The sequence below is a fragment of the Botryllus schlosseri genome, chromosome 8 (assembly GCF_051294905.1).
Source record: "Botryllus schlosseri isolate E-star chromosome 8, Bs_hap1, whole genome shotgun sequence".
In the NCBI taxonomy this organism is placed as follows: domain Eukaryota; kingdom Metazoa; phylum Chordata; class Ascidiacea; order Stolidobranchia; family Styelidae; genus Botryllus; species Botryllus schlosseri.
This window is the reverse complement of record NC_137243.1, coordinates 21,863,912-22,008,090: the sequence shown is the minus strand read 5'-3', so window position 1 is coordinate 22,008,090 and position 144,179 is coordinate 21,863,912. Positions and strand designations below refer to the sequence as shown.

Sequence of the window (144,179 nt, the reverse complement as noted above, 5' to 3'; positions counted from 1 at the left end):
AAATGTAGGCACAAAATGATTGTCTTATATTAGCGTAAATCTTCGATATCGATATGTCCAGATGCCGAATAGTTCTGTCCTTGCAAACTGAGCCCAGTGGGCGGTATACAGTCGACCCGCAATATACCCAAGTAATAATAATATTAACTTTGAAAATTTTACGCGCCTGGCGCGGCTAGTGGGCAACGCACTCGTTCGTCAATTTCATGTGGCCCTTTAGCCGAAAAGGTTGGCTACCGCTGGTCTATATAGATTACTAATTCACCCGTAGGTTAGTTATCTATAGTTACAATCTAGAGTCTGTCAGCCGTCAGTAACATCGGATGCAACAACAAAGACATAGGTGTCGCCGTGCCGGCTTGTGACGACATATTAAGTACTTGTCAATTGTCGATAATATCATAGTTGCACTAAAACGCACTATACTCCGTGCCATTGCTGTGTACAGCATTAAAATTCTGATGCGGCGTTTTAACACCGGCACTGCACTCGTTAGCAGCCATACAGCTCAATTCAATCTTTAAATGTGCGATTTTTATTCAACTGTAACTGTAGCAAAAGCAATATGGGCAGATATAACGACGTGATCAATAGAAATTCGATTTGTACCAAATAGCCAATGGTTTGACGTTCGATATTGATGCGCTCGTTACCAGTCCATCCGGTGTCGATCAAGTTTATCGGAATATAACATTTTCCCGTTGAAACGAAACGAATAATCGAATTAAACACCGTGCCATGCACTTTGCGCCATGTCCATAACGAATTACACTATGCAGTATGCACATTGCACATTTACAAGTTTACGAAACAGATGATTACAAATTAAAAATCGCGTACCAAATCACTAATTTGTCTAACATAAAATACCATGGGGATTTGGGCTACTGTTCTGCCATCCCCTATTTACGCTTGAAAATCCTTACTGGAGTTAATGAAGATGATGCGCAGTTATGAATTCCAATTAGCATGCTTAATTGCATACTCAATAACACTGCTCAATTTCGCAGCCCGATTAAAGAACTATAACGAAAGAACGAGTATTTGCTCATCCGATTCATAGCAACGATGAGATGGAATTTCTCGGCTCGTGCTCGTCATATCGACGCGTGCAACGAAATCACGTTTTATCCTCTCTCCCATTTCGCGTAATACATAGACCTATATAATGATCATTATTTTCGAACCGTATACAATTGGTCAACAAGGTTGTGCTGAAGATGAAATTGCGGGTATGCCGAATACCCACCATATTCACAGGCATATTGCGCATACTGAGGTTCGGCACTATGAAAATGGAACATTGAACATACGACTGCTCTGCTGTTAAATTCCCAGGAACATGGTTAGTCGGAAAAGGTAGCGCCAAAGACGAAAATATTCTTAATTTCGCTAAGGTCTGCTGTTGAATTATGTGAACTCAGCATATATGGTTGTTGCATATATAATATAGCATCTTATGAAATACGTCGGAGCCGGAGCTACCCCTCAAATTACTGGCTCCAGCTCCGGCTCCGGCTCCGGCTGAATTTTATGTAGAGCTCCGGCTCCAGCTCCAGCTCCGGTAAAAATGCACGGTTCCGGGGCTCCGGCTCCGGGCTCCGGCTCCTGCTCCAAAGCCCTGCTTGGATGCATCAATACGAATCAAGCTCTCTGCACCTTCCGCATAGCTCAATTCGCAGCTTTTGACAGTCGATACGAACGAATTAAGACTGTTTTCAAATCTACTTGCTTCTTTGAGTAGATTCAAAGTCAGACAATTCTACGTCTACTTCAAGTAGTTTTAGGAGGCTTATGGATGAATTACTTCCACTCGTACCTGAGTAGATTTTTTCGTCGCTACTTCTACTTCTATTAGAGTAGATTTCTTGACTACTTTGACCACCTCTGGTTATTAGAGTAAATCTGGACCCTGAAACTCGCAGTTTATTTGTCCTGTAGAAGCAACATCAGTTTAAATCAACCAAATAAAACAGTGAAAATGTTTATTTGAAGTCTATTTATTTACTTTCGACTGCTTGTGGTTTTTGAAACGTTTTATACAATAAACACAAAACATTAAAAGTAGTGCTGTTATGTGGGTTATGAGACAACGTGGTGGGTGCCTAACCCAAAAACTTGACGTGATGGAGAAAAACGGAATTCATTTTTGAATCAGCGCCCAAAAGCTGATCAAAATGAAATGTCTGATCAATGTCAACAAAAATTGTGTTAAACAGTGTTATTAAAGGAAATGGAATTATTCCAAAACCCGTTACCGCCTATCGTAAAATAAACTCTTACCGCTGAATTGTTACATGCATCGCTGGCGTCTTGCCCTCTATTAATATTACCCAATTTTATCAACACTAACAATTTCGTTAACAGAGTTAAAAAACATCTTATAAAATGAACTTACTATAGATAAGTAACCAACGGATATAGTTGTGCACTGTGTAACTGCGCGATCGCGTAGCAGATCAGACCAGAAATCGACGTGTTGAACGCCACAATCATTTTTCTAGTCATTGAATTAGGGCGGTCCGATTGTTGTATCGAATGTCAATTTACGGAATCTTGAGTTTGTTGCAGTCCTTTAGCCATATAATAAATTATGTTTGGAAAGAATCGGACAAGCCAGCCTTTAAGTATATAATCACTAACAAAACACGCATTTCCTTCCGAGTCATATTATAGAAATGCGACGCTATACTGGCTAATACGTGCTACATAACGGCAGGGACGACCACCCATCTGTATAATAGACGTTAATCGTTTTCAGCAGAGCTCCATCTATCATTTTCTAGTGCTGACGTGAGCAATTTCTAGTGACCAGAATATCATAACAATAGATATATCGATATATGTCAAGGATCTCCAACTCGTTGTATATCGGCCGCACGTAGCCCATTTGGACGTCTACTGGGTGGAAAGGGGTTATCAAAACTGTGTATTGGATAACGTAGCATTATCATATTACCTTCGCCTTTCGATATTGCTATGATTTGGTCTGTGGTGGCTACCAGGTGGGAAAGTTGGCCCTCTTGGAAAATAAGCCAATTTTGAGTTGGCTCGTGATATATGCAGTCATTCCATATGATGAATATTAATCGGTTATGTCATATTATACATTGGTGACATCACGATATACCTCTGTCTGGAGTTGACTAAGGTTGCGATAAGATAAGGCGAATCATCTTGTTAAGATCATGTTGGTAGCAAGGATTAAAATTTAGAGTGAGAGGACGGAAAATTTGTGGCGGGAGAAATTTTTATGACCATAACTTGACGTTCTGGAACCATTGTGACCTAGTTGAATATTTTAGCGTTTCTCGATGCCGCAAAAGATGTTGTCGCTGTTCGTCATTTGCTTCCTCTGGCTTACCCATCCTGCCCCTTTTTTGTAGATGGATGGTACGTATGATCTGTGGTATCAATGATGTTTTTCGACTTTCCACACTTTGATTTGCGTGTCCTGTAGTCAACTTATGACTTTTATGACCATTTGACATGAATATCCCCGGCGAGTATATTCTGTGAACATATATTTACATAGCCGACATTTCATAAAAGTCAAAATAAGTGACATTGTATGTTGAGCAATTCTTTGTTGGTTTTATAATTCCAAATATGTTGTAAACAGAGCATCCTACACTGAACCACTGTTAACGCAACCCAGAATATATCCCAAAAGAATCAATTCGTCGACGCCAACGCACCACCTCCATACAAGAGTGAAGCTGCCAGAACGGAGATGACTCTAAAACCATTACCTGGAGCAATTTCATATCATCCACAACCTCGTTATCAGCCTACACCCACTCGCGCTCTACAACAGCCCGGCATTCGGCCAGCGTACACAGCATCCCCTTATGCCCACACAGTCATCGAATGCCAGCCTGCCTTTGTGCAGAATCAGCCAGTGGCTCGTTTGAACGTGCAACATAATATCACAGTGAGTATGATGGTTTCAACATGCGTTGATTTTTTAAGACTAACTGATTCCAGATTATAGACTCAGTCTGACGCGAGACAAGCCTTATGTATCGTCCATATATCTTTTTACTTAGGCAACTAATGATTACAATGCAGTGTACATCATATCAAAATGATGTCCAATGTTTCTAGACAACATGAATTTGGACAACCGTTATATAAATTTACAGTGTTTGTATATGCGCTGAGTCAGTCTAATCCCAACGAATACTCTTCTGCCGAAATGGTCGTGCATCTAGTTCATGGGTCGACAACAAACGGTTGGCTAGTCGCAGTCGACTCTTAGATGCATCATCTACAGCAGTGGTTCTCAACCTGTGGTACGCGAAGATCTTCCAGGTCGTACGCGAGTAGATTCTGTTTTTTTTTACGTCCGAAGGGAGTTATTAGTTTAGGTGGCGTTGATTTTGTCAAAACTGAAGCGTTAGGTCAAAAAATTGTCAAAATTGGTTGCAAAGTAAAAAAAAAATAATCCCGGCATTTCGTTTGTATCATAGATTTTGAACTGTCGGTGAACTTATCATTAAGTATTTTACAGCCTGTAGCCTACTTTATGGTCTACCGTTGTAGACGGCCCATTGCTTGCTCATCATGAATCATAAACGGTCAAACCAAACAAATAGGGTAACAATTTACATGTTATGGTAAACGTATCGCAATATCCTAACTGAAACAAGACTGCTTGGGCATTGTATGGTTCTTATATCAAGAAGTGCATGATGAAAAATTGTGATGTAGACAACATAGTCGAAATGAAGCAACACGGTGTGGCATCAGCAGTGTACGCACAACTTCAGTGTTGTCAGTCAACAACTGTTGCTGTTGAACGTTTATTCTTCATTCTTGGCCAGCTATACTTAGTATGGACAGACACTTCCTATCCGAGAATGTAGAAAAGTATCTTTCGTTGTACTACAATTTTTTTTAATTAACTGTACCCATGGCCTACTAAAAACATATTGCATATTGCATTGCACATTGTTTCAGTTGGCCATGCTCTACCATAATACGTGGTGTAACTACTGGAATTCTTCATATGGCCAGATATTGGTAAAATAAAGTTTTCTCATTTAAAATTTGTAAGTTTTTAAGTAAAAAACGCTTTGTCAGGTCAAACTACTTCGTAAGGACAGACAGTTCCATCCAGAAATGAATATAAGTAGTACAATTATAACATTATCTACAAAAACCCCTAATTTGCACTCGTGAGGTCAGAATTAAGTTGATTTAGGTGAAAAATGTCAAAATCTTAATTTCAGGTCAAAATACTCCGTTTTTAGGTAAAAAATCACCCTAGTCATTGCACTCCACATAGATCAAACACGTGATTTTGACGCCATAAATGGTGGAAACATTTTGACCGCCTACACGGCGCACGTAACTTATGTAGGTGTTACGCGGCCACTGCATAAAAGCTCGAAGTGGTACGAGGATGGGAAAAGGTTGGGAACAACTGATCTACAGCTCTTCATAGGTTTAAAGAAAAATACATGTATAATGCAGGAATAATTTTATTGGAATGATATTTCTCTTTATAGAATGTTCTTTTCTTATGAGATGATTCGTTTATTTCGTGCTGTGTGAAGGCAGACTAACATATATACAAACACGGTATTGAAAATGAAATCTGAGGGACACTGCATTTCCAAAATGAATGTGACGTTGGCCTACAGTGAGTCAATCAGTTAATTTTTCGCGCGATTTGTCCTTGAGTCGCATGCGATCACATACAGTGTTCTCAATAAGAACATCGCAAACACAAACACGTGTCTTGTCGTGTTTCCGTTGCTACGCTGCACGCAGGTCAAATAGAATTGTTCTGGAATATATACCAGGGGTTGGCAAACTGCGGCTCTTCATTGATTTCACATCCGTTTCGCAATTTTGCTGGAGTAGCCTAACCAGATCATAAACAGATGCATTTTTTATCACGTATTGACAATTTGCGTATTGTTTTGGTGTTGTTTCTTTCCTCTTCGCTTCACCGCAAGATATTGTAATGGTGAAGCGTCCGGCTTCGTGATCGGTAGGTCGTGGCTTCGATTCCCGACCGGTTCAGACCAACGACCTGATTAGTAGCACTGGTATCCGTAACTTCCCCGCTTGACGCTCGTGCATAATTGTCCAATGCAGGAATGGGGTAGCATGAAGGAGTGGTACAAGACTTAGAAAGTCGGGTCGCGTTATATCTGCCTCTTTCTTCTCCAGCGCCATATGCACATCATGTACTACTCACAGTAATGTTATGGGTACATTCAGATCGTGTATATGTATATTATAAGTCGGTGTATATGCCGCAAAAAACAATGTGGAAAAAAATAAACTACGTCGATTCCGTGTGGTTTTCAACACTTGTGAAAGTTGAGGAAAGTCGCGCTACAGGGTTAAAGCATTCTTTTTGGACTTGCGGCATCCTTTCAAAATGAAAAATAGTTCGCGGCACGCCAACACATAGTGGTTTTGAAATAGCTCGGCGGCTTGTTAGATAAGTGTCTGCTCGTTTCCAAAAGTGTAATTTCGCTGTACTTGACGCCATATATCTTCATTTGACAATTTTGCATGATATAAACGGCAATCTGGTATAGGTTGCGATTCATCATCACACCGAGTGAGGCCCATATCTAGATAACTGTTGCAATATGCGTGCTCTCTAGCTTTCTTTTTTAATGTACCTCAACTTCCAAAATCGATGTTATGTACTGCAATGACCATCACTTTTCTTCACCATCACTTACTTTGTATCAAAATAAACTTCTCCAATTGAATGTTTCTAAGAATAATCTGTTTTAAGTATAAAGCGTCCGATATTAATATGCCCATCGTTCCGTCGTGATTACAAGAAGCAGGGCGTATTCAGACGAGAAAAGGGAGTCATTGTTATTTACTAACGATTTACGACGTCACAGATATTTCAGATTGCGCTTAGATATTATTTCATAAAATTTGTTTGACAAACTTCGCACACTTCCGCATTGTCGCTGTAACTATTCATGGATGCCAAACGCATTTTCACGCAGATCCTGTAGCACGCGTGAGTCTAACCAGACGTCGACAGTTCCACTAACAGTCAACCGCAGTTCAATTATAGTTCCAAGCTTCCAACAAGCCGGGATAATAGCCACTGTGGTTGGGATATTTGTTAATTGATATAATTTCATCAACTTTACCTCTCAATTCTGAAATTCCTCGCTTGCAACAGAACGTAACTCTACAGCAGACCTGGGCAAAGTGCGGCCCGCGGCGTGATTTTGTGCGGCCAACGACATTCAGAACATGAAACACACTTTTAAATATTAAAAGGTGAACTAAAATCACAGACTGTATTAAATGGACCGGAAATGTGTTTCTATGAAGCGCGTTTATTTATGTACTGCGTGTCAATGATCTACGAATGCGTAATTCCAATTCAAATCACTCACATAATAAACCCAATAGAGCAAAGCATGCCGGAAGAAATAAAGTCACAACTCAATGTTTCCGTCAGTGCAGTTCAAACCTTGTTTGTTGTCATTGTTACAAGCTCTGTGATTTTAATTGTGACGCAATAGGTTTTCAAATCTCTAATTCCTAAAACGATGTAGTTAGTTCACATGTACATTGTACACCGCACATGTACCTTATCAGTAGGGCTATTATTTTTACCTAAAAAACGGAAGATTTTGACCTAAAAAATCTAAATTTTGACCTTTTTTGACCTAAAAAAAAACTGAAATTTGACCAAATTTTGACCTCACGTATGCAAATTAGGTGTTTTCGCATATAATGTTAAAATTGTACTACTTATCTTCATTTCTGGTTGGAACTGTCTGTCCTTACAAACTAGATTGGCCTGAAAAAACGTTTTTGGCTCAAAAACTGACAGATTTTAACATGAAAAACTAGTATTTTAACGAAATCTGGCCCTATGAAGAATTCCAGTAGTTACATTACGTATTCTGGTGGAAATAATTAAAATTTGTTCTAGTACAACGAAAGATCCTTTCCTACATTCTCGGGTAGAAAGTGTCTGTCCTTACTACGTAGCTTGCCAAGAAGGGAGAAAGAACTTTCAACAACAGCATTTGTTGACTGACAACACTCAAGTTGTGTGCACACTGCTGGTGACAAACCGTGTTGCTTCATTCTGACAATGTTGTCTATATCACAATTTTTCAGCTTGCGCTTCTTGATATAAGAACCATGCAATGTCCAAGCAGTCTTGCTTCAGCTAGGATATTGCGGTACGTTGACCATAAAACCATGTCACTATTTGTTTCATTTGACCATTTATGATTCACAATGAGCAGACGATGGTCCGTTTACAACGGTAGGTCTATAAAGTAGGCTACAAGCTGTAAAATATCAAATGATAAGTTCACCGACAGCGCAAAATCTACGATACAAACGAAATGCAGAGGTCAAAAAATGTTTGACTTTGTAAACAATTTTGACAAATTTTGACCTAACGCTACAATTTTGACCTAATTTTGACTTTTTTTGACATGTCAAAAAATAATTGCCCTACTTATCAGTCGCCATTGTCACCGATAAGGTTATTAACGATGAATAAGCATGCCAAAAAAGAAAAGTGCACGATGAAGGTCGTAATTTTAAGAAGATTTGGACCACTCAATATTTGTTCACTGAAATTAGAGGCAAACCAGTATGTTTAGTTTGTGGCGAGGTCGCCGTACTTGAAGAGTATAATTTGAGTCGGCATTATGACACGAAACATGCTGCGAAATACAGACGCGTGGCTGAGGCTGAGAGAGTGAGAATTTCCGAAGGCAAGTTGACGAAGCTAGTAAAACAACAAGGCTGCTTTACAAAGGTGCTGGCATCGAGGGAAGCGGCGACCAAGACTAGCTTAGTCATATCCCACACAATCGCGAAATACAGTAAGCCATTCTCGGATGGCGAGTATGTGAAAGAATGCTTTTTGGACGCAGCTGATCTAATGTACCCTGTGGGCAAAGAAGCATTTGCAAGTATCCCGCTATCCCGGCGAACCGTCACCAGGCGAATAGAAGACATCGCTGAGAATCTTGAACTACGGTTAAAAAGTGGAATTGAAAGTTTCGACTTTTTCTCTTTGGCTTGGGATCAGAGCTGTGATGTTTGTGATACTGCCCAATTTCTGGTATTTATTCGAGGAATAAGGCGGGATTTCACGATTACGGAGGAACTGGCAGCGTTGAGATCAGTAAATGGAACCACAACGGGCAGTGATATGTAAGAGGTAGGTACATGCATGGTTAAGCTTGAATTGAAATGGGACCAACTGGTAGGTGTAACAAGTGATGGTTGTCCGAATCTAACGGAGAAAATGTCGGACTTTTGAAACAGGTCCAAGACACAGTCACTGAACACGGTACAGGACATACTTTGACATTGATACATTGCATTATACATCAGCATGCGTTGTGTAAGTGGGTGCTAAAGCTTAACCGTGTTATCGATGTTGTGACTAGGACGGTTTGCGTTGTGTAAGTGGGTGCTAAAGCTTAACCGTGTTATCGATGTTGTGACTAGGACGGTTAACTTTATCCGAGCACGAAAATTGCATCACAGGCAGTTCGTGGAACTTTTAGAGGAGCAGGAAAATGAACATGGTGACATCATGTACCATACATCTGTCAGATGGCTCAGTCTGGGAAAGGTGCTGAAACGATTTTGGGACTTGAAAGCAGAGATTCAACAATTTTGTGAGATGAAAGGCAAAAGCATCCCGGAGCTCGCAGATATTGAATGGATGGCAGATTTCGCATTTGCTGTTGATATGATGGCATTGATGAATGAACTGAACACTAAACTGTAGGTGTAGGGCAAGGGCATTTTCATTCATGAAATGCATATACCTGGTCAAAGCTTTCATGAGAAAGTTACAATTTCTTTCAAGTCAACTACAAAACAACACTGTCACTCACATGCAAATCCTAAAAGAGGTAAAACCATCATCTAATCATCTCAGCAGGTACTCATCCATGTTAGGTGATTTGCATTGTGAGTTTTCAAGAAGATTTGCTGATTGTAAAAAGATTGAGGATAAAATGCACGTGGTTTCCTCTCCATTTGCCTGTAGAGTGGAAAATGCACCCAGTGATGTTCAGATGGAACTCATTGACATGCAATCTGACTCAGTACTGGAAGAGCACTTCAAGTCAGCATCACTGCTGGGGTTTTAATCGTCTCTCAAGGAGGAAAACTTTCCAAACATGAGGAGACATGCTCAGAAAATATTGGTTCTGTTCGGATCAACCTATATATGTGAACAGACATTCCCGGTAATGAAGTTCACCAAACCTACGTACAGATCCTCTCTTACAGATAATCATCTGTCAAATTTTCAACCTAACTTTGATGCACTCGTTAAATCCCAGCACAGGTTAGATTTCTATCACTAATTAAGATCAAGGGACACTAGCATATGAATTCATTTGTTTTGATGCTATATGTTCGGCTGATCTTATGTTTGATGTATACGTGGTAACATATCGCTTGTTGAGGTATCTTTGAATTTATCTGAGAGCCATCAAGGGGTCTAACATTACAAACGCAGCAATTTTCTATCGCGCAATACGACCGAAGCCTAAGTCTCAAATCTGAATTTGACGAACCCGGACCAGAACGGGGCTCGTTCACTTTAGGACCAAAAATCCATTTTCTCCGTAAGGCTGTAGTGAGTTTGGTCCGAAAGTGAACGAGCCCCGTAGGTCCGTCAATTACATGTTCCGGAATCATATCGCACATGGAAGAAAAAATAGCTGAAACAGACCTCCAAATTAGGATAAATGATCATTTATTAGGGTTTTATCAATATAAAATCCCAAAAAATAATGAACACACGGTAAGACTAGCGTTTTTGCGTTGAAAAGCACACGGAAATGCCATGTTGACAATTTGTCAAGGTAGGTGCCGAAAAGGTTAACTTTCGGAGCGGCCCGCCAAAATGTTATTTGGTTCTCATTTGGCCCGCCGGGTAAAATTATTGCCCACCCCTGCTGTACAAGCCTACATTTTAACGGCAGAGCCGGTACGATGCCTATCAATGAAAATTCGGATGGATGTGTTTGTTATTCGAATTTGTAAACTTGAAATCACTTCCAAAGGAGTTCATTTCTCACTTGTGATTAGCAAGACACCGAGGATTTGAAAATTCCATTGTCACACAGGTACCGCCAATCCTGCTTTACTCTAAGACTAATCAACGTATTGCGCAAACTTTAATTCAGCCTTCAAAGCACGCGATATGTCGGACAAAGCATTTTAGCGATTGATATTGATGTTCTGCATGACACCAATTTTGATTCGTCAAATATACCACCTTCACATCGAGGCCGATTTAGAATTGATTGTTTGCTATAGACTACTATTATTTTGTATATAATTACAAAATTTCGAAGAAATCGTTACGAGACGTTCACTCTTAGCGAAAAGAGTGGGTATACTCACCCCAAAAGGTGGTACACGAAAACAGAACTTACGTAACCCTGCGGGTGTATATGACCAGAATCCACCCCATTCCTTGCGGTGTATATCGCATATCTCACCCTAGCCATTAGAATTGATAGGGGCGGAATTTGAATATATACACCCTACTTGAACTCCTGTATCTTCTGCCAAATGACACACTATTGCATATAAACATTCTTGATTGCAATGCATATATTCAATATCAATTGAACCATATTAGCATAAAATGGAAACATACTTCGTGAAATAACAAAAACAGAGATCCCAGCGACGGAGAAAAAAATTCACTGAAAATACTGCTCGAAGAATATTGCCCCTGTAATATTGGGAAGCCGCCTCCTCCAGGTTTCCGCAAAACACTCTTTGTACAGCGAAGGTTGAGTCACTATCTTCAGCAAGAACTTGTGGCATCATCCTGAAATCAAAATGCATACTCACAACCCAATTAACAGGCACATACGCTATGATAGCTTAACGAAGTCCACAAAAATAGAAGCCGTTACCAAGTATATATATTTTCACAGAGTACTTACAAAATATCAGATGTTTCACTCGATAAGGCATTGCAGTACAGACTGTGGCCCGATACGGTGAACTTACCGCTATAGGAAACATATTCACACACGATCACTGATGTGTGGGCAATTAGGCATCGACAAGATGGAAATTTATGGATAAACCGCATGTACCAGGCAGACTTGGACAACTAGAAAACGTTCCCTTTTTCCAAATTAGATTTTATTTTTCGAATTGAAGTAGAATTAAAATTATAGCTACTCAGTTTGGAATTAGATTAAAATTATAATTCTAGCTAACAAATTAGATTAGAATTAGCATTACTGAATCGCGAAAAGTTGAATCAAACTCAGTTAATATCAAATGTCTGTACACTGTACAGTAGGGTTGTTCAATAAAAACTTGTTTTCAAAATCTCACTCGCTTAGTGTTTAAATTATCAGGTTGTCTAAGAAGACGATGCACACCAAATTTGACTCAATTCCAACCAGTAAAGGCCGTGCAATCTTGAATTGAAATTTTTGATTTATTAGGAAAAAAATGAAAAAAATTTCAAATTTTCCTGTCAACCTCATGAAATTGTTGGGTTGTCTTCAAAGACGATGCAAAACAAATTTGACTATATTCCAACTAGTAGAAGCAGAACTATTTGAGTTTTTCGTTGATAATTCCCATTGAATTGGGGATTATCACGAAAAACTCAAATAGCTCTGCTTCTTCTAGTTGGAATCCCCATTGGATTGGGGATTATCAACGAAAAACTCAAATAGCTCTGCTTCTACTTTCAATTCAAGATTGCACTGCCTTTACTGGTCGGAATTGAGTCAAATTTGATGTGCAACGTTTTCTTAGACAACCTGATAATTTAGTCACTAAGCGAGTGAGATTTGGAAAAAAGTTTTTTCTTGAACAACCCTACTGTAGAATAGGTGTGTTCAAAAATTACTTTTTCAAATTCTACCGGCTACATGATGAAATTGTTAGGTTACCTAATTGACGCCTGCACACCAAATTTGGTTCGATTCCAACCAGTAGCCGCATTGCTACAGGAGAAGAAAGTTTTTTGATTATTATATGAAAATGAATAAAAAAAGACTTGAAATTTTCTGTTCACCCCATTAAATTGTTAGGTTGTCCATAGAAACAATGCTCAACCGATTTGGCTCAATTCCAACCAGTGGAAGCGGTTGGATTTGAATAAAATAGCATTTACGGGGACCGATTCTTTAATCATTTATTACAATTGTGGCCACCGTAAATACTATTTTATTAAATTCCAAATTTTTCGACATCAATAACTCCGCTTCGGCTGGTTTTAATTGAACCAAATTTGGTGGGCATCGTTTCTATAGACAACCTAACAATTTCCTGGGTAAACAGAAAATTTTGAATTTTTTTCACTCATTTTTAAATGATAAATAAAAAACTTCCTTCTGCTTCTGGTTGGAATTGAACCATATTTGGTGTGTAGCCTTCGATTCGCTAATCTAATAATTTTATCAAGTAGCCAGTAGAATTTGAGAATAAAATCATTTTAACACCCTTATTGTACAGCAAGCTTGGCTGTTTCGCACTATACAGTTATGCTGTAGCATTTCCAGGAAAACCAGACATTAAATTAGAAATGAAACTAGGCTATAGAAAGATTTCATACATTCGATTAGAATTGGAATTAGAGCTTAGAAACATTTCACAAATTAGAATAGCTTCATTTAGTATAATTAGACAACTAGAATATCTATAGTTGTCCAAGTTCGGCAACACCGCTTGCATCAGAAATAACTGAATATATTTTGAAGATTCTTTCTGTTAGTAGTGTCATATGCCATTAGTAATTTTATATTAGTCGCAAAGATTCATATCGTAATTTTCAAAGTAGAAACCTCCGAAAAACTGCTTACCATACTTGTCTATTTTTCCGACATTTCGTATTCTACTTCTACTTGACGTAGCTTTGACTTGTACTGGGGACTGTTGCATCTACTTGTAGTCGAGTATAAATTGACGACGGTATTTCTACATCGACTTGAGTAGCAACGCTGGTAACTTTGACCATCTCTGCTTTGGTTTACCTCATATATGCGACTACGAAAGTTGACATCAGGTGTCGCTAACAAAGTTGTCATACCTGCAGGCTTGATAACGAGTCTTTCAGTTTTCGCATCATACCCTCAAACTCCGTTAGTTCCTGTGATAGAATCTTGCTCTTGCAGCATGCAGTCTTTAAGCAGCATCCTAAATTTTGAAGAAAATCAGAGAAAGACATGCATGGACTTGAGTTAAATCTGACTACTTGGTATTAATACAAAACACGAAACGTTTCCTGGTTGGGCAATATTAACTTTCAGAGTGGATTCAAAACGACCACAGATACTAGTCTGATTATAGAAACCTTGTCTTGCCTCATATATGGAAATTAGCAAATTAGCTGGAAGCTAACGATTACCTTGCAATATGTGCTGTTTGATGAAGGTCCATCACTGTTTTGAAGCATACGGTTTTACGGTTCAATGCGACGTCGACTTGGTGGATATCCCTGACATGATCGTGTATCATAACATCCTAAAATTGAAAAATAACCACGAAGTATAAACGTTTAGTTGGCAATTTGGATTGGATTCTAAACTCCCAAGTCATCTGATATGTGCACTAGGGGTCTTCAAAAATGACTTTTTTTCTCAAATCGTATTGGCTACTTGATAAAATTGTTAGGTTACCTAAATGAAGCCTGCACACCAAATTTGGTTCGATTCCAACCAGTAGCCGCATTGCTACAGGAGAACAAAGTTTTTACTTATCAGGCCTATATGAAAATGAGTAAAAAAAATTTAAAATTTTCTGTTCACCCATTATATTGTTAGGTTTTCTATAGAAAGAATGCTCAACCGATTTGGCTCAATTTCAACCAGTGGAAGCGGAGTTATTGGCGTCAAAAAATTTTGGATTTCAGTAAAATAGTATTTACGGTGACCGATTTTTAAATCATTTATAACAGTTGTGCCCACCGTAAATACTATTTTATTCAAATCCAAAGTTTTCGACATCGATAACTCCGCTTCGGATGGTTTGAATAGAGGCAAATTTGGTGGGCATTGTTTATAGACAACCTAACGGTTGCATGGGTGCACAGAAAATTTTGAATTTTTTTTACTCATTTTTATATAATAAATAAATAAACTTTCGTCTCCTGTAGCAATGCGGCTGCTGGTTGGAACCGAACCAAATTTAGTGTGCAAGCTTCAATTAGGTAACCTAACAATTTCATCAAGTAGCCACAAGAATTTGAGAATAAAAAGTCATTTTTGAACACCCCTGCTGTACAGCAAGCTTGGCACGTTTCGCACTATATAGTACTACTGTAGCATTAGCAGGAAAATCAGACATTGGATTATAATTGAAATTAGACCATAGAAAGATTTCATAAATTCGATTAGAATTAGAATTAGAGCATAGAAACATTTCACAAATTACAATGGCCTCGATTAGTATATTTAGAGAGAGAGATATGGTATTCTTTTTCGCCTGCACCATCGAGATGCTTTTTGACGACGGATATGCGATACGGCCTTTATAGTAAGGTCATCTAATCTGCACCCCCGTTTTTTTCTCCTCCATGCTATCCGTGATTGCTGAGCGCCTAGCGGGATAGCCGCGAATACCAGTTTTTGAGTCTTTGGTCTGACTCGGCCGGGGATTGAACACGCGACCTACCGATCGAGAAGCCGGACGCACAACCATTACACTATCTCGCTAGAATATCTAGTTTTCCAAGTCTGGCAACACCGCCTATATCAGGATAACTGAATATATTTTAGAAGATTCTGTCTGTTAGTAGTGTCATATGCTATTAGTAACTTTACAATAATCGCGAACATTCATATCGCAATTTTCAAAACAGAAACTTCCGAAAAACTGCTTACCATACTTAACTATTCTTCCGACATTTTGTATTCTGAATCCACTTGACGTAGTTTTGACTTGTATTGGGAACTGTTGTATCTACTTGTAATCGAGTATAAATTGACGGCAGCATTTCTACATCGACTTGAGTAGCAACGCTAGTAACTGTGACAATCTCTGCTTTGGTTTACTTCATATATGCGACTACGAAAGTTGACATCAGGTGTCGTTAACAAAGTTGCAATACCTGCTGTCTTGATAACAATTCTTTCAGTTTTCGCAGCATAGTCCCAAGATTGGTTAATTCCTCTAATGTAATCTTGCTCTTGCTGCATGCGGTCTCTAAAATTTAGAGAAAATCAGATATAGAAAAATTGATATGAATTTAATATTGATTCAAAACACGTTTGAAACGTTTCCTCCTCAGGCAATATTGACTTTCAGAATGGATTCAAAGGGACCACAGATCAGGATTGTACTGATTCGAGTCATGAATTGACTCGAGTCAGGATTTTCTGATGACTCGACTTGACTCGAGTCATTTGCTCAAAATATGGAAATGACTCGACTCGAGTCAATCAGTGTATTGACTCGACTTGGACTTGAGTCATTGCGCATGACTCGAACCTAGTCATATGACTCAAGATTCAGACGGCGAAGACCTACATTTCTTTGAAATTTCGGAGAATAGTAAAGTAACCTCACTATTTAGATTACGCCTATTGGTACTGGTACTTAAAATTTCGACCAGTGAGGGAAATTAGTATATTTATGAATGCGAACCATTCGATATCACCAAACAGAGTTATAAAAAGTGGATTGAACAAGATTTCAACTGGAAGCTGATCAGTCAACACAATGACTTGGACTCGGATTCGAGTCATAATACCATGACTCAGTGGTCAAAGAAAAATGACTCGACCTGACTCGAGTCAAAACTATATTAGTGAGATTGACTTCTGACTCGGAGCCTCGTGACTTGGTTACAACCCCGCCACAGATACATGTCTAACAGTGTCTTGATTTGAAAACGTTGACTTAAGTCTTATACTTCGAAATTAGCAAATTATCTGGATGATAATGATTACCTTGTAATATAAGCTGTTTGATAACGATCCTTTACTGTTTCGCATCATACGCTTCTACCGTAAAATGCGACGTCGATTTGGTTGAAATTCCCCGATATTTTGCTTGTATAGCAGCATCCTAAAATTGAAAAAATAACCATGAGGCATACGGTAAACATTCAGTTGATAATTTGGGTTGGATTCGAAACGCCCAAGACATCCAAAATGTGTACTGATGTTGTAGCCTTGACTTGCTTTAATGCTTGTTAATAAGCAAGTTAAAATACAATTTTGCAACTCTCCTACGCATAGTATATTACTCACCAATAACATATTTGATTTCACATTCACAGAGTAAGAGTCTTCTACTAATAGCAATCAGTCCTTGAATCTAACAAAAAGCAGATTTGTGCATGTCATGTCATTTGTGTATGTCATATCATGAGTCAAGAAGTGCATATATTATGATTTGTTTATATTGATCAAAAGGACAGTTTGATCAACTTTGGCAAGGCTATGTTTGCCTCTTCATATTGGTCAAAACATTGAAGACCCAGCTAATCCGTGCATTGTTGCACACCCAGTTGACCGCAGTAGTGCACATTGCTACTCAAGCAATAGATGTAAATTTCTACTCAATGACAAGCATATAGAAGTGACTAAGTCAAATCCATGTCAAGCTGCTTTAAATTAAAATAAATATATGAACAGAACTCAGAGAAGTAGTTTCAAAAGAAGTAGTCTAGTTGATGGGTCACATACTCTTAGCAGATAGTCTGAGGGGGGCACTGCAAAATATGTTCAATACTACTGGCAAGCCTGCTCCTAGTCAAGTCTCTCATATTCATAGTGATAGCAATATAGCATTGTCATATTTTCACCCATGTCATAATATCATTAACATTTACTGGCCCCAATTTACGGGGATCGAAAGCTTTCATCATCAAATGTCCATTGCTCACCTCAGATACCATTGCTTCATATTCTTCAGCCCTTTGCTGTTTGTATGTTACACTTGTTTTCTCATGAGCAGAAATCGATAATTTCATTCTTCAAGAGCCCCAAATTTGCGATCTATGCCCATGCAAGTCTGAAGTAGAATAGATAATATGTTTACCTTCCTGCCATAACATAACATATAATGTGTATATAGCTTAGTGATAATGACAGGGTGATAGGCTGATAACATAACCCTGCATAGTCAGTGGTAGGCCTCCTTTACACTTAAACAGGTCGTGATGTGCTTTGGTAATCATAATACTTACCTATATAACGACAATCGATTTTTTTTCAATGCACTTACAAACGATGATGATCGAGCCCAAATTACCGTAGTTTATAATCATAGCTGATGCTGCACCTGTCAACAGTATCTCCATTAGAGCCATTGAGCTACTGTGTCTTGGATATTGGTATCGGTACTGGTGATACAACAATGTATGTGAATTCAATGTATCGTCACTACCGGTACGTTTAAAATTCCAGCTTGCTACATATAATTCTGGGGTCTGGTCTACTTTCCTACCCACAAAGTCAGAGATCGTAAAGTGTTCACCATGATCACCAATGAATGTTTTCCATGACCACGAACAAAAATTTATAAACGTCAATATATGTTGTTTTTGCGTTTGGAGAGGGTTAGGGTCAAAGTTGGGTTTAGGGTATCCCAAGATTAGGGTTGGAGTATTAGGGTGGGAGGGGGGATATTAGGGTTGTGGGAGGGGGGATATTAGGGTTGGGGTTAGGGGGATATTAGGGTTGAGGGAGAGGGGATATTAGGGTTGCGGGAGGGGGTATTAGGGCTGAGGGATATTAAAGTTACGGGTGAGGATATTGGGTTGGGGTTAGGGTTGCGGGAGGGGATATTAGGGTTGCGGGAGGGGGATATTAGGGTTGCGGGAGGGGGGATAGTAGGGTTGCGGGAGGGGGGATATTAGGGTTGCGGGAGGGGGGATAGTAGGGTTGCGGGAGGGGGGATAGTAGGGTTGCGGGAGGGGGGATAGTAGGGTTGCGGGAAGGGGGATAGTAGGGTTGCGGGAGGAGGGATATTAGGGTTGCGGGAGGGGGGATAGTAGGGTTGCGGGAGGTGGGATATTAGGGTTGGGGGAGGGGAGATATTAGGGTTGCGGGAGGGGGATATTAGGGTTGCGGGAGGGGGGATAGTAGGGTTGCGGGAGGGGGGATAGTAGGGTTGCGGGAGGGGGGATAGTAGGGTTGGGGTTAGGGTTGCGGGAGGGGGGATATTAGGGTTGGGGTTAGGGTTGCGGGAGGGGGGATATTAGGGTTGCGGGACCTCCCGCAACCCTAGTATCCCCTTTCCGCAACCCTAATATCTCCCCTCTCGCAACCCTAATATCCCCTCCCGCAACCCTAATATCCCCCCTCCCGCAACCCTACTATCCCCCCTCCCGCAACCCTAATATCCCCCCTCCCGCAACCCTAATATCCCCCCTCCCGCAACCCTAATATCCCCCTTCCCTAATCTTTGGATACCTAACCCCAACTTTGACCCTAACCCACTTCCAATCTCCCTTTCCATCCACCCCAACCCTAATATCCGTCTCTCTAAAGGCACAAGAAAAAAACAATTTATTTTGGCGTTTATAAATTTTCGTTCGTGTTCATGGTAAACATTTCTTGGTGTCCGTGGGGAACACTTTTCTTCGTGGGTAGGAAAGTAGACCAGACCCTAATTCCGTTCAGTACAGCTGCAACACTGAGTAACAGGAATCGGATCTGTACCGGAAACGCAACGGAACAAATGTTCTCTACTACTATAGTACCGATACGAAATGTAACTCACCATTCAGATATTTTCAATCTCGAATGAGACTTTCTTCACAGATTCACGACAACTAATACGGTCAGTCGATAGCCAGTCTGGTCTCGTAAGCGCGGAAATACAGCATATAACGAAACATTTTACATAGCTGTAGCGAAACATAGCAGCAGCTGTTCTGGTGACGACGGTTTGTTTGTTCCATTATGATGTCACAATTGACAAACTGATGCAATAACTATATTGAAGTTAAGGATCTCCGGAATATTTGTATGTATACTATAATTGATTTATCAGAAATGTGGATTTGATAGCTGTGAAGCTTCAGATTACATCATAATAAGCTTAAAAAAGTCTTGCAGTACTAGATTCATCTTCATAGATCGAACCATTGATACGATCCGAAAGCTGTATGCGAATTGTCGTTGTCGGTTAGGCTTAGTGTGCAATTCATAAAGCTACGAAATAGTGAATAACATAACAATATAGATATGAAAATAACCAGGAAACTTTTCCCCAATTTAGTCCCTCTTTCGCCCACTTCAATGATTGTTCCGTGACGTAACCTCGTGTCCCATTTTAATTTGAATTCTTGCTACGCCCATATTGCGTACTGCTCACCTAAGTTTGTGGCTAAAATTTGACTCCTCGTATTCCCAGCTTTAAATACCCGTAACCTGCATTATACTGTGGTTATACACTAATTCCGTGCGGCATAGGCCCGATATATTTTGTACATAGATATAGCCTACGTACATTCGTACAACTGTGCATTTGACGTGGCATGAAAGAAATTATAAACCAATATCGTGGCAACTTCATAATGTGTCGTATTTTTGCCACACACTTGAGATACATCGGTCACACTATAGTAGCCAGGGTGAAACTTCAGCCAAGTACGAGTACCGCAGTGCACGATAAATGTGAATTACAATATGATATTGTGGACTTGACTATTATTCATTCATGTCGATGTAGCACAACACGAACTAATACAACGAATGCTTATTTGTCACTGAAGCTGAAGCTATATGCGTAAGCGAATTTACTTGATCGAACCGGGTTAAATCCATAAAAACTGAACAATGAAACATTGCCTAAGCCTACCCAAGAAGCCTTAAAGACACGGACAGCAATAAAGTGGGTGAAAACACGCATTTTCGGTGGATAATTAAAACCCAAAGAGAATATGTCCTACACGACCTACAGTTAGACACAACAGGCTTAACCAGGCTTCTGACCGACACAGACTTAAAACTTCAACAGTTTTGTGGAAGCTTGAGGAAGCGGCTAGCGCGGATTGAATCCCAAACTTCATATTTGTCTGACAAAAGGTGTGATCTCTAACAATTCACCCCAAATGCCAATGCTTCGGGTGTATATTTTATGGTATGTGTGTATAGGGGTGTATTTGGCTTATTTCCACCAATAGCTTAGGTGTAAATGACAAATTTAGTACCCAATAAGTGTGATGACTCAAAACTCACCCTACGCTAGGGTGTGAATTGCGAAAACACACCATTTTCGTTTACAGTGTTGAGTTTGTAATATCGTATGTATACGCTGGCCTCAGTAAAATGAACCTGTGTGGTGGTGACCGTCGTTTAGGGAGGGAAAGGGGCTATCGTAGGGTCCGGAGAAAATAAAACATGCGGCTCTCAGTTGGTTTTATGTGATCAGAAATAAGTATAGATGGCTCTTTGTATATGCTGAAGGTTGCCGACCCTTGATCTAGTCATGATGAGAGGGTGTACCAACTGTGCTTTGGTGTTTCTTTACAGTTATCAACACGTTATTACACTCACTATTCTCAAACCTCAACTTATAGTTAGTGTTCGTGCATGAATTTGCATGACCTTTGAAGGAAAATCTAATGATTTACGAACGGTGGTCTTGGTTTTTCATAACTAACGCTTTTGTTTAGGTATTCATAATGTTTTTCAACTACTATGGTCATTTACACCAGGCCGATATTCTTCATTTTTATTCCGGAACTGGCGACTTGTAGCACGGCCACTTCTAAGATTTTTGTACGATGTCGCTTACGCGGATGAGATGGAGAGGCGGAGCCTAGATAAACCCTAACACTTAGATAGAAATTCAGTAGTCGACGTCGGTCTGACTCGAACCCGCAACCCAATGGTGTTGCAGCTGTGGATAACTAATGGTGTTGAATATGCTACGAAGCATATGAATGTTAAAATACAAGCTAATCTGTGTGGCGAGATAGCGCATAGTGGTATAATTAACAGCTTCAACACCAATTGGTTGCGGGTTCGATTCTGACCGAGGTCGACTCCAGAATTCCTACCCAAGTGTTGGAGGCTTATCTAAGCTCCTCCTCGTCGTCTCATCCGCGTACGTGGTGTATTACAAAAAGCCTAGCTAGAAGTTGGCTGTGCTGCATGTCTACAGATACGGAATTAAAATGAAGAATATCGGCCATCGGCCTGGTGTAGATGACCATAGCAGTCGACAAACACTTTGAACACAACAAACTAACGAGCAAATCAAAAAACACATGCGACTAACCAGGGCCGTAACAGCACTTCGTCAGCCCCCCCAAAAAAACGTTGGTCTTGGGCCCCCCATATGATGATGAATCGAACCTCTTGGGGGCTTCGCCCCCCAGCCCGTCTCACGCTGTCCCCTGTTTACCGTTATACTTTTCATCTGGATTGGGCATCTTGGACTGGGGCCAGCTTTTCTCGCCTAGACGCGAAAAATTTCTATAATGCATGATTGAATCGGCCAATAAGGTCGGTAAATACATATATATTGCTTTCAATTGTTATCCTCTCACTGCCCACGTATTCAGATTTACAGGTGAGGTGTGTTTGAAAAGGTAGGACCCCTCAATAATAAATAAACACCTTCGGGCGTATACCCGTTGGCAGGAACAAAACAGCACTTCACCAGGCCCCCCAAAAAACGTGGGTCTTGGGCTACCATAAGGTGATAAACCTACCCCCAATCACGTTGTTCGCTTTTGCCACGAAATTAGCCGTACTGTGTAGTGAGCCAGCGATAAGCGCGAAATTTTTTAATAAATCATGATAAAAGCGGTAAAAAAGATAGGGAATTGCATGTCTATTGCTATCAATTTCTTGTCCTCTCTGCCCACGTAATCAGATTTACCGGTAGAGTGGAGGGAGGTGTCTTGGAAACTGTAGGGCCCTTTGGTATGACTCCGTAACATGATGTTATTTAGTGACCTCCTGTCTGCTATATCAAAATATATGGAATCGCCAAAACGTAGGCTACTAAAGTAAAAGACGCACACGATTTCAAATTGTTATTTCTTCACTGGCATATAATTTTTCCCTGCGGGGTGGTATTTGTCTTGTGAGGTTCAGATTGCCAAGACAGGAATATTCGGTGCCAGTCAGTTAGGCGCCTATGGACAATTAAACCTATTTGTATTTTGTATAAATAACGAAGTTTTCGGTCAACATAAGGGCGGTCCTTTTCGCCCAAGGTTTTCTCGCTGCCGATCGTCCTGGCCCACTTCTTGGAGTCGCATGTTACATGGCCTAAAACTTTGTATGTCATGGTAAATCGTCGCACGGTAATGGCCAATGCCGACATGCCCATTTCTATAAATCTTGGGTATTTTTTCTAGGGGGAAAAGTAGTCAAAATTAAATATATTTGGTAACTTGAAATCGCGCATAGCGCGAAAAACTTTTGAAAAAGTTGCATGAATTTATGTTAATTCCCGAAATAATTTATGCTAATTCACGAAATAATTTTGGGCCCACTTCGAGCTCAGCCCCCCCCCCCCAATTGGGGGTTTTTGGGTGCGGCAGTTACGGTCCTGCGACTAACATGTAGCGAGATAGCGCAGTGGTATAATTCGCGGCTGCAACATCAACGGGTTGTGGGCTCGAGTCCGACCGAGTTCGACTTAAGAATTCCTATACCTAAGTGTTGGAGGACCATGTAGGCTCCTCGTCTGCGTGAGCGGTGTTTTCCAAAAAATCCTGAGAGTGGGCCGTCCTCTAAGGCGGAAGTTACGGAATAAAAAATGAAGACTATCGGCCTGGTGTAAATGACCATATAAGATAGTCGATAAACACCATGAATACCACAAAAACATGCAGACAAGCGACTAACCTACGTTGGTCAGTTGAATACACCGGCTGCAAATTCATCAATTTCTAGAACCTACTTTATTGTTCCGTATGCCGTGATTGTAATCAAATACAACCAAATAGTTCATTTCCTCGCGTGTCACACTTTTTCAAACATGTGCTTAGGTGTTAATTTTAAAATGGCAAGTAGGCAGATTGCTTGTGTCAGTGTATATGTCGTATTGAAACTTCGAACATTAACTATACCGAATCAAACCCAGCCGAGCATATCCGTTTGGTTCAAGTTTTTAAACTATTCACGCGTGAACTTGTATATTAGTAATATGTTGCATTAATTTGTTCGCAGGGTCCCCATGTTCCTGATAAGATGACTTGCTCTATTCTCAGCATGTTATGCGGCTGCTTCTTTCTGGGACTTCCCGCCGTTATCCTAGCCAGTCAGGTAATATTTGGATTCAAATACATACGGAGCTGATTCTCGAAAGATAACCCCATCTCGCCACGCAACCAATAACCGTATTTATCAACATAACGAGACACATCCTGATTCTGGCAATGGTTGCAAACCGGTGGTACGCATACCACATGTTAATGCAGGGGTCGCCAACTTGCGTTAGGCCACGGCCCACATGACTTCAATATCGCGGTGAAATATAGGCAACACAGGCTACAACAAAAGAAACAATGTTTTATGAAAGTAACACAGGGTGAGTACTTCAATTCGGCTTATTACCAATTTTTATCAGTTTAATACACCCCAAGAAATGCGATACAATGAAAAGATAGGAAGGCATCAAAACGGCTTGACGTTGTACTTATAGAATCAGACACCCACCTTGTTTGTTTGTTCTGTCGTATTCATGGTGTCTGTGGACTACTATTTTCATTTACACCAGGCCAATGTGCTTCATTTTAATTCCGTTGCTGCCGACTTGTAGCACGACCCACTTCTATAGGCTTTTATAAGACAGCGCTTACACCAGAGGTGGGCAAACTACGGCCCGGAACACCGTTTCGTGCGGCCCGCGGAAGGGTCAAGAAAATGTCATGCGTACTAAAATGTAATTTTACCAGCGAGTTGGCAATATTTTTTCTTAATGTATATTCCTACAACAATTTGATAATATTCTCACTATGATCTTTATTTTGTTTTATTGCCCACGTAGTAGCCTGGTCTCAAGGCCCACGCATTTTCAAAGGTTTCAGTTGGTACACATCACGGGCATTAACAACGGAAATAACGTAATTCGAAATGTGAGTGCGATTTAAAATTGGCAACCACAGCAATTTTATTACTTTTGTTACCGTATTTGTGACAACGATTCGCGTGTGTGTTATAGATTTGTCCTCGATATGTGTAGAAGTATTTTATTTTTATATCAACTATATATTGTAGAAGCGAATATTTAAGGTAGCATGGTCATGATTAGAGTGGTTTTTAAAACAAAAATCAATTTAGAACAAACATGTTTAAGACAAGGCCCTTGTTCAAGCAACGACGTTACGCATATTCAATTGTGACGTTAGAGTGGATTGATATACACAATTAAAAATATAGGATATTTATATCTGCTTTGACGAAATAGACTTTCAACCCCTGTCATATACGAACATAAATATCTTCAACCTGGACTACATAGTCTTGCACAGTTTTTACGGTCTGCGGTCATCATCATCAGAACATTCATTCCGTACTAATGATATATATCTGCGTACTATAGCTGTTGAACCGACTATATTTTGAGGGTTGAAACCATCCCATATCGTATACGTTGGCTATATCGGGTGGTAATCGTCGTCCGTAACTCCGTAGGCACATATAACATTTTTTGGGAGATTATTTACAAAATTATGGCATAATTATACAACTTAACAGAACGAAACAAATTAACGGCTTTTGTTTAAAACACTGTTTACAACAGTGGTTCCCAACCTTTTTCGACTCATCGCCCCCATTTGAAGCTCCACACCGATCATCGCCCCCCCAATATTGGGAATCGAAAAACAGCACTTCACCCCCCCCCCCACCGAAAAAAAACGTTTGTCTTTGGCCCCATAGGGTGATAAACCAAACCCCAGCTACATCAGCTATACCCTATTTCATGTACTGTTTGGTGAGTCACCGTATTTCGCCTAAACGCGCAAAGCGCGACAAATTTTTATAATTCATGTTTGAATCGGTCAATATGGTCGATGTGATATGTTGGAAAAGGTAGGGCCCCTAAATAATAATTAAACATCTTCGGGCGGAATCGTTGTTATATTGACTTCTTTACATGATGCTATTTCGTGACCTCCTATATCTGCTATGTCAGAAGATATGGAAATCGTCAAAACGTACCAAACTAAAAGACGCACATGATTTCATATTGGTATTTCTTTACTGGCAAATAATTTGTTCTTAGCGGGATCGCATTTGTCCTGTAGGGTTAAGGTCACCAGAACAGGAACATTCGACGCCAGCAATTGAGGCGCCTATGGACAATTAAACATATATGTATATGTATCGTAGTTTTAGTTACATGGCCTCTAGATTAATATGTCTTGGTGCGTCGTGGCGCAGTAATGGCCGACGCCGAAGTCTCCCATTTCCATAAATCATGCGTATTTTTGTTGGGTGACGAGGACCCCAACATCAAGATACATGATAATGTTAAATCGCTCACAGCGCGAAAATTTTTGAAAAAGTCGCATTCATTTCTAAAAAATTACTCTATCATTCATGTTAATTCACGAAATAATTTTGGGCTTCCTTCGATTTCGGGCCCCCCACCCCCAATTGGGCGGTTTGGGGTGCGGTAGTTACGGTCCCGACTCCAATATAGCCGTTTTAACGCAACATCGCCCCCTTCGTTGTTTTCGCCCCCTATTTCTCCCTTCGTTATTTTTGCCCCCTAGACCGCCAAATCGCCCCCTGGGGGGCGATATCGCCCACGTTGGGAACCACTGATTTCGAACATGTTTAAAAAAAATTGTTTTAAACAACCACTCGTTTTAAATGCCACCCTAGTTATGATGCTTTCAGCATTGTATATCCTGGAAGTAGAATCAGGAAATCTATGAACACATCGTTCCTCACAGATTTAAATATACATGTGCTACGGAGAATCGGTACAGCCGCCTTTCATCCCAAATTTTACCAAATTGGTTATTGAAGTTGACCAATGATGACCATCAACTTAAAGAATCTTGCCAATGTGTCTAACGTGTGCCCGTTATCATTAAATTATTGTTTGTTTAGTTTTAAATATGCGCATAGTTATCATCTCCGTAATTTCGCGGTGGATATATAATTAGGTAAAATATTTCGATTTGACTTATAATCGCAATTTAATATAGTGCGGCCTGCGATCGGATTCAAATGTTGAATGCGGCCCGCGAGCGGAAAAATTTGCCCACCTCTGGCTTACACGGATTGAATGGCGAAGAGAAGCCCACATAAACCTCCCACACTTAGGTAGGAATTTTGTAGTCGACCTCGGTCGGACTCGAACCCGGAAAATATAGGTGTTGCAAAAGTGGATTATACCATTACGCTATCTCGACACGGACAAACACCCACCTTGGCGTAGGCTAGGGGTCACCAATGTGGTGCCCGCAAGCTACCGGTAGCCCACGAGAACCAAATGAGTCACCCGCGGTCGCGGGAGCAATTATTCAAATAGAGATTTGAGAGTCGCATCGGAGAAGGGTTCCATATAAGAAACAGTTGAACATGGGTCAGCCGACCCTAAGGAATATATGAACGTATTGCTCTATCAGAGCGTTTCTCGTCTTCGCACACTCGGATGCTAAACGGGAACCAGGGTTGCAACCAAGTCGAGTCATTTTCAATTCACCATCACAGCAAGTCCGAATCCAAGTCTGTTAGTAGAGGGTCGAGTCCGAGTCCATGTCATTGTGCTCCTAGTTCAGTTTTGAGTTTAATCTGGTTCAAACCACTTTTTCAATTCTGGTAAAGTGATATAGATAGAGTAGCTCACATTCATAATATCGCCGTTTCCAAAGTCTTAGCAGTTTCTGGCCCTGCCCTCCAATTATTAGTGCTGATAGAAGAAATACCACAATGTCGTGACTTTACTATTCGGCGAAGTTGCAATGAAATGCCTTTCTAGGCCGTCCTACTCACGGGTCATATGACTTGGTTCGAGGACACAAATTAACTTGAGTCGAGTCATTTTACGCATTTGAAAAAAATGACTCGAGTGAAGTCACCCAAATATCGTGACTCGAGTCCGACTTGAGTCATAACAACCCTAACGGAAAGCTAGTTAATATTCCATAGTCTTGACGCGGAGATTGGCACACCGGCGTGCAGTGTGCCAACTGAGTCCGCAGACGTTGGTGTAAGTCCCGGTGAGTAGGAGTTTTCTGTTCTTGGTAAGGGCGGAAACCCTGCCCAGCGCTCTGAATGTATATAGTCTAAGCCAGCGGATCTCAACCAGGCGTTCGCGGAACCTTTATATATGAAAAATGATTGATAACCTAATTGACATTTTTTTATATTAGGGAAAGCATGAGACAGTTTCGCTTCATTATTGCTAAACCCTCAGGACTCACATCATCAAAATATTCGTCTGATATCAAATATATAAAATATCCTTCAGTACAAACCCGTTTTAATTGCCAAACTGCCAATAGCCTACGGAAATTCCTGATTTTTTTCCTAATCTCCCCCCAATAAAGAGACTAAAATCTCGCCACGAAATCCATTTACTCGTGTGACATACATAACCAGTCCAGAATAACTTCAAGATAAAATGCTAGAAAGCTATAATAAACATTCTGTGTCTCAATTTTGCTGCCATATATGTTGCGATCATATCCAAAGGTGTCATCTGAAGCGTTCCGCGTTAATATCAGGTCTATACATTCGCCAGAACCTATCTTTGTGGGAAAATTTTCGACGCCCTTTCATATCAAATCGAAGGCGTGGATTTTCAAGACTGTAAATACAGCTACAAAAGTCTACCTAATTTCTATATATAATATGAAGTCATTTTATGGTTGTTTCTCACAAGCTACAGTTAATATTTGAACAAGACAAGATGGCGGTTGCACGATAACTGAGCTAATTTTGAAAGGAACTTGAGAGGATCCGCGGGGATTCGTGAAGGTCCAAAAGGGGCACAGCCTTCACACAAAGACGAAAAGGTTGATAATTATGACCATTGATCCAAGGCAGAAGCGGTCAACTTCTACGTCCGGCGGGCCAGATATAGGAAAATGAAGTTCTCGGTGGGCCGGAATGCAGAATCGATACATTATTGGCGTATTTATCCACCTATACTGAGGAATAAACCATATATAATGTATTTAAGTTTTACGCATAGAGATCGAAACAGTATTTAATGAATTTATTACCCTAATGTACTTCAATAGCTGTTGAAGTCAAACAGACATATGTGGTCAATGAAAGTTGTTAACATAAATTCTTTGAACTCTGGCTGCATGTCGGACGTAGGAACTCTTAGTGAAGACTGCACGTGTTGTTGTTGTTGTTTGTGATATTTGTGACATTTGTGACGTTTGTCGACTACAATGGTCATTTACACCAGGCCGATATTCGTTATGTTTGATTCCGCAACGGCCGACTTGTCTTGTTTATATTAATCGCCGAAAATATTTGCTCCCAAATGTACGTAGACCCGAACAGAACAAGTAGTTCCATGAACATCTTTATCAGATTGGCAAACTTTCATACATTCTCTGACGCATAATAATTTCCAACACTTTCAGATTAGAATTTCACTTTCAGGCTAGAAACTCTGTGCGGGTCGCTCAAAATCCCGTCGCGGACCGGATCCGGACCGCGGGCCGTATGTTGCCCGCCGCTGGTCTAAGGTGGCGAGATAGCGTAGTGGTATAATCCACAGCTGGAACAGCAATGGATTGCGGGTTCGACTCCAGAATTCCTATCTACGTGCTGGAGGTTTATCTATGGGCTCCTCCCCGCCACGTGATCCGCATATGCGGTGTCTTATAAAAAGCCTAGAAGCGGGCCGTGCTATAAGTCGTTGAATACGGAATCAAAAATATAGCATATCGGCCTGGTCTAAAATGACCGATGTAGTCGAAACACCATGAATATCAAAACGAGCAAACACTGGTCCAAGCGAATTGAACCCGCTGAGTGCGGCTAAACGGCGAGAGTAATTGGTAGCCCGCCACATTAATCAGTACCCTAGTAGCTCTTGGTCTCAAGCAGCTTGGTGACTCCTGGCCTGTGCGGTGTAAAGAGGAGGCATTCACATTAAATGGAAAGTAAAATAAGATATTATAGACATGCAAGCGACAAAAATGAGGTGGCATGTCGCGGAAGGCGAAATCGATGGGTCAGGTCTTGGTTCGGTATAATCTTGATAGAAATTACTTGTATATCGACTTGGATGTGGACAACTGGACATGCTCGTCGAATATCGCATGGACGGCGGGATGCTGTTCCACACTTCAGGTTCGGCATATTTCATGAAGCGATGATATTTTCAGCCAATCATATGATATTTGGAAGACGTGGACGCGAGTTCGTCGTAGCCTACTTATGCGCTTTTTATTCCGAGGTAACGAAGTGGTTGAATTATTCGGGGAAATAACCGCACTGGAACTAAAACATAAACTGGGCGAAATGTAGTTTTTGCATATCTTTTATGTTTAAGACACCGCATCTCTTCAACAGCAACTTGTTGGATGTACAACCAGGCCCATTTAGGGCCCTAGCTATGATACGCAGTGCGGTATGATGTAGTTTTTGCAGTTGCTCGAGTCCAGTTTTACTGGAAGCCCCCGACCATAGGATGCCATACTGTAATGAATACAAAAAAAATATCATAATTATCATTTCATTCTATTTGAAATCATTAGCTGCGTAGGATAATTGACAACACTTTTCAGCAACCAAAGAATAGATATTGAGGTTAGATAGACACGCTAATTCCGAAAAACCATCTCTTCGTGGAGCTTCATCTTGCGGAGAAGTCTCATGTCGTGTTTCAGTCATTGGACTGTCTGGTCCATTTTACGTCAAGGCAGTATACCAAAGCGTAATTAGTCCTCCTAATAAGCTAATTATTCCTCCATGGAATGCTATTACCATAGCCGAAGCCATATCGGCTATAGTGAGGAATAGTAGTGGTGGGCAATGATGATTACTGAATAGCTTACTTTGAACAACAAAATCTATAATTATAAACTGAAATTGATAACAGCACTTAAAAATGCTTTACTAAGCGTTCTTCCGAAATATATCGGATGTAGCGGACCGGAAAATATGACCCCGCGGGCCGCGTGTTCGAGACTCCTGAGTTAGTGGCTAGATACGCTATAGCTTTCTGCTACACTCCGCAAATCCCTGTGAAGTCAACGAACTATGCTGGATGACAATATATATATATGTATATACCTTCTTCTTTCATAATGAATGCATTAACCGATGGACACATGATATACCCAACATTGCAAGCTTACAATTATAACGTGCATACAATTTTAGCGAAAACAGACGTGTTCACCACACCCAAGAGGGGTACACGCAAACACAATCTATCTCAAAATCATACCGCGGATATAAATCCAATGTGCTCAAGTTAGTACTTTCCTACGTCGCTACGTGCAAGACACATTTTGATTGAAATGTTATGTTTGATTTATACCGTGGTGTAAGTCTCAGGTAGATTGTGGATCAGATACACGCGTGTATTTGTATACACACTTATTTTCGAAGAGTGTCTAAACCAGGGGTCACCAACCCGGTGCCCGCGGGCACCAGGTAGCCCGCGAGGACTCGATGAGTAGCCCGCGAGCCCATTCTAAAAATAGGTGGAATAGCAGCATTTACCAATATTCGTCAGATTTTTTATCAGTGAGCTTCAGATATATAGATTGATTGATTGATTCAGCTATTCTTGTTTAAAACACACTAACAGGTAACTTAAATATATAAACACTTGAAAATATATTCAATTACAATTAGTAATATATAGATGTATGTGATAGAATCACCAGAAATTCAAGATACGGCGCACTGCCTATACAGACGGCATGACGAAATGCCGTTCACGGTCTTCTTGAAATGGTGAGGTGTTCCGTTACGATATAGCTCGACGACCACGACGATGTTTCTAACTTTCTGTATTCGTTGCTGATGTCCGGTATAATGAAATCTTGTCATTTCTGGATGCTCAACAGTTGGGGATTGAAATTGTAACACTGCAAAATGACCCCCACCCACCTCAGTCTGCAGCAAATGTTTCGTGCCTTGTTGATACGGAAAAGTACAGTGGTGTATGCGCAGCAGCTATGAAGGTTGCAAGCGTCTATGGTTCAACTTATCGTTGTGAATCAGCCTTTTCGGACATGAACTTCATCAAAAACAAACACAAAACACGCTTAATTAATGCACATCTGGAACACTCGCTCAGAATTGCAGTGTCAAGTTAAATACCAGAGTACAGCGCACTAGTTGATATCATACAATGCCAGGCTTCCCACTGACTACTATAGAAACATATAACATGATGTCCAGTCATGCCAGTGCTATGAATATCAAAGCGGAAAGTCAGTACGGTACGGGTAAACGGCGGGAGTAAATAGTAGCCCGCCGCTTCAATGATTACGCAAAAGTAGCCCTCGGTTGGAAAAAGGTTGGTGACCCCTGGTCTAAACAGTATTAGGTCGCTTGCGCCTGTCAAAGACGTAAATTTGCATATGGTATTTTAAAGACCATAATGCGAGCGAATTTTCTCTATCTGCAACTCGCTGGTCCGGTGCGATTGCTGCAACGCACTTATATAGGGCATGCTAGTCATTGGCTTGATATTCAGACGCAGGAGCGGGCAACATACGGCCCGTATCATAGTATATCACAGCATATTACGGATTATAGGGGCTCTATTCAAGAAATAACTTAATTCGCAAACAACAGTTATACGCTGCTAGAGCAGTTGCTGCAACGGCCATTAAGTTGGCATATTTATATGCTCCCCTCGTTTTAGTATAGTAATCGGGCAGTAGCCCTGCGCATGATTTGCGAGGTATTCGATACATTAGATTTAACTGTAGGCGAGGACTTTGCAATTTGGTTCATTATTAGTACACCGCCATTTGGGTTTTCCTGCAGGCTGGGACCTTTTGAGTCGGAAGTGCTACAGGAATGTTGCCACTGATATTCGAATTATGTTTTGTGTGACTACAGCATGTAACCTGCATATCACGGCTTTACATAGGCGTTATCCATTCATTGAATAATTAGTTTTCGGTACATTCTACATAAAAGTGTGTACTTTTAGTCTTTTAGCCGTCTCAAATAGGATGTCAATGTCAGCGACTTACTGGTAATGGAGACAAGAGTGAGCCTCAACACCGGCGTCACCTGGTAATGTGGCATATGAACATACCCAACATTTGCTGTCTTGCGGGATTGTGTAATGGGGCTATTTCTTACTAAATATCTCAAATTTGTTAGAAAGGTGCTTGATAATAGAAACATTTTTCAATATACTAAGAATTGCTTCGCGGGCTGGATGAAATCATCTGGCGGCCGGATTCGGCCCGCGGGCCATATGTTTGACACCTCTGGCCAGGACGGTCTGTGCTAGACCGCACAATGTATTCTTCTTGAGGCATAGTCAGACTATTGTTACATTGACATTGTTCAGAGTGAAAAACCGTTACTATATTCAGAAAAAAAAAATCAAATCAAGATGCATCCCGTACGTGTTCTAGGACTTCTTGAATTGGACAATGGGGTATTTTCTTCATCAATATCGTTGTTGGCAATATTTGATTGGTTAATTAGGCAGAATTTGTTGACTGTCCACAATCCATATGTAGGGTATTTCATTCTTGCTGTTGTGCGATTGCCGGCAAAGCTAACAGTACAGAGTCACTATGCAAAAACGGTCAGCTGAATATATATAGCAAAGCTTTCTGAGAAAGCAAATAATTTTTGGCATTGGCAAGGTGCAAGCTCGTTTAGTGCTGAAGTTTTTTCTTGTGGCCAGCTTCCTGCAAAGTGTGGTTCGAATTGAAATGCAAAGAATTTCAACCATACTAGTTTTGTTGACGCGAAAAATTGGAAAATATGATAAAGGTTCAAAAGACCTCCGAATTTCCGAGGTTCACATACAGACCGGAAACGTGAACTTCACGTTCACACCATCTCTACTCACCACCGTTGCAATTTCGTATACATCGTGCTTTATGGTACTTTTATTGTGTGATTTCACATTCATATGTTTCAGGCCAACAGCTTGCGGACCATTGATCCACATAAGGCACTTTCAAAAGCAAAAGCAGCCAGGACACTGAACATCGCCAGCTTCGTGATTGAAATGGTCATGGCTGCGATTTTTCTTGTTCTGTATGTCGCCGTGTGGAGTAAAAATATGTATTTATATACGGATTGAAAGTTGGACCTTTCTGAAGGATTTTCCTGATTGCAAGGTTGATACCCGAAGTATATCATGTATAGCGTATCCCATTCATAATGTTTCCCGAGTATATGTCGAAAACCCTAGTTTAAAATGTGGTTTCTTCTCAACTTTTTTGCTATTTCACAATACTTCATTCTTTTCTCAAGTACTCTGTGAAAAACTTCAAAGTTTAAAAATAAATGACCATGTGGTGGACGTTAGATGGAATGATACGAACATTTTTATTCCAAATAAAAAAATATGTTTTTGTCAATACCCTCAATATTATTCGGAAATTGTTAAAAATAACATATTTGTCCAAGCGATTTACGTCGATAATTTTTGAGAAATGTGTGAATAAATACTTGGAACATATACCTATTTTAATGCAATTCAATCCAATGTATCCTTTCAATGCACCACAAGACTGCGATCCAATGAAAAATAGAAAGGTGTAGAAACGACTTGGAGTAGTATTCGAAATCAGACACCCTCCTGGCCTAGGTGATGTAAACAAGGAGGCTTGAACACTGAATGAAAAGTAAAAGAATATTATATAAAACGACAGATGACAAAAAGGGGCATGTGAAGGAAAGCGACATCTATACGTCAGGTCATGATCCGGCAAACTAGAGATAACTAGTAATCATTCAGTGGAAATTGTTTGTGTGTCGACTTGAATGTGGACATGCTCGATGACTGTCGGATAGCCGGCGAGATACTGTTCCGCAAATCAGGCTGGCATATTTGATAAAGCGTGATCTTTTTTGTCTACCATATATGGTAGTTTGATGACGTGGACGCGCGTGTGTCGTACTTATGCACTTTTGATACCGAGGTAGAGAAGTTATTGAAGTTATTGAAGTTTTCGGGTCAGTGGCGGCAATGGAAGTTATACATAAACTTTCCAATTTCTAGTTTCCGCATATCTTTTATGTTCAGAACACCGAATCTTTTGAGCAGTGATTTGTTATACACACATCTCCATCCCAATCTCCAATCCGTCCAGTTAGAATTGCGTATAATATGTTTCGGAAAATATATCATAATTTGTATGGTTGCAATACCGCTGATGGTAATTCTTGCTCGGAAAAAGTTTTTTCTTTATTCTGGCAACATTTAGGAAATGGATTTGATATATATATCGCTACCTTTCCAGATTGACAACATGTGTTTTATGGAAATGCCAGATGAATAGCGCTTGAAATTGTCTGCAACTTTATGCATGAACTACGCAACATTTAGATCAGTGCTTATCAACCTTTTTCCGTTTGCGACCCACTTTTCATCCAAATTTCATTGCGCGATCCACTGCTCGTGGATGCCAGTTTTTATGTTGTCAGTGTGTTACAGTTATCTGGTCGCGCCTAGCGTGAATATTTTCCGGAATTCATGATGGCATTAGGTCAATGATATTGCCAATTATACTACTATGAATTTTCGGCGACAGCGATATTTGGAGATAGCCATTTAGGCGCCTTCCATGGACAATTCGGTATACATATACCGAAGGTTTCGATCCTTTTCGGCAGAGGTTTTCTCACTGTCGACCTTTTTGGATGCAAAATTCTCGGAGTCGCACGGTGGCCGAAACTTCATATATCTTGGAATGTCGTGGCGCGGTAATGGCCGACACCGAAATCTATATAAATTATGCGTATTATTCTATTAGGGAAATGGGTATACCGCTATTAAAACCAAGACATCTAACAATGCCAATTCGCGGCATGGGCGAAGAAAATTTGAAAGAAGTTCAATAACTCTCCAAACAAATACTCCATACTTTATGTTGATTCATCAGATAATATTTGCCCCTCATCAAGCTGGATGCACCAATTGGGGGATTGGGGTGGGGCAGTTAAGGTCCTGCAGTTAAGGTCCTGCATGTAACAGATGATTACTGACGCGAAACGCATATCTAGGCTCCTCGCCATCTGATTCGCTTAAGGAATTACTGATTAGATGCGCGCTTTCGCGTTCGCTAACATCTGTAGGCTACTACGGTAATTCTTGTCTGCTTTATACACTCGTATTCCCTCGATGTCACTTGTCAGTGTTTGATTTGTTATTAATACTGCGCATTGTGCATGGCACGGCGTTGAATTACGTTGTCAAAAATTGATGCAACACGAGATTCTCGGCGGCGCAAATTCTGAATTTATTCGATTAGGTTGAACGGCAACCTTCTATGTTCCAATAAACTTCATTGCAGGACGGACTCTATCGAGCGCAACCATATCGCGGATCGAATTTCAAACCTTTGGAATATGTATTTCTATTGATAAGGTCGCGGCATGCGCACTGCAATAACACCTGGATAATGGAAAGTGCACCATTTTACGATCAAATTCGACTGGCTGATATGGACCTACGAAGGCCGTAGGCCACGGACTAATATTAACCAGTGCGTTGTCGGCATAAAAACCCCAGGTGCGTAGCCAGGGAGTTTCTCATTTATATCTAGAAATCCCGTCCTCTAGAAATATCAATTCACTAATTCGTATTGTCGATGCTGCGTACTGCAAATTGGCGAGGATCATTTGTATGCGAAATGGGTCATCGATGTTGTTGTTGTATGTGGGGTTATTGGTGCTTAACTGCTAAGGTCTTGTGCACCAGACCACGTCGAAAGCAATATATCCACAAAAACTAGATTGATCGGGTATCGAAATGGGTCATCGATGTCTCATGTGCACTATCGTCAGTGATTTGATTTAGCGCGTCCGCATGCAGGCCTGCTACCGTCCGCAGAAACACATTCCTCTAACAGTAACAATCTCTGAGTGTAATATTGTTTGTGTAAATGCATCTTTTTTGATGAAAACTTATGCTCGCGTCTGTACAAATTGTGCTCGTTGCCATTGCTGAATCTGGGTATTTAGGTATGACTAGCGCACCCTGTAATTGTATTTATTGCTGGTTTGCGGCATGTCTGCCAGTTCGTTATCAGTCCAACTTTGCCGGCCGATTGTACAGTCCGATAAAATTGTCCACGACTATGTATTTTGCACAGCGTACTGATGCTGATTTCAGCAAACTAACGATCCTTATTAGATGTACAAATTCGACCTCATCGTTAGAAACGTAGATTTCATCGCGCGCTCTGAGAAACACCATCTCCTATCGCGATTTGACGACCAAATATTCGTCCACCTTCTACAAATTAAAGTGCATTTTCTGCGTCGATGAGGGCCGCAAGCCGGGTTCAAAATATTTTATTTTGTGAACCATTTTTGTGATAAATATTCTCGGAGTTGAACAGTGTTTTATTGTGTGTGCCTGCTAGTTGTAATTTATTCCAGTGCCCACAATATTAATCTAATTATGCTTTACGAACGTAAATCGGGAAATGCAGTAATGCAGTCAAAATCGATGTTTTAATCAGCAACCAATTGTCGCGATGCGAGCTACTCAATACTAAGTAAAAACCCATTGTGTTGGCGGTAACGGATATTACTGATTGGCCGCGCGCGTTCGTAATCATAATTCTTGGCTGTCTTTCGTTTTCCAGAATTGCCGAGCGCGCGGCAATCAATGACCTAATTTCGCAATCATCTCAGCGGGAGATCGCGTTGCATTGCGCGATGCGATATGCGTGACAATACGAGTCTCACCAATTGGTCGCGGCCCCGCGTAGCACTGATAGTATGACTTGTTGAATTGCAACTGAATATTAGCGTCAGAATGGTCGTTTCAAAAGGACGGGGTTTCGACACCCCCTGGCTACGCGCCTGCCGCCACCTCATGCAAAAATAAAAGTCGGCGCCTATGATTCGTAAGTTTTGTGACCTGTGTGAATCCCGGTAACTTTGTGCAGAATAGTGAATCGACTGTTTAGAATAGATATATCAGAAGCACCCGGTTTTGTAACGGGTAAATTTCGTCTCCAATGTTGTTTTGAATTCGGATTTATATATTGCTGTTTGATGGCACAGTGTGGATACTGCATGTTTTGTGACTTCCGTTTCATAAGAGAGACCAAACTGAAGCGCTTGACATGGTTAATTCAGGTCTATAAATACTAATTCATGACGATGCCAAAATTGCCGAAAATAAAATCTGAAAAATGCCAAAAATAGCCTGCGCATGTACAATACGCACCCAAATTCATCATTCACATATATAGAACCCAGTTGTAGCCTACAATTGAAATACAACACAATAACCGGAAACTAAAATAACAGTGGAAAGTGAGACTGAGTCGTACCTGCCACCAAAGCGAGGTTCGTTATGAACGGAGGGCGTGAAGATCATATTACAGCGAGAGCGGAAGATCTCTCCATTTTCCGTTCAAAATCAAATAAGAACACGCGTAAATGAAATACTACCCTTTGCACATTGCATCAATTGTGCACAGTCTGTTTCCGCACATGATATGGATTAATTTCGTTTTATATCAATATGATAACTGCTAAGATGGCGTAGTATTTTTATTGTGTTGAGATGGTTAAGACCAATCTAAGGCCTAACATGTTCGATACGATCCGTGAATAGCAGTTACCTGGTGCATGCTCAGGCTCGCAATCGAAAAAGCATTCCTAATTGGGATTGCGATGCAGAAGTGTCAGTTGAGCATTGTCCAAGCCATCAGGCCTATAACTTATAACCGCATCACATCGAACATCGATAACACTGCCATGCGTCGCGAATCACGGAGCGGCCTAATTTTTCGAGCTTCCCACAGGAGCCCGAGATACTAAAAGACTGGAAATTAGGGCAGCGGTAACCTACACAACAACCGATTTGATCCATATTCATATATCATTGTACCCATGCATAATGCGCACCTCATATTTTACGGCAATATATTGAATAAGTTTTTAAGATTTTCATGGATGGTTGGAAATCGGAAGAGACGTTGAATGCCGCCGTTCGTGACCAGATTACAAGTGACGTTGGTAAAATTACAATACACAGAAAACTCTCAATTTTTTCCTGCAAGAGTTTATAGCAATACGTGAAGGTATATCCTGGCCAGTTGCAAATTATACTTATCCTTCCTTACACCGTGGTTCCTCTGATAGAACAGGCCCCACTAACATGTCGCGAGGCCCAACAGTTTTATACGTCTGGTGCCAACCACTATATTAGAAGTCGTGCACCAATAATAAACACATATAACAGCAACAGTTGCCTGAACACCATGAGGTTCGCACGATGTCTAATGTCTGAAAATGTCATTCTCAAGTGAGTGCGATAACATACAACGGAGCTTTTAACTCCACATGCTGACTAATGTTTGTGATAACGAACTGCTCTGTTTAGTTGTGTTTTGCTGGTACAATGTTTCAGACTTTTATGAGAAGGGATCACATTTGGCAACTCCCCCTGACCCGATCCCCATGTCAATATTTTTAGATATCTTACTTAGATTACTACATAAGGAAGGAACGCTCCATACCGATAGACCAGAACAGTGTTGCCACTCTACGTTTCCGGAAAAACACAAGATTGTGTCGTAAAAAAACACTAGATCGGCGAAAAAAACACTAGATTACTAAATTGCAGGAAAAATTTGCCGTTTTCAAGTAACCATGATGATCAAGGTACAAATCCATAGATAAGAAGTGTTCCACACATTAATTCGATACATATGTATGATATACTGCATGATCATTTAACGAAAATTAATGAAACGAATTGATATACTGCAAGATTAATCAACGTAAATTAATGAAACGAATTCAACACAAGAAAAAATCAAATATTGTCGCTTTCGAATTGTACAGCCTCATAAATATTATTTATCTTTCGATGGTACACCATCGATCAAAGAAAGTATATTTTGTGTGGCATATCGTTCTCACTACCGTACATCTTCAACCAAACAATGGGGAGGTGTCCACTGTCCATGTGCAGCATACTTCATTTCCATGCATGCACAGGAATGTGACAATGCCAAGAGATTCGTCATGAGCTTCCCCAGTAAAGGGAATTTTGATTCACCGAATCCATTGTGCACATATTTCAATCCAGCCAAAATTATGTTGGATGGCATTGACTGATAACCTGCAGCTCATTTTGCGAATTTGCCAAAGCAGACCATTCTTCTGACAAATCATTAAATTCAACAAATAATATCACAGAGGGAAATTGCACAGCTAGAGGAACGATTGATTCTATTTCTCTTTGTGTTGACAAGGCTGTTAACGGATTCAATACACTCAAGCCGGCAAATGAAAATCTTTCCCGAATCTGCAGAGTGAGTTCAACAAGAAACGACAAAGGATTTCACCGAGATCGCTTTTCATTTTTCCGGTACATTCGCTTATGAATACGGATTCACAGCGCACCCTATTACGTAATGATTGCTTCTTACTGCACCACCACAAGGAATTGTTGAAAACAAACACAGCCAGAGACACCAAATCGCCCTATTAGCGATAAATTTAGCGTATGATTTAGTTAGTATGTTCTTAGAATATTCCTTCTTCGCATGATTGCAGAAAAACACTAGATTAGCAAAATTGTGCGACAAAAAACACTAGAACACTAGGACGACCGAAAAAACACTAGATCTAGTGTTAAAACACTAGGAGTGGCACCACTGGACCAGAACTTGAAAACGACGATCAGGTATGAGCACTGATGCATTGAGTGTGATTCACTGCTGCCATCTAGGGGTCACCCATCGTGAAATGTGAGAGAATTTGATCTTTTGAGAAGAAGTGGTTTGAACATACTGGCTCATTTTTGACTCAGAATGGTTTTCCCGGGGTGAATTGATGGTGGTATCGTTCAGCGCGGCGTGATAGCTCACTATGGAGACAGAAGGGGCCGGGGATCGAAATTGATTCGAAAATTAGTTGTTTTTGAAGAAGTGTTCATATTAAAAGGTCTGCATACTTTTGTCATAATTGCAGTTTTGGTTGATTTTGATTTTAGAAGATCCAGCAGCGACGTATTTTGAAATATACCGATCCGTAAACTAAAAAAGTTTGAGAACCAACTCTTGGAGGATTCGGAGTCAGACACCATACATGGTGTAATTGGGATTTGTACTGATTTTTAACGTAATCAATTATGGCGATTACAGCATTTTATTATAATCGTGATCGTAATATGTTTAGCATATATATTTGATCGGTGTGTAGCTAGCTAAGTGATAATGGCGGATGATAAACACCGCTAGTACTGGTGTGAACGTCGGGATCGCGTTCTGTGTGTGAACCTCATAAATTTAGACATTCGCGTTCATAAACGAACCTCGGTAGGATCTGTACTATAAACCTTTTTCACGTATTACCATTTTTCACATCATGATAAGTCTTTGGCTGACATTCTTTGCTATTCCACTTCGGACCACTCCACGCAAGTCTCTGGCAGCATGAAAAGAAACTCAGCACTAAACGAGCATGCACCTTGCCAATTTCAAATATCATTTGCTCGGAAAGTTCGAAAGTTTGCTCGGAATATTCAGCTTTCTGTTTATGAATCTTTAGTAACTCTCTGCTGTGAGCTTTGCCCACAATGACAAAATATCAAGAACTAAACGCACTACGTATGGTGAAACTCAACGAATGGGCCTAGTCAACCAATCAATTATTTACATCAACGCAATTGATATAAAGAATGCATCGCTATCTAATGTAAAAAATCTGACAGGCGTACGGGTTCTATCTTGGTTTATCTTCAATATATCTATTACATACCCGATTGGGGTGTTGGCTACTGTACAACTAGTTTTTCAGATATTATATTTGAGCAAGTATATAAACTGATGTTCAACTCTTAAGAATATATCTGGTCGGTCCAGCTGAGTTCTGTTTGAATTTTTTGGCAAAGTTACGTAAGATATTGATTTTGTGGAATTATCATACCATCTGATTGTACCATTTGACACATGAGATGACGTTTAAAAGTCGGAATGTACTTCAGCATTGTGGAATGATGTGGTCCGATTCGTCGCTAGTTATGTACATTACTTAACGGAAATGTAGGGTAGGAATTGGGAATGTGACGTCACGTGACTTCATAAGTCCACGTAGGCGTTCACACAGACCAGAAACTTTCTGGGATTTACATCATCCCTAAGCACCACTTTGCTTCGATTGAAACTTTTTTGAATCGAATATCTGGGCGCTATCATCATTGGTCAAATTGATGTTTATTTAATATTAATGCCTGAGAATGTGAAAGCAGTTAGTACATTGCTTGCAGGCAAAAAGTATGCAAAATCCGCAATCGTCCCGCCGATTACGGAACGGAAGCTATCCGTCAAATCTATGAAATCGTTAGAACTCAAAGGTTTCCGACATCAACCAAACTGTTCTCCTGGGTTATTCGTAACCTTGCCCCGCAATATTCTTATTATGTAGATTTTATAGGCATACGTTTTAGGTTACGAGAAGCTTAATTCGTCAATGAAGTGTTCTTGTGATCCTGTAGTTCAAGTGGGTACCGATCGTTATTCGACCACTCTTCTTTCAAAATTAAAAAATCCATCGCCAGCTACCGGCTTATGCTAGCATGGGTCTTAAGAACCGAACACGAAAATTAATGATGTGAAAGCTCGTCAGCGATAATGCTGGACGATATAGTGTGAAGTAGCAAGCAAATGACTTCACAATTTTCACAAATGTTCTATCGTGATATAGCCTACGGTCATCTCAATTATTTTCGATGAGTACAGGTACCCGTTGCTTTATGGCTACTATCTTCTATTCTGTATATTGACTGAGATCAAGGCATGACTTCTTTGAAACTGCTCAAATTACAACTTATCCTGTTATAAGTACACCAACAGCGTAGAAATTATTGCTGTTGCTGAAGGTAGTGTAGTTTATGAAAGAAATATCGTCAACAAAACTATGAACACACCGGCAATTGCCACCTCGGAATTGTACACAACGGAACTGGACACTTCCAAATTGATGGTGATTCCTGTGGTCTTGGCCGCACCCGTTTATGAACCAACCCTTTGTACACCCTATGTCAAATCGAGTGTGCATTTGATCGAAGCCTTGCGCATTACCAACATTGAAGAATACTCATCCGTTGAACTAAGTCGACATGGTAACTGTACCATTCCAGGGCAATTTGCAAATAATTCTCGGCTATGTGGCTATCCCCTCTTTCTCCAAGAAGGTATATGTGAGGGTGGTGGTGAATTGTCGCTTTGCATCCACTCCTGGGTGGCTGTGGTCTTTGGGTTGATCGTCGGTTTGCTCGCAGTAGTGATCATAAGTGTCAATTCTCTCATTCTTGGATTGGTTGCCACAAATCCGACAATGAGAAAACAGCATCACGCCATAAAAGGTGAGTACATTTTAATCAAGCTGCATATTTGATAGTGGTAATAGTTCAGTTACCTCATAACTCTGATCATGATATGTATTAGCGAGATTTCAATACGACTATTCAAGATTCAGGCTAGACGACAACGACAAGTGGCGAATATACTTGGTAACATTTAGCATATATTCTAAGTCGCGATCAATCGGACTGAAAACAGTAATCATTGAAGCTGAGTTGTATCTATTTATTAAGAATGGTGTGAACCTGAACTCATGCGAGTTCGCGATCGATCCTAACCTGTGACGGTATTCGGTATTCGGTATTACAAACACCATATACCCAAAGCGTATGGATAGACATTTGTTTTTAAAGTCGTCGCGGGCAATAAAAACATTTAGAAACAAAAACGTTACGTTGACTGATTATATTATTTATTGACTAATCCAATGACAACCTGGTGTTAGAAATCAAGTCCAAACTACCGCACACCGTCGTTTAAAACGCCGATGCTATCTCCAATATTTATTCGTACATTTGCCATAAAGCAATTAGTATCATGCTGTTGCGTTTCGACGACCGTGCAATGTAAACTTGAAAGGGAAGCCTATCAGTTCTGCACTGATCACCTTATCTAATCTATTGTAATCTATTGAACGATTAAAATCCAACATGCATAAAATGCACGTTGATAATTCGGAAACATTGGCTGAATGTAAAATTGCATCTGATGTAGGCGCGTCACTTTGTTATGTATTGCATCATATCAATTTATTTCAAATTTCTGCGGTTTCTTAATATTGTATTCTATATTCCGACTGATAAGACTATTCAACACATATTTTAAGGCGGACAAAGTAAGAGTGGTTTTAGAGGTTATGGAGCGCACTGATGTCGAATATGGCCTAAGGTGTTTCAAATTAGCTCTCGTTTTGGAGATAACTTAAGGTATATTTTAACTAAAATCTCATATTTTCGCCGTAAGGGCTAGAGGAAAAAAGCTTAGCCTTATTATAAAGTTCAGAAATCCAATCCTCTTTTTATTTTTACACGCCCAAGACTGTTCCAAGATACAGCAACATCATCAAACAATGGTATTCGATTTATCCTTGTTGAAGATTTTCATGGATATCATGTACATAAATAAACTCCAATCGAATATATAAGTATCTAATTAAATACTCAAAAACGTTACCTCAATGCAATCAACATTATGTAAACCACCTATTGTAAATTCAAGATAATCAGTTGAAATATAATACTAAATATTTATCTTGAAATAAAGTTGTTTTTAGTACGATTCTCGTTTGCAAGCCATAATATGCTCCTCTCATATGTCTTGATAAATTTCTTTTGATGATTTAATGTCTTGGTGGGAGCCTCCCCCTTGCTGTTCATTCTAATCACCAAAATGTTCGGGAAATATATCAAGATGACTGAACAGAATTTGTACTTTAATGCTCCTGTTTGCTCCAAGTTTCCATATGCAGATACCAATTTTCGGACCAACTGTTTGTAGTTGGGGGCTTTGTGGTTATCTTAAAATTTATTTTTACTACATTCTTTCTGGAATTCCATACAGATGAGCTCCTTTCCTAATATGAAATTAGAATCTTTCCCCAGTGTGCGAATCTGCGGTCCTGCAAAACACCAGCTTTAAGCTTCTCGTTTGATATGGATACTATATGTATTCAAACTTTGTTGGTTCAGCGGGAATTTGTCCATTTGCAAGTACAATAATATGAGACACGCGAGAGTATATTAGTTTAACCTTTCAAGGACAAATTTGATAGCTTTATATACCTCTTGATAGAAGAACCAATTGATACAGGATAAAATACTTTCCGTTTCGCATAAATACAGTTTTTAGGCGAGACAAGCGGCTTATTAGACAAACAAAGATCTCGCATCAGGTCCCGTTCATATTGATTGAATAACTCAATACCAACTGCGGATTCTTCATAGTCAATTATATATTTATGCGCAGTATAAAGGTAAACAAGCTACGATTTACTTCCTACTGAGTGAAATATTTAGATGGCAAATACAGTATTTTCGGCTTTTTATGGGTATACGTATCTCCTAAACTGGAGTTAATCTGGAAAAACATATATAATATGCGTAATCAGCGACCTTGAAAACCCCAGAAAAGACTTTGAGATGTTCTCTCATTTTTCTTCATTTTCTTGGCTAGTGTAGCCTACTTATAGGCTGTCGACTGATAGACAGCAAAGTAGTTGAGCAGTCATCTTTACAATCATACCTAAATGTGTATTCGTTTCTCAATTCACAATAAATAGAAACTCAATCGGTACTTTGATCATCTTGCAAAGTGCTATGACTTGAATATATAAGCTGTATTATCGGTGGATATTTCCATATATAAATACATAAATTTATTTTTTATTTCGTTTTTTATCCTTGTATATAGCGGCATAATTCTACACAACGATATCAATCACTCTTCTTCTTCGTTGCAGCGTCGATGGCCCTGGCTGATGGCATTGTTGGATTCATTTTGCTATGCACAGTACTGCCATCCATGGCGTGGATGCCAAGTGTTACACTGGATGAGTTAAAGTCGCATTCTCGTAACACAATCAACTCGTCCATCGCAATATTTTTCGGAGGTCTTCTGAACACATCCCTAGTGGTAAGACATTTAAATTAAAGACCTGGGTAGCATTTCATATTTGCATAGGAATACCATACCATCAGTTTTACTTGATATGGATAGGGTGCAGGGTTGTAATCAAGTCACAAGGCTCCAAGTCACAAGTCAATCTCATTTTTGTAGTTTTGACTCGACTCAAGTCGAGTCATTTTCCATTCACGACCGAGTCAAGTCCGAGTCCAAGTCAGTGAGCAGACGGTCGGGTCCAAGTCATGGTATTATGAATAGACCGAGGCCAAGTCATCGTGTTGACTGCTCAGTTCCAGTCTTGCTCATCCTACTTTTCAAAACTATGGTTGGTGATATCGAATGGTTCGCATTTATAATATATTAATTTCCCTCACTTTTAGCAGTCTCTTGCCGCATTTTCTAGTATTAGTACCAATAGACAAAACCCGAATAGTGCAGTTACTTCACTATTATTCGGAATGACAATGAAATGTCGGTCTTGGCCGTCTAAGTCTTGAGTAATATTACTTGATTCGAGTAATGCGCAATGGCTCGAGTCTACGTCGAATCAATACACACACAGATTGACTCTAGTCGAATCGTTTCCGTATTTTGAGAAAATGACTCGATTCAAGTCGAGTCATCAGAAAATCGTGACTCGAGTCGAGTCATGACTCGAGTCATTACAACCCTGATAGGGTGTACGTGATCCGAAAAGGAGCGATCCTGATTTGTAATCGTAATCGATTAAATTCGAAAAAAATATCAAAGTTATCCTAATATTAATCGGTACAGTGAACTAAAAGGTAAAACAAAACAGAACCAGATTGGGTAAATTTTGGGCCGATGAGGCACTGGGACTTCAAATAATTGAAAAATTCATCATGATAACCGCATGATTACACTCCGTTAATTTGTTTACAATTGCATGCTGGCAGAATGTTACGTCACATGCAAACAACTTCGACCTGCGCGAGTTATGCGGTCTGTGACAGGTGGTTTCTGTCTTGGGGGTGCAAAGTAAATTTCGAACGACGTGTACATTGTTTTGTGACCTTCACCACTAATCATGCAACAACAGGTATACGCACCTACATTCGAAGAGTCTGTATATCATAACAGCCTGCGGTGTTTTATCGCTATAAATAGCTATGTGGAAGTCAAACTGTCGGTTTACGGGCAATATGTATAAATCATTAAATGTATAGGAACCAAAATTCTGAGGCCCATATGGCCATGGCAAGTTATTTCGAAAATTACCACGCGTGCCAGTCAGAACCTCTCACGGGTTGACCACCCCTAATTTAGTCGCATGTTCTCGATCAAACGTTCCCCGCTTTCGTTCATCCAGTGTCTCATCATGGATATAACTCATTTATACGTTGGATGTTAACTATAGCACGCTTAGCCCCTTTTCGGCCGAATCGGTTTACGGTGTTTGGTACAAGAACGTCTAGTGCAGGGGCGGGCAACATACGGCCCGCAGCCCGCTGAGAGTTTCTACCCAGAAAGTGAAATTCTGATCTGAAAGTGTAGACAAATTTTATGCGTCACAGAATGAATTCAAGTTGACCTACCCGAGAGTGATGGTCCTGAAGCTACTTATGTTCTGTTCGGGTCTACAATACATACATTTTCGTGCAAACATTTTCGACCATGAACGTTAGCAAGACAAGGCTGCGTTCCAATATAATTGATGTTCACGTACAGTCTTTACTGAGGGTTTCTACGTCCGACATGCAGCCAGAGCTAACAATCGTAATAATTGTCAGATTTTATTTTTTATCTGAACAAGACGCACACAATGTACAATGCGATAAGACACAATGCGATGTAATGAACATATAGGAGGATGCCGAGTGACCAGTTGCAGATGCAGCTGCGGGCACTTAAACTGCCATCCACCTCGACCTAGTGTCCGATGTCACAGTTCTTTCTTCGACGTGCTGTTTCTATTCCGCGGCTCTTTGTAGCTCTTTCCATTACTCGTAAGTGAGCTCTTTCATCGGGTCTTTTTCTGGGCTCTTTTGTCGCCGTAAGAACAGCCCAGAAAACCCTCCGACGCGGAATCGAGGGCTGCAGGCGCTTGTCGTCGTCACTAAGCTATCCGAATTCAAAAAACCTGTTGAAAATTTTGATTGACTACGGGTGTCTGATTGACTTCAACTAGTTCAACATCCATTGAAGTACATTAGGCTATTATATCCATTAAATACTTCCCTTCGCTTAAACTAAAAGTTTACATTAAATACGATCTATTCCTGGTATAGGAGGATAAATACTTGATTAATGTATCAAGTCTCTATCGGGCCCGCCGAGTACTTTATTAAATTACTTCACTACATTTCGATTATTCAGGGGCCCGTAAGCTTGAAAATTTCCTGCAAGGACTTCACGACCAGAAAACAGTTGGAAAACATTGATGCACAATTGCGCATTATATAAAATACTTTTATGGTCTTTTCGAAGTAGGCTACATACCTTCAATATTGCAACAAACCATTTGCTCACTCTGCCCAATTTATTCTACTCGAAGCTTTTCGTCTGACTCTCATTAGATGCGAACGTCAGTAAATGCGGGTAATCAAATTCGGGGTGTTTCAAGAGGTTACTGTCCGGTGACAGATTACATGCTGTTATTTGATTATAATCGCACATGGTAACTGCGACTGTGATGATAATGAAGAAATGTCATTATCCTGCGATTTTCATGTTGCTGATGATATTTTTTTGTCAGGGATCCATCTACTATATGCTGTTGCTGAGCATAGAACGGTTCACTGCTATAAGATGGCCGGCCATTCTGGAGCCGAGCGAGAAACAATCGATCTCTTATATACAGTATTTTTGTTTTGTGGATTGTCGTATTCACTGTGACCATGGTACCTGGTAAGCATTTGCATGCGAGAAATGTTTATCGTGTAATACTGCTAGCGGGATTCAACGCTGGTTCCTGCATCCCCATCGATACTCAGCGCATCGCATTTTGTTTTATATATCGCATGCTAACCAGCATTCGGAGTTCTGTAGCCTTTGTTATTTGACGAAGGAAACCTCTCATGTTCTCGCAACAGTCGAATCACCAGCCGGTTGAGAACCACTGTGTTAGTCACGGGTGGGATTGATAAACTATTACATCTAATGAAATACTTGATATTGTACAGCTGCTTTTCCCGAACACTTCGCTTTCCAGTTCCAACCAAGTCTACTAACTTATACGATGGGTCTACAATCCTTTTCCAAGTGGAGAGCGCAACTCTACGGAGCGGTGACGATCTTTGTTCCTTATACAGTCATGGTAATATGTGGGGTTGGCGTTGATTATTATCTGAACGACAAAGACGGAGTGTCCAAGCTAATTTAGTAGTTCATTCAGTAGATTTCACAGCAGCAAGGCCAACAAGTTGCGAGTTTTAGTTCAACCGAAGTCGACTCCGGAATCCCTCCTAAATACAAATTAGAGTTTTTACCTGGGCCAGGTGGAAAACGGAAAATGCAGTCGTAAAACCGTGAATACCAAAACAATACGATAATAGAAAAATAAAAATTGCTGTGATCTCTCGCAAATCTCTTACAGTAACTCATCCAAGGGTGGTGACAGTGGTCAGAATTTTCACCCAAGTAGATGTAATGCCTTAAATTTCTTCTTGATTATAAATATGGAAGTAGCAAAAGTTTCTTTTTTGTAGTATTATCGGTGTTTGACGACTTGTAGCACGGCGCACTTCTAGGCTGTTATAAGACACTGCTTACGCGGGGGAGATGGCGAGGAGGAGCCAAAATAAACTTCCGACACTTGGGTTGGAATCATGGAGTCGGCCTCGGTCGGACCCGAACCCGCAACCCATTGGTGTTCGTTCAGCTGTGGATTATACCACTACGCTATCTCGCCACATGTAGCAGAAGTGTCACGCCCATACTTTTATATTCATGCTAGGAATATTGCGCTTCCGTTAGCGTCTACACGCACTTCTGCTGTGTACTGTGTAGCATCTATGAGTTACAACTCCAGCCTGGAACATGTCAGACGAAGTGACGTTGAATTGGACATTCGCTGCTCGTTATCGGTTTGAACTCTTAAAATAGTATCATGCAAATGCAGATAGCCCATATGAATTCTGAAATCAGAAGTTCGCTGAATGATATTCAAACCTTATCGATGTATCCAAAGGCTTCGATGTCTAAAGCGTAATTCTCCAATATTGGTTTTAAGCCTATACACATATATGAGTCATATATCTGCGAGCTGGTACCGTGAAACTATTTTGAAATATCGTTTTTATGTCTTTAAAGCGCTTGTAGACTGAAAATATCGATCACTTCATATATTAAGTCAGACACAATAGACTCCTGGCGGTACGGGACATCGCTGGTCGGTGGTCAATTGCTTAGTACTGTATATTCAACTCATATTCATAATTAATCAAACCCGAATTGTTTCTGCTGACAAGACACCCTGACGAGTTTCAGCCGCAAATATTCGGATTCATTGAAGTATGAGCCTATTATACAGACACAATAGTATTTCTGACCTGATCGGTAACTTTGTTGCAGGTTTGCTTCTGCATAGCGACTGCTATTGACATCTCACAAAAGATGAAAAGAACAAGAAAGACGTTTGGCAGCGACTACGAACAAAATAGGTTCACTCAACAAAAATCTGATATTCGACAAGAAGTTTCAGTCTTCTTAACGTTTGCAATGATGATTACAGTGTTCACGGCAACCTTGCGTAAGCCCAGCATATTTAATTAACTGAATATTGTGTCATACCGATATAAATGGAGAAATCCTGGAGTATAACTCCTTTCTAACATTTCATCAGATTTGAGATCACTTTATTTAACAACAGCCCCTCATCCCACCCAGTGTCGGGTCTACCAATTAAGTATGTAGAAGACTATACTCGATCCCATGCAATCACATTCTTGCGCAACGGAACATAAATATCATTTGGGTCGTATCAGGATCAGAAGTAAAGTAAAATTTTTATTATCGACACCTAGACGAGCGCGGTTTTATGCAAACTTTGCGAGAATCATTGTAATCTTATAGACGAATCAGAGTTCGTGTCACTTTTGTGTTGAATTTCTTGTTTACTTTACCGCGACACAGCGAATGACAGTAAGTTGAAATTCAAGGAATGCCGATCACAACAGTTGGGATAACTGGAACTTCATTCCATTAAAAAGTGCACACGGAAGAACATTGTCCCATTTCACATCAACACCGAACTATATTCAAATTTCTCGTTATCACGCAATGTAATTTATTGCGATGTATATTAGGCCTACTAGTTAAACATTGTTGAAATTGAATGACGGATTACCGATGCAACGTCTAAAACTTTTAGGAATCCTACCTTGGTTGTTTTATTTGTACTAAAATTGTACGATGCCGAATTATATATATACATTGCTGTATTATATTGCAGTGCCATTTACGATTGTGGTGACCTTACTCATCACTGGCTACCTGGATTGCAAGACATTCGATGGGTATTACGTCACTGCTTATTACGTGGGCATACTTAACAAGTAAGTGGGTTGAAAGTGATATCATCGACTTCACAGTTCTCATTAAAAATTTATGTTATGAGATCTTAAATGAACACATCAGGGTCCCGCTCACGTCCTTGCTGAAAATATTTTCTCGATTTTAGTCTTCATATATCATGCATCGATTTTTCCTGTCGATGCAATTCGATTAACAAATAAACAGAGGCAGTCTCGCTGGATATGTAGGGTTAATTGCGTAAATTTTCACGTATGTAAAGCAGACTTGTACACACTACCCATAGTTAGTTGACGGTCAACTAACTCACTAACTAACGGTTTTTGGAGTAGTTCTATAGTTCTAGTTCTAGTTGCGGATTTTGAAAAGTGAATGGTTCTAGTTCTAGTTAAGAATATTGAACAGTGAGTAGATCTGGTTCTAGTTCTAGTTGCAGATTTTGAAAATTCTGTAGTTCTAGCTATAGTTCTAGATGCACATTTAAAAAGCCAATAGTTGCCGAACAACTAGACAGCACATGTCGTCGTTTTGCGTGAATCGAGATACCGGTGTTCTGTTAACTGATGTTTGTGCAGCCATTGCTAGCTCAGAGCCATCACTATACTAACAGTGATGTAGCCACCGTGTGTTTGTTTTGGGGCGGTCGAAATCTCTCTCATTTCAAAGTCGAAACTCCCTCCTTCTGAAATGTCGATTCTTTGCCTGATATTTCAAATCGAATAATATTACTGTGTTGTCTAGGAGAATGAAATCCGATTCAGTAGGCTACTGTGCTTAATATTTAATGACCTGGGAAACCTTACGCCAGAGGTTCGCAGTTATTTCTGTGAGAATGAGAAGCAGGGAATACGTTGACGGGCTAAGTCAAAAGTTTACACTATACTCTGCAGTGAATTATTGTGTAATAATTTCTAAACTGAAAGCCTGAATTACGTTGTTAACACAACCTTCTGCTGGGATGTATTGCTATTAGGTAATTGGGAATTTATAGTAAATGGATAAAAATATTATTTATCCTACTAATTATCCAAACCAAAAATGGTAAACAAGAAACATTGTTAACTCTTTTTAATCACATCAACCCAGATACTTCCTTCTAGTACAAGACACCAAAATGTATGAGATATTACAAATTGGCCACTACATCCCGTGCGGTGTGTAGCTTAGTGAAATAGCCGTGTTGTGTTGGTAGTTTTGCAGTCAGGTTTTCCGAAATTCACCCTTCTCGAGTTACTGCGTGTTTATGCATAATCCCGAATCAAATCAATCTATGTTATATCGACTTTAATCTGAATCTACACTGTAAAAAAAACCTCGATTTACCGCGAAATGTTTGGAAGCACGATAGCCAGACATTTCGTGGTAATGTAACATTACCGTTAGTCAATGTAAATTTAACTTACACTCGTCCGGTAATCTCACTTTACACGCCAGACTGCAAAAATGTATTTCGAATCTTACTTAAATAATAGGAAACAATTTGTTCATATTGGAACAACGCGTTCACAATTACTACCCATACAGACTGGTGTACCTCAGGGATCAGTTCTCGGGCCCCTGCTGTTCATAATTTACATCAATGATATTGGTCATTTATTTGACAATGACATCACACTGTTTGCTGATGACACCAGCCTAGTTATACCCGGTAAAAATTTATCTGATGCATTTGACAACATTAACACTAAGCTATCGACAGTGTCAAAATGGATGGCATCTAACCAACTTCAGCTCAATGCCTCCAAAACCAAAACCCTCGTGTTTCATACACAAGTCAATCGCAGTGGAATTATAGTAAATAACGCACATCTTGATACACATAAAACTGTTAGATATCTTGGCATTATCATTGATGATAAACTTGGATGGTCTGATCATATCAACAATATAAAAACTAAAATCTCGCGTGGTGTCGGGGCTCTCTATCGCCTTAAAAATTTAATTCCTCATCAAACTCTCAGATCAGTCTACTATGCCTTAATTCACTGCTATCTTATTTATGGGATCCTAGTTTGGGGACCTGCTGCGAAAAAACATCTGCAGAAATTGCAAGTCTTGCAAAACCGAGCCATACGAATTCTCTGTCGGAAATCTAGATATGAGAATTGTAATAGCATGTATCGTAGCGTTAGAATATTGAAAGTGGAAGACGTTTTCAAATTTGAGGTAATGAAATTCATGCATAGTTATCATCAGGGTGAACTGCCACTATATTTTGATAATCTGTTCAAAATACCTTCAGATACCCACCAGCATCATGCCAGATTTTCTTCTAACTTGTCTCTGTCTGTGCAACACCACTCTACCAGTCTAGTACAAAATTCAATCAGTTTTATTGGTGTCAATGTTTGGAATAAGCTGCCACCTAATCTCCGCAATTTAGACTCTTGTGCTTTTAAAAAACAATGTTTTCATTCTCTTATCTCTAACTACCGCTAAATTGTATTTGTGTTGTATTACAAATTGGTCCGTGATACTGTGTCTTATTTTTCCTATCGTTCGTTGGATTATTTTAATTTAATTTAATTTTATTTTATATTTTTTCATTAGTTATCGACTGTGAAAATTGCTCCTGTCCCGGGTGGCTCGGCTCTGAAGACTATGTCATATCGAGCCTCCCGTCTACCTTGCATGTCGCATTTCATTGTTACATTTTTTGTAGTGTTATGTTGATATGTAATGTATACGAATAAAGATTCTCTCTCTCTCTCTCTGTTACAGTCACCTCCGGTATATCCAATCTACATTTTCTCCTGTATATTTGCCACTGAGACTGTAATTCTACCGCCTACCAACCTACATGCTGTCTGTGTAAATCAGGATTACATATCCAGCTTGTAAATTCACGTACATCCCATACCTGTCGCAAAGCAACCCGATGCTAAAATAACGCAAAAGCTTCTTCACATCCCAAAAACGACATTGGAACAAACTGTATATTCATTCATGATTCACGATGGAAAAGTATTGCTGCTGGAGGTCTAATTCTTCTTTAGGACACATGCAGTAACACGGGTGGTGTCCCACCATCCGCCAAACTTCCGATTGTTTCTTTTTCTCGTCCTCATTCCTTCTGTGTAACTAGTATCTTGCAGTTCCACTAAAAGGAATTCATGCGTAAGTCGATATATTAAGCAAAGTTCATAACCTAGACATGACATTATAAAGACTACTAAGACAAATAGGCTAACAAAAATATAGCAATTTTTGAAGTACCGCTACTGGTACATTGTGTGATGACAGCTCCGCCTTTTACGTGATATAGCAGGAGTCATGACTTACTTTATCTAATGCAGCGGTTCTCAACCTTTTTGAACATGCGCCCCCCTTGGCAATGGCCAAAAAAATTGCGCCCCCTGCACGTATTGTCATGTCAAAAAGAACACATCATCTAATATAGAGATAGGCTTTGTTAATCTGTCCAATGTCCATATCCATTCCCGGTGAACTCTGGACTATTATACTTTTCACAAAGGGCTATTGTACGCACCGAAATCGCGAGTGGCAATGCTATGAGTAGTTGCTGGGATTCCATATTTTCGCGCAGAGCGAAGCGCGAAATTTTTTTAGATTCACGAATGAATACCGTAAGTAATAGTAGCAGTATCACATATTACTGTCAAATATTTATCCTTTTTCAGCCCATATCATCAGATTCACCGGTAGGGTTCATGGACGGAGTGCTTTCTAAAATTCAGGGCAAGTTATAATTGATAATGCATCTTTGTGTGGGCCAATTGTTATTAGTCATGCCCTTTGTTACATACTGTTATTTCTTGACCCCCCATCAGGATTGTCCATCCTATCAGTAGTGGAAATATATTGAAATCGCCAAAATGTACCATAAAAAATTTCTTTCGTGAGCACATGGTTCTGATTCCTGCTCAGATTTAGAAGGGCGCTCTAGGGATGGTGTGAACCTCTGAAAGGTTCAGGTTCGTGTGAACGCGAACCTTTTTGCAAGGTTCTGTGTGAACGCGAACGTGAACCTCGTGACGTCACGTGACGTCATATTGCTAATTCCAACCCTATCTTTCAATGAAGTGATAGCTTATATTAATGTACTGTACACGATACCTAGCGACAACTCGGGCCACATAATGGCATAATGCTGATGTACATTTTGGCGATTTAAACGTTGCTAAATGTAGGAACTGGGGCAATCATATGATATAATACTCCCATAAAATCAATATCATCCGTCGCTTTGCCAATAATTTCGAAGAAGTGTTGCCAGGGAATATAAGCTTACGCCTTAACGGTCTTGACCAGACCGGACAATGTATTCGGTGTATGAGTATTGCTATATTGGTATTGGGCAGAGTGTAATACAGGTTTTTAAACTTGCTTTCGATATTAGGCTACCCTAAAAGTTATACAGCTGTAGCCAACACCTCAATCGCACGGATTTGGTTTTAATGATAAACATATGAAGTGAAGATAGACCCCGTACGCTAGCTAGATTTGTTACATCAAAAAACGATATCAATCTCATTGATTGGTTGAATCGCTCTCTACATGTTATGTATGTCGCTCGTGATTAAGGCTGGGCAAAATGATTCGAGTACTCGAATCTGAATCGAGTATTAATTTTAATGATTCGAGTCGAGTAGTAAAAGACGATTTTTTCGAGTACGGAAAGTATACGCTCCTCATAACTAAAAAATAATTTACTAACGAGAATTATAGTTTTGAAACGGCCTTCCACTGAGGAAGCCTTGAAACCTTGATTGGCCGTGTTTATATGGCTCAGTGGTCGCAAAATACGAGACATTTCCAAAGTCATGATCATCCCACAACATTGCCAAGAAGTGCAATGAAATCGGTATGATCGAAAAAATACCACAGTATCTTTAATGTGATGGATAACTGGCATCATATTGTTTGTGGTCGCATAAAAGGTACATATTTGAACTTTGACATAGCACATTTTAGTGTGACGTAATAATGAGTGATACTCGATACTCGACTCGAAACGTATTACGTGATTCAGAATCGAATCACTCGGGTACTCGATTTTGCCCAGCCCTACTCGTGATGTTATGTGATTGCGGGTCAGCTCACAGCAAAGAGTCACTATATATTCACAAACGGAAAGTTGGATATTTAGAGCAAAATTTTTGTAACAAAGCAAGTAAAATCTTTGAGATTGTCAAAGTGCATGCTCGTTTTGAGCTTTTTTTTATGCTGCCGGCGTCATTCATAGAGTGGCCCGCAGTTGAAATGCAATAAATTCGAACCAAAGATGTCATTATGAAGTGAAAATTGTAATATATGAAAAAGGTTCACGGTGCAGAACCTACCAAGGTTCTGTTGTGAACGCGAACCTCCAAATTCCCGAGGTTCACACACAGAACGCGAACGTGAACCTCGCGTTCACCATCCCTAGGCGCTACTAAGTTGGAGTCGAAAAATTTAGTTACGTTGAATTGCGTGGAGCGCCAAGAAAATTTCAAGATTAATTAAAATCTCTTAAAAAATTGGGATGAATTAGTAATTTCAATTTGCATGTCGACGGACATGCTAACACATACTAATGGAATTAGGTGTCGACGGCCACACAAATTCCCTTCTACTGCAGCAGGTTGCCCATCCCTGATCTATTAGTATACATATGGTGTGTCTTACGCCAAGTTTGAATCCGTAATTCCAGTCTTTAACATTTCTGACAAATTTCCCCAAACTTGTTTGAAAATAGCAAAAAAAACATTGAACAGGAAATTAATTTATTTCAAGGTAGGTTGCACTGAGACTAATCCTAATGCTGGTAGTGGCCATAGAGAACAAGGCATCGTTCTGTAGTGCCATGCCCAATTTGATCAGTTTTGGAATTGAAGTAAATTGTGTTAATATAGGGTAGCTTAATTGAGGGCAAGCTACGAAGGGCAAGGGAAGCTATGAAGTAATGAATGACTTACACGTGGGAATTCCTCTAAATCTTCGAAGAATATCAAAAATATGCTCAAATGAAGTTGAGCGCGGCTGCTAGAGTTTGAATTTCGCGAGCTTTCTTGAATACGAAATAAGTTTCATCTTCAACAATCTTCTTCTGAAAATGGTTGAGAAACACATGTTTAGCCTTATGTATTGAAGCAAAAGGTTCCTCATTTGAGGTGGCATGTGTGCCAAACAAATCCAGCAGTGTATGAAAGCATCTGTATGCTATGGCCCGAAAATGACATAAACATACCAACAGTTTCAACTCCTCCGCAGCGGAGTAGGTGGTGTCACAGGTCACTATATAAGTCGACTAATATCCCAAAATATAACGGAGAATGCGGCAAATGAAATATTTCAATCATGAAATCAAAGTCATCCCGGTGGTGTGCACAGTCGTAGATATTCACGGCAAAGAATACTATGCAGTAATGTACCTTTTACGATGCGTATGCCATTCAGCATTCCTAGGAATTTTCAACGATCGTGTCCACTTTCTTCAAGCACAGCAAGTTTTGCTCCACCCTTTGCTCAAATCTCAATAAGGGCCAGACGACGATACGACACTCGAACGATTTCAAAATAAGCGGTATTCATCCGCTGACATGCCACCAATAATATTTACTGGCCACTGCGTTATAATGTTTGATTTAGGTCGTTTTTTTTTATACAGAAACATTTATCATTACATATAGTCCCTTTCTTCTCCATCTAATTGCGTATAAATTGATATTTATTCCATATGTTGTTCACTACTTACCGTACCTCCTAAACCAGACGATGCTTGTGATATCACAGTTGTGCGTTGGTTGTTTACTACGAATCTCAGAACCTAATGTAAACTATTACAGGTCGCCTTGTTCGCCATTAACAAATGGTCAGCAGAGCATGCGGTGCTCATATTTCTAGTTTCCCGAACAATATTATACATCCTTAGCTGATATTCTAACTCATCAGTCCTATCCGTGACAACGAATGTAACCAGCGAGACCGGCATTATGGCCATAGCCTTATAATATAATATAGTGGCTATGGTGTACCACATTAGCTACGATTGTCAGTTGTTTCTTTTACCCTACTATGTACTATACTGAAATTGGTACTGGGGCCAACAATTTCCGTATGACAGACCCCAGTCTCGCGAACGAGGTTGAATCAGGTCAAATCACCACGAGAATGATATCAGTAACATTCAGTTCCACGTATAAATTGGCTGCAGAGATTTTCAAGCTAATCAATTTTCCCAATAGTCTGGTAAACTTCAGTAACGAGTAACTTTCAGTAATTTTGCGAAGAAATTCTGGTTACTTGACTTTACAGCTAAATTGAGGTAATATTACATATCAAAATGTAAAATTACAAGCTACGCACAGTTATTGGCTGCGACCGGTCATTCGTTGCAAAATTTACAGAGATTTCTCAGTAAATCTACCTGATTTTGTACAGTAGATTACACATACGACGAACGTACGTAACCGCGGTACATAATTTAAACCAGGGCCGGCCAACCCGTGGCCCGCGGGCCACATGTGGCCCGCGAGAAGGTTTTGAGTGGCCCGCGAGGTAATTTCCGAAATTTCTAATATCATCAAAAATGGCTTGCACAGATTGTGAACTTGCAAGGCGAACCAAAAATTTGATTAGTCTGACCGCAACACTTGAGATGTGATGACTAAAATATCAGTTCCGACGCGTTGACAGATCCATCAGCCATTCACATATTGGTATATCGTCGAACACTACAATAAAGCAGAATAATTTGCGATATATTTATCAAAGGTAAAAATTTTCTACAAGCTTGGTGCAACATGTTGTCACTCGATTTCTTGTTTTTAATATTGTTGCCCTTTTGTGAAAATGGAAGAATACCTAATGTATCAGATTGAGTCTAACTATATTCGCGATTACGAGACAAAGTGTCATTCAACATATGCGACATTGCGTTTGCGCTCGCAGTAAGACCGTCGACTATGAAATCTAGGCACGAAATGATTGACGCATGTTGGTCGCAGCTTTCGACATCGATATGTCCATGCGCCGAATGGCCCGGTCCTCGCAAACTGAGCCCAGCGATATACAACAGGCCCGCAATATAGTCAAGTGACAATATTATTGACCTTGAACTTGAAAAAATTTTCGCGCTAAGCGCGGCTAGTGGCCCGCGCAATAGTTCGTCTATCGAATGTGGCCCTTTAGCTGAAAAGGTTGGCCAGCCCTGATTTAAACTAAACATTAAACAGCCTTCCAAGAAAACGCATTTCCAGTTCGATTTATACAGGCGATTGTTTTAGTATACATTCAAATGTACAGCTATGCCCCTTTTTTGCGGTCCGGATTTGCCCCGTGGGCCGTAAAATGCCTAGGTGTGCCCTAGGCTAATCTGCAAACTTTCGAGGAACCCCTAATTTTCCGGGATTACTAAATATGAAAATCTACCACATTACACATCTAACAGCACATTTAATACATTTCTTACATTGAGCGTCCGAAAACACCGGACAAGAACAACTGATCTAGTTAGTTGCAGATTGTTGAAGTTCGTTAGTTCTAGTTGCGGGTTTTAGAAATTGAGTAGATCTAGTTCTAGTTCTAGTTGCACTTTTTCCAACAGTTTGTACAAGTCTGAAGTAAGGCGCAGGTAGTCATTTTCAAGAGTGTCAAATTTACACTAAGTAGAAGTAAAAATGGAAGGACTCAAAGATAATCAAGTAATTAATTTTGAAAAGTAGGTTTCTTCCAATATTCTGATCGTAAGATTCGAAATATGAAAATAATTTTTTTTTTTTTGTAAACAGTGTCGCAACGGCAATAAGAACGACCAGTTACGGTATAACATACACATCACCAATTAAAATTTCCCTGGGTATTAGGCTTACCATATTCTGGAAATCTAAAAAGAGGACACTTTTTCAGAAATTTGAGACTTGCAAAACCGGAGAAGAATTCTCAAAATTCGGTGAACTTTTCCCACTTTGTGATCGGTTGGCTAGAAAAAAAAGGTCAACTTTCCCGCTCAGAGCCCAAAATACCGTTTCTTCCTCCACCTTGCCGGGTGGTTGACTAAAAAAAGGTCATATTTTCGCTCAGAGCTCGAAATACCGTTTGAGCGTCACTGCTGTGCTAATGTACGGCATATCACTCGCATTTTGCTCTAAATATTACCTAAATTTTCGAAAAAGAGGACAAAAGCCCGTCCTCCAGGGAAACTTTCAAAAAAGTCAAAAAAGAGGACAAATCCTCTTTAAAGAGAACGTATGGTAACCCTACTGGGTATAGACTAGACATGTTTTCTTTCTGGCGGAAGAGGATTGACAGTAGCAGCTTTATCATGGCAGATTCGCGAACCATTAGAAGAGGAAGAGAGCGGCTTCTGTCACTTATGGAAAACTGATTTATACATCAGCTTTTAGCACATTAGGGATGCTTAAGCTGTTTCCCGATCACAGAAATGGAAGTCGTTATCTGATTGTAGTCCCGCATGGTATCTAGATACGATGACGACGAAGTAGAAGTTTCATCACCCTGCGATTTTTTAATTCGACGCGGAGTATGTTGACAAACGCTGAAATGTGCGATGGTCGTAGGTGGGGCTTGCAGATCAGCGTTTATCTGGCAGCTGCAAAGTAAACGTGCAGGGGATTTGAAACCGTTATCCCTTGATGACTTTACAAAAATTGCAAGTACTTGGTCACGAACCACCTTTGTAAATAACGGAAATTTTGATCGACTATTATACATGTCGATGAGATTTATTAATGCCGACTTAGTCAGAAAACCATGGAGTACCTGCGAAGTACTTTATATATTTTGATTGACATACGTAGATATATAAATATATGATTGCATTGATAAGCACAATGGCATTTGTGCGGAGTGCGGGTGTCTTAAATTATGCCTGAACCATTGATTTTAATTTGCAGCTTGGCGAACGGGATCATTTACAATTTCAGAGATGAGAAATTTCGTCAAGCTGCTAAGAAAATTTTGTGTGAAAAATTGCCAAGATTATCTACGATACGATATCTTTAACCAATTTGATTTGATTTAATACTTCAGATTCAGCTATTGTCTGTATTTGTAAAACATACAATATATATAAAACCAACCAAAATCCGTTCTTAATTTCAAATTTTGTACTCGCGAAGTCAAAAGAAGCCTACCGGTACAACAGTTTAGTTTGCGTCCGAATATTTGCTACGTTACATGTCCTTGTAAAACAGAAAATATATATACTGAACTTCCGAAAGGAATCCATTCCATCTTCAACAACAGGATCACTATTGAGACAGGCGGGCACTATATGATAAGTATACAATACTTGCCATTCCCTTATAGTTATTCATATTTTTATCAACCAAAGAGTTTCTTATATCAATGTTCGCATATTTACTAATGTTACACCGCTTCATGTTCTAACCTTGAATATTTTACCAACAGTGTTTTCCATTTCATCCACACATTTACTGTGTACAATTTTTGGAATTGACTCATACGTAACTTCTCGATCATGTGACATGCGATAGGAACGGGTTTTTAGAGGTCTTGTTTCTGTACCGTTCCATAACTGCAACCGCAGTCATTAATACTGCATCCTTTTTTAAAAGTAAGTTAAAGTGCAGCTTTCCAATGATAAAATAAGTAATCGTATTAATTATTAAATCGCATTAAATCATAATCGCATCATTAAATGTAGCGAATAGCAAATAGTCTTCCTCTTTTACAATTATTACAGTGGAATCATGGTGAAATGTGCATATTGCAATTGGTCCTGTGTAAATATATCCTTGACTTTACGATGTGTCGGACTTAATTTCGTTTGGTCACGTGTTGCGTGAAGATACTACGTACCTATATTTAATAGACATGCATTATTGCGTCCAGTCTCAACGCATTGTAGTTGTAGATTTCGGTTCAAATGAAGCGTATTATTTCTTGATATTGTTGCATGTGATTTATTGATAGTTTCGACATCCGTCACCGCAATCTCTTTATCTATATAATCACTCTCTCGATGAATAATGAATCTACGTAGCGCCGTCAATAAATAATGTATAGGCACTAGGCAGGACTATGAAAACACACGCATGGGTTGAATTGCTTATTGGTCAAGCGGAATGCATTCTCATCGACTTGGTATCATGCCACTCCTCTAAACCAGAGGCTGCAACTGTTTTGCTATTCACGGCCGCATTTCGATAATATATATAGCCTGCGGCCACATCCCAGGACATGCTCACAATGGACTAACTGATGGACACCAAATACATATGTTAAACCATCCCTGTCCATTTCCGGTGAACTCCGAACTAATCTAATTTTTATATCGTCCTACCAGTGTTGGGATCAAGTCACTACCTTCGAGTCACGAGTCATTGCACATTTTGACTCGAGTCAAGTCAAGTGAATCGATTTTCGAAAGTGACTCGAGTCAAGTCGAGTCAAGTCAAGTCAAGTCGTCACGAGTCAAGTCACAATTCAAGTCAAATTTAATTTTCGAAGTAAGAGTGATCATTCAATGTCATTACATTTTTGTCGCTGCGTGAAGGACAGATTAATTTGCCATTTATTTTTAATCAAATAACGAATATAAAATTAAATACATGCAAAAAGATGTTGTATCGCTCGCGCACACGTGGAACTGGTAATAAAATACGTAACTGTATAATTACATGCTACAGTCTGTTATTATCATCTAAAATTGAGGATCGCATACGAAGCCTCGAGAAATTGGAACATATTGATAGCGTAAAATACACAACCCATCTATCTATACATCCGTGAGAATATAAACGCATAAACGATATTCGTTCGATTTGAATCATACAATAGGGTTGGTAAAGGTGAACGCTGTGTAAGCAAGCACTGATACGTTGCGATTAAATTGATCTATTACTACTGTAACGTAAACTGTGATCATTTCGTTTGCGGTTAATTCATCTGTGATGTAACAATCGAGAATCAGTGAAACGTACAATCGGTGACTGACTGGTTTCTGACCGGCGTATCGCGAACAATCCGAACATACACAAGACACAGAGATTTAATCGACAACGTTTACTTGGTGACTTGAAATTGACTCGTGAATTTTGCTGGGAGTCACGATTCAATCCACATTTCTGAAGCGCAGAGTAAGGTCAAGTCAAGTCATTTTGGCAAAGTGACTCGAGTCAAGTCAAGTAATACGAAAAAAGTTTACACGAGTCATGACTCGTGTCATCCCAACACTGCGTCCTACTATATGTATCGACATCGCCAGTGGCAATGCAGTGAATAGATTTTGGGAGTGGTCAGAGTTGCCTTTCTAACGATACACTTGATGGCCTAAACCCGTGCTTTTCAACCTTTATGAGCTTCATTCGCACAAACCAAACGAAAATTGGTATACAAAAAGAATATGAAGTTACTAACGAATATTTTATTCATATGTGCAACAAATTGGCTACTATAGCTTAGGCCAGGGGTGTGCAAACTTTTTATCTCGCGGGCCGCATTCAACATTTGAATCAATTCGGGTGCCGCACCATATAAAATTGGGACACTAAGACAAAACACAATATTGCGTTTGATTATATAGTGACTGACGACATGGAAATAACATTCATACATTCAGTGGCGTAGCAGCCACTTGGCGCTTAGGGCTCTGCGCCATGAGCGGCAAAATACGGGACACTACAGAAGTAGTGAAAAAGGTGGGTAATGCGGGAGTAGAGACGAATTGATGCCTTTATTTTGTCAACACAACAACAATCCCTTTAAATATAACTGAAAAGATTGGAACTACTTCAAAATTGGGGTGGCATTTTCCACGAAAGACATGGGCGGCAGCTTATGCTCCTACGCCACTGCATATATGTACGGTGTTAGTATATTTACAACACACTAGTCATTGTTATCCTCATCGTCGCCATTAATGATGAAAGTCGGTTGTCCCGATTCTTAGAGCTGGGTGTAAATTTGAGTCTGTGAGCTGCGATCTGTTCACAGATTTGCTGATCGTGCGTTTGGTTTAACTCCAGCAAAGACAATGCTGACATCATCATATTCATGTTACCTTTAAATACCCTTCTAAAATATATAAATATTACAAATAGAAATACTTCTACACACCCAAAGAATGAATCTATCATACACACGCACCAATCGGTTTTTTAAGTAGGCCCACAGCACTAAAATTAATAAACTTGCTCGTGTTTCCAATCTAACATCACACTCGTGACCCGAATTAAGTCATTTACATTTCACTTTCTCTGGCGTTTAGCAATTGAAACCATTCAAAATGCATGGGTCTCGAGGTCGAGTAATCGCGCCATCAATGAAATGAAAAAAAAAACGATGGTAAGAATATAACTTATCATTATTATGTTTAAATATATTAAGAAAAAGTTGAATCAGGTACCCACAGTAATTTCATTTTAATCAATATTTTTGCAATGTTTCCTGACGCTTTCGCGGGCTGCACAAAAGCGGTGTGGCGGGCCGCATGCGACCCGCCAGCCGTAGTTTGCCCAGCTCTTGCTTAGGCCATCAAATGTATAATTAAAAAGGCAACTCTTGTCCCTCGTTTTGATTTCAACTATTTCACTGGAACCCTTCTCGGCCAAACAAGTTGTTGGGTTCTGTCCAAGAAAGTCTACTAATGCTTTGATGGCCAGGTCGTGGGAACTGTTCTGCACTCCTATTCGAAGTTATCCTATTTTCCGCGAGTGAAAAAGGCTTTCTGGCAGAAATCGATTTGAAGAGATCACGCCAAGGTCACGGAAGCTCCAGTTTGTCGAAGGGGTGAAAAATCCACTTGTTCGTGTTGAGGTTTTGCCTTGTGTCTTGGAAAATAAGTTTCAAAACGAGCAAGGAGCGTAGGCACAGTAGAGCTCGCTACCCTTGCTCCAAGCTGTGTTCTGTTTTTCTTTTTCGATTTCCTATTTTCTGTTTCGCGAGTTAACGAGAAGAGCAAAGAAAGTCACGATACCGTGTGTTCGGCTATTTAGCTCAATCTAACTTGAAAGTTCATAACAGTTCAATAACCTTCAGTAACCATGAACCAGCTCTTTAGACCACGACAAAAATCAGAGCTTTGGTGGCATCTCGCGACTAGGGCTGGGCAAAACCGAGTACCTGAGTGATTCGATTCTGAATCACGTAATATGCTTCGAGTCGAGTCGAGTAATCGAGTATCACTTATTATGACGTCACAACAGGATGTACTATGTCGAAGTCCAAATAGGAACCTTTTATGCCTCCACAAGAACGTAATGCCCGTTATCCATCACATTAAAGATACTTTGGTATTTTTTCGACCATACTGATTTCATTGCACTTCTTAACAATTTTGTTGGATGATAATGACTTCGGAAATGTGTTATTTCCAATGACTTTGGAAATGTGTTATTTCCAGTAACGTTCGTAGCTTTAAACTGTGCCTGGTATGCTCAAACACGGCCAATCAAGGTTTCACGGCTTCCTCAGTGGAAAATAGTATCAAAACTATAATTCTCGTCAGTAAATTAACGTTCAGTTGCGAGGAACGTATAATTTCACTACTCGAAAAAATCGTCTTTTACTACTCGACTCGAATCATAAAAATTACTACTCGATTCAGATTCGAGTACTCGAATCATTTCGCCCAGCCCTACTCGCGACCCGAGCCTCACACATGAAAAAGAATGCATTTTTTACATTACAATATTATGCTACGATTTTACGGACATGTATTACATACAGAACGCGCACACCACAATTGTACCCAACACAAAACATTTTCGACGCACGCGATTTCAAATAGGAATGATTTAAATTCCTCTATTTGTCGCATTTGTGCTATACTGTCCCACCAGATTGCAAGAACGGGACTATTAGGTGCCTACTGCCGACAACGAAGCATATCCAAAGAGAGAGGTTTTATCATCTAGCGACAGTCATTTCTGGTCACGGTTTTCTCGATGCTGATGTTTTTAGCAGCGCATTTTATCAGCGGTATGTTGGCTAAAACTTTATAATTCCATGTTCCCAGACGCGGAAGGGCTTGTTTACGAAATGAATGAGTCTCATATGCCTGAACTCGCTCGTTGCACATCCCCACACTAGTTCATGCCAACGATCTTTGACCATGTTCTCCAGAAAAACAGTCGGACAAATCCTATTATGAATTCAAACCAAAGGTTGGCAGATTCTCGCGGTAAAGCGATATTTTCTGCGTCTCTCGCTTATTGTCTATAGTAGGCTACCCTACACAGGGACCTTGGATATGTAAAAACTATCACAGGATTTTTTGCAATAAATTTAACAAATGTTACATACATAGTAACAGATAGCTGTGGCACCGTGTCGACCCAAAATTATACCCTTTTCGACCCTTACTTTAACAACCCTTGAAGGGGTTAAATTTGCGTCACAGTACCTTGAGAATATGTGTCTGTAATGATGGTATCTACTACTATCCTCTTGCCTCGCGCTAATCGAACTGGTATTACGAAAATATGATGGTTGTTCAACGTAAAAAGCAGGAAGTCAATTTCCCGTCACATTTTCCAGCCTGTCGCCGGCTCAGACAAGCTTATACACTGTATATGTCTGCCACTACACCGGCTTTCAAACCAGGCTTGCAGAGTTGTAAATAAGTCACAAGGCTCCGAGTCACAAGTCAATCTCACTTTTATAGTTTTGACTCGCGTCAAGTCGAGTCATTTTCAAGTCCGATTCCAAGTCAGGGAGCAGAGGTTCGAGTCCGAGTCATGGTATTTTGACTCGAGTCCGAGTCCAAGTCATTGTGTTGACTGCTCAGTTTCCAGTTAAAGTCTTGGTGAACCCACTTTTTATAACTCTGTGTGGTGACATCGAATGGTTCGCATTTACAATAAACTTATTTCCCCAACTTTTAGCAGTTTCTCGTCGCATTTTTAAGTACCAGTACCGTTTGTCGAAATCCCAATAGTGTGCTTACTTTACTATTCTACGAAATTACCATGAAATGTCGGTCTTTGCCGCCTGAGTCTCGATTCCAAGTCCAGTTAATACACAAATTGACCTGAGACGAGTCGAGTCATTTCCATATTTTGAGAAAATGACTCGAGTCAAGTCGAGTCATCAGCAGGCTTGTGATTCCGTAATACTTATAGTGCGAACATATTAATTCATTACCGCTTGTGAGAGCTACGACCTACGATTAGTATAGTGCAGTGATTCCCAAGCGCGGCCCCGAGGGCCGCATGCGGCCCCCAGATAGCCTTCTTGCGGCCCCCAAAATATATTAAGAAATCGATTTATGACAAAAAATAAAATTTATATTCATAAAATACTCTTGCTTGGCTTGGCAATTATAGAATTGCAGGGAAGTTGTGAGTATAGACTGCTAACGTTACGTCACTGCTGTTTCAATGCAATGTGCCCTAACCTGCCAATTGAACGAGCAGTAGCTATAGATATAAATAGGTATTGATAACTTTCAAAACCGGAGGAAAATCCTGAAAAAATGGTAAATTTTTCCCACTCCTTGGTCGCTTGACTAAAAAAGTAAAAGAGGCTCAACTCCCGGAAAATACAGTTTTCTTTCACATTGCCAGGTGGTTGACTGAAAAAAAAGGTCAACTTTCCGGTCCAGCTCCCGAGATAGCCGCCGTAGCGTTCCTACAGAGCTGATTTAATGTATATCAGTCGAATTTGGCCCTATATGTAACCAAAATCCTCAAAAAAGAAGACATTTGGGCGTCCTCTGAGGACACTTTAAAAAAAATCAAAAAAGAAGACAAATCATCTTAAAAGAGGACGTATGGTAACTAGATGTGCAACACGTGACTCACGGTTGAATACGCCGAGATGCATACTGCTTAGCCGGCTAAAAGCAGCATAATTGGTAGTCCTATAGTCAGGGCCGTAACTGCCGCACCCCAAACCCCCCAATTGAGGGGGGCCGAGCTCGAAGGGGGACCCAAATTACTTCGTGAATTAGCATAAATTATAGAGTATTTTTCGAAAATTTATGCAACTTTATCAAAAATTTTTCGCGCCTTGCGCGATTTCAATTCGCCACATATCTGGATTATTGGGGACTCTTCCCCAAGAAAAAAACCGCAAGATTTATAGAAATGGGCATATCAGCGTTGGCCATGACCCCACCACAACGCGCCAAGACATATAAAGTTTTAGGCCATGTAACATGTGACTCCAAGAAGTGTGTCAGAACGATTGGCAGCGAGAAAGCCTTGGCCGTAAAGGATTGCTTTTATGCTGACCAGAAACTTCGAAATACCAAAAACTTCGTTATATATACAAAATACATATAGGTTTAATTGTCCATATAGGCGCCTAAATGAATGGCGCCGAATGTTCTTGTCTTGGCAATCTGAACCCCACAAGACAAATACCATCCCGCAGGAAAGAAAGTTATATGCCAGTGAAGAAATACCAATCTGAAATCGTGTGATCTTTCAGTTTAGTAGGTTTAGGCAATTCTACATTTTTTGATATAGCAGACAGGAGGTCACGAAATAACATCATGTAAAGAAGTCATGCCTAGGGGTCCGCCCACCCGAAGATGTTTAATTTTACGGGGTCTGCAGTTTCAAAGACACCTCTCACTCAGCTCTACCGGTAAATCTGATTACGTGGGCAAAGAGGACAACCATGCAATTCCCGATATTATTCACCGATTTTATCATGAATTATCGAAATATTCGGGCGTCGCGCTGTCTCACTAAACAGTACAACTTTAATTTCGTGGCAAAAGCGAACAACGTGATGCGGGGTCAGTTTATCACCCTATGGGAGCCCGGGGTCCTGACGAAGTGCCGTTACGTTCCTGCCAACGGGTATACCCCCGGAGATGTTTAATTACTATTAGGGGGCCTATGCCTTTTCAAACACACCTCACTCAGCTCTACCGGTAAATCAGATTACGTGAACAGACGATGAAAATTGATAGCAATACATGCAATTCCCAATCATATTGACCGATTCAATCATGAAACTAAAGAAATTTCTCGCGCTTCGCGCGTTTAGGCGAGAAAAGCTGATTCACTCAACGGACACCCAATGCAGCAAATAAGTAGCGGTAAACAGTGTACAGTTTTGAAATCTCGCCAGGGCAATAAAACGACTCCGAAATAGCCATGATGATTGTTTGGGTCCGTTTCATAACCGTAGTATTCGTGCGGCCCCGACCGTACTCTGAAATTCTAAATTTGGCCCTCACACCGAAAAAGTTTGGGAACCACTGGTATAGTGCGTCGTAAGTCAAACAAGATTTTGCAATTGCGTCGCAACTACAAACGTTAGGGAGTCACTGTTGTCACTGAATTTCCTATTAGGCTCATTTGAATTATTCCGCGTCAGAAAAATTGCCCATTATTCACAATTTTCATCCACACTCTTCTGGATTTTCATTCGCACCACCTTCATCATTCGCACTGTAATTTTTTTCATTCGCACAGGTGCGTACCGTCCCACATGTTGAAAAGCATTGGCCTAAGCCATAGAAGCCAATTTGTCACACATATGAATGAAATATTCGTAAGTATTTTCATTTTTTTGTATACCAATTTTCGATTGGTTTGTGCGAATGAAATTTATTTTCCACAAAAAGAAAATGCGAATGTTGAAAAGCACTGGTCTATCAGAGACAAAAATAACATTAGCGTATGGAAATAATAACAACAGAAACTTAACGGGCCAGTAAAGGCGAGGGGGTGAAGGAAAAGTCATTTTAACGATGTTGGTACGTAAGGTCCCGTATGGATGTTTGTACGGAGTAGCCAATAACTGGACATAATCGGATTAGTAAGTTTACGGAACCACTTGTTAGGATCTCCCGTTGATTAAATTCAAATTAATACTATGTAGGCCTACTATGTACTATGTTAGTTCAATCTTACGAATTATGTTACCAGTATTCAAAGTATGGAATGTACAGCTACAACTCTGAAATCTCTGCTCTATATGATGACTTATGTTCAGCGATAATAGATCTCAGTTATATCACAGTAATAAATATATTTGATATCACGAAATATCCTCATAATTAAATCCCAAGCGAACTTCTCAGTTAACAAACTTCTATCATTCTATCTATATGAGCTTGATTTCCCTAACCTATTCCATACAATGGTAATCGTGGCTAATAAAACATATTTCAAATCATTGATTCTAAACTGCTGGTCCGCAACGTCTTTTCTGCTGGCCCACTAGCTACATTAAAATTATATACCTTAATTTCAAGATGGAAGATGTTGAAGACTTGTCATTTGATAAAATAAATGAAACATCAGATTTTAGACTGATTCACAACTTCGTGCGGCAACATTAGTCTTGTAAACAAGTTTGATTTGACTTGAAGTTCCGTGGATTACCAGGTGTCGCTGTAGCTGGGTGTTTTTGTGCGGTGTATTCAGGGATATCTAGAACTATCTAGATATCCCTGGGTGCATTGTACTCGTAGTACGTCTTGTGGTAGTAAGAAATGAGCCAGGTAGAGCGACAAGGTACTTGGTCCAACTCCAAAACGCCTCTTCTCTCGACATTGCCAAAGAGATCAATATTATTCGATCTGTCGTACAGTCGGCGGTGGCCTATCAACGGCCTTCGGCGCGAAAGACTGTAATCGACTATCGGCCGTAGCATGTTTATCTGGACAACGCAATTTTACTTCGCCCCAACAGACCCTCCACTGTAAAATAACATGAACATATTGAACATCATGAACATATCATCCGCGTAAGTGGTGTCTTACAAAAGCCTAGAAGTAGGCCGTGCTACAAGTCGGCAGTTACGGACACGTGACACACGGCTTGGTGTAAAGAACATTGTAGGCGACGAACACCAGGAATACCACAAACAACAACAATATATTTGATTACGCGTTGATTGCGCTTTGCACATTAGCATCTAGTACAGTGATTCCGAGACAGTGGGCGCGGATCTTATTCTTGGGATTTTGAAGAAAACCGTATAAGCATGTCCAATAATCTATGCGGACAAGCATACGCGATTTAAAACCACTCTAGCCAGTTCAACAGCTGAAAAATCAGCACATGTGCCAACTGCCAATTAAATGAATTGAATTGAAATGAAATAATGACGGCATTGCGGGTACAATACGGTAATTTCCACGTCATAAGTGGGCTACATTCAGTTACTTCTGCACAGCGCCCGTTCGGTGTAGTGATATTATCTCTGCTAATGGTGAGGAAGACCTGATCTTTATTCCCGGTAGGCAAATACTGAGTAACTGCGTCATTAAGGGTCTCAATTTTTCAGATGTCAGTTTTTATAATCCTGGAAATCATGTTAATTGTGAAAAAGTATTTAGATGAAGCCAGTATCCTATATCTCAACAGAAAGAGACAGCGCAACGGTAGCCTAAATAAAAATGTAAATACGCTCAGTACGGGTAATTGGTGCAGGACCTAAAGATACAACAGACAACCTTTCTTTATTCTCTGCAATGAAGCCTTATTTTATGAGTTATTCAAGCTCAGCGTGTTCATGCATAATGTTTCGACTACAAGTCAATATACGAGCAAATACTCATACCCCCTCAAGTCGAGTCGAGTCAGTTTCCATATTTCAGAAAATGGGTCGACTCAAGTCGAGTCACCGAATATCTCGACTCGAGGCGGACTCGAGTCCTTGCAACCATAGTCTGACCAGGGAAAGTATAAATAAAAGCAGATTTGGCATCATCTAGCTCAGAGGTCTCAAACTCAAATGTGCTCGCGGGCCAATTTTCCAGTTTTGACGACGCCGCGGGCCGCAGCATCAACGGGGGTATTCCATGTCTTTCCAAATAGGCCTTATTTGATGGGATGAAATTGTCCTATTGAAAGTGAGCCGAGCAGACTGACATTCAACACACATCATAAAAATATGATTTACTCTTTGATCAATTTAGGCCTGGCATGAAAAAATCATTACATTCATAACTATTTGAATAGAAATGTTATTGTACTTAATATATATTAATTATAAGATATAGACGACATGTGACCGGCAATATATATAATGTCATCATAAGAGCTATCACGTTATAAGTTTTTTTTCACGTACTATGAATATTTTAAATTCAACAGATCGATCTGATATCACAACATGTGGGATTTAGTAGTGTAGCCCAATCCAGGATTCCGGTATCATTCTGATAAGTGGATTATTAAGCTCATGATCAAATACCTTCGAATATTGGAGCAGAAAAATAACAATATAAACATATTAATGAATGTGTCATAGTCACAGAAATGACGTAACGCCGAACAACCCATTGTTGTTACATCATCGGAGCGTACCACTACGGTAGTCGGTACCTTTAAGTAGCCTTAATATCATGGTATAGAGACCCAAGATGTTACTAACATATTGCCAATGGTTGCCACTTGCCATAACTACTTGCTTCGTTAGCGAATTACCAAGCAGCGACCTTCTGATATATTACTATTCCCATGAGCCATGACATGCGAATAGTTTATTGCGTCAATGGTTTAGTCTAATTCACGGTCTTCCGAGTCACTCCGGTCATTATCATATGGCCACCGAGTCAGACTCCCACGAATCGTCTTAGCATAGTGCTGTAAACAACCATCACCGAATGGCCCGGGTTTATGATCATAAATTGGGAAGATGGCGAAATAGTGAATCTTCTACTGCTTGGTCGCAGATAGTGAAGTTTGATTATTAGTTTTAGGCTTTCCGAGTAATTTAAGAGACAATTTTCACTTCAAAACTTTAACAGATATATGTGGCTCTTGCATATTGTAAAACTATGAAAATCTAAAATGTCGTCGCGGGCCGCGTGTTTGAGACCTCTGATCTAGCTTGATACAAGCTTTCACAATATAAATTATTGACAGTTTCGTTTGGTTGAAAATAGCAGACAGAATCGTTTATGCCAGCCCAACGATTGCCAATTCTCTGTTAATACTTACAGAAAACTATAAGAGCATAAAGGATAGGTCTCAAACACGCGTCCCGTGAAAGCATTTTGTGCGGCCCGCGACGGCATTTTGGAATTGAAAGTATTCGACAATATATTCCAGTGCCACATATCTTTTTTAGCTATAAGAACTTGTAGTTCAGCCTAAAACTACTATACCAACATTGAAATCTCAACAAAGTACACTAACACATCACTTTTAAAAGATACCATGCGGTAGAAGATCAGCTATTACGTCACATTTCTAGCTCATGATGATAAAACATGACCCGTTGATGACTCGTGACTGAAAATTGTGATTTGGGTATGTGCGATCTTTCGTAAAATGACTCGATTTTGGATTGACTGGGTGAATAAATGAAAATGACTCGAGTTGAGTCGAGTCAAACGTTTAAATCAGAGAAGGACGTGCGCCCCGGAACGGTGGCTTGGCAATCCTACGGATGCACAATCTATGAAACTGTCACGGGAATAGTAATATGTGGAAAAATTGTAGCTTGCGTTGCGTAGGGTATATATAGCTATCTAATCAGGTCAGTATTGCAACCATCGGCATTTGTGACCCCCGTGACGAATAGATGGTTACATGCTGGGTGTTGTCTGATCTCTGTATCCACGTTATAATCGGTGGCGAGTATAAGATAGTAGTACGCTTCACAGCTGCAACACCAAGGAATTCATCGGCGATTAGACATTTCTATTCCAGGGGTTCTGAACCAGGGTCCGTACGCCCCTTCAGGGTACGGAGCACCACATCATGGGGTACGAGATGCATTGTGGAATTGAGCCTATATGCTGTGGATTATGTTCTTCACCAATGTATTCAACTGGAAAATGGTATTCGCGCTACGCGCGATTTTACGTGTATGGGCAATGGGCATTCTGATTTTAATATAGGTGCAATCGGAAATTCTTTTGAAAATGAACAGGGGCTACGAGAATTCTTATTGGAAGCACGAAGGGTACAATCGCTAAGGTTAGGAAACAATGCTATCGCTATGGCTTACTGATGATTACATTCAAGTTGTTATTGATATGTTCTAATAATAATCGAAGGCAAAATCTGACGCTGATTTAATTTGGCTTTGGCAATGACATAGTAACAATAATAGCCTACTTATCATGACGATATCATAACCCGGATTAGGCTACAACGCTCATATGGTCTGATATCAGATCAATCTTCAGTAAATTTTAGAATATTATACATAAAATCGTGGCACGTCAAAGGTCAGCTCTGCAATATTATAACCCGACAGTTTTACGAGGTCATGATCAATGTACCCTCTAATTTTTGACGCATCTGCGCAGAGTCACCAACTCACGGCGCAGACCCTTGGACAACAGTGCGTATAGACTAAAAAAGTCATCACTTTGGATTTTTTGTGCGCAACTTAGATTCTTTGTACGCAGAGACCTTGACAGCACTGCGCAGCTTAGAGGGAACATTGGTCATGATCAGGGTTGTGACCAAGTCACAAGGCACCGAGTTACAAGTCAATCTCACTTTTATAGTTTTTACTCGAGTCAAGTGGAGTCATTTCGATTCACCACCGAGTCAAGTCCGAGTCCAAGTCAGCGAAAAGAGGGTCAAGTCCGAGTCACAGTACTATGACTCGAGTCGAGTCCAAGTCATTGTGTTGACTGCTAAGTTTCTTGTTAAAGTCTTGTTAAAAACCAACTTTTATAACTCTATTTGGTGGAATCGAATGTTTCGATGTTATAATAAACCAATTTACCTATCTTTTAGCAATTTCTGGTCACATTTTCAAGTACAAGTACCAACAGACGAATTATAATGAAAGGCCAGCCTTGGCCGTCTCAGTCTCGAGTCAATGACTTGGCCCGAGTCACGCACAATGACTCGAGTCCAAGTCGAGTCAATGCACAGATTGACTCGAGTCGAGTCGAGTCATTTCCGTATTTTAGAAAAACGACTCGAGTCAAGTCGAGTCATCAGAAAAGCGTGACTCGAGTCTGACTCGAGTCGAGTCATGACTCGAGTCATTACAACCCTGGTCATGATGCATCCTTTCGCATTATCTCTATAACTCATTATTTGAACAAATAATGCCCGGCAGAACAACAATTTTAACAACAATTTTCGTGTCAAGCGTGAATAGTACAATAGTAAATTATATTTTCATGATGTTTGTGGAATGCCCGTCTTAAGCTCCATTCAAATAAGGCCTTCTTTGAAATTCTGCGGTAAATATCCTTGTTATTGGTGGTGCGGCCCGCGGCGTCATCAAAACTAAGAAATTGTCCCGCGAGCACATTTGAGTTTGAGACCTCTGGCTTAAAGTATGACTGCAATTGATATGTCGAGATCTGACAATTGCAATTGAGGTGCGCTTCCTCGGAAGATCTGGCTAGAAGTATTGAAATATGTACCTTTAAAGCAACGTTAAGAGCAAGTACAATTTGTGTGCAAATTGTTTTACGGCCTGTGTGGAGAGGAGAGGTTGGCTGTACGATTGGATTTCACGGATTGTGTCTTCATGCCGCACGAATTATGTGAAACTGTCTTTACGAAATTGCACTTGGTTTTCGAAGTCTTTATTCACAAATCTACCGACGCTAAGCGATCTTGTGACACTGGACTTGACTGGTGTCCTCCTCAGCGCCAGCCAGTTGATTGCTCTATTCCGACGAACTCCGTGTCTTCAAAATCTAAGCTTGCTGAGGTCGGCGAATGCGTTGTTGGAGTGTGTTATCGACGTGGAGTGCCAGATAAAGGAATTAAAACTTCTCCACATGGATTTCGTCAATTCTAAAGAAAAGGTCAAGGAAGCAAAATCTTTCGATCAGTTTTTCCAGCTTTGTTGTCATCGCGAACCACACTCAGTTTCCATACGTAATATCAAAGTTCATTCATTTATAAGTGAACCATCACGACATACACTTCATGAAACAACGAAGTATACAATATATCCGGACGTATCTACCAACAATGGTATTCGATGTTGGCATTATCGAACTATGAATATGCTGGAAAATTGCGGATTGCGTCGCGTTCAAAAGGACTGTAACCACAAAATGAAGTTGGATGGGATTATAGTTATGTTACTTCCTGTTACAACTTGGCGTACTGGGCGTATGGTACATTGCTCCTGTGATGGAGCATCTTTCCCTTCGTCACTCCCAGCTCTCGAATGTCTCTCTATGTCTCCGTCCGTGGAACTTAATGGTTCGCATTGTCTCACAGATACGATTGCGGGCATACATTAAGAATGTGAAATGCCGAAATTGGCCTATTTAGACCTTGGAAGGTTTTATTGGCAGAGATCGAACGCCCCAGTAAAATTATACCAAAGGCTGGGCTCATTTACAAATACTGTGGAGCTCAATCTAGTATAATCAATTAATCATATGTTCTACTACACCATCTACTGCGAGACAATTTTCTTCAGTCCCCCCCATACCGCCCCCTGAGCCCACCTCCCCCCCCCATTTCGTCCAATGAGCGTTTCCGCCCCCTTCAAAATCCAAATCACCCTCTAGAGGTCGCTGAAGACAAGGTTAAGAACCACTGATCCAAAATTAGTACATTGATCTTAATCTATCTATTCGCCTTGACTATAGAATGTAAACATGGAATGGCAACGACCGATTTTGCAGCTTCGTTCCGCTTCGCTGAGGCTGTATTCAGAATTGTTTTTGCGTAAGCGACAGTAGGATTTCTGGCAATCCAAAAGTTATCTTCCAGAGCGCAGAATTTACTGAGTATGGTGTTAATCGAAAGCTACTGTCGCTCCGATTTCGAAAATATCACTTTAAATATGATCTCCTGCGAATATATTCCGTGAACATATATTTATCTCTGCATCCCATAAAAGTGAAAATAATAGATATTGCATGTGGAGTAAATCTTTGTTAGTTTTAATATTCCAAATATGTTGTTAACAGACTTGCTAACTAACATGTATCACTGGGAACGCAACCCCGAACATGTCCCTAACGGATGAATTTGTTGAAGCTAACGCAGAGCTGACTCCACAACCATTACCTGAAGCAAATTCACTCCATCTACAACCTCGTTATCAGCCTACTCCCACTCTCACCCTACCACAGCCCGGCATTCAGCCAGGATCCACAGCATCCCTTATGTCCACACAGTCATGGAATGTCAGCCTGTCAGCCAGTTGCTCGTTTGAACGGGCAAGATAATATCACTTTAAGTATGGTGGTTTCGGTATGCCTTCATTCGCTAAGCCTAATTGAATCACAATTATATTGTCAGTCCTTCGCGAGGCAAGCCTACATACCATCTATTTGACTTTCAACTTAGGCAACTAATGATTACGATAGTGTATATCATGTGAAGATGATGTCAATATTTCTAGGCCACATGAATACGACAATCCTTATAAGGTTACAATGTTTATACACACGCGGACGCAGTCTAATACCAAAGAATATTCCTCTGCCGAAATGGACGTGCATCTAGTTCAGACGTTGACATCCCACGGGTCGCGAGCCGCATTCGACTCCTCCATGCATCAGCAATACGGCTCATCATAGGTTTAAAGAAAAATAAATGTACATTACAGGAAAAACGTGCAGAATTAAGGCAGACTAACTTACTCGGTATTATAAGCGACTTCTCAACGACATTGCATTTTCAAATGGAATGTGTCGTTCAGTTAGAAATAAGTTAGTTTTTCGAGCGTGTTGCCATGGAGTCGCATGTGATCACATATAGTGGCCTCAACAAGAAAATCGCAAACACAAACACGTGTCTTCGCGTGATTCCATGGGCTTTCGTTGCAGCGCTGCATGCAGGTCTAATTAATTTGTTTTAGAATATATACGAGGGATTGGTAAACTGCTGCTCACGAGCCGCATGAGGCTCTTTATTAATTGCACAATGCACACGCATATGCACTTATGCAGTTATGCACATTGCACAATGCACATGCGTTTCGCCATTTTGCTGGAGTATAGTTCAACCTGATTATAAACTGATGCATTCTCTCGTATTAGCAATTTGCGCATTGTTTTCGTGTTGTTTCATTACTCGTGATTTGCAACACCTGCAAAATTTATAGGAAGCCACACTACAGGGTTAGAGCTTTGCAATAGAACTCTCGAATTTAGTTCACATAAACGTTTTACCTGCAACAATGACGCATGGTAATAAATCAATGATAAATCATTTTATTGATCAATGAACTTGATAATTAGCAGCCAATTTCAAACGGGATATGCGATCTTGAAGAGTTTCACCCCTGATACCGAATATGCCCTTATTTTTGCTAGCACAGCAGGTGTTTGAGATATTCGCATTTTAAATTCTGACAGTTATGCTATTAACTTCATAATAGGAAGATTGTGAAGTACATTGTAATATAATTGTGACGTAGCCTAATTGGTGAAGCTTTATATCTGTGCCCGACGGATGTCGTGGATAAGGAAGGTATAAAGAGAACGTTTCACCTATAGTTTCGCAACAACAAAAAAAAACAGTTTATTTGGCAGTTGATTCCAGATGTAGATACTGCTTGGGATGGGATGTATGTATGTTGAATGAACAAGCTGTACTTAGGCATTCCATTACGGGATCGAGCATGCATCACATAGTATAAACCTTGTTCAATTGGTTACCACAATTGGCTACATTAACGAACGTCGTCCATGTCTTTTGCTGTTCCCACGATATGGCGAAGACTCATTGACCACATTCAGGACTACTATGTCTGCCATATCAATGTGTGCGGGTTTTCTTCGTAAAAAAATGATATATCATAACTTAGACTGAACGAGCATACATGTAGGCCTACCAAAACGATGCTTAAATGCATATTCCCCTTCCGTCTCATGATGGCTTTGAATATGTTTACAAAACTAATGAACTCAGTGGTGTTGAAGTGGTGCCGAGTCAGGTTACAAATTAGAAGAAAGTTCAAAAGCAATTCTGTTTACTCGGGAAAGTTTCAACAAGCAATAACACATTTGATTCGTGCCCCGGGTTCTTGTTAAAACCAGGCTGTAGTAGCAGTATCAATAGACGAATTCCCACTAGTGTGATTACTTAACTATTCTTCGAAATTACAATGAAATGTCTGTCTTGGCCGTCTGAGTCTCGAGTCATTTGACTTGGTTCGAGTTATGCGCAATGACGCGAGTCCAAGTCGAGTCAATACACAGATTGACTAAGAAAATCGTGACTCGAGTCGGATTCGAGTCATTAGAACCCTGATCAAGACACGCTCTCAACTCATACATATGATTTGTGGTGACACGCCTGTCTTGGCAATCATTGGTTGTAGTCGAATAGCTCAGATCAGTAGTCGAAACGTGGCTGTTGTGTACAGTGGCGTAGCCTGTATATGCCGGAGAAGTTGGGGTTTGAAATCGAAACCCCTCCGTCCTTCTGAAATGCGAATTGTATATCCAATATTCATAGGCTCCTTTTTAATTAGGCAATTGGTATCACGGTGTTGCGTTTTGCTCGATCAGTACGATGACACGTTCCAAGGATAAGTCTTGCGTTGGTCAAACAATTTGTCAAAGTTTTGTCAAAATTGTAGCGTTAGGTCAAAGAATTGTTAAAATTGTTTAAAAAGTCAAAATCTTTTTGCAACCTGCATTTTGTTTGTATCGTAGATTTTGCAGTATCGGTGGACATTTTACAGCACATAGCCTACTTTATAGGCCTGCCGTTGTAGACGGCCCATTATCTTCTCATTGTGACTTATAAACGGCCAAATGAAAGAAATAGGCTGACATGATGTAATGCTCAACATACCGCAATATCCGAACTGAAGCAAGACTGCGTGGCCATTTAGTTCTAATATCAAGAAACGGATGATGAAAATTTGGGAAGTAGACAACATTGTGAGAATGGAGCAACTCGGTGTGACACCAGCAGTGTACGCACAACTTCAGTGTTGCCAGCCAACCACTGCTGCTGTTGAACGTTCTTTCTCCATTCTTGGCAAGCTACTTAGTAAGGACAGACTCTTTCTACCCGAGACTGTAGGAAATTATCTTTCGTTGTACTACAATTTTTTTTCAAATTATTTTTAACATAACGCGTCATGTATACTCCTGGAATTTTTCATAGGTCCAGTTTCGTTAAAATAAAGGTTTTCATGTAAAAATTAGTCAGTTTTGAAGTCAAAAGAGTTTTTTTAGGCCAAACTACTTGGTAAGGACTGACAGTTCCAACCAGAAATGAAGATAAGTAGTACAATTCTAACATTATGTGGGATAATACCTAATTCACATACACGAGGTCAAAATGTGTTCAAACGTAAATTTTTTAAGATAAAAAAAAGTCAAAATTGCGTTTTTCCGTTAATTCCCGTTATAGAAGTAGATTGTAACATACATCTCGTGCTTCCGGCTGATATGGTCTGGACGCAATGCCGATGTTTCAGCCAATGGGAAATGCACATCCAGGAACCAGATGCGTTCTTACATATAGTATCATTATTATTATTAATATTTATTATTGAAACCATATACATATATAAGTAGTTAGATAAATGTGCGGAATCCCCTCATTCGCGATTTATAATAAACAAACAAGAATTATCAATATAATAATTAATTGAAGAATTAGCTCATTCTCAGTTTTGCAGCAATACTCGAGGGGAATTCCCTTCTGACTGTGCGGCAATTAAAAAAGGGGGATTGACTGAGAGAAAACGAACAAAGAATCTCGATTGACCTTTGTACTCAGACATGAGTCATTCTACTTGTACTTTTCCACTCCGGATTCTACCTCGCCTGACTTCTGGACACGAGACTTGTGTATTGAGTAATTTTTATATTTTCCCCCGAACAACAATGGATTGACATTTAATTTCAATGGTATGCACGCCGACGAATCGGTATAGTTCTCCTGTCTTGACGTGTCGTTCCTCGGTGGGTTGATTAATCCAATTGCGTGTAAACACGATGGGATTTGGGAATATTTGCCCGTCAAACATGACGTCAGTATAGTATTTGTTTCTTCGGATCCGTATGTGAGATCCCGGTTCGTGTTTTAGGTGGATTGTCAACGCGCGTCCGGCCAGATGATACGCCAAAGTGGAGTATCGCTTACTTACGTTTGTCTGTGTAGAGTGACGCCTACGGGCTGTGTCATACTGGAATCGTACTCTACTTTATTATTGATCGAAGTTGTAACGGGAGAAATGAACTGTTATGGCTATAAATATACGTGTCAGCTCGAGTTCTCGAGGACAGGAAAGAATATCCATGTAAATAAAGCCCTCGCTATTGTTACGGGTCACAGAGCACGGATCACGTGTCGACAATCGCTCGAAGCCCGTCAACTGGTATTTTGAAAGCCCCCGGTATTATTGTGTATGGATTGTTGCGGTATTAGAATTGTGGTTACGGCTCATTGGCGGTGCGAGGATCAGGTTTATAGTATACTATAAGTCCCTAGCTCGGATATTATACGACGCGCTGCTATCGTCGCTTTGTCCAAGACCTAATTTACGATAATCAATCGCGCTTTCGAAAATAGACATGCGGCCGCGTGGCGCGTAGACTGCATAGCGTCTTTTGTCTGCGATCCTCCCTGCTGTGCCGAGGAGCGATAATCTCGCTTTCGAAAACAGCCATGTCGCCTCGTAGACATGCACAGCGCCTTTGTCCTGTAATCCACCCCGCTGGGTCGAGGAGCTATTCTCTTTGTTCGAAAATGTTGGATATTGGTCTCGACCGTCGCTTGGCCACTATACTGAATGCGAAAGTTGGGTATTGATTAACTATCACGCCGATTTTTCCACGGTTAATGTACTGTGCTACTGTCTCGCTCTGCTTTAATTATCACGGCGTATAGTGCCCTCACAAACACGCTGATTTACAATCTGATAATCTCTTTCCATGCCGCTCGTGTGAGATTGCTAAGTCGAGACGATAGCTGGTAGTATGGTATTGAAAAATGATGTATTCTGGCAGGTTAGAAAGTTTACCAACCCTAATCTCTGATAAATAGTGTCAACAAAATAATCACATGTTTCTTTTATTTCATATATGAAACAGTTCATTCTTTGCAAATACTCGAATAGTCTTGTAAGAACAGCTCACGTTTGCCTGATCGCACTTGTACACGTAGATGAGTGATATCATAGTATTTGTCAGCAGTGAATAACGGTATAATACCCCAATTTTTCAGATCAATAGAAACATCACCATTCACTAGTGCATATGAATGTAGCTGTCTCTCCGAGTTTGTGCCAATGGATTCAGAATCCGTGGCAATACAGAGACCTCTGTAATTAAAAATCTTGTCATCGTACAAGCCTTTTTGGATATCTTCTGCGGACACGTACCGGAATTCAACCATCTCTGGACAAGGTAAGCGTGCTTTGCTCTTCGTAGCAGTAGAATTGCGACCAATGATTAATGATGGGGCATCAGTTCTTGCGTCAGCAGTGATCTTGATGTTACAGAATGTCATAGTATGACCTTGTCTGTATGCAGTTTCGATGCAGTCCAGTAATTTGTCATTGAATATCTCCCCTGGTAGAGATTTTTTACCATCTGTGATCAAGACTTTCACATAAGTCATCTTGGGTCCATGTCGTCTGGTCGATGCCAATTGTACACGTCCATCGAAGCTGACTTGCGTGCCATAGAAACTGGCGGAATTGTCGAAATTTGGAATATGAGACGGGGTAGCCCGTTTCAAGTCAATATCTAGCTTGCGCTTGGTTGCAGTATTTTCGTACGGGTTGTATTTACATGCCATGGTGTAATTATGCCTGTAAGTATGTCACTAGGGAAAAAGAGCCTTGTATTTATATTCAAATGGTTGGGGGAAAAAGGCCGAGAGTGTCATAAAATTTCTTGCCGAGTTTTGCCGGTTCTGTTTAACTGTTTTAAGTACCTTCTTCCAATTGTCATGTGGCTCACAGTATCTATAAGTAAGTGTAAATTGGCTATGCGAGTATGGCACTAGAGAAAAAAGAGGCTTGTATGTATATTCAAATGGTTGGGGGGAAAAGGCGAGTAGAGGGTCATAAAATTCCTTCCTGCGTTTTGCTGGCTCTGTTAAACTGTGTTGAGTCCCTTCTTCTGCTTGTCATGTGGCTAGAGCAGGGGTGGGCAAACTTTTGAGCTCGCGGGCCGCATTCAACATCTGAATCCATTCGCGGGCCGCACTATATATAATTGGGATTATAACCAAAACGAATAATGGTATTTGATTATATAGTGAGGACATGGAGATAATATGTGTGCATATTTAAAACAAACCATTGCTTTGATGATATCGTACACGCGCCATAAACATAGTAGCGAGATTTCATAGGCTAGTCGACCTCAATAACCAATTTGTCAAAACTATAGAGATGAAAGTCGGTTGTCCCGATTCTTAGAATATGATTGAAATTGAAATCTGTGAGCAGCGATCTGTTCATAGATTTACTAATTCCACTTTTGGTTCAGTTCCAGGACACACAATGCTGACAGCATCAGAGCCACGTTAGCTTCAAACACGCTTCTACTATATGTAGATAAAATATAAATACCCCAATTCTACGCACACAGAGAAGGAATCTACCTTATACACGCGCGAATCGTTTTTTTATAAGCACACCACTGAAATAATTAGAACTGGAGTGGTCAATCTGAAATCACATACTCGTGAAACGAATTATGTCAATCTCGTTTAGGATTTCCGTGATGTTTACCAGTTGAAATCTTTTAAACTGCGTGGGCCTTGAGATCGGGCTGTCGCGCAAGAAATTAAACATAAAAATAATATAGGAAGTATTTACCTTAGAACAGTGGTTCTCAAACTTCTTAAGTCACGCTCCCCCCCCCTTATGGTGGTGAAAGATTTCGCGCCCCCCTTATCGTCATATCACAAAACGCTACCAGGGTGCCAGCAAACCTAACGGATAGTTTGATGGCATGGAAGGTTACGACTGTGGATGATTATTTTTTAAATATGAAATTCCGACTAAATACAGAGCAATAATTATGAATTGGACGTAAATCGCGCGGAGCGCGAATAAAATCCTCAGTTGAGCTCAGCTTCGCGCCCCCTTCAGATGCTTTCACGCCCGCCTCCTCCAGTTTGAGAATCACTGCCTTAGAATTATCATGGTGAAATGCACTAAGAAAAAGTTTAATCAAGTCAAATCCTTGCATTAATTCGATTTTTAGTACGCATTTTATCAATATTTTTAATAAGTTTCTTTAGACTCTCGCGGGCCGCACAGAACGGTGTTGCGGGCCGCATGCGGCCCGCGGGCCGTAGTTTGCCCACCCCTGGGCTAGAGTGTCTATAAGTAAGCGTAAATTGAGCTTACAATCACAAATCTTTGCTCATAGCTATGGCTGATAACGGGATACCAGAATTGATGGAAGGTGGTTATCCGGTAGACCTGCTAGAGGCGATTAGCCCAGCAAATGATATCCCAGAAAATGTAGAAAATCCAGTCCAACCTCCTGCATTCCCATCCAGACGTAGACCTTGGGGTGAGAAGTTTGGGAAATACAGTAGACGAATGATGGAGCACCTCAAGGCGACCGTTGTTGAGGCCATCGCAATCAGTCCATCTGAAGCGATCTTCACTATCCTGGGTGAAGTGGATGATATACTTTCGAGATCTAGTTTTCCCTCCCATGAATCTTTCACTCAAGATTATAACCGGATAGAACAAGAAATTTCGCAAATACTATCTCAGTCGAACGGGCAGGATTTGCGTATGCAATTACCCTTGGAACGCATCATGCGGGCGAAAGTTACCTTTCTCAAAGAGATGTCAGCTGCCAGAGCCACCATGAAATTTTATACGAATGTGTAACTGTTTTTGGTGTACTATCGTGTTTTTATCGCATGCTTATGTTGTAATATCATATGTATTTATGTGTGTTTTGTCCTACCTGTTAGTGATTCTGTGTTTTTTGTTTCCAGAATGTCTAGGCGACGAAACCTTGTTAGAATTGTGTCTGATTTTTGCACAACCAAGCAGCTTGGGTATACCTGAAAATCTGATCGAGATCGTGGAAGAAAACTGGCACTCCATTCGCAGCTCAACACTCGCACCGCACAGTATACGCAGCCCACACAATTTCCGTATACTCGGCCGCAGTCCAAGTGACGTCATCAACGATCTACAGGACATCTTCGTCTCACAACAGTATGGTTTTAGAATCAATTATGCCTTCGGCCACATACTTGATAATGTTGTGACAAGCGAATTGAGATACTATCACGCGTCCGAGAACGCCGGTGTTATGTTGGATACACCTAAAATGATTGCCAATCGTAGTGACTTTGACCAATTTGTAAGCGATATAGACCTGGACGCGGGCTTCGAGAGTGCTCGCTTTCAAAGAGACGATACTAAATTTGATGTCTTGGCGGTCACAAACATAACCTTTTATGTATACAAATCAGACTTCAGATTAATTGGGTGTAGTGCTTTCAACATACCAAAGTCTATTGTGAATTCACATAGTGTTTTGGGTTTAATGAAAAATCGATATAGTGTACCATATGACGATCATTATTGTATATTTCGCTGTGTTGCTGTTATGCTTTGTGGTGGTAATCATTATAGTGGTGACTTGCAGTCTAAAACACTCTCTCTGGTGGCACAATATTCCGCTTTATATGGGGACCCTGATTCTGGAGTATGTATGAACGATTTATATAAAGTCGAGTCATGTCTTAAAGTATCCATCTGTGTCTATACATTGAAAGAAGGAGTTGGTTATATACTACGACATGGTGCTCGGGAGGGATTGAAAATTCACGTTCATTTAGAGGGGGGAAGACATTCATGTTATATTAAAAATTTGAACTTATATTGCAAGAATTATAGCTGTGATACCTGTCATCGCCTGTTCAGTTCAAAATACTTCCTCGATCGCCATAATTGTTTTAGAGATATTCTTAATCACTACCGTGGAGGTATGTTCAAGCCTGAGCCTACTATATTTGAAGCGTTGGATGAGTTGGGGATAATCGTGCCCAAACCATCTCGTTTCTACCCGTATAACTTAGTTTTTGACTATGAAAGTATATTACAAAAAGGCTCGACTCCAAGCGATACTGCTAATGTGCACTATGTATATCATCATATCCCGGCCGCGGTGGCCTTCGCATGTAATTACCCAGGGTACGAGACTCCAGAAGTACTGATTAGTGATGGCGACCCTGGGTCGCTGGTTGCTAGAATGATGTCCCGGTTTGAATTGATCCAAAGTGAGTGTTTTGAGGCATTATGTCAACAATTTCATGATGTGTTGGAACGACTAGATTGTATTGCTGAAGAAATGCATACCGCTGAGCCGGATGTCAAGCGTATGAGCCCAGCAACCTTATTGAAACATCGTTTTTTGAATTATTTGAGTCAATTACCTGTATTCTCTTTCAATGGGTCTCGTTATGATATACCTTTGATTATCCCGTATCTGGTGGAGTACTTATCAGACCCTATCAGTATTGTTAAGAGAGGTACGTCGTACATGTCTTTGTCGACTGGTCGATTTCGATTTTTGGATGTGACCTTGTATCTTGGTGCCGGTACAAGTTATGATGCATACATACGTTATCCTATCTGCGCTTCAACGAAGGCTTTTTTTCCGTATAACTATTTCACTGATTTATCGGTATTGGATGAAAAATGTCTTCCAGACCACATACATTTTTATAACAAACTGAAACGGTCTAATATAACTGATGAACAATATCTTTGGTGTCAATCAAAGTGGGTAGAACATAAAATGACTACTTTTCGTGACTATCTATCTTTCTATGTCAGTTTAGATGTCGGGCCGTTACTGGAGGCCCTCACAAAGCACAAGCAACTCTTTGCTCGTTACTCAATTGACATGAGTAAAGACGGTATATCTTTGCCCTCTCTAGCCTCAAGGTTGGTGTTTAATAGCACACCACCTGTATTCACCTTGTTGAATCAAAAGTATAGCCATATACACACCTTGATACGTGAAAATCTACAGGGCGGGCTTTCTGTTGTTTCATTGCGATATGCAGAGGCTAAAGTCACAAAAATCAAACCCCAAATCTATGGTGATAACGCGCTACCTGTAGAACAGGTGCTAGGTCTGGACGCGAATTGTCTCTACCTTGATACTCTCCGTTCACGATTACCGGGGGCTATCCTTGTCTGTGGTCGCCTAATGAAGATTTTACTTTATTCTCCAGGACAAAAACAGCACCTCTCTATGGAAAAATGGCTCACCAATGGCTAAGCTACATCGCACACTGTCGGGGGGTCAAAATCCAACATCAATTCAATGGTCCTGAGCATCGTTTCGGCCTGCTCCAGATTTGTATTGATGGGTATTATAGGACCCCACAAGGGCCTGTTGCACTTGAGCTGTTTGGATGTTTTCACCACGGCCACGGCTGCGAGTTGGGAGCCAGCCCGGATCGTCAAGCCCGCTGGGCCGCGACGCAGCGTAAAATCCAGTATATTCAAAAAGTGGGGTATAAATTGGAGTACATCACAGAATGTCAATGGGTCATTATGCGCCAGCGAAGTGATATAGCGGCCTTTATTCAAACTCTCGAATCCAGTAAAATGGTGAAATGTCGGGTCCTTTCAAGTTCGAAACTCTTAGAGTTGGTGTCAAAAGATCAATTTTTTGGGGCCGTCGAGGTCGACATTCATGTGCCAAGTCATCTCAAAGAGCATTTTAGTGAGTTCTGTCCCCTGTTCAAACATGCTTACGTAAGTCGTGATGATATAGGACCGTACATGAAAGCATTTGCTGAACAACATGGTTTTTTGAAACGGCCACGGAAATTCTTGATTGCTACTCTGCAGGCCACAAAAACATTGTTAATAACACCACTATTGAAGTGGTACCTCGAGAATGGGTTAATCATTACTAAGGTATATCAAGCTATCGAGTTTGAACCCATTGAATGTTTCAATTCTCTTGTAGATACGATAACCGAGGCTAGAAGACGGGCTGACGATGATCCGTCCCAGAAGCCACTGGGGCAGTTCTATAAAGACATTGGAAATTACTGTATAGGGAAGACTATCTCGAATTGTACAAAATATTCTGATGTCAAGATTGTTAACCGCCAAAAAGCAATGGTCTTGGTAAATGACTCCAGATTTAAATCGATGATTGAGTTGTCACCAGATATTTTTGAGGTGTCCATGAAATTGAGAAAACATGTTTGGAGCCAACCTAACCACATTGGGTACTTTGTCTATGGTTATGCGAAATTGGCCTTATTACGGTTCCATTCGTATCTGTCTACCTACCTCCTGCCACGGTCCATCGCAGTAGCATACAGCGACACTGACAGCTGGTACGGTGCTATCTCCTCTGACAGCCTGCTAAAAGTTGTACGACCCGAAAAACAAGCAGAATTTTTTGAAAATTTTCACAAATATTTTCCAGCAATCGCCTGTGACGAGCACCGTAGCGAATTTTTGGCCAATCCTCTCTCGTTCAATGATAAACGTGCCTGTTGCAAAGCTCGTAATCGATATGATCAACGGACCAGTGGTCTTTTCAAAATTGAGGCACAATCGAATATTTTCGTTGGTCTGTCTGCAAAGACTTATTATTGCAATGAGGATAAGTACTCATGCAAAGGGCTCTCAAAAGTAAACAAACTGACTGCTGACATCTACCGGAAAGTGTTGTTTGAGAAAAAACCACATGGTGATGTTAATTCTGGTTTTGTGCGGAAGAATGCTTCCATTTTTACCTATGAGCAATTTCGATCAGCCCTGTCTCACTTCTACTGTAAACGAATAGTCGAATCAGACGGTATTCATACGAGACCCTTGGAACTATGATTTTTTCAAATGTGCACTGTTCGTGTTCTCTGCTTTTTATATCTGGTTTCCCATTATGCTCTCATGTTGACTCAAGTGAAATTATTCTATGCATCTTGAAGCTTTTCACAATAGTGCTCGTTTTCTCGTGTTGTTTACAGACGATAGCATTAACACCACAGGTCAATAGCTTACAGCAGGTGGGGAAAAGCGTATTGTGTTTCATGATTGTATAATATAATGAGCTTTTTTTCTTTTCAGATTTTATCGACGTATAGAAGGAATCGTGGTGAGTTGAAACTGTTATGATTCATCATAAATTAAAATCATAATTGTCTCAATTCTCAGATGGATCAATACATCGATCATGCAGAATTCTTTCCGCTACGGGAGTACATGTCTGGGTACGATCATTTACCCCCATGTGAGCAGAAAGACAAATTTGAGATTGGCGTTCTGTTCGGCTTGATCATACGACACGAGTGCGGTGCAGACCGGGTGGAGCTTTTGGCTGAGGTCTTGAAGATAGAGGCTTTGAACATGGACGTGAGAAGACTCAGAAACATTTTGGAGGAGATTGGGGGTGTGTAAATATGCTCTTAGCTCTCTGTCGTTGCTAAGGCACGTTTATTCATAGACACAAGAATCTGCTGGCGTCCTCCTCGACCGTCTCAGCTGCAAGACCTGTCGAGTCGCATGGAATTCCTAAAAACAGGTGAGGTTGTATATTGTGACACACAAGTATGGTGTCTTACTATTATTTTATTTTATAGTGTTTCGGCGGCACGTCAAAGACATGTTAAAACGAAGACACTATTTTGCATGCATACATTGCTTATCTTTCGGTGCTCACTGTGAAATTTTATTCCACATTGAACGCTTTTTCTATCATCAACGCTTGTCGCTTGCGACTAGTTTTCGAAGGCGGCGTTTCAGTTTGTAATACGTGTGTTATTTTTTTTTTTTTTTTCAGATGACTCATAATTCGGCTACCGATTTCATTAGTCATGTTTGTGGCCAGCTTTCACTCAATAGACTTCACCGTGACACCCAAGCCAACTGGCATCGTGTCACTGTGCTGAAAGATATTCTGCTGGAAGACAATCTGACCGATCAGCAAACTACTCACTTCAAGAAAGAGTTGCAGGATCGTCTACACATTGCCACCACCTTGAGACCAGGTAACAAAGCGGTAATAGTCATTACCCGACACATGTGTAACTGTTCTTTGTCTTCTAGAATGGATGAGCTTTCGAGACGACCTGTTGCGGTGTGTGACGGAGCTGCAGTTTCTACCTGTGTTCACATATGAAGGCGACGATGTGACGAGCCGACTGCTAACTGATGCCCGTATCTTGAATCGTCGTCAAGTTGGTTTCACAGACCCAACCGATCGTGCCGCCTGCAGCGTACAGAGCCGCAATCAGCGCTTGACTCACGAAGGAAACGACAACAACCGATACCGCTTCATGAACCAGGGTTATCTCCGAGCGGGTCATAGAGAAGATCGTCGCGCCCCTAAATCCGTTGACACATCACCAACCGTGGTTGACGCCCCGTTTGTCGTGGCGACACCGCAGCGTGCCAGAGACATACATCAGTCGCCAGTGCTACCAAGACCGAATCTGACTGCCCCGTTTGTCGTGGCGACACCACAGCGTGCCAGAGACATACATCAGTCGCCAGTGCTAATAAGACCGAATCTGACTAAAATCGTAACAAAAAAGTCACCCGGCCGGGTATCATCTTACCCTCCCCCTCGTAGACCTCGAGTCTTGGCCATGACACCGCTGAGCCCTGATGATGCCTCGTCTTCTCGTGTCGATTATGACACCTCGCTTCTGGTGTAAAAAGACGGCCTCGTGGACATTGTAAGATTCGCTGCGTGAACGGTTTGCGTGACGCTCAGAATCGGCATATTTTTTCGTGTACCTGTCCTTACTTGTTATATATAGAAGTGTGTTTGTGAATACATGTCTCGTCGCGTCAAAACAGCCTTGGTGATGGATTTCTCGACAGGGAGGGCATGTCTTTTGGCAGGACCGTCGTTTTCGGGGAAGAATACTTTTATATTTAAAGTCATAAAAAATATCGATCAGCTTTCAAAGGGGCGAATTAAAAGAATTGTCTATTGCTATACGGCTTATCAAGACTCCTTTAACGAGCTGCAAGGCGTTGAGTTTTACTCGGATCTCTCCATTTTGGATGAGTTGGCGACAAGCCGCCCCTGTCCTACTCTATTAATTATTGACGATAAAATGGAATTTTCGGACAGGGTGACCCCCTTCTTTACAGTCTACGCGAATCACGGATCGGTGACCACAATATTCGCGGTACAAAATCTATATTTCCAGTCCAAAAGATCAAGGGACCTCAGTCTCAGCACCCAGTATTTGATTATCATGCGTAATCCTAGAGATCGATCTCAGATTAGGGTGCTTGGCAAGCAAATGTATCCGGGTAACTCAAAGTTTCTAGTTGACGCGTATGCTGACGCGACAAAGAACGCTCACAGATACCTATTTATAGATTTGACGCAAGCCACACCCGATTCTAGTCGTGTTAAAACAGGGGTGTTTCCTGGGGATGAACTCGTGTTGTACACGCCACTATAAATAGCGAAAGTGCCGGCACTTTGACACTATATTCATAATGGCTCGGACCAAATCGCTGCCGAAACGTCACTGTTATATTAAGAAGCACGGCGAGACTTTGAAATTTCTGTCCAAGGCGTCGCCCGCGGTAAGGAAGGACATATTATTGGGGAGCTCTTCTGGTTTGGTGAAAGCATTTTGTGAAGTCTGTGTGAATGTTTTGAACGGCAATCTACGACTGTCAAAACGCCATATACAAAATTTACACCCGCACAAAGACAAAATTCGAAAGCTGACAAGTAAAAAGTTGAGCCTGAAGACCAAGAGACGTGTATTACACGCCAACACCCAGCGAGGAGGTTTTATTAGTGGGATCTTGTCGATCCTGCCATTGGCGGCATCGTTGTTGAAATCTGTTTTTGGCAAAAAATGAATTTCAAAAAAGTGGTCATATCGCCTAACCCTCTAGCTCCCTCTAACGCGACTGATTTGAACTCCGAGTTGGACCGATCGATCAGCGCGATTTTGACTATGGACGTTTCGGCTGACAAGAAATTGTCCTTGTATAACTCTGCCATCTCAAAGTATAAAAGTCAACGGGGTCAGATCGACAAGCCTCTTCAGATGAAGATGACCAACACCTCCAACGGGTTCACGAACGATCAGATAGCCACTCTCCGCGAATTACTGCACGAAGTGAAGCCGGGTCGGGTCACCTCGAAAGTAACACCGAAAGCCCCGTCGTCTCCAAGTACCCCCACCACAAGCAAGATAGCTAAAAGATCACCGCCACTGCAAGAGATCATCAAACGTAGCCGGCGAGCTAACAGGAAGCCGCCCCAGCTCTACGGGTCGTGGACGGCCTACGACGATGACGAGTAAGGATAAATATTTTGATATCAAAGCGCCGGCGAGCTATCGCGGTAAATACTTACACCCCGACAAGAAGGATTTGAAACGAGAGGATAGCTACACCCTATTCTATCCGTATACAGGCAAATTTCAACGCCAGAAGACGATCGTCGGCGGGCCATTCATTCAGATCCAGAGTGACCTCATGGACTTGTCTAATATTTCTAGTAGCAATGACGGCTACCGTTATGTGTTGGTGTCAATTTGTTGTTTTTCGAAATATATGTTTTTACACGCGACGAAGCGAAAGCGTCCGATAGATATGGTCGAGGGCTTCAACCAGGTATTCGCTCATAGGAGGCCACACGTCGTTCAGACTGATGCCGGGAAAGAATTTACCGGGTCGGTTATATAGAGGTTTTTTAGAGACAACCACGTCAAGCACTTTTTTACCAACAGCGACACTAAGGCTAGCATCGTAGAACGGGTAATCCGTACAACCCGCAATGTATTGAATCGCTACTTTGTCAAGAACCGCACACATCGCTACATCGACGTGTTGGGTGATATCGCAGAGAGCTATAACCAAACGTATCACACCGCGATTTTAATGCGACCGTCGGAGGTTACCAATAGCAACGCGTCTCTGGTGTTCGATAGACTATACAACGGGACCGGACCTCCGGTGTCACCCAAGCTATCCCTCGATCAACCAGTCAGAATTACCACCCGACGTGCCACGTTTGCGAAAGGTACAGCGGGGTCTTGGACTCGCGAGATATTTTACGTACACACACGGAAATGGGGGAGCCCCGCTACGTACACCCTCCGAGATTATAACGGGGACGTAATTAGTGGAACATTCTACGAAAGTGAATTGCAAGCCATCGATAAAAAAGACGATGTCTATCGCGTAGAATCGATACAGAAAGTGATCGGTAGGGGACGGAACCGGAGATATCTAGTGCGCTGGGAGGGTTATCCAAAATCGATGGACTCTTACGTCGACGGTTTTGTATAAAACAGAGACGGGGACTCAACCGTGGTAATCATGGATTTATCGCAGCGGGGTACGTTACGGATACCTTTGGTGGTTCTACAGCTCGCGATACTGTTTTTTATCGTGGGGGTAACTGTATATAACTTATTCACCGAGACCCAGACGGATCTATCTTCGTTAACTAGGGTACTGTCTCTCCAAACCGCCGACGAGGATGACTCTTCTGGTTTTGCCGAGTAATTCTTCAATGAACGTTTTTAAGGCAAACACCGCGAACGATTTTGTAACCCAACTATTCTCCGAGTTAAAATATGATACAGAAAGATATGAGGCAGGGCTTGCGGAAGTCATGTTCCCAGTGAGCTTCCAGCCCACGTTCACGGTAGACCACAAGCGTGCGGGTATCGAATTTTCTGACAGGGGCCATCGCCACGTGTATCACATCCCGGCCGGCAAGTATCGCAGTGTCCCAGATATGTTGGAACAGTTTCGCTTGCGATACGAGAAAGAAATTACAATCAAGCAATATACCGGTGGCGTGTTCAGCTTGAACTTTGAGTATCTCAAGAGTCGATTTCCACAGGCCGACGAGCCCTTGATACGGGTCAAAATAATCAGTGGTGCGGGTCCGCGTCTCATTAGCATCGAAGACACGTTTCCGCGTTATTTTACAGTGGAACATCATGTTTTGAAGAAACAGAAACCAATAGAGTTCCTAATCAGACCGAAAACCATCGTGAAAGATGTAGACACCATTTATATATACACCGATCTGATCAGACCTCGTGTATTCGGCAGCGAGCTAGTACCTCTCCTTCGAAGCGTTCCGGTGACCGCGCAAGAAGGAAAAATACAGCACTGTGTATATGATAAACCTTACTTTTTTCCCCTGGCCAAGAGTAATATTCGAAATATACGAGTATATCTTCGTGACAAGAACAATAACCCTGTCGCGTTTAAAACAGCTCCCGTTACAGTGACTTTACTGATCCGTCGAGGAGCCGTCAAAGCGTTATGAGCTATATCACGATATTCGGAAGCGGACCCGATTTCACGGTTGAATTACCGGTTGAAATCGAATCGGAGGGTAAACAGATCGCTCTCCGAGAAATTAGCTTCAACCACGATTTTCAAGAAAGAATTGTGATCACAGAACCCACCCCGGCCATGAGCTTCTGGAATACGATTGTCAAAGACGTCACCGAAGTCTATGAGTTACCCACCGGAGATTTCGATAATATCGATCAATTAATGCAAAGAATTAGCGAGGAACTCGTGAACAGCTATCACTGGTACTTTACGCCCAGCCAGAATCGATTGGTATGCGAGGGATTCCCACCGAATTCTTCTCTGCTCACATCTACGCTCGGGCCTTACGCGAATTTCGGTAACTACCGTCTCATACACGAGCATCAGAGATACGATATTGACGACATCATCGCGGAGGAGGGAGAGGTTCCGATCTCATTACGCGTGGTTGAGCACATTGAATTCGATGTGTGGTATATCCCGTCGATCGTAAAATCTCAGTATTTATTTATATATTGCGATTGCGTGCGCCATCTCCCGGTAGGTGATTATATGTCCAGACTTCTACGAATCATCCCCGTTACGGTACCGGAAATGAAACGACAGCACGTATCATTCAGGAAACCGTTTTACCTACCCGCCGATGCCAAGAGCTTCCGTAGCGTACGCATCAGCATAAGAGATTCTCTTGGAAAAGAACTTAAATGTGGTGACATTGAATTGACCCTTCACTTACGAGATGACGTTCCAAACACTGACCGGTGACGGACCCGTATTTACCCTCCCGCACGGAATGGATTGTAAAGGTCTTGAGATTGCTCTTATGGAGATAAACTTTGTTCGTGAGTCGTGCGAAAGCCTCTACGCTTTTATCTACTGTAATGACATCGAGTCGACGCCGGTGGGTGACGCTTTGGTCCCGTTGCTAAGAGTCGTTGCGCTACACGAGGGAGAGCGACAAAACCATATATTTCAAAATCGATACTACGCCAAAGTCAGACTCGACTGTTTCGAGTATTTCTACATCTATATAAGGGACGAGTATGGTGAATTATTGGACATCTCGGGTTTGGACCTCACGATACATCTCAGGGTGTCGTTATGAAAGTGCACTATTGCTGTGACCGAGAAGCCGTATTGCACCACTATCAGACCGGGGCTGGGAATTACGGGTTTTACCGGGGGTCCAGGCAAAGCGGTAGCGGACTCGCGTCGATTTTTCGAACCATAGGCCGGGCGGTCTTACCTCTAGTGTCAAAAGGCTCCAAGATACTAGGGAAACAAATCCTCCGCACCGGATCTAATATCGCGAAAGATTTGGTGGCCGGGCGCTCGTTCAAGCAATCCGCTATATCACGGAGCAAAGAAGGAGGTCTGCAGCTTCTCGATACCGCGATCGGGGGTCGTAAACGAAAAGCCCCGAAAAAGCTTAAAAAGGCCGCGCGGGGAGGTACCACGTCAAACAAGAAACGTAGACGTAGAGATATATTCGATGGCTAAATTGATGCACGAAAATTCGGCCGAGTGCCTCAACAGCGGATTAGATATTTTCACGGTACCCCCGACGCAAACGGCGGTCGCCGACACCAGCACTTTGATCGCTACACCGGATAAATTGGGCGATGTCATTGAGATTAACGTGAAAGGTAGCGATCACTACTTGGATTTGTCCAGCTCGTTTATGAAAATTCAACTACAAGTGACCAAAAAAGATTGCACCACGATCGGGGGAGACAACGTCGCTGTCGTATCGGATATATTCGACGCCTTATTCAAGCAGATCGATCTGTATCTGGGCTCGAAGCTGATCACCACATCGGACAACAATCACGCCTACAAAAGCTTCATTTTCCATCTACTAAATAGCTCTCGTGCGGCCGGGGAAACCTATCTGAAATGTATCGGCTGGATCCCAGATACGATGAAACAACGCCGGCTTCATGGCACGAAAAGCCCTGACCGCTGACAGTGCAACGCTCGAGGTCATCGGCAAGATACCGCTCGGTTTATTCGATCAGGATAGATATTTACTGGATAACGTGGATCTGTCGTTGCGATTAATTCGTAACGATGACGATTTCTGTCTCCTCGGGTCTGCCGACTCTAAAATCATACTGAAAAAAGTGGAATTGCACGTCAAGCAAATTCAAGTTTCAGACTCTGTCAGTTTGGCACACAAAACGATGCTTCGTACGCACACGGCGAAATGCCCTATTATAAAGCTCGAAATGAGTAATCACTCTTTTGGAGCGGGTGATACCTCCATTGAGAAAACGTTGATTTCTGGGTCATGCCTCGACGAATCGTGATTGGTCTGGTCCCGACCGCTGCCTATAACGGTAGTAAGACTCGAAACCCCTTTAATTTCTGTCACTATCACGTCGGAAATCTGGCTATCAACGTGAACGGGAAACTTTTGTACGGGCGTAATTTCAGATTCGACTTTGATAAAAACACAAACCTGGAGGGGTTTTTCAGCGTCTACCAATCCACCGGGAAGTGGGATGCTCAGGAAGATATTTTTATCGACTCTGAGAATTATAAGGCGGGGTACACTCTGTTTGCCTTCGATTTGACATCAGACCGTACGCATCAAGGCTGCTTTCAACTGGAGAAGACCGGGTCAGTGAAGCTTCACATGACCCTGACCGCGGGGTTGCCGGAAGGAGCGACTCTACTGTGTCTCAAAGAATACCAACAACTGTTGGAGATCTCAGAGAAGCGCGAAGTAGTGTCCGTATGAATACCGATCAAATTAATCATATTTTATTCAACCACCGCGACACGCGAGATTTATTTGCCGGTACTTTTGCGATCGATTTATTGCCAGCAAAACTACCTAAGCCGTACGCAGTCGTTATCAATTACGACCCTAACGCGAAGGGCGGCTCGCATTGGATCTGTATCTTCGCCGATCAAGATGGCACGCACTTTCACGACTCATTCGGGATTCCGCCTCTGAAGAAGGAGATCTATAGGTTATTGGGTGCGGACGATTATACCTTCACTAGTGTGCAATTACAGTCTTTACGTTCGTTTGTGTGTGGCGAACATTGTATCGCTTTCCTAATTAGAAAGGGTCAAGGTGTAGGTACCCTCGATTATTTAGATGCTTTTGGTTCTGATAAACGTGTGAATGATCGCCTCGTTTTTGATTTTGTAAACAAAGAAAAATCTACTTTGTGAACGCTCGTGGCTTGTATTTTCAGATTGTGTATATTGTTCAATAAACCTTGTACAGCATACGTTATACTCTTTTTACGAGCGTTCGGGAGTCGTTGGCGTCATAAAGATCATACTCGCTACTATCCAGGGAGCAAAAAGAGGTCAACTACGACAGTATGACGCAGACCAAAATCGTCACCCTGCATCGTTTCGTCTGGCCGAACGCGTTGACAATCCACCTAAAACACGAACCGGGATCTCACATACGGATCCGAAGAAACAAATACTATACCGACGTCATGTTTGACGGGCAAATATTCCCAAATCCCATCGTGTTTACACGCAATTGGATTAATCAACCCACCGAGGAACGACACGTCAAGACAGGAGAACTATACCGATTCGTCGGCGTGCATACCATTGAAATTAAATGTCAATCCATTGTTGTTCGGGGGAAAATATAAAAATTACTCAATACACAAGTCTCGTGTCCAGAAGTCAGGCGAGGTAGAATCCGGAGTGGAAAAGTACAAGTAGAATGACTCATGTCTGAGTACAAAGGTCAATCGAGATTCTTTGTTCGTTTTCTCTCAGTCAATCCCCCTTTTTTAATTGCCGCACAGTCAGAAGGGAATTCCCCTCGAGTATTGCTGCAAAACTGAGAATGAGCTAATTCTTCAATTAATTATTATATTGATAATTCTTGTTTGTTTATTATAAATCGCGAATGAGGGGATTCCGCACATTTATCCACCTACTTATATATTTACACATACATACATACATACACATACATATACATATACATTATACATATACGTATACATATAGTAGCTGCACAAGTGCACATACACAGCTATAAGCGGTGAATAAACAGAATGCAGTAAAAAAACTTGTAACATCTCCTGTTCGAATCTCATCGTTCAAAAGATTTGAACTCTGTGGTTGCCACTGTCACTGACCGCGATTCCTCCGTCTGACAAAAGACAAACTCCGACCGGCTGATTCATCTGACCCGGGTCTGAACCCGCGCTACCGAAGCGATTCACGAACTCTCCGTCGCTGGTGAAAACATGAACCCGGTGGTTGGACTGTTCAGCGACGATAATATTGCCATGATCATCTGTGGCGATTCCTTGCGGACAATTGAACTGAGAATCGCTCGTTCCTTCCGCCCCAAACTGGAAAAGATGGCGGCCGTACGAATCGAAAACATGGACTCTTTGATTGCCGACGTCACTGACGACGACCTGGAAAAAGGCGAAAGGTCACGAGAGATCAACTGCAACTCACGGCTCGCGCACTCTGCCGTTCGAAGCCACGGAAAGATAATGCGGATATTTCAAACTTTCCGAACCGAACTTCCGAACGAACTTCCCACCATCCGAGAAAACTTGAACTCGGTGATTGTTTGCGTCACAAACGTAAATCAGACCATTGTCGTCCGTTGCTACTCCCCAAGGGTAGTTCAGTTTTCCATCTCCTGAACCAAAATCCACGTCACTATCACCGATCACTGTAATGTCGCGCACTCGTCACCTGATCCTTCGCCACCGAACTTCCGAACGAACTTTCCTTGTTCGTCGAATATTTGGATTCGGTGTTTTACAAAGCCAACCCCATGGTCGGAGGCGACAATCCGTTCCCGTGACATCACACACACGTCTTTCACGAGCTTGAATTGGCCTTCTAACGTTCCGTCGTTCCCGATGATTCCCTTCACTTGTCCGTTCACGTCGAAGATCTTGAAGCACGAATGTTGTAGCTATGGAAGTGTTGTTGAAACCAAACTAACGAACCTGAATCCGATGGTTGTAGGTATCTGCGACCACGATGTCGTCAGCGGAGGTTGAGGAAATGCCAATTGGATGATCCAGTCGCACTAAGTTCGTACGATAAATCTTCCACCTAGCGTCATTTCCTTTCTTCCCGAAACACCTGCAAATAAAACCGATTCCAGCGGATTACGGCCATAAAGAAGCTTTGTGACTGAACCAAACCATTCACTTTTTAAATGGTCCTTTGTCCCGATAACGCTGCAATGCTTCTGTGATACGAGACCCTGAATCTGTTTGGGCTACAGGAGGTGCCGGTGCTACGCGGGCTGTAATAATGGATGGGCATTGGGCACGAGTCGTTTATTTGCGGGATGTCGACCTCACCTGACGGCTCTCTGGGTGCGTGAGGTCCTGCGCTGGCCCCATTTGTCTGCTGCCGTTCTGAACAGTATCGTTTTGAGAATGCGACAAAATCAGAACCGAAATCAAACCTGATATCCGCGGGACGTCGTTCGCGCCTCTTGTGACATCTCTAGGCGTGGGTTCACCCCCCAATGCATGCTGTGGATAAGCGGAAACGGCGCCAAAATTGCATATTGCGGAAAACACGACATCATCGTCGCCATTCAGGAACTGAACGAGTTTGATTCGTGTGGCATATAGCATTCTTGAGGGTTTCCGAAGATGCACTCACTTTTATTGCTTGACGAACTTTGTCCGACGGAATTTCTTTGCTCTGGATATGTCCGTGACATTGTTGCGCCAGCCAAATTATTTCACTCTGGAATTGCTGCATTTCATACCCACTGAGACGAAGTCCACTGTAAACGAAATAACTGTAGTTTGGTGGTATTAAATCCCGCTGGATCATGTGAAGGATGGGATTTGCAGTCGATACACGTTTTGGGCGTACATGTTTGTAGCTACACCTTAAAATATAGGGTGATTATTTCATGAAAACACCCTTTAACAGAGAACGATCGCAACGGGTGTAGGGTGTTCAGTTCAATATCATCTGTTTTGGTTGGGGCGATTCGATTAACACCACCCGACTATTACTGAATACGCTGATTTCACGCTTCATGTAGCATCGATGGGCGGGCGTAACGCGATTGGCAACTGAGACGGGATTAAGTCAAGTTTATTTCCGTTCGTTAAGAGATGTCGCAGCCACATTTCTACCAAACGATTGCGAATTTCACTACAGCCATTATTATTGAATGGGATGGGTCGATTTTAGAACCCATTTTCTACGTGTGATACGTTTATAGTACGCTATCAGCACCCGTATTTTATAGCATAGGGCTCTTCAACCGCGTGTATCATAGCCCTCTAGGGAAGCGGTGGGCGAGCTTTTGATCTCGCGGTCCGCATTAAGAACTTGAATCCATTCGCGGACCGCACTATATAACATTGTGATACTAAGCCAAAATTCAATATTGAAACCATAGTATTACCATGGATAATGCTCAAGCTTTATTTCATTTATTAAACTTGGAAATGAAATTTCCATGAGAACAACACGCAATATCCAAAAAGTGTAACAATTGTCCCCGGTCTCCCCTACCTTATACCGATCTCATCAAATATTTTGTCTCCATATAGCTATATAGATATTTATTTCTTGGGGGTCCAACGTTGTAATCAAGAAATCAAGTAACAGTAAATCACACGAAACGCAATTTAATCAAGCATCCAGAGTAATTTCATTTTTAGTAAGCATTTTATCAAAATTCTTACGTTACTTCTTACGTTATTTGTATGTGTTTAAGGGATTTGCATTATCCAGTATTGCATACCGCAGCTATATGGGGCAGCTGGGGCTAGAGCAGCTGGCGCAAATCAACATACCACTCCACGACACACCATGAATGAAGTTTCATCTAACATGCGACTTCGTGAAGTGTGTTGCGAAATAAAACCTTGAGCGCAAATGACTGCCGCACGTTGACCTAAGCCATCAATATGTATATTGTCAATTGTCCATATAGGCGCGGAATAGTCCCACGCTTGTTATCTGAAGTCATCAACTCCTTCATCTCTGCCAGTAAATCTTATCATGTGGACAGAGAGAGGATAAAAAATTATTAACATGGTATGGAATTACCAATATTATAGCCAAAATTCAATCCCAAACATGACAAATGTTTGTGCTATGCGTGACTACAATAAAGTAGACACAGAACCCGTATGATAGTAAAATGTTGCTCACAAGAAGTGGTGAAAAGGCCCGTCTCGAAAAGAGGTCGGGTTTATGGTTTGGTTTAAGGTCCTATGGGGGCCAAAGACCAACGATCTGGCGGTGACAGCCTAAGTACTGTTCCGGCCCTGCTGAAAACTATGAATTCCAAGTAGAGACGTGGATTACTATTCATATGTACAAGTAGACGTAGGGATTTTCAAGTAAGTGAAAAGGTATAGGCATATAATTTATCCCAACGAACTGTAAATTATGAAGTAGAAGTTGTGGTTTCTAAAACAGTATTATATGACTAGTTTAGTCTAACAAAATGAAATCTAAGGAATAGAAACCTAGCTTTCTATTCATCCAAGCGTAGAATTAGCGTTTTTCAATGATGTGAAAAAGTATATGCCTAGTTTTTTCGAACAAACTAAACTATGATGTAGGAGCAGTCTAATATCAAAACAATTGGCGTAGCAGGTAAAATGAGATTCAATTACTACTTTTACTGACCACCTCTGGTATTGAGCTATTTCCAGTTCGATTTATTTCGTTGATTCTTTATTGCAACATTCCAATTGTTGCTGCAATTATATATGATTGAAAATTGAGTAATTTTTAATGAAATCGGTCGGGTTCAGCAGAGATGAGACAGGTAATAACTCCACCATATTGGCGCACATGCTAAGGCGGTAAAATTTATCTTGGTTAACTAAGGACGTGGTTGAATCATTGCGAAAATAGCCTCGGATAGGGTGGGGTAGTGTACACTTTTTTTATTTACAGTGTAAAAATATACAACGAGTTACCTTCGACGCAAAACTCACCCCTCAAGTGTAAGTTCTCTTTCGCATATCTCACTCCCGACCTGGCAGTGAGTCATTAAAGCCGCCATTTTCGCTTCAAGGTCTTCCTGATCACACTGCAATGATCTGTATAAAACTGGAATTTTTGCAACAAAACATTGGACTGAGTCATGTAAGCCCTACACTCTGATCGAAAGGAGTGCATTCACACCCCGAAAGAGGACCTGCAAGGAAATATAAGCTTACGCCTTACCGGAATATGTATAGGGGAGTTCAAAAATGACTTGTTCTTTCAAATTGTACTGGCAACTTGATAAAATTGGTAATTTACCTAATTAAAGTCTGCACAACAAATTTGATTCATTTGCAACCAGTAGCCGCATTGCTATACATCAGAAGAAAGTTTGTTATTTTTTTTTATTTATTTAATAAATAGTATTAAATAAAAAAATCTAAATTTTCCGTGCACCCCATGGAATTTTTAGGTTGTCTATAGAAACAATGTTCACCAAATTTGGTTGAATTCCAGCCAGTTGAAGCAGAGTTATTGCCGTCGAGAAAATTTAGAATTGAATGAAATAGTATTTACTGCGGTGCATTCTTTAATTATTTGTTATAAGTGTGCCCATCGTACATACTATTTTATCAGAATCCGAATTTTTTATCATTATATAATAAATAAAAAACTTTCTTCTTCTGTAGCAATGCGGCTACTGGTTGCAATTGAACCAAATTTGGTGTACAGCCTTTAATTAGGTAGCCTAACAATTTTATCAAGTAGCCAGTGCAATTTGAGAAAAATTGTCATTTTTGAACACCCCTGATGTATTCAGCGTCTGACTATCGCTGCATTGATATTGATCAGAGTGTAAAACAAGCTTCAATACTTGCTAGCGATATTACCTTATAAACAAGTTATACCGTAGCCAACACCCCAGTCGCGCGGATTTGGTTTATGTGACACAAACATATCAAATCAAGATAGATTTAGTACGCCTGTTAGAATTATTTACATTTGACAACGATGTATTTTTACATCCACCTAATTGATTGGTTAATTGAGTACATTTATCAGACTACTACATGTAGTGTATTTCGTTCCTGATGTTGTATAATTGCAAGCCAAGCTCACAACAGAGAGTCGCTAAATATGCTCAAACGGATAGCAAACTTTTGTAATAAAGCAAGTAAAATTTGTGAAATTGGCATGGTGCATGCTCATTGCTCGTTTAGCGTTGAACCTTGTCACACCGCCAGCGCCTTGCCGAGAGTGGTCCGAACTTAAAATGGAAATAATTTTAATCAAAGATGATATAATGACGTGAAAAATTGTAATAAATGAAATTATTTCACAGTGCAGAACCTACTAAGGTTCGTTTGCGAACGCGAACCGCTGAATTTCCGAGGTTCACACACAGAACGCGAACGTGAACCTCACGCTCACATCATCCCTAAAATATAGATATATCGTTTTGAGCCGTAAATTTGTGTTACAAAAATGCCAAACGAAAACGGAAAACGGAAACCAACAAATCCCACAACTCAAATTCAAATTGGATAAAAGACCTCCACATTGATCATCTACGAACACCAGAACAACTATGGTCAGACATCTCCCAAGACATCGAGGAGGACTTAAAATGTTCACTGATCTGGAAAGTGGTTGGCCCTTACAAGTAGGGCTTTGGAGCAGCCGCAAATTTGCATTGCTCCAGCTCCGGCTCCGGAGCTTTCTTCTATCATACATTAGCTCCGGCTCCAGCTCCGGAGCCGCATCATTACCACTGCTCCGGCTCCAGCTCCGGCTCTGAAAACCATCGAAGGTCTCTGTCTAAATCAGGGGCGGGCAACCCGCGGCCTGCGGGCCATATGTGGCCCGCGAGAAGGTTTTGAGTAGCCCGCGAGCTAATTTCCCATTATATTATTGAAATTCCCTGTTATATTCTCAAAATTGTATTGCTCTGATTGTGAACTTGCAAGGCCAACCAAAAATATGATTAGTCTGGCCGGGACACTTGGGATGTTGATGACTAAAATACCAGTTCCGACGCATTGGCAGATCCAGGGTCCAGTCACATTTTTGGTAAATTGTCTTACATTACAATAAACTAAAAACGTATTAAAATTTTTCTTCACGCATCACGTGTTTAATTGTCACACAATTTCTTTCATTGCAGCCTATACCCCCACCTGAACATGAAAAAACGCCTGATATAGCCGATTGAGTCTAACTATATTCGCAATTACGAGGGAAAATCTTTTCGCGTTTGCGCTCGCAGAAAGATCGTCGACGATGAAATGTAGGCACAAAATGATTTTCGTATATTATATCTTCGATATCGATATTTCCAGATGCCGAATAGTCTTGCCCTTGCATACTGAGCCAAGCGGGCGGTATACAGTCGACCCGCAATATACCCAAGTAATAATAATATTAACTTTGAAAATTTTACGCGCCTGCCACGGCTAGTGGACAGCGCACTCGTTCGTCAATTTCCTGTGGCCCTCTAGCCGAAATGGTTGGCCACCCCTGGTCTATATAGACTACTAATTTAGCCGTAGGTTAGTTATCTATAGTAATCAAGAGTCTGTCAGCCGTCAGTAACATCGGATGAATGAAACATATAGGTGCCGCCGTGCCGGCTTGTGACGACATAATGAATACTTGTCAATTGTCGATAACATCATAGTTGCACTAGAACGCTACTCCGTGCCAATGCTGTTGTGCAGCATTCAAATTCTGATGCGGCGTTTTAACACTGGCACTGTACTCGTTAACAGCCATACAGCTCAATCCAATCTTTAAATGAGCGATTATTATTCAACTGTAACTGTAGTAAAAGCAACATGGGCGGATATAACGACGTGATCAATATAAATTCGATTTGTATACCAAATGGCCAATGGTTTGACGTTCAATATTGGTGCACTTGTTACCAGTCCATCCGGTGTCGATCAAGTTTATCGGAATATAATATTTTCCCGCTGAAACGAATCGAATAATCGAACACTGTGCCATGCACATTGCGCCATGCCCATAACGAATTAAACTATGCAATATGCACAATTGCACATTGCACATTTACAAGTCACAGTGCGCGATAATCCGGGAATACTAGAGTATCAAGCACGCATCAAGAATGAATTTACGAAACAAATGATTACAAATTGGAAATCGCGTTTATTTGTTTATTGTGAGAAGAAAAAGAGTGGCGCTTATCACCGTTAGATCTTGTGCGCCACGAAATTGGAAATCGCGTATCAAATCAGTAATTTGTCTCCAACATAAAATACCATGGGGTTTGGGGCTACTCTTCTGTCATCCCCTATTTACGCTCGAAAATCCTTACTGGAGTAAATGACGATGATCCGCAGTAATGAATTCCAATTAGCATGCATAATTGCATACTCAATAACACTGTCCAATTTCGCGTACCGATTGAGGAACTATCACGAAAGAACGAGTATTTGCTCATGCGATTCATAGCAACGATCATATGGAATTTCGCGGCTCGTGCTCGTCATATGGACATGTGCAACGAAATGACGTTTTTATCCTCTCTCTCTCTCTCATTGCGCGTAATACATAGTGATCATTACTTTCGAACCGTATACCGACAAGGTTATGCTGATGATGAAATTTCGCGTTTGCCGAATACCCACAATATTCACCGGCATATTTCGCATACCGAGGTTCGGCACTCATGTATGAAAATTGAACATTGAACATATGACTGCTCTGCTGTTAAATCCGCACGAGCATGGTTAGTCGAAAAAGGTAGCGCCAAAGAGGAAAAGATTCTTAATTTCGTGAAGGCCTGCTGTTGAATTTTGTGAACTCAGCAGATATGGTTGTTGCATATATAATAGGATCTTATGAAATACGTCGGAGCCGGAGCTACCCCTCAAATAACTGGCTCCAGCTCCGGCTCCGGCTGAATTTTAAGTAGAGCTCCGGCTCCGGCTCCAGCTCCGGTAAAAATGCACGGCTCCGGGGCTCCGGCTCCGGGCTCCGGCTCCGGCTCCGAAGCCCTGCTTACAAGTTCAAAATTTTTTGGTTGAAACAACTTACTGTACTATATAATACCTAACAGGTGCATACAATCAGCTATTATTCTCAATCCAACATGAAACTAACTCTCATGAGATTCCAATCCGGTTCCCACAAAGGACCACCTATCTTATTTCAGAAATAAAACTCAAGGAACCGCAAGAGCAATAGATTTAAAGTAGGGGTGGATTAATATTTTGCCGGCGGTGAGGACGATCTGAGGCTTGCAGTTTTATTTCTAAATTTAAAGCCGTGAATTACATTGTTAACACGTGTTATAGATGCGCTAATATTAGGCGTGTGTGGCTTGGTAAAACCGCGTTGCTGTTTTGCTAGCTTCGCTAGCATGCCCGCATCAGCCGGGTGTATGTATTCACAGCATGATTTATCTCAAATTGTATTCCTTAAACACGGAGACCTACTCGGTGCTCACCATAAAACTAAAAAGACCGTTGCACGATTGATTTCAGTAAACAAATATTAAGTGGTCCAAATCTCGTTGAATTGTCGGCCTCCAACCGCATCTTTCATGGCTTGACATAACATCGTTGCGAGTGGGGATGACCGCTCATCATGTCTACTGATTGCTATCTTACGATATCGGAGGGTTAAGCCATAGACACCGATAACTTGGAATGGTACGATTATACTGATTGCGGCGAAATGCTGGTAATCTGATTCTAAAGTAATTTGTTTAATATTTATTTACTCTTGTATTAATTATATGCCAATTTATATTTTATTTTTTGAAAATACTACATGCGAACTATAGAGTGCGAAACCAGGCAACCTTATTGTGAAGACATATTCGCTATTCTCGTGTTTGTGAGAATGGACCGACGTGAAATCGATTTTTGATGCCTTTCCTTATAATTCGGAAATTAATTCAATCTCCAAGTTTTTGCGAATTCAGTCATTCTAATTTTAATTGAATTTGGAAAAGCTGAAAAATTTCTAGTTGTTGAATTCTGCTATAGGGAATATAGCTCTAATCGTTCTATATACTGCGCCGTCATATGCGTCTTTTGTTTTGCGGCCTTCGACCGCTCCATATTATAGGAAATCGCGCAAACCCGGTTTCCATGGCTATCAACGCGTCTACTTCCTCGAGCAGACATTTCTTTCGCGACTCCAGTTCCGAGATGTAGCGCTCTATCGACTGTAGAAGATTTATTGACGAAATAGGAAAACCTCCGTGAAATCATCGACGACCGACCTGCGATATTTCATGTTTCACATTCCTGCCATTTTCCTCCAACCTCTTCGCTCTCTCTCGCAAATCAGAATCCAACTCTGCCAGTTTGGGAACCAGTTGCCTGACCTGAAATTCATGCTGACGAAGATAGGGTCGAAAGGGGTTCGAAGTTTTGATTCTCACCTGAACGAGGGAGTGGTTCAAATCTTGCTGCAAATTGCGTGTGTGGCTAGCAATGCAACTTCTGCACAAGGACTCGTCACAATGGTTGCATTTGTTCAGGTCGCCATCTCCCAATTCACATCCCTGATTTAGAATACATAATCTGATCGCCATACCTTATAATACGGCGAACAATAGAAAATATATTCGCGGTTTCCAACCTTGCATTGTCGATTCGGCTTCTGTTGGTCCGAACGATCGAGCAATCTCACGATCGTCAAATTTGGTGGCAAGCCATCAACGCCGTTTTGCCGGAGGTTGTGGGAAGCGCGACATTCGGGACAGCGGACACTGAATGGAGTATTTTTGTCAGATGTGTTCCGGCGTAGTATGTTAAGGCGCCAGGACGAACTCAGATCCAAGGTTTCGGCCAAAATCTTTTCGAAGGCGCACTTATCGGTCTATCTATGATTTCATATTGTTTCTGTCAGAATATGGGACGTAGAATTTCTTTCTGGCTTTGCTGTCAACAACGAATATAGGCTATATTAGCTACAAAACCTAACCCAACCTTGACCATAATATTAACTCCATACACTCAATTGTCGAATGCCAACGTGTCACAGGTGTCGGATGATATTGTGTCTCATTAACATATGTTCACGGACCCTAAAATATGCCGTAGCCCCGAGAGCTTACAGCATTCTATTGTTGAATATGCAGATATTAGAGTCAAACAAAAATATTGGTGGTCAAATGGAGTGTGCGAAAAGGTATGTCAGTAACAGCTAATTGCTACATTAGACCAGGGGTGGGCAATTATTTTCCTCCGCGGGCCAAATGAGAAGCAGAAAATACGTTGACGAGCCGAGTGAAAATTTTAGCTATATTCCCCAGCGTATTTTAATTTTATTTCTAAACTACATTGGTAATCAATGATGCTCAGTGAATGTGTTGATTTTAGGTAATGAAAAAGTGACGTTTATTAAAAAAATATCTATTTGCCGCCATGATTCGAAACCATGTTAAACATAAAACATTTTAACTCTCTTTAAACCCCTTTTCACGTTCTTCTATTGGGACACTAATACAGTGGTTCTCAAACTTTTTTAGGCACACCTTCGTTTATGAGAGTGAAAAATTTCGCGCCGTCTCTAATCATGACATCACGAAATATTAAAAAGTGCAACCAGAATGCTAGCAATCCGGCAGCTGATAGTTTAATGGTATGAAAGGCTATGACTGTTGATGAGATAGCTCTGAAATATCACAGTATGATAACACACGGAACAATAAGTATAAGCTGGCGGTTAATCGCGCGTAACACGAATTTTTTCAATTAATTTCGGCTTCGATCTCCTTTTGATGGTTTCACGCCCCCCCCCCCCCCCCCAGTTCCAGAACCATTGCACTGAAATGTATGTACAATGGCACAAAGCTTATTTAATTGGTCACTATGCCTTCCGAGCAGTGTGCAGCAGTGTACAGTGTTTCTCGTTTTTATCATAAGACATACTTTGATTATAATCATTAATCTCTGCGTGATGCTTGGTAGAACTCAATGGACGGGTTTACCCCTGACTCCACTATGCAAAGATATTTAGTGCTCTCAAGTATAACCCTTCTTTGAATTGCAGTTTTCCACATTTCAGTTTTGGCGTGACCGTTAATCCTTTGTGGGTGATAAATATGATGAGTCATATAGCAATCGCGAACACTAATTAAATTGTTTTACGAATTAGGGATTTAAAAATGTTGCACGTAACAATTTGAAACGCATACCATGTATTGCGCAATGTGACAATGGCAAGGCAACAAAAAAGGTTTAAACTAAACTATATGATACGAGTGATTTCCTGTGACATAATTGCTACTCATACTTTGCCACAGCGCCTCTATTTTGAATCTGGATTACGCATGCGAGGTACCTTGGCAGCGCAATCGTGGCTTAATGAGCACTGAGCACTGCTTGTTCAAAATGTTGGCTGTTCAAAAATAACTTTTTTCTTCGGATTCCAGCCATTCACTGATTAAATTGTCAGGTTACCCTAAAAAACGCTGCACACCAAATTTGGTTCGATTCTAACAAGTATAGGACTCCGCAGATCCAATAAAAAATTTTAATTTATTATGGAAAATTAAAAAAAAAAAATTCCCAATTTTCCTGCCAACCCCATGAAATTGTTGAGCTGTCTTCAAAGACGTTGCAAAACAAATTTGAGTCAATTCCGGCGAGTAGAAGCGGAGTTATGTGAGTTTTTCGTTGATAAATCGCGGATTATCCACCAATCAAGGATAATCCGAGAAATTTCAACGAAAAACTCCAATAACTCCGCTTCTACAGGTCGGAATTGACTCAAATTTGTTTTGCAACGTCTTTGAAGACAGCTCAACAATTTCATGGGGTTGGCAGAAAAATTTGGAAATTTTTTTTTTAATTTTCCATAATAAATTAAAAATTTTAATTGGATCTGCGGAGGCCTTTACTGGTTGGAATCGAGTGAAATTTCGTGAGCAAGGTTTTCTACTGCAACCTGACGATTTAAGAGGTGACCGGCTTGAATCGGGAAAAAAAGTTATTTTTTAACAGCCCTACTGAGCAGGCTTCAAATTAACGTATTTCCTGCTCACTGTATTCAGCCTATGCATTTAGTCATTCATAAAGTAAGTTTTATGTTTTCAATCCCAAGCAACCTTTCGCGGGCCGCACAGAATAGCTTTGTGGGCCGCATTTGGCCCACGGGCCGCACTTTGCCCAGGTCTGCATTAGACTGATCTTATCTTATTTTTCACATTTTGCCAGTTCACAAACTACAATTTCTATCATGTATATCGCACAGTCTTATAAAAAAAAACTAGAAGTGGACCGTGCTATAAGTCGGCAGTTACGGAATAAAAATGAAGAAAATGGTATGGTGTATATGACAATAGTAGACTACAACCAACATGAATACCACAAACAAACAAACAAAATTTCAACCTTGAAAGGGTTTCAGGCCTTTTTCAACCTTTTTGAGCACCATCCGCACTTTTATTGCAAAGTAAATTTCATCCGTTCAAACCAACCGAAAATTGTAATACAAAAAGAAGATGTAGATACTTAACAATAGTTTGTTCAGATGTGCAACAAAGAGGCTACTATAGCTTAGGCCAGGGATGGGCAATTATTTTTCTCCGCGGGCCAAATGAGAAGCAGAAAATATGTTGGCGGGCCGAGTCATTATTTCATCAGTATTCTCCAGCGTATTGATTTTCTTTCAAAATTGAAGGCAGAGAATTACACGGTTAATAGATCCTGCTTAGTTGATGTGTTGATATTAGGGAATGAGAAAGTGACGATGAATTGAATTTGCCGTCATATTTCGCAACAATTTTTAAAATGATGCATTGCGTACTCTCTTCAAACCCATATAGGCGTTTTTCTATGAAGACAGTAAATGTATTTGAGATACTACAAAACTTATCGTCTAGGTCGCTGCCTTCCGAAATAGCCTTGTTGTGGAGCGAAGCTTGCAGTTCTTCTGAAATTCACCCTTCCTTCGCCGAGTTTATGTCTGCTTGTTTTTGCTATAAGACAGACTTAAATTATACTCCTTGAACACGACGACCTGCTCGGCACTAACTACTAGAAAGACAGGTTTACTCCTGACCCCAGTAAACATATATTCAGTACTTCACACATTCTTGGAATTTTAGCTTTCGGCTTTTTGACATGCCTGGTAATCCTTCATGGGCAGGCCTGTTTATTTTTGGATTTCTCCAAAAATAACAAAAATAGCTTATTTTTGGATGTTTTCGAATTTGAAGAATTGAAGGTGTTTTGAGCCCTGTTACTACTGAAAAAAATCCACCAAAAGTATGTTATTATCATCAGCGATCTTGATCTAACTTTCCAATACATTCTTAACAAATTTAGTCATTGGCCTGGAGGATGCCTTCTAAAGAATAGTAATCACTGCGAGACGCCCCCCCCCCCCTTGATTTTCGAGATATCGGCCTCGAACGTCGCAATTGCGGGAAACATCGAGGTTAGGGGTCCAAAAATGGAGGAATGTCTAACTCTTCAAACTTTCCAATCTTCCAAGCCTTTGCTCCTGAAAAGCGCTCGTCAGTAATGCGCTTGAAACCTCTGATCCTCCACGAAGTTGCGTGCCTCATTGAACTTGACAGCCCAACACCCTCTGACCAGAAAACCTTCCTTGTGGCGGTCCTCGTCCTAGTCCTCACCTGGACACAGGCGTTCGACCAGGCGTATGAGCTCCTGCTGCTCCATGATCAGAACGTCAAGACCACGAAGCTTCGTGACGGTGGTGCTCAGCTATGTGCGAGCGTGACCATGCGATCGAGAACGATCAGATGGATCCACCACAGCAGCGAAGTTGCACTCGCCGGACTGTTTTCGTCCATAACATCAAGGAGTTTGGTACGGTTTCCAGTCAACCAAGAGGCCACCCTCTTCATTGACAATAAACGAGCGTCAACAAACTTGGGGCTCACGCTTTCCATCTACTCTGGATCAAGTTGTGTTGCCGTCTGAAGCATCAGCAGATGAGTCCCGTCATCGTGTGGACGAAGTGATTGTGACAGAGGTGGCTGTATATGATTTCTCCGTTCCCTTTGCCTCACTCAAGCTGCCTTCCCGTCTTCTCTACGTGTCGCACTGTGAAACTTATAGTACAACGGCGGAGAGGCGGGCAGGCAGGCAAGGTCAGCAGAAACGTGAAGTGGATTGACTGGAAGTAGTTTTAGCGTTTCGGTGACCCCTTCCCTCACATAGATGCTGTTTTGTGTGATATTATGAGTTTTCTGTTCGTTTACATCGCTCTGACTTGTTTATTTCACTGAAAATCATCATCCAAAAAAATCTTATTTTTGGATGTTTTCAAATCTTATTTTTGGAGAATCTCCAAAAATAAAACCCAATATCCAAAAATAAACAGGCCTGTTCATGGGTGATGATGACTCATAGTAATCACGGGCATTGATTCACTTGTTCTACTAATTAGAGATTTGGCAACAAAGAAGGATTGGTAACTTCTTGTGACTTTAACTGTTACGGCATAGTTTGTTACATTAACAGTATTTTGAATCTGGAATACTCACGCGAGGTACGTAGGCTACGTAATCGTGACATGTTAATGAACAGGCTTGAAAGTAAACGATATTTTTGTTCAGTTTATACAGCCTGTGGTTTTAGTCCACGCAGTAACATTAAAAGGTAGGTTTTATGTTTTAAATTCTAAGCAACTTTTCGCGGGCCGCACAGAAGTTCTCCGTGGGCTGCATTGGGCCCGCAGGCCGCGCTTTTCCCAGCTCTGGCTTAAGGCATCAAGTGTCTCATAAAAAAGACAACTCTTATCCCACATTTATATTTCAACTATAGTGCACTAAAACCTTCTCGGCCAAATAACACTAGACGGCTCATTTTTTACTTTCTGGCCAAATTGGTGACTATGAAGCCAATTTTCGTACCCTGATTACGAATATGAAGTCTCTTTTCTCTATCACGTCAGAATTTTTTATAATCTGATTTAAAATTCTGCATTTTAGTACCTAAAACAACCTGTTCTGTGAAGTATTCCTCGATGTTGGGTCATAGTTATACCCATTGTGACGTCATCTGATGTGGTCCAAGTACTTACCATGGGTAAGTAGAAGTAGAAGTAACGTAGTCAATTTCTACTCAAGTAGAAGTAAAAGTAACTAGTTATACGCAAGTAAAAAAACTAAATATTCCAGTCCCAGTTTTTCTGTATCAGTATCAGTTTATTACTATTTTCATTCTTTTAAAACATACAAGAGTGCAATACAATGAAAAGATAGGAAGGCGTCGAAACGACTTGGAGTAGTCATTGAAATCAGACACCCACCTGGGCCTAGGCGATGTAAAGAAGAGGTATACACAGCACACTGAATGGAAAATAGATCGACAATGAGGCTGTGAAGGATTGTAAAACAGAAATCTTCACCATTTGGTGTGCCAATGGTTTCGAGAGAGCCACATGGACATGGAAGAGATTGTTACTTCTGCTCATGTGTTTTTTCGATTCAATGTCAAATATGAGCATGAAATTCGATACCCAATTCGTCTTGAGCAATACCACCGATTCCTCATGGGCCATATGTCGCAATTTCATTCCCTTTAAAAGTTTTACCAGCAGTTGAAAAATATTGTCTCGGTGAACGGTCTTTGTCTGAAGAATGTTCTCAGCATGAGTGTGATGATGATCAGCAGGTAATAAAGCTGAATCAAGCGGAACTAATGACTTTGTCTCCTATTTTAAGACCTATTGTAGGTTTTAGATTTAAAGCCAAACGTATGCTTAGCACTGATATCACTTTTGCTTGGTATATGCATCGTGATAGTGAATTCAGTCAATTCACACGCTTCTTTGCCTCCGAACCCTCTTTAGTGGGTTATGCGGATGTTCAAGGTTTCATAGAGAAATTGGAAACAGTGAATTGCCCCTCTTTGTTTATGCATCATGCCTAAAAGCAGTTTGATTGCACAATACAAATCAATTTGCTTATATCCCTGTATAGCTCGTACAACTAGCATCATGGGTCTTACGATAATATGAAACTGTTGCTGCCAAATTTGCAATATAGTAGGCCTACTTAAACTACTCACACTTGAAAAGTTGATTTTAAACTCATAAATATGTTACTGGCTCAACGGTATAGCACAGTAGTTCTCAATCGGAGATCCTCGGCTCCCTAAGGGTCCGGGTCCGCAAAGCATTTTCCGGGGGTCCACGAAACCTCTTAATTTTCAAAAGGGTTGATAAAAAAATTTGTATTTTTTAACATTAGCGAAATCGCGAGGCAGTTTCGCTTCATAGCTGCTAAAACGTCGGGACTACCATAAACAGAATGGCCATGTGAGATGATATATTACATTGTACAAACTCATTTCAATTGCCAAATTGACAATAGCCTAAACATGTTACAGTTTCGAGATGTTTTGTTGGGTTTTAGAAAAAAAATTATTACAAAATTCCATTTCCTCCTGTGATATACATAACCGCTATTCCAGAATAACATCAAGATGAGCTGATGGATAAAAATGACATAAGATGACTTGGCTGGAAGTTATATGATCATAAAAAAATCCGTTTCTCAATTTTGGTGTCATGAATGTTTAGTTAGATCATACCCCAATGTGTCGATAGAAGCGTCAGCCCTTATTACTGTAGTCGACACCATCTTTGTGAAAATGGATTTTTGGCACTCGTTCATATCAAATCGACGGCGTGGATTTTCGAAACACGAACGCGTATTTCAAGAAATGTAGCAACAGAATTCGCTTCGAAATAGTAGAAGTCCTCCCAACAACTACATGAATAGTATGATGCTGTTTTCAAGAAAAGTCATTTTATTGCTGTTTATCACTACCCTACAGTTAATGTTTGCACAGGACAGATGACGGTTGCACGAAAATTGAGCTAAATTTGTACTAAAACTTGGGTGGTCCGCAGTATCCGTGACGGTGTAAAAGGAGTCCGCGAAGACAAAAATGTTGAGAACCAGAGGTCTAGAACTACAGCGTATCTTTGTCTTATGTGTGAATGGGACAGTAGAAATCATTGAATTAAACGTAAGTGGCCGATGAGCGAGTATGAGTATGAGTATGAGTATGAGTATGAGTTTCACATCCTGCCGTTATCGACAGATCTAATGTTGTATTTCCACCATTATTTATTAAACTGGATCTCATGAAAAAGATTTTAAAAATTCTGAACAACGAGAGTGCACGTTCTAAATACATTCGCGAAAAGTTTCCTCACTTGAATGCCGATAAAGTTAAAGAGGGTGCAGTTGTTGGACCTCAATTCTGAGCGCTCACTGAAAACCACCTAGACGGATTCGAAAAAATACATGAAACTCTTTCATCGAAGTTACATCTAAATTTATTGGAAATTTATTTGGAGGGTATAGTTTCAGATAATAAAACCTCAAATCCAATTAAGTTGACAACTTTGTAGAATGTATTTCGTATCATATATGGACATCTTGACCTGTAATGGGCCATACGCATCCTTAATACAGTCATTCTTAAGTAAAATTGTAATTCGATTTATACGAAAAATTGTGACGTGTTGAGTGAGTTCTGACGGCAAATTTCGAATCAACATCATCAAATAAGGTAGACTCAATTATTCGCTCGAAGAAAGTATATAAAAAGTTTAAAAATATCGCCTAGTGTAAATTGTTGGGTTTTGTTCTAGAACGTCTAGTAGTGCATGAATGACCAGAAGTTTGTGTTGGGGCTTCTGCCCGATATCATGGAAAATAAGCTCCAAAGCTACCAAGAAGAATAGGTAAATTAGAGCCCGCTATCTTATGATACATGGCTAGAACTTGTGTTCTTCTTTTTAATTTCCCATTTTCAGTCCCGCGAGTGAATGCGAAAAGCAAAGAAAGCCACGATACCTTGTGTTCGGCTTTTTAGTTCAATCTAGCCTGAAAGTTCATAACCTTCCAACGACGACGCACCGCTAAACTCGTAGCTTTACAATAACTTTTTCTCGCACCAGCTGCAGCGAATTATTATTTGCGGTTTACAATTACTATGCAATCAAAAGTCTGGTTTGAAAGCTGTTGTAGTGGCACGCATACGGTACATCAAGCCAGTGTTGGGATCAAGTCACTACCTTCGAGTCACAGGTCATTGCACATTTTGACTCGAGTCAAGTCAAGTCAATCGATTTTTCAAGGTGACTCAAGTCAAGTCAAGTCAAGTCAGTCGATTTTTGAAGGTGAGTCGAGTCACGTCAAGTCACGAGTCAAATCACAATTCGAGTCAAGTTGCCTTTTCGAAGTATGAGGCATGATTACGTCAAGATTGAGTGGTCATTGATTCTGAACCGATTAACGATTATAGAGTTGAATAAACATACAAGAATGCGCTGCACCGATCACATATACGTAGAACTCAGTTTATAGTTACCACCCAAAATAGAGAATAGAGAAACGAGTTCAAAAGATGCAATACATTACACACTTACATATTGGTATGATACAATTCGAGCCTGCGCCAATGGAAGAGGACTATATAAACTATATTTCGAATTCAATTTCAATAAAACAAGAGGTTTGGTTAAGGTAAGAAAAGAGAACAGAAATATATAGTTTGCTATTAAATTACTTTACTACTAGTTTACGACAACGTAAACTGTAGGCTTGGATCACTTCGTTTGTGGTCAATTTATTTGTGAGAGAACAATTTGAGGCTCAGTGAAACGCACGATCATTGAATCATTCGTTGCTCTCACGGGCTACACCAGCGTTTCGCGAACAATCCGAACATATGCATGATACAGGGATTTATATCGACAGTGACCCTACTTGATGACTTGAAATTGACTCGTGAATTTTGCTCCGAGTCACGAGTCAATCCACATTTCTGATACGCCGAGTCAAGTCAAGTCAAGTCATTTTAGCAAAGTGACTCGAGTCAAGTCAAGTCATACGAAAATGTGACTCGAGTCATCCCAACACTGCATCAACCCACTGAGCCCGCGACACGCGGGAAAAAGACGTTAATTTGACTTTCTGGTCCGAACAATCATCATCTAACAATCTACGCGATTTATCGAAATGATGGAGACATTTCGTTTTCGTTTTCAACTGACGTCAAAAATCGTCGTTCTCGTGGTAAATGACCACATGGTTATCTTTCATATGAATTTTGGCATTCAAACAAGGCATTGCCGAGTTTGATACCTTTACACAGTTGAGCGCACCGAGATCGGAAAGTTGTTGTTATAAGTATGACTCACGGCTGCCGCCAATTACGTCATCACTAAGCCAAGTTTTTGCAACTTTCGCAACTTTTTTTTACAGATTTCTACAGCTTCTTAGATACTCAGAATCTACGTACTATGATGTTTCAAGCTGTTAGGAGGGATTTTATAGTGCAACTTTTCGCATCTTTTCTCTATTTTTATGTAATATGTGAATAGATCGCTTTATTGATTCTGTCGTTTAAATTTGAGGTATAGTTTACCATTTCACGAACGCCCAGGCGGGACCGCCGAAAATTACATTTTCGATGGGTCACCTTATTCAGGCTAACGATTTTGTTAAAGTCGCCAAGAGTGAGTTTTTCTGCAACGCCTTGAGCCAAGTTTGCAGACCTAGGGGATTTGGGGTGTGGTAATTGGCTTGTTTTAGGGGGGGTTATAGCCATGCCGTTTTGGCTTTTTGGGAAAAATTGTTCCCACATTGCGTAATTTTCTTGCTATGTGCCGGAAAAAATGTAAAGTTCGGCGGTTTCGTCGGACCGTGCGTGCGGTAAATGGCAATAAAGTAACAAATTTGACAGCTCTGCAGGAACTAGGCTATAAAACGGAACCTTTCGAGTATCTCATACCCTAATTATTCAACAAAGATTATAAATTCAACTTTTTACTGCAACTTTTGTTAAATGCAGCTTTCTCTTGATTTTAGTGCAACAAAAACTTGCTCTAGTCATCACGGTAACGACAAGACGTGAATCAACGCGCATTGTAATTCGTGTGTAATAAAGATTGTCTGATCTAGTTGACTATCTTAGAAAGTTCAAATCCATGTCATTGATCTTATAGATCAGGGGTCGGGAACCGTTGTCGTCCGAGGAGCCTATTGACCAGATTTTTATGTGATATTTTAACTCTAAAAGAGCCGTACATATCAATAAATTGGTACGTCACAATTGAACAATCCCTGACATCAGGGCATCACTAATTTGAACTTACTACACGGGATTCGTCGCGCATACGTGTACTAGTCATGCTGGTTGCCTGATTTGACTATGTCAAACTTGAGTTACATCTTTCGCAAGTTTTTGATTGTATTAAAGTGAGAGCCTTCGACGAACTGAAGCTTCCGTGACATTTGTATCATACCCTCAAACACGAATCCTGCCAGCAAGCATTTAACACTTGCGGAAAATAAGCTCTATATTGGATTGAGTGCTGGATGGTTCTTATAAAGACCTTACTAGAAACACTAGACGTTCTTGTAGAAATCCCAACATTTCATTTGGCCGAAAAGGGCTTTACTGCGCAATGGTTTAAATCAGTGTTTCCCAAACTTTTCGAGCGCCCGCCCTCCTGGACAACGAATAAAGTGCCAGCGCCCCTCCCCATCCCCTCCCGACACCCTCTCACTACGCCTAAATCATGAAACGAAAGTTGTTATGCAATTATTACAGCTAATAATGACACGGATGAAGCTGAATCTCATTATAAAATTTCCAGTGTCCACGTTCCATACTGTCAAATCGGTTTCTGCTGTGAGTCAGAAACTTTGTCACGGCACTGACCACACGATCTATCAAAAATGAGCGGGTTAGGGCAACGACGAGAGTATTTCTATTTGATTCAATAATGAATCCAGAACGAATGATTGGACATATAGAACTTGGGGTTGAACTCAAAATTGTTCTACACTACTATGTATCAGCTCTCAATTCAGATTTGGACTGCTAGAAAATTTTTAGCTTTTCTGAATTAGATTAGAATTAGAATTAGAGCTCGGCAGTTTTTTTCCAAATTAGATTAGAATTAGAATTAGAGCTATACAGTTTTTCCAAATTATATTAGAATTAGAATATCAGCTACTTACAGCTTTTTCCAAATTAGATTTGAATTAGAATTAGAGCTACTAAGCTTTTTCCAAATTAGATTAGAATTAGAATTAGAGCTACTGAATTCGCAAAATCTGGGAAATGGAATGAAATTGTGAATGGGAAATGAATACAGCAAAAATCAGTTCATATCGAATCATAGTACGTGGTGCGAAATGCCGTCAGGCGATAAGCGTCACAGATTTTTGTTTATTAAACAACAACATCAACAACAACAACAGTGCATTCCCATAACCATGAGAATGGTTAACTTCTGTACACCAAGCTTGGCTCGTTTTAAATATTCTTTAAAAATAATATTATTTCTTTTATGGTAACCATCATGGGCATCGCCATGTTAGTCGGAACGACGTTGTACTAACGTGAAGTGTCAAAAACTAGAATGTTGTTCGCAGACTACAAGCTACTCTAGCAGGCTATATTATTTGTTAAAATATTTACTATGACTGCACGGTGTAAGTAAGGCGATGGCGGCTTGGCACTGGATTTGCCTGCGCGAGAGGAATATTCTTGATAACTCGCTGCAATATGCCACGGAAAAAGAGGCATTTTCAGGAAAACAATAATTAGTTTAGAACTAGAATTAGAGAATAGGGACATTTCACAAATTAGATTAGAATTAAAATTAGAGCATAAGAACATTTCGCAAATTAGATTAGAATTAGAATTAGAGCATTGAAACATTTCACAAATTAGATTAGAATTAAATTACTGGCATTTCGATCTAATTTAGTGTCCAAGTCTGCCTCAATCACTTCATGATCGGTAACTTCACAGAATGGATTGATTATTCAGTGGGGAATTTCTAATTGAAATGGAGTCAAATCACCATATCGTTTGCAATATTCTGAAACGATTGATTTATGTTTCTGCATCAAAATCGAGTATTCGAGCTGGACCGGCAGCTCATGCAAGCAGACTTGGACAACTAGAAATTTTCAGCTTTTCTGAATTAGATTAGAATTAGAATTAGAGCTGCACAGTTTTTTCTAAATTATATTAGAATAAGAATTAGAGCGACACAAGTTTTTCCCAATTATATTAGAATTGGAAGTAGAGCTATACAGCTTTTTCAAAATTAGATTAGAATTAGAATTAGAGCTACACCGTTTTTACCGAATAAGATTAGATTTAGAATTACTGAATTCGCAAAAACTTGGAAATGTAATGAAATTGTGAATGCGAAATGAATGCAGCAAGAATCAGTTCATGTCGAATCACAGTGCATTCCCATAACCATGAGAATGGTTAACGTCTGTGCACCAAGCTTGACTCGTTTTGTACTTACTCGGGGTCACCGCGATCGTGGCCGTCGATCTGATTTGTGATTTTTGAAGAACGCGAAATAAAGCATTTTGAAATGCTAAAATTGATTTCAGTTTCAAATTATTATTATTATATTCTTTATTCACAGTAAGAAACTGGTCAATACACACGTAATCCGGGGAGCAACCTGCACCCAAAGGAAAATGGCGAGATTGAAGTGAATTTTCAAAATTTCAGTAATGCAGTCAAATTGGTATTCCTATGCAATACATGGAGAAGTCAATTACAGAATTGCAGTAGATGAAGAATTGGCAAGGGTTACAGAGCAGAGGTAGAGATGATTGAAATTGAAGAATCGAAATTACAGAAATGATGCTGTGATTCACTAGTATAATTTTAGTCCAGGGGTGCATTCAAGGCCTTCCGGAAAATATGCAGTATGCACAGTGCCCAATAACGTGATCTTTTGGATCATGTCGAATCGAACGTTACCCGGAATCTGTAGGATATGTCTCATGCGTTTTTTGCTTACGACCCCTGTAGCGCCATTATTATTATTAATATATGTGGTAAATACACACATAATCCGGGAAGCAACCTGCCCCCAAATGAAAATGGCGAGATTGGAGTAAATTTTTGAAATTTCATTAATACAGTCACACTGTTATTCCTATGCAATACATGGAGAAGTTAGATTACATAATTGCAGTAGATGAAGAATTGGCAAGGGTTACAGAGCAGAGGTAGAGATGATTGAAATTGAAGAATCGAAATTGCAGAAATGATGCTGTGATTCCCTAGTATAATTTTAGTCCAGTGGTGCATTCAAGGCCTTACGAAGAATATGCACAGTTCCCAATAACTTGATCTTTTGGATCATGTCGAATCGAACGTTACCCGGAATCTGTTGGATATGTCGCATGCGTTTTTTTGCTTACGACCCCTTTAGCGCCAATGACTATCGGTACAATGTTTATTTTGCATCGCCACATTTTTTCACATTCTATTTTGGGCTCTGCGTATTTCGATTGTTTTTCTTATTCGTTTTGTAGTATGTTGTGATCAGCTGGGACACCCAGTTCAATGAATAAGCATTATATTGTCTTTTTTAGTATGATTATCATATCCGGGCGGTTGCTTCTGATTACGCGGTCAGTTATAACTGGCAGTGGCGTAGCAGCCACCTGGCGGTTCTGGCTCTGCGCCAGGGGCGGCAGGCTCCAAGGGGGCGGCAAAATGAGGCTGCACAGTGAGAGAGATGCCTGCATCATCGTGATGGTTTGAAGACGGAGATGCGATAAGGACTTTATAGTAAGGTCACCCCGTTTTTTTTCTCCTCCGTGATTGCTGGGCGTCTAGCGGGATAACCGCGGATACCAGTTTTCGAGTCTTCGGCCGGGGATCGGGCCCACAACCTACCGATCAAGAAGCCGGACGCATCACCATTACACTATCGCGCGCGGCGTGTAGACAGCCGGCTAAAAGAAGAGTGCTTCGTAGTCCTATAGCTGGCGTCCCGTCAGCTAAAATTTAATCAAACAGGTGTCAATCGAAAGCTAGTGTCGCGCTGATTCCGAAAACACGAATTAATATGCTAACATGGCGATGGAATCAATCCGAAATAGCCGTCACGGCCGATTGTTCGGAGAGTTCGCAGAAAAAGGAGAATGTCTGGCGAACTAACAGAAGATGCTGGCCTCAGTGTTGTTGAAGAATTTAGACGATGCATGTTTCAAGCATAGGACAGATTTAAACTTGAAGCTGAAACTAGGTTTACCGGCATTCACCACTTAAATGATATATTTGGATTTTTGAATTCCCACGCGCTGCTGCAAAGCGAAAGTCACAATTTATTCACCAGCGCTTTTAGAAGCACTTTTGACGACGAGGTGGACTTTTTGGAGTTAGCTGCGAAAATTGCTATGCCTTATACCTCGAATTAGGGATCATATAAAGCAGAAGATTGCTAGCTTTTCGTACAAACCAATATGAGGCCTCTAGGACAAGGGTTCTCAACCTGGGGGGCGCGCCCCCGTTGGGGGGGGGGCGTGAAAGCATCTTAAGAGGAGGCGCGAAGAATCGGTCAAATGAATTTTTTCGCGCTATGCGCGATTTACCTCCAATTCACGCGTGTTTCTCTATATATAGACCCAGTTTCTTATTTTTGAATTCTCTCATCAACAGTCATAACCTTCCATGCCATCAAACAATCTGTTAGGGTTGCTAGCATCCCGGTTGGATCTTGTAATATGACGATACGAGGGCGCGGAATTTTTCACTATCCTAAAGAGGGGCGTGTCTAAAAAAAAGTTGCGAACCACTGCTCTAGGACGAACACAAATTAAGTTATAATCATATGAAGTTGTTCAACTTGAGATTTTAAAAGGGTTAAGAGGCTGGTGCGGAGCAGTGAAACCACGTTTGATCGTAGTGCAACAACGTTTGATGTTTTACAGTGGTTGTTTAATGCAAAGCTACTTGATTCGACACCGTATTTATGCTCGTGTCTGAAACTTTATCTGAACATTGGTGTTTCAACTGCGAGCTGTGTGAGGAGCTTCTCAAAGCTCAAACTGATTAAGTCTTATACATTTAGTTCTATCATGATCGGCTATCAGCTCCATCCATTCTGTCTATAGAAAGAGACTACGTTCAAAAACTTGAATTTGAGGATATTATCGCTGCTTTTGCTTTGAGGCGGCCATTGATTTTCTATTTGTACAATACATTCGTTCGCTATTTCTTGTTTTTATTATTTTTGGCGTCATTAACGTCGAGACGGTGAAGCTGAGAAGCGGCATATTATTTGTAATTATTCCTATTGACAAGATTACTTGAACATCAATATATGTCGAAATTTGATGCGGTCTACCTAGGGGGCGGCATTTTCAAGAGAGCCAGGGGCGGCAGCACATGCTGCTACGCCAGTGATAACTGGTACATCCCACATAATTTCTACTTGGTCGTTTTCTGTCACAGGTGCTGGGCTGTAATCATACCAATTTTTTGTTGAAGTAGTGATGTTAAAATGTTTGCATAATTCAAGATGAATGTAGCGACCAATCCTATTGTCTCTCCATGTGTATTTGGTAGCTCAGGGGCGGGCCACTTCTCCAGTCAGCGGGCCGGATATACGAAAATTGAGTACTTGACGGGCCGGATTTCTGAATCGAAGCATTATTCGCCCATTTATCCACATATACAAGGAATAAATCGTATTTAATGTACGTATTTTAAAGACAGCGATGTCACTTTAAAGCAGTGGTTCTCCAATATTTTTAGACCAGCGTTTTGGTAATCCCAAATTTCACGCCCCCTTACCGTTATATCACAGAATGCTAACAAACCAAACGGATAGTTTGATGGCGTGGAAGTTTATGACTGTTGGTTGGAGAAGTACCAAATATGAAATTCTGACTATTAACAGAGCAAAACGGATGAACAGGAGGTAAGCGCGCGAAGCGCGAACATTTTGTTCAGTTGACCGCAGTTTCACGCCCCCTTCAGATGCTTTCACGCCCCCAGTTTGAGAGCCACTGCTTTAAAGCCATTTCTCGCCGATAATGACGAAGACAATGTCGGATTTGAGAACAGCATTGTCATAAAGGCACCGCCATGTCTGCTTCTCTCTGATCAATTAACACACGGTGCAATCCAATCAATTCATTAGAGTTGAGTACACGGTTTGTTTGTTAGTGGTATTCAGGGGTTTGTCGGTCACAATGGTTGTCATTTACACCAGGCCGATATTCTACAATTTTATTCCGTAACCGCCGACTTGTAGCACGGTCCAGTTCTAGGCCTTTATAAGACACCGCTTGCAAAGATGAGAGGGCGAGGAGCCTAAATAAACCTACAACACTTCGGTTGGAATTCTGAAGTCGACCGAGGTCGGACTCGAACTCGCTACCTATTGGTGTTGAAGCTGTGGATTATACCACTACGCAATCTCGCCACACGTGGGTACATGGTAAATGCCGATAATAATGCAAGTCTTCTCGCTTCGACGAAGCTCTACTGTCGCAGTCAACACGTATATAATAATATGCAGTCACTAAAATTTGACGTTTAAGCAAGTAGTGGGGAATCTTCGTAGACTGGGGCCGAGGTCCACATTATCATGTAAGACGGAAAACTGTCCGCGGGCTGGACAACATCCCGTCACGGGCCGTATGTTGCCCGCCCCTGCGGTAGCTGCAAGTGCACCACAGCCGGACATGAGATGTGCTACAGTTTCATTTTGATTGTTGTACATTCTGCATTTGCCATCCGTGTTTATTATTATTATTATATTCTTTATTCACAGTAAAACTGGTAAATACACACATAATCCTGGAAGCAACCTGCCCCAAAGGAAAATGGCGAGATTGGAGTAAATTTTTGAAATTTCAGTAATACAGTCACATTGTTATTCCTATGCAATACATGGAGAAGTCAGATTACAGAATTGCAGTAGATGAAGAATTGGCAAGGGTTACAGAGCAGAGGTAGAGATGATTGAAAATGAAGAATCGAAATTACAGAAATTATGCTGTGATTTACAAGTGTAATTTTAGTCCAGTGGTGCATTCAAGGCCTTCCGAAGAATATGCACTGTGCCCAATAACGTGATCTTTTGGATCATGTCGAATCGAACGTTACCCGGAATCTGTTGGATATGTCTCGTGAGTTTTTCGCTTACGACCTCAGTAGCGCCAATCATAGGCGCCGACTTTTATTTTTTCACGAGGTGGCGAAGTCTTGTGACGTCATAATTGTTCCATATCGATGATGATGACGTCATCGTCGCACGAAAACGCACTTTACTGCATGCCGCTGGTGTACGTGCATAGTTAAACCATTCGCGTGACGTTTTAATATCGGCCCTGCACTCATTAATATCAAACCATGCAGTCGAGTTATTAAATGGAATATTAAAACGGTACGATCATTCGAAGTGTAACTGCGGCCTGCGCTACCAGTCCGTCCGACGGAATCTGCAGTTACATCAATGTTATTCACGCGCAATGCCTCGTCTGAGAAACGAAATACACTACGCACTGGCCTTGTTGTTTTAAAATACGCCATTCGCCTGCTGTTCCCAACAACACTATTCCACACTAGCTGAAACGACTTCGGCGATGGCAATAACAGCATTCCATCGATGGAGAGGCAGCTGAAATGAATAAGCGTATTTCCTTGAAGTGCAATAGCCCAAACACTGCCGAGACCGAGACACTTAGATAACGGCATGGGACGTCACCACAAGATCAGTGTTTAGGATGAGATAGTCCTTCAGCAAGAAACATACCTGTATAGCCTCCATACCGATTCATTAGTCGCTGGAAAGCGTTGTTGGGTATCGCGAGCAGCTAATAGTTCAAAATAAACTGAGGTTTATGATCATGATATTTCTTGTTGTATCTGTACTAGGCTAATTTATAATAAAATATTACTTCTTTTGTGGTAACCATGAGCATTGCCCATGTTAGTTAGAACGGCGATGTCCTAACGTAAACTTTTAAAAACTAGAATGTTGTTCGCAGACTATAAGCTGCTATGCTAGCAGGCTATAATTCGTCACGATACCTGCTAGGACTGTACATTGTAAGTATAGAATGTGAACATCCTATATTGTAAGTAAGGCGATGGCGGCTTGGCAGGATTTTCCTGCGCGAGGGCGACATTCTTGCTAACTCGCTGCACAATGCCTCGGACAAAGAAGCATTTTCAGAAAAACGATAAATTAAATTAGAATTAAAATTAGATCATAGGAATATTTCACAAATTAGATTAGAATTAGAATTGGAGCATAAGAACATTTGACAAATTAGATTAGAATTAGAATCAGAGCATATAAATATTTAACAAATTAGATTAAAATTAGATTACTGGCATTTTCCTCTAATTTAGTAAAATTAGACAACTAGAATTATCTAGTTGTCCAGGTCTACCTGCAAGCTTGAGAATTGGAACAGTTCACGTGTCGCAAAATTTCGGTGAAATTTCACGGGCTTATCACTGAATCTGGACAGTGCCATTTTCACCTTATCCGGTTTCATCATTACTAAGAACGGATGTAAACTACTCATAAATTTTGGAGAATATACACGTCAAGTAGCGGCGATATCGGTTCTCGCAACCCGAATGCCTTGTCGAAGGCCACGATCGCAGCGCTGTGGGAAATCCGCGATTGTTTGAAAATCACGCAAGACAGTTTCTCGTAAAAAGTTATCACACCTTGTAGTGACAAATAACTATTCAAATACTTCGTAGTTCGCACAGCACTGAAGGAACCAAGATTTTCAGAGATACAGCCGACTGCTAAATTTGTCCATTGATTGGCGGATCAACATGGTCAAGTAACAATTGACTTTTCCGGCACAGCTGAAAAAATAGACGCAGAACCCTAAATTGCTCTGACTGAATCGATTCTGCATTTTTACTGCGACTTTAGCTGCTTTATTTATCAATCCTTTCAACACTACCCGCAGTTTCCCTCTAAACCTACACGGCCCACATTTGCTCTCTGCGCCCCCTACCACCCACTTTTATATGCAGCAGCGCCCCCCCCCCTCGCCCAATCGCCAATTTCAAGGCCAGCGCCACCTTCACGTATGCGAACGCCCCCAGGAGGCCGCTGGTGCCCACCTTGGGAGCCACTGGCTTAAATCAAAACGATGAAAAAGAAGTGACTTTTTATTGAGATACTTGATAGCTTAAACCGGTAGCCTACTTTTTGCACATCTGAACAAAATATTGTTAAGTATCTCCACTTTCTTTTTGTACTACAATTCCACCTCCACCAACATATGAACAACACAAGTGTAAACCACCACAGCACAACTGTGGTGTACCCGTGAGACTGCAATTTTATCACCTTACAGTAAAAAATAATGGAACAGCTATGAAAAATTGTCCATGTGTAACGCTTGACCGATTTCAGACCGTTGACTAAGTTCCGACTCAATTTCACCTCTAACCCCACACCGCATAACGTTTAATACCACTTGCGAATATAGACCATATAACTAACTACTCAGAAAAACAAGTTCGAAATCTCAATTGTAATCCAACATCTGTTTACACTTTTTTGAATATTGCATTGATAAAATCTTAATGCTGCGGAGATGAAACGTGTAGAAAATTGTCAATTTTCAAAACGACGTAACCTCGGAGTTCAATGTTCCGCGTATAAAGTTTATTGTGTTCGAAATTAGCTCATCAATGCATATAACAAAATTCAGAAGATTTGAAACTGTGCTGGTTCCCACTTCTCTTGATCAGGTTTTTAATGGCCCTAATGGTATTAGCCAGTCGTAATCACTCGAATTGACCAGTAAGACCGTCTTCGAAGATATTCCTTGACTGCCGTATCCAGGCCGACAACGACGGTGCCAATAATGGTAAAGCATATTCGCATTTCGCGAATGGATGCAGTAACAGTGTATGGGCGGAAGGGGCGGGCTGAAGGATTCGATTCAACGTGGAATAAACTCTGGCTCGGATTATTGTCAAACTGTTCGTCTGAGATCTTGGAAATCTAACCGACGCGCCTCGACTATTCATTCATCATATTATATCTATAGTGGTGATGCTGCTACGGATAAAAATAAGAGCTACCTGTTATTTTCTACGATGTTCTGCAGGCAGGGTCTCAAACAGAAGGTGTGCTGACAAGGTAACACTCTTGGTTCCTTGAAACGATCCAAACACACCGGACACTCGAGTAGTTCTTCAATCCGCTCCATTACAGATTATCGAATATTAATCGCGATCTTAATCCACCTGCACAAACGATTTGGGTGCCTTTATGTCGTACAATGAAACTAATAAAGGTACACTGTAAAAAATAAAAACCTCGATTTACCGCGAAATGTTTGGAAGAACGGTAGCCAGACATTTCGTGGTAATCTATTCATTACCGTTAGTCAATGTAAATTTAACTTACACTCGTCCGGTAATCTCACTTTACACGCCAGACTGTAATGTTACAGTCACCTCCGGTATATCTAATCTACATGTTCTCCTGTACATTTGCTTGCTATCGAGACTGTCATTTTACCGCCTACCTACCTATATGCTGTCCCTGTAAATCAGGATTACATACCAGCTTTTAAATTCACGTACATCCATACCTATCGCAAAGCAACCCGATGCAAGAATATCGCAACATTTTCTTCACATCCCCAAAACGACATTGGAACAAACTGTATATTCATTCATGATATCACGATGAAGTGGTTATCGATGGAAAAATATTGCTGCTGGAGGTCTAATTCTTCTTTAGGAGACATGCAGTAACACGAGTGGTCTCAAGAAAACGTGAATTAATTCCACCACCGGCCAAACTTCCAATTGTTTGTTTTTCTCATTCATTCTGTGTAAGTAGTATCTTGCAGTTCCACTAAAAAGAATTCATGCGTAAGTCGCTAATAAAGCAAAGTTCCTAACCTGGACAGTGGACATGACATTATAAAGACTAAGACAAATAGGCTAACAAAAATATAACATGTTTTGAAGTACCGGTACTGGCACATTGTGTGATGACGGCTCCGCCTTTTACATGACATAGCAGAGATTCATGACTTTATCTCTGTATTGAAGCAAAAGGTTCCTAATTTAAGGTGGCATGTGTGGCAAACAAATCCAGCAGTGGATGAAAACATATCTATATGCTATGGCCCGAAAATGACATTACCAAGCCAACAGTTTCAACTCCTCCGCAGCGGAGTATGTGGTCACTATATAAGTCGAAAAATATCCCAAAATAAAACAGAAAATGCGGCGAATGAAAGGCGCTTCTTCGTTTTACGATCATGACAAGCCAGTGTTCCCCATGGCACCAACAAATGTTTCCCATGAACACGAACAAAAATTTATAAACGTCTAAATAAATTGTTGGTTTTTTTGCCTTTGGATATATTGATATTAGGGTTAGGGGAGGTGGGATATTAGGGTTGGGGGAGGTGGGATATTAGGGTTGGGGGAGGAAGGATATTAGGGTTGGGGGGGTGAGTTATTAGGGTTAGGGGAGGTGGGATATTAGGGTTGGGGTAGGTGAAAAATTAGGGTTAGGGGAGGTGGAATATTAGGGTTAGGGAGGTGGAATATTAGGGTTGGGGGAGGTGGGATATTAGGGTTAGGGGAGATGGAATATTAGGGTTAGGGGAGATCGGATATTAGGGTTAGGGGAGGTGGGATATTAGGGTTGAGGGAGAGGGTGATGTTAGGGTTGGGGGAGGTGGGATATTAGGGTTAGGGGAGGTGGGATATTAGGGTTGGGGGAGGTGGAATATTAGGGTTAGGGGAGGTGGGATATTAGGGTTAGGGGAGGTGGGATATTAGGGTTGAGGGAGAGGGTGATGTTAGGGTTGGATATCATGTCCCTAACCCTCTTCTCCAACCCTAATATCACCCCTCTCCCCAACCCTAACATCCCCCTCTCTCCAACCCTATATCCCGCGTCCCCTAACCCTAATATCCCACCTCCCCTAACCCTAATCCTAACCTAACCCTAATCATAACCCTAACCTAATCCTAACCCTAAGTAATCCTAACCCTAACATCCCCTCTCCCCCAACCCTAATATCCCCCTCACGTAACCCTAATATACCCCCTTCGCCAATCCTAATCCGTCTCTCCCAAGGAAAAAACAATTTAATTTGACGTTTATAAATTTTTGTTCGTGTTCATGGGAAACATTTGTTGGTGTCATGGGGGAACACTGGCTTGTCATGATCGTAAAACGAAGAAGCGCCGAATGAAATATATCAATCATGAAATCTAAGTCATCGAGGGCTGGTGTGCAGAGTCAGACATTTACGGTAACAAATACTATGTAGTACTGTATTACCTTTTAAGAAGCGTATTCCATTCAGCATTCCTAGGAATCTTCATCGATCGTGTCCACTTTCTTCAAGCACAACAAGCTTCGCTCCACCCTTTGCTCAAATCTCACTAATGGCCATTGGCCACTGGCCAGACGACACTCGAACGATTTCGTAATAAATGGTATTCATCCGCTGACACATGACACCGATAATATTTACTGGCCACGCTATAATGTTTGATCTGGGTCGTTTTTTCCCATACAGAAACATTTATCATTGCATATAGTCCCTTTTTCATCTAATTTCGTATAAATTGATATATATTCCATGTGTTGTTCACTACTTACTATACTTACCTAACCAGACGCTGCTTGTGATGTCACAGTTGTGCGTTGGTTGTTTACTACGAATCTCAGATAAAGCAGTCACCTAATGTAACCTATTACAGGTCGCCTTGTCCGCCATTAACAAATGGTCAGCTGAGCATGCGGTGCTGATATTTCTAGTTTCCGCGAGCAATATTATACATCCTGAACTAATTTTCTAACTTATCAGCCTTATCCGTGACAACGAATGTAACCAGCGAGACTGGCCGTACAGCCATTGCCTTATAATATAATATGGCTACGGTGTACCACATTAGCTACGATTGTCAGTTATTTCTTGTACCCTACTAAGCTTAAATTGATACTAGAGCCAACAATTTCGGTATGATAGACCCCAGTCTCGCAAACGAGGTTCAATCAGGTCAAATCACCTCTAGAATGATGTATCAGTAACATTCAGTTCTACGTATACATTGGCTGCAGCGATTTTGAAGCTAATCAATTTTGCCAATAGCCCGGTAAACTGCAGTAACGAGTAACTGTCAGTAATTTTGCGAAGAAATTCTGGTAACTTACTTTACAGCTATGTTAAGGTAATATTATATATCAAAATGTAAAATGACAAGCTACGCACAGTAATTGGCTGCGACCGGAAATTCGTGGTAAAATTCACAGAGATTTCCGAGTAAATCTACCAGATTTTTTACAGTGTAATGAAACTAATGGAATTTACTAGTATATTGATCACTTGCCGGGCCTTGAGTGATCACCAGGCCGTGTTGTATTCGGCAATTCGGGAACCAAATGCCAAACCTGCCAAGAATAAAAAAATGAAATGCCAAAAGTAAGCTAATTTTGGTATTTTTGGCATATTCAAAACATGACACTGCCTGTGCAAAAAGCCTCCACATCTAAACGCTCCATACATACATATATACATGCAGTCATTTCCTAGTTTTTCATTGCCGGGTAGATGATTTATCATATTATATTGATTATTAAAGTCCCTCATGATTTCTAATCATTGGTTGGGTAGTGACGGCTGCTAGCCAAGCGTATCAGAAACATTTTTGAATTGTTATTGTAAGTAATGTGACATGTGTGAATGCTGGTAATGTTGCACGCATAGTGAATCGACTATTGATAATAGATATTGCAGAAGCACTCGGTTTTGTATCGGATAAATTTGGTCTCCAACAACGTTTTCAATTCGGATTTGAATCTTGCTGTTTGATGGCAGCGTGTGGAACTGTGGATACTGCATTTTTTGTGACTGCTGTTTCATAAGAAAGATCAAACTGAAGCAATTTACATGGCTAATTCGAGTTTTTTAATCTGAATTCATGGCAATGCTAAAATTGCCAAAAATAAAATCTGCAAAATGCCAAAAAATAAGCTATTTTTGGTATTTTTGTGCATGTGCCAAAAATAACAAGGCATGGTGATCACGGATTGCAATAGTCCAGAACAAGTTTACTTATTAAAATTTGAATTTAATAAATCAAAAATTCTCACTTCAAATGCAAAATTCTATCAAAATTCGGGACCGTATGTACCAACCGTACCAACGTTGGACACGTTCACGCCTGAAGGCCTAATCACCCTAACAAATCTCAAGTAAAACATTTCAAGATATCTCGCATTGCACTATCAAAATTTCAACGTCGTTCAGACGAACCTATGATTATTCAGCCACGAGAAGCTCAATCCCCACCCTGAAAAGCTACCACCATCTAGCGCAGGGTCTGTTCAAATAAGACTCATTTTCATGATTTCATGAGAGTCCATCGGTATTTTAAATATTACCGAGTCAAGCGCTCTTGCTAGCGTTAATCCCATGTCTCTTTTTAATTGCTAAACATTTCTAGAACTTTCCAAACATTTCCAGAACAAGCCAGCAGGTGAATTAAAGTTGGTGTAGCCTATACGTATTGGCTACTTATTGGAATGTTCATCATGAATAGCCTACTTCTACTTATAATATACAACAGTTTGCTGGACAAGATTTCAAACCCTTCGTGATAACTTTTTTGTTGAAATAGTTTTCGTAAATTTCGGCAAGAATCAGTTACTGTTTCCAGTGGTCCTTGAAAAAAATTCCCATCATTTACATAAACTTTGCACCTGTGGACTGGCATAAATAATATGTTTTCGGAAATGTTTTCAATCGAACTGAAAAGCCAAACAGCGTCTGTGGGGATAAACTCAACTTGTGAGCCAACAACAGATTTGGCTGCATTGTCAAATGTGAGAAGATGGAAGCAGTAGGAATAGGAATAGGACGTTATATATTTTGCCTGTGCATATAAACACCATATGAGAGCATGATGTGTTTAACGCCATTTTAATATTTGATCAATGAGGAGTTTACAAAACCTTACCTAATTCCCTGAAGTGAAAACCCGATAAGACCTTTGTGAGTCGTCTATGTGTCGTGTGAATAAAGATACGAGAAATAAATCATACGATGTTTTGGTGCATATAATCTCTCGTGGCTATAATATATATACGCATGTAATACACACGTAAAAACATTCATTATTCACTGCAATTTGTATGATTGGGCAGTCTGCTGCATCGCTGTACGTGATTCAATAAATTTACAAGTCGTGGAGACAGAAACAAAATATTCGTCAGTGTGATCCTCGAATACGTGTGCACTAGATAGGCTTAGTGCACGTCAGCCAACAAAGCCCTACGGCGTGGGTCGCCGGTCCGTCGAGAGAAATATATACGCAACGAATGGTAAACGTAACCTTCTGGAGTCAGATTACACACAAATATAACATCTACAAACATTCGCTCTGCGTTATAATGTGCATATTAGCCACTGGACAAGCAAGTCACGGTTATAGCCTTGTTGATCTCGTAGCACAGTGGTTCTTAACCATTTTTCCTGCAGCGCCCCCTTTCGAAAAATGCCTAGGTCTGGGCCCCCCCCCCCCATATTTAAAGAACGGTAGTAAAAACAAAGGGGTAAGAGTCAGAGATGAGTATTGGATTAGACAGGACCCGAATTATGGGTTATTTTCGTTAAATGCGGAATTGGACAGGATTGGGATTTCGAAAAAAAATGTTGGATCTGGATCGGACCGGATTGTGATTTTGAAAAAAAAGGTTAGACTTGGACTTTGAGCATGCCTAATTCCGGACTCGGGCACGATGATTGCCTGATTTCGCAACCAGAAGTGCGCGGCGGCTGGAGAGAAGAATTGTTACCAGTGTTGCCAATTGACGCATTTGGAACACTGAGCTACATAGATTTAGAAGCCAAAGTGCGGAATTTTAGCACATTTTCATGCTGGTTGGCGCCGGAATGATGAGTTTGGCACGTTGGCACTTTCGCACAGCACGTTATGTCTTATCAACTGCTGTTTACACGAGCACCTAAGGAAGTATTTGATGTTAGAATTAGAGAAATATGGAATTATTATATATTAGTTATTTGTCTTGTATAGGTACATTAGGGTTGAATAGAAATGACTTCTTTTATCAAATTTACTGGCTAAAGATGCTACTGGTTGAATTACAACCGGTGTAGGTGAATTCATTGAAATGGAAAATTGGGTGTAGTCTATTTTCATATCCACAAAGGTATCAACATCACGAATCAGATCAGGGCTCACCATGAACATGTTGGAATTTGTGGCGTTAGGGATTAGGTTCAGGTTGAGGTGTCATAAAATTAGGGTTGGGGCCGGGGGTAAGAGTTCGGTTAAGATCGCATAGAATTCGGGTTGAGTTTAGGATTAGGTTGGGTATGGTAAAATTTAGGTTAGGGCATTTTCAAATTAGGGTTGGGGGTTGGTTGGGCTTGTTGGGGTATTGAAAGATTAAGATGGAGTAGGGTTGACCCGGGTTAGGATGAGTTTTGAAGTTAGGGTTAGTAATTAGAATTATGGTTGGGGTGTCGTAGGATTAGGGTTAGGAGTAACGGTAGCCCTAATTCATTTATAAACGTCATAAATTTAGACATGTTCACGGGGAGCTCTGATTGGTGATGGTCATGTTGTTATGGATAAGAAAGTAGACTGCATGGACCCGGAAAATTTTGGGTTAGAAAAATAGTGTTGAATAGTATATTCATATTGGAATGAACCCCGATATTTTCAATGGACGTATTTTGTGATACGACTGTTAATATACAATGTTCTTTCCAATTCTCTACTAGTTGCTTACGATTACCCCTGACGAGTGTCTGCCGAAAATATTCGGGTTCTTTTCAATTGCATATTAAAAGTTCTGTACCTCCAATAAGCTCTTTAAAATAGTGTTGTAGCTCTATAATTATTGATGAAAGAATTTCCCACAGTGTACCATGTTTTTCACGCTTCCATTGGTTGGAATTGTACTATTTTCTTGAAAAACTTCATAGAGATGAGCAGGCAGTATAATTTGAAAAAACATGTGTATACTTTGCAGCATATTGAAAATTCTCCAGTAGTAATAACTTCGCTTCTACAGGCTGGAATTGAATCGAATTTGATGTGCGCGTTTGTTCATTGAACCTACCTAACAATTTTATCAACTAGCCAGTCAAATTTATAAAAAAAACTATTATGATCAAACCTGATGTACATGCTCATTGCTCGTGATGTGATGATTAAGGTATTGATAGCCATGTTGCTATAGTTTAGTCATATACACTCGTGTTGCTAAAATGTGAAATGAAAATTGCTGTGTCATGTAAGCCCACTGTAGTTTCGAGTGTAGGCAAACATTGGAATTATACATCTTGTCACAGACCAGAGTTATATTTCAGAGAGCCTTATTATTCTCAGACTTGGACTGTAAAATTTGAAAATACTTTTGGATCAGGATGGAGTAGGACTGAATTGAAAATTTTCAGGATCGGACTTGGACCGAAAAATATCACAGTCCGCTCATCACTGGTAAGAGTTCGAAGTCCGGTCGGTCTTTTCGGTTGGGAATTCACTATTGGAAATAGCTTGAATCGCGCCAGAGGACTACTACTCGACTAATTAACACTATGATGAATGTATGTGCTATATTCGGGATCAAATCAAGGCTGTTGTAACAACCATCTGGCACAGGGATACGGACTCAGCAAACCATCTGGTCGCTTAACTTATAGATGATTGTATTCCAAACAATGCAACCCATGTCTAATAACGTTCATGCAAGGTTGCGGGTCACAACACCAAACAATATCCTATATTATGATACGATAAAGAAATATTCCGAAAATTTAATTTTGTAGTTCTCAAATACAAATATATCTAGTTAATCATGTTGACCAAAAACCTTGGAAGCATCTTGAATGTACAAATGGCTCTCACTTTCACGCTTAAAAGTGGTACATCGCCTTTTTCGTCGATTTCTACACGCTGTTTGATTCGGGATAAAATATCTAGTGCGAAACATTTTGTGGAAAATAACCCAAGGTAGCGTGATGGAAGTATCTCAAAGGGGAATTGACGATCTAAAAGTACGCGCAATCAAATTTATATGAATTACAATAAATCACTAAATACATGGAAATATGTCGCAATCATTGTCAGCATATATTTCGCGACTAGCGCGACGAAAAATTTCGGGATTTGACAGATGTCGTGGAATTTCAATTTGCAAGGAGAACTCAGGGATATAGACTATATAACTGCTATAATTCTACTTCCACTTCTACTATATAATCATATGTCCCTACTGCACCCTCTACTGCGACGCCCTTTTTCTTCAGCGCTCCCCATATCGCCCCCTGAGCGTTTCCGCCCCCTTCAGAATCGATATCGCCCCTTGGAGGGCGCTGGAGACAAAGTTAAGAAACCATGTCGTAGCACAGGACGAATTGGACGAGCGCGCGTCGAGAAATACCATATCATCCCTGCTCTGAATTGGATGAGCAAATACCTGTTCTTTCGTGATACTTTTATGATCGGGGCGCTAAATTGAACAGTGTTATCGTGTATGCCTTCTAACTGGAATTCATTCCTGCACGTGAACCTCACGTACTCCCGTAAGAATTTTCGAACGAAAATAGAGGAATGCAGAAAAATAGCCCAAAACGCCGTTACACTGAGCAAACAATTGTGATATGTGATTTCCAGTTTGTAATCATCTGTTTCGAGCATTCATTCTTGTCTGCTTGATACTCTAGTATTCCTGAATTATTGCGCAACGTAACTTGTACATGTGTATAGTTCACTTCGTTATTTGCATGAAGCAATGTGCATTGCGCGGTATTTGATTAATATTAATGCAACCCCATATTCTCAGTGGCACTAATTCGGATTTTATTCGATTCGTTTCTACGGAAAAATAGTATACTCCGATAAACCTGATCGACACCGGAAGGACTTGTAACAATAAGTGCACCGATATCGAATATCAAACCATTAGCTATTTGGTACAAATTTCTACTTATAAAATCGTGGCATCGCCTAATGCTCTGTTAAAGTTGAATCATTGGACAATTAAAGATTATACTCGGCTGTATGGCTAGATATTACCGAGTGCAGTGCCGAAGTTAGTAAGTCGCATCGTGATTTTAATGGTGTACAGAGCAATGGCATGAAGCGAAGTGCGTTGTAATTCAACTATGATGTTATCGACAAACGACAAGGAGTCATTATGACGTCCCAGAACAGCGCGGAACCACATATTGAGGTGACCACGCGGTATCAAAATTCGTTCGCTAATTCGTTTCTTTCTTTGCTCCACTGCTTCGCTAGCGTGGTCACTCCCGATGCGTTACATTCGCAAGCTCGCTAGTGAATGCTTTTGTGACAGTATTAGGCTAGATGTGGTACTGATGGATCAAAAATTGCAAAATGATCTCTGGCCCTCCAATCTTCAGCCGAGAATAGCAGATCTTTTGCTGGCTCAACACTTTGATCCAAGCTCTACCTATCGCGGACATTTACATGAATATCCGCCTTTTCAAAAAATATTGATAAACGTTCAAAATTTGTTGCTCGAACGTATCATCGGTCTCCGCCCGGTGGGTCCAAAGGCACACGACCATGGGACCTATGAGACATACGCTCAAAAACTCGAATTTATCATGTTGCTTTATTGTGTATTATAATCTAAGCTACAGCAAGCTAATCAAGAATGTTTCGTCGCCACCTTCAAGAATATAAAAGATTATATCAACTGAAATGTTGGCGTAAAATCACGTTTCGATTTACCCCCAAACTTACAAAATTAATGGCACATACATATTACCCGTAAATCGACATTTAGACTTTCAAATTCGCGTACTGTAATCATGGGATTATCAGGGAGAATTCTTCAATTATTTTCGGGTCCCACTGTCTCATCGGTACCACATCTCCCGTACGTATCAGCCGAGAAAAAAATTATTGTGAAATATGGATCATTTGTTCGGAGACTTCCGCGATGTAGTAGGTAATATATTGCGGCATATCGAACTGTATGACATTCGTAGTAACTAAGGCGATTTTTTTTACATGTCAAAAAAGTCAAAATTTTGAAAAATTGTAGCGCTAGGTCAATATTGTTTACGAAGTCAAAAATTGTTTGCAACATGCATTTTGTTTGCCACGTATATGTTTTCACTGTCGGTGAGCTTATCATTTGACATTTGACAGCTTGTAGCCTACCTTAGAGGCTTACCGATGTAGACGGCCCATTGTCTGCTCATTGTGAATCATAAACGGTCGAATGAACAAATACGTTGACATGGTGTTTTGCTCAACGTAGCGCAATATCCTAACTGAAGCAAGACTGCATGGGCATTGGTTGTTATGTCAAGAAGCACATGATGAAAAATTGTGATGTAGACAACATTGTCAGAATCATGCAACATGGTGTGTCACCAGCAGTGTTCGTACAATTTCAGTGTTGCCAGGCAACAACTGCTGCTGTTGAACGTTCTTTCTCCATTCTTGGCAAGCTACTTAGTAAGGACAGACACTTTATACCCGAGAATGTAGGAAAGTATATTTTGATGTGCAAGAGCAAATTTTAATTATTTCTACCATATTGCGTGATGTAACTACTAGAATTCTTAATAGGACCATACTTCGTTAAAATAATTTTTTTCATGTAAAAATTTGTCAGTTTTTAAGTCAAAAATGTTTTTTTTCAGGTCAAACTACTTCGTAAGGACAGACAGTTCCAACCAGAAATGAAGATAAGTAGTGAAATTCTCACATTATGAGCGAATACACCTCATTTACATCCATGAGAGCAAAATTTGTCAAAAGTAAGTTTGTTATTGAAAAAAATAAAGTGGTAATTTTTTTAGGTCAAAATCTTTAGTTTTTCAGGTTAAAAAAAAAACCGAAGTTCATGATGTTAAATTAGGTGCAAATATTGGCTATTGCAACCACAAGAATTCAAATTTTTAAATTACAACGCAAGGTATGTAAATAATGACACGGGCCTTGCAATGATGGTCGAAGAGATTACAAAATCTGATGAAAAAACTATCACTGATATCCAACCCATGCTTGATATGAAGGGATCATGGTTCCTAATTGATATTCTATTACGTCGCTTTTCCGATTTGATCATCCTGGACTCAAGCACCTGTTGTGCCCACAAAGCTATCCGCAACTGACCAACACCTACCCAATCGCAGATAAATAAATCACTACGATATCGCATTTGACTGCTGAAATATGTGTTGACTGTTGACTCGCTAAACCCAATGATCCAATCCCTGCGTCCACGAACTCAGTTTGCGTGATTGAGGTTAAATTCCACTTCGGTGAGGAAACTGGGGTAGCGAAGCGATTCTCGGCCAGCTTCACACAATCCCTAAAGTAATTTCGGTTTTGGGACACTACAGTGAAGTGGAATAATGAATTTTTATGCAATTATTATGCAAGCTGTGCTTATGTCTTGTACCTACTGACGTTGTTATGTCAGGACATTTAATCCGATGATGCAATCAATTCATGCGACATTTTGTAGCCTACAATGATATGAAGGCTGGATATTTTTAGACCGACACTCCAAAGATTTAGGCAATGTTCTAAATCGTCAATCCGAAATGATTCCATACTGTGGTGCGGTATACTTCCACCGGAAGTTGATAATTTACAATAAATTGCAATTATGACTATTTTTATGTTACAATAATACGACCACCGTTAATTTACATCAAATGCATTTCAATCGGTGTTTAATGCGCACCCTTTTGAACGGCATACGACGTGTGACCTTGCAGGAAGACTTGGCTTCTTCAGCTTTAACTTCTATTTATTACATAATCGAAATTATTTTCGTTGCTGTTGGCCGTAGGTTGTCATCAGACGGAGCCAGGGGGAAAAAGGCGCGGTTTCATCTCCCAACTAAGACTTCTAGATTGTGACTCCAAACATGTCACTACGTCTCGTCTGAGTGGGCTGAAAATTTCAATGTAGACTACTTACGTACAATTATTTAATATGAATATATGTTCTGAGCGAATAACATAACAAATATAACTAAACTTTCACAAAATCCATAATTTTCCAATTACCTCAGTGGGGCACCTCAAAATGCCCGTGTGGCCCACTGTTTGAGAGCCCCTGTGTTAGAGCATATATTGTACGTTTTACAAACTTTGAAAAAGATCCGCGACACAACTGAGAATCTCTTGCAGGACACAGTTTGGGCATCACTGATCTACATTATCGAATCACAACATGAACAAACTTTATAACTTTGTTTAGCGGGTGGATGACGCTTCAGTACATAGTTCCACAAGCTAACTCAACAAACCGGGTATGCGAAAGACTGATAAAGATACGTATTAATATTTAAACACGATACTCAAGGATGACAACGATTACTTCACCAGAACTATATACGGAGAGTGGGAAGTATCCGCCCCGGCTATTGTGGGTAGGGTTGGAAATGTAACCAAGTCGCAAGTATATTCCTTGTTTTATACCAGTGTTTCTTAACCTTCAAGCCAGCGCCCACCAAGAAGCGATTTGGATTTTGAAGAGAGCGGAGACGCTCAGGGGCGATATGCGTCGCAACATGTAATTATATGGTAGAACAACATGTCTATATATCCCCGAGTTCTCATTGCAAATTAACATTCGACAAAATCAGTCGAATCTCGAAATTTTCCGTAGCGTTTGGCGCGACATATATGAACACAGTGTTTGCAACATGCTTCCATGATGGCACTGGTTTCTTATAATTCATGCAAAATTAATTGTGCATACTTCTAGATCGCCAATTTCCCGTTCTGGTATTCGTCCACGAAATGTAGGTAGTTCATCCCGCAGCGCACAGCGTGTCGAGATCGAAGAAAGAGGCACCGTACCACTTTTGAGAGTGACAGTCCTTTTTACATTAAGGGGACTAGCAAGTCAAAAACCTAACTTGCGTATGGCTACCCCCATCATCATGGAATTTTCACAGTCGCTAGACGTCGCTATGCTATATACAAAAAATCGAAAAATTTGGTTCTACTCTGCATATTGTGGCATATTGTGGATTTGAAGGAGAAAAAAATGCACCGACACGGGAAATGCAAAATCTCGAAATTGTGAAGCCCTTTTTTTCGATCTAACGCCTTCAGTAGGAAGTAGTAGGACAATGCTAGGCTATGCTAAAATTAGAAAGATTATGTGATACCCATCTCGGAGAAGCTTCATTTCGAAAGTTAAATATTTAAATTTTTTGTTATAAATTTGTGGTAAGTTTGCTGTGAAGTTCTGTTACTCTTAGCATGTTAGACCTATGTCAAAAAATGTTTTAGGATAGCACAGGTCTGATTGTCATATTTCCAAAAAACTTTAGTGAATCATTTAGGTCAAATATTTCATACAAATTTTGGTTTACCGTGATGCGACATAACAAATTTTTTTATTATTGAGAAAAACACTAACAAACATTTACAAAGTAAAAAACCAATGAACAGGTGTTACCGATGTAATCATTAGAATAAGTGTCAGAATGCTTGAATGTCAACTGACAGCAATCTAACAAATTTGTACCCGGATATATTTCTAACGGTCAAACCATGTATTTTATAAAGTTATCGGACGAAACATGCGATATTTTTGTTATAACTTGAGAAGAAAGACTTCCCCACCTTATCAAAGGAAAATAAAATTGAAATTTTGCAGTTTTTAGTTATTGTTTGGGTGAAATAAGGCCATGAGGTGACAGCAGAGATAAAATATTAATATTTCCAGCCAGAAAAAATTGAAAATTTGAATTTTTACGCAACTATTTGACAAAGATGCTGTGAAGCTTTATGGTAAAAATGATTAACTAAATATATTTGTATTTTAGAGCTGCATGTTAAATTTTCAGAATATTTCTTCATAGTATCATAAGGATGATACTGTTTAGTGTTGTAACTCGCAACATCACATGAACGTTAATTAATATGGTGTTGCTTTGTTTGGAATACATTCATGTGAAAGGTAATAACTGGGTACAGTACTATACTCAATGTAAGCAAAGATCTCTATCACTATCTGAGTTGATTTACTAGTCACAGAATGCAATAAAACAAAACTCAATACAATTAACGTACCCGTATTGCCAGTCGCAGAGGGGAATCGGGGTGTGTACAACCGGCTCGATCCAGATGGTATAAGCATGCACGCGATGATTGTTATAACAACCCTGATTTGATCCCGAATTTAATCAGTCGAGAGATCCTCGGGCGTGATTTAAGCTATTTCCAATAGTGAAGTCCCAATACGAACAGACCGACCGGACTTCGAACTCTGACCCCTTGTGTTTACTATCGTCCTTGAAATAGGGGGTGCCAGAATTTGGCATATTCGAAAAGGGTGCTGCTCGAAAAAATGTTAAGAACCACTGTTTTATACTTTTAGCTCGAGTCAAGTCCTAGTCTAAGTCAGGGGAAAACGGGTCGGGGGAATTTTCATTCTCCAAATCAGTATGAAATTAAATATTGGATTAGTATAACAGTTATTATAAATTCTTAGATGCTTATAGCGAATTACCCTATAACAGGCGAATCTTGGTTCGTATGTGACTCAACTCACCATTCGGGCGATACGTTTTAACAATACTTATGCAAATTGTGTGGTTTTGGAGATGAAAATGCTCAAAATTGATCATTCATGAACGTCGATAGAAAACACCAATAGAAATTGATGGTTTTTATGAAATTCTATTACTCACGCTAAAGGTAGGTGATGCACCGCCTCATTTGTCTCTTCTGACCATACGTCACTGCAATTAACAGCCCACTCTATCGCCATACCGGTAATTGGTTTTATATCATTGCTCGGGTAAATTGAAGCGGTTAGAGCAGTGGTTCCCAACGTGGGCGATATCGCCCCCCAGAGGGTGATTTGGCGGTCTAGGGGGGCGAAAATGACGAAGGGGGTGATAGGGGGCGAAAATGGACAAAGGGGGCGACAGCGGGCAAAAATAGCGAAGGGGGAGATAGGGGAGCGATGACGCGTCAAAACGGCTGACCTCTTTTTTTAGTCAATCCACGGAAATTTAGTTACAAAAGTGTCAAATTCGACAAAAAGTTGACTTTTTTTTTAGTCAACCCGCCGGTCATTACAGTTCATATGCCCATTTTTCGGTACACAAAATTTGGGGAGTGATAATCGGTGTTGAGCTTGAAAAGGGGGCGATGGGTCGAAAAAGGTTGGGAACCACTGGGTTAGAGGTTAGTAAGTCGCGTCTGCTTTTAAATATTGATTCAATTTTATTTTACAAAATTTTAAAAGGATTTGCAGCACACCCGAGAATCCATTCCAACGCACAGTTTGGTAATCAAATATCTACTACCTCGAAGACTCGAATCACAACATGAACAAACTTTTTTATTTGCTAAGCGAGTGTATGACGCTTCAATGTATAGTTTCATCAGCTAACGCAACAAACAGGGAATGCGGAAGACTGACGAAGTTACTTGTTAATAATTAAACACAATACTAATAATGACAGTGTAGTTGACAGGGTTGTAACCAAGTCACAAGGTTCCGAGTCACGAGTATATTCCTTGTTTTATACTTTTAGATCGAGTCAAGTCGAGTCATTTACAATTCCCTACCGAGTGGTCGAGTGGTATAATCCATCGCTGCAACAACAATGGGTTGCGGGTTCGAGTCCGACGTCAGTCGACTCCAGAATTCCTACCCAAGTGTTGGAGGTTTATCTAGGCTCCTGCTGGCCATCTCATCCGTGTAAGCGGTGCCTTGTAACAGCCTAGAAGTGGGACGTGCTAAAAGTCGGC

At 40.7% G+C, this 144,179-nt stretch overlaps 5 protein-coding genes and 2 long non-coding RNA genes across 13 annotated transcripts; 4 read left to right on the top strand and 3 right to left on the bottom strand.

Annotated features, from left to right (window-relative positions):
- Positions 1-3,256: 3,256 nt before the first annotated feature.
- Positions 3,257-34,478, top strand: LOC145444503 (uncharacterized). The gene is made up of 3 exons (XM_080322497.1): positions 3,257-3,934; positions 24,129-24,224; positions 34,021-34,478. Exons 1-3 carry the CDS (start codon positions 3,734-3,736, stop codon positions 34,183-34,185), a joined length of 462 nt encoding a protein of 153 aa, XP_080178623.1. The 5' UTR covers positions 3,257-3,733; the 3' UTR covers positions 34,186-34,478.
- Positions 11,378-20,577, bottom strand: LOC145445232 (uncharacterized). Of its 4 annotated transcripts, XR_013916928.1 has the most exons (6): positions 17,873-18,408; positions 16,932-17,049; positions 16,091-16,185; positions 14,390-14,505; positions 14,072-14,178; positions 11,822-11,842 (listed from the first exon to the last, which is right to left on the bottom strand). It is a non-coding gene; the product is annotated as an uncharacterized LOC145445232 (long non-coding RNA). The 4 variants fall into 4 exon arrangements; XR_013916927.1 differs by lacking the exons at positions 14,390-14,505; positions 16,932-17,049 and adding an exon at positions 19,714-20,577 and having other exon boundaries at positions 11,378-11,842; positions 17,873-18,000; XR_013916930.1 differs by lacking the exon at positions 14,390-14,505 and having other exon boundaries at positions 11,629-11,842.
- Positions 34,479-40,845: 6,367 nt separating the features above from the next.
- LOC145444496 (uncharacterized) lies at positions 40,846-64,028 on the top strand. Of its 2 annotated transcripts, XM_080322490.1 has the most exons (6): positions 40,848-43,449; positions 45,906-48,937; positions 49,213-49,346; positions 50,603-50,780; positions 51,483-51,585; positions 61,420-64,028. In XM_080322490.1, exons 2-6 carry the CDS (start codon positions 48,928-48,930, stop codon positions 61,526-61,528), a joined length of 534 nt encoding a protein of 177 aa, XP_080178616.1. In that variant the 5' UTR covers positions 40,848-43,449; positions 45,906-48,927; the 3' UTR covers positions 61,529-64,028. The 2 variants fall into 2 exon arrangements, with proteins under 2 accessions (XP_080178615.1, XP_080178616.1); XM_080322489.1 differs by lacking the exons at positions 51,483-51,585; positions 61,420-64,028 and having other exon boundaries at positions 40,846-43,449; positions 45,906-46,078; positions 48,786-48,937; positions 50,603-50,764.
- LOC145444514 (uncharacterized) lies at positions 54,480-58,343 on the bottom strand. The gene is made up of 2 exons (XR_013916707.1): positions 57,937-58,343; positions 54,480-54,662 (listed from the first exon to the last, which is right to left on the bottom strand). It is a non-coding gene; the product is annotated as an uncharacterized LOC145444514 (long non-coding RNA).
- A 19,583-nt stretch (positions 64,029-83,611) lies between the features above and the next one.
- Positions 83,612-91,153, top strand: LOC145445131 (uncharacterized). 2 transcript variants are annotated; one of them, XR_013916894.1, is made up of 5 exons: positions 83,612-89,450; positions 89,510-89,744; positions 89,799-89,876; positions 89,935-90,342; positions 90,401-91,153. XR_013916894.1 is itself a non-coding variant. In XM_080323268.1 (5 exons), the coding sequence occupies exons 4-5, from the start codon at positions 90,135-90,137 to the stop codon at positions 91,009-91,011; spliced, it is 819 nt and encodes a 272-aa protein (XP_080179394.1). In that variant the 5' UTR covers positions 89,231-89,450; positions 89,510-89,744; positions 89,799-89,876; positions 89,935-90,134; the 3' UTR covers positions 91,012-91,153. The 2 variants fall into 2 exon arrangements, 1 of the variants encoding a protein (XP_080179394.1); XM_080323268.1 differs by having other exon boundaries at positions 89,231-89,450.
- Positions 91,154-96,926: 5,773 nt separating this feature from the next.
- On the top strand, positions 96,927-97,379 carry LOC145444323 (uncharacterized protein F54H12.2-like). Its single transcript, XM_080322268.1, has one exon. It carries the CDS (start codon positions 96,927-96,929, stop codon positions 97,377-97,379), a length of 453 nt encoding a protein of 150 aa, XP_080178394.1.
- A 1,107-nt stretch (positions 97,380-98,486) lies between these two features.
- Positions 98,487-138,432, bottom strand: LOC145444491 (uncharacterized). Of its 2 annotated transcripts, XM_080322482.1 has the most exons (15): positions 130,709-138,432; positions 128,476-129,259; positions 108,197-108,326; positions 107,997-108,119; positions 107,835-107,939; positions 107,692-107,777; positions 102,589-102,693; positions 100,274-100,400; positions 100,071-100,212; positions 99,964-100,020; positions 99,809-99,905; positions 99,601-99,739; positions 99,341-99,545; positions 99,106-99,284; positions 98,487-99,051 (listed from the first exon to the last, which is right to left on the bottom strand). In XM_080322482.1, the coding sequence occupies exons 2-15, from the start codon at positions 128,601-128,603 to the stop codon at positions 98,725-98,727; spliced, it is 1,950 nt and encodes a 649-aa protein (XP_080178608.1). In that variant the 5' UTR covers positions 128,604-129,259; positions 130,709-138,432; the 3' UTR covers positions 98,487-98,724. The 2 variants fall into 2 exon arrangements, with proteins under 2 accessions (XP_080178608.1, XP_080178609.1); XM_080322483.1 differs by lacking the exon at positions 130,709-138,432 and having other exon boundaries at positions 128,476-129,848.
- Positions 138,433-144,179: the final 5,747 nt, after the last annotated feature.

What these genes read in the sequence shown, in the direction of transcription:
- LOC145444503 (XM_080322497.1), top strand. Translation starts at nt 3,734, where the DNA reads ATGACTCTAAAACCATTACCTGGAGCAATTTCATATCATCCACAACCT. An exon ending in ACGTGCAACATAATATCACA is followed by an intron (nt 3,935 to 24,128) that starts GTGAGTATGATG and finishes ATTTGTTCGCAG; the next exon opens with GGTCCCCATGTTCCTGATAA. An exon ending in CCGTTATCCTAGCCAGTCAG is followed by an intron (nt 24,225 to 34,020) that starts GTAATATTTGGA and finishes CATATGTTTCAG; the next exon opens with GCCAACAGCTTGCGGACCAT.
- LOC145444496 (XM_080322489.1), top strand. Translation starts at nt 43,002, where the DNA reads ATGAACACACCGGCAATTGCCACCTCGGAATTGTACACAACGGAACTG. An exon ending in TTCTGAACACATCCCTAGTG is followed by an intron (nt 46,079 to 48,785) that starts GTAAGACATTTA and finishes TTTTTTTGTCAG; the next exon opens with GGATCCATCTACTATATGCT. An exon ending in CACTGTGACCATGGTACCTG is followed by an intron (nt 48,938 to 49,212) that starts GTAAGCATTTGC and finishes GATATTGTACAG; the next exon opens with CTGCTTTTCCCGAACACTTC.
- LOC145445131 (XM_080323268.1), top strand. Translation starts at nt 90,135, where the DNA reads ATGACTCATAATTCGGCTACCGATTTCATTAGTCATGTTTGTGGCCAG. An exon ending in TGCCACCACCTTGAGACCAG is followed by an intron (nt 90,343 to 90,400) that starts GTAACAAAGCGG and finishes TTTGTCTTCTAG; the next exon opens with AATGGATGAGCTTTCGAGAC.
- LOC145444323 (XM_080322268.1), top strand. Translation starts at nt 96,927, where the DNA reads ATGCCTCGACGAATCGTGATTGGTCTGGTCCCGACCGCTGCCTATAAC.
- LOC145444491 (XM_080322482.1), bottom strand. Translation starts at nt 128,603, where the DNA reads ATGGAGCGGATTGAAGAACTACTCGAGTGTCCGGTGTGTTTGGATCGT. An exon ending in AAGTTCGTCAAGCAATAAAA is followed by an intron (nt 100,213 to 100,273) that starts GTGAGTGCATCT and finishes AAACTCGTTCAG; the next exon opens with TTCCTGAATGGCGACGATGA. An exon ending in CGCACCCAGAGAGCCGTCAG is followed by an intron (nt 99,906 to 99,963) that starts GTGAGGTCGACA and finishes CCATTATTACAG; the next exon opens with CCCGCGTAGCACCGGCACCT.